This window comes from Telmatherina bonti, assembly GCF_933228915.1.
Source record: "Telmatherina bonti genome assembly, chromosome: 20".
In the NCBI taxonomy this organism is placed as follows: domain Eukaryota; kingdom Metazoa; phylum Chordata; class Actinopteri; order Atheriniformes; family Telmatherinidae; genus Telmatherina; species Telmatherina bonti.
Window position 1 is genome coordinate 17332351 of NC_136618.1, and position 109683 is coordinate 17442033.

General features: G+C 41.7%; 8 protein-coding genes across 11 annotated transcripts; 5 read left to right on the forward strand and 3 right to left on the reverse strand.

Moving 5' to 3' along the window:
* Positions 1–2949: 2949 nt before the first annotated feature.
* On the reverse strand, positions 2950–7591 carry shisa2b (shisa family member 2b; the record flags this gene model as incomplete). Its single annotated transcript, XM_079260251.1, has 2 exons — positions 2950–3515; positions 7288–7591. 2 exons carry the CDS (start codon positions 7589–7591, stop codon positions 2950–2952), a joined length of 870 nt encoding a protein of 289 aa, XP_079116377.1.
* A 1793-nt stretch (positions 7592–9384) lies between these two features.
* spice1 (spindle and centriole associated protein 1) lies at positions 9385–17385 on the forward strand. 2 transcript variants are annotated; one of them, XM_079260037.1, is made up of 17 exons: positions 9385–9491; positions 9680–9772; positions 10008–10055; positions 10235–10375; positions 10461–10563; positions 10708–10826; positions 10960–11048; positions 11135–11277; positions 11392–11517; positions 11603–11871; positions 13262–13390; positions 13473–13599; positions 13664–13777; positions 13874–14348; positions 16614–16791; positions 16866–17177; positions 17268–17385. In XM_079260037.1, the coding sequence occupies exons 2-16, from the start codon at positions 9680–9682 to the stop codon at positions 16941–16943; spliced, it is 2232 nt and encodes a 743-aa protein (XP_079116163.1). In that variant the 5' UTR covers positions 9385–9491; the 3' UTR covers positions 16944–17177; positions 17268–17385. The 2 variants fall into 2 exon arrangements, with proteins under 2 accessions (XP_079116163.1, XP_079116162.1); XM_079260036.1 differs by having other exon boundaries at positions 13874–14343.
* Positions 17386–42480: 25095 nt separating this feature from the next.
* Positions 42481–66260, forward strand: boc (BOC cell adhesion associated, oncogene regulated). 2 transcript variants are annotated; one of them, XM_079259486.1, is made up of 18 exons: positions 42481–42649; positions 53835–53963; positions 55052–55324; positions 58740–58886; positions 59501–59644; positions 60103–60396; positions 61083–61355; positions 61440–61708; positions 61820–61985; positions 62414–62482; positions 62724–62933; positions 63290–63465; positions 63551–63773; positions 63882–64064; positions 64160–64371; positions 64497–64585; positions 64893–65041; positions 65153–66260. In XM_079259486.1, the coding sequence occupies exons 2-18, from the start codon at positions 53852–53854 to the stop codon at positions 65317–65319; spliced, it is 3156 nt and encodes a 1051-aa protein (XP_079115612.1). In that variant the 5' UTR covers positions 42481–42649; positions 53835–53851; the 3' UTR covers positions 65320–66260. The 2 variants fall into 2 exon arrangements, with proteins under 2 accessions (XP_079115612.1, XP_079115613.1); XM_079259487.1 differs by having other exon boundaries at positions 65183–65297.
* A 479-nt stretch (positions 66261–66739) lies between these two features.
* On the reverse strand, positions 66740–75548 carry usf3 (upstream transcription factor family member 3; the record flags this gene model as incomplete). Its single annotated transcript, XM_079260022.1, has 6 exons — positions 66740–68774; positions 69120–74032; positions 74951–75047; positions 75154–75236; positions 75352–75383; positions 75505–75548. The coding sequence occupies 6 exons, from the start codon at positions 75546–75548 to the stop codon at positions 66978–66980; spliced, it is 6966 nt and encodes a 2321-aa protein (XP_079116148.1). The 3' UTR covers positions 66740–66977.
* A 967-nt stretch (positions 75549–76515) lies between these two features.
* On the reverse strand, positions 76516–80190 carry naa50 (N-alpha-acetyltransferase 50, NatE catalytic subunit). 2 transcript variants are annotated; one of them, XM_079260041.1, is made up of 5 exons: positions 80020–80190; positions 78651–78784; positions 78398–78517; positions 78240–78306; positions 76516–77995 (listed from the first exon to the last, which is right to left on the reverse strand). In XM_079260041.1, the coding sequence occupies exons 1-5, from the start codon at positions 80025–80027 to the stop codon at positions 77818–77820; spliced, it is 507 nt and encodes a 168-aa protein (XP_079116167.1). In that variant the 5' UTR covers positions 80028–80190; the 3' UTR covers positions 76516–77817. The 2 variants fall into 2 exon arrangements, with proteins under 2 accessions (XP_079116167.1, XP_079116166.1); XM_079260040.1 differs by having other exon boundaries at positions 78651–78787.
* A 921-nt stretch (positions 80191–81111) lies between these two features.
* atp6v1ab (ATPase H+ transporting V1 subunit Ab) lies at positions 81112–89346 on the forward strand. The gene is made up of 15 exons (XM_079260193.1): positions 81112–81196; positions 83457–83559; positions 84362–84490; positions 84910–85124; positions 85211–85348; positions 85673–85824; positions 85914–86076; positions 86164–86272; positions 86377–86499; positions 87505–87619; positions 87714–87777; positions 87860–88063; positions 88170–88264; positions 88386–88557; positions 88695–89346. Exons 2-15 carry the CDS (start codon positions 83478–83480, stop codon positions 88785–88787), a joined length of 1854 nt encoding a protein of 617 aa, XP_079116319.1. The 5' UTR covers positions 81112–81196; positions 83457–83477; the 3' UTR covers positions 88788–89346.
* Positions 89347–91151: 1805 nt separating this feature from the next.
* Positions 91152–100281, forward strand: gramd1c (GRAM domain containing 1c; the record flags this gene model as incomplete). The annotated part of the gene is made up of 17 exons (XM_079259939.1): positions 91152–91247; positions 91629–91752; positions 92068–92168; positions 92879–92974; positions 93059–93139; positions 95494–95612; positions 95703–95859; positions 95935–96097; positions 96181–96324; positions 96422–96540; positions 96651–96793; positions 96882–96985; positions 98543–98713; positions 99156–99222; positions 99405–99524; positions 99858–99963; positions 100213–100281. 17 exons carry the CDS (start codon positions 91152–91154, stop codon positions 100279–100281), a joined length of 1980 nt encoding a protein of 659 aa, XP_079116065.1.
* A 2015-nt stretch (positions 100282–102296) lies between these two features.
* On the forward strand, positions 102297–108891 carry zdhhc23b (zDHHC palmitoyltransferase 23b; the record flags this gene model as incomplete). Its single annotated transcript, XM_079260122.1, has 5 exons — positions 102297–102437; positions 104280–104447; positions 105585–106271; positions 106629–106796; positions 108624–108891. The coding sequence occupies exons 2-5, from the start codon at positions 104308–104310 to the stop codon at positions 108889–108891; spliced, it is 1263 nt and encodes a 420-aa protein (XP_079116248.1). The 5' UTR covers positions 102297–102437; positions 104280–104307.
* Between the last annotated feature and the right edge of the window lie 792 nt (positions 108892–109683).

The window sequence follows — 109683 nt, forward strand, 5'->3', positions numbered from 1 at the left end:
ACTGCCAGACACCGCAGAGATGCCACCAAGGCAAAACACTCAACTCAAACTGGACCACCACCATGCTGCCGCTCTTCATACCCCACTGGGACCTCTTCTCACGTATTTCTCTTCCTTATCTCTGCATCTCATAGCAGCTCTGCAGTGTCCATACCTCTGCAGCACTTCTCTCTCAGTTTTAATTCCTTTTTGTTTCTTTTATTTTTCAATATATTTTCCTGTCATTCATGATGATGTGATCTAGCATCATCAGCTGACATAGAAGCAGCACAGCAGGCATTAGCACTTCCGCTCCTACAGTTTTGCGGTATATTCACTCTGCACTGGACTTTTTTTTCTTTTTTTTTTATTATTAAAGTGGACATTAACGTGTATGCATTTATATTATTTTTCCTTTTCATTAATATCTGTTTTTGTACTCATGTGTGAAGACATGTTTTAGAGATATTATTTTACTTGAACTGCTCCTAACAGGCATCCAAACAGGGGATTTGATTGAAACACTCGCATGGATCATGTGTTTCTCCTCTCTGGGATTTGTTTGAATGTAGAGTCCATTGTCTGTGTGCTCCGTATTGAGGACACCCTGGTTCAGGAATGCAAGACTGAAGGGTTGGGAGATGAGAGGGTGGTGGGGTTGTCCATTTCAGTCGTAATCATTAAATCTAATCAATCCGTGGCCTGACTAAATGTCTTTGTGTTTTGACTGTTAGCTGAGCGCTCATGTAGTTAAGCAGAAGATTTGGGTTCAACTGTAGCGCCAGGGAAACTAGAGAAGTTTGGTTTACATTTCATGCTGAAAGTAGAAAAGAAGATAACTATATAGAGATATATGATTTGACATGAGCTGTATATGATTTTATTAACAGAATCAAACCTCTCCCACGCTCTCTCTTAAGCTCAGGAGAGTCGGTGTAGACAGACCATTAGGAGATTATTCCTCCTCAACTGGAGATCCTATTCCCACCCACCTTCCTGGACCCGGCCCAGCCCAAACCAACTACAGCTGCAGCAGTATGGAGAATCCATCGGGCCGCTGCTCCAACAGGAACCAGAGAGCCATTTATGCATTTCAAGTCCTCCCTGGTGAATCCAATGGCCTGCTCCACTTTCCACATTACTATAGCTGAGCTTTTGGAAGGTGCTGCCAAATATACTCGTCCACATCGTCAAAGTTTTAAACTGTCTATTGTTCTGACCTGTTGGTTTTCTTTTGTGTGTCAGGTGATGTGACAGGTATTCACTGTGTTTTCTGTGGGAGGCAGACCTTCAGCCGTGTGAATGTGTATAGTGTCTGATAGCTTAAGTATGTGTCTCTTTGTGCAGTTGATTCAAAGGGATTAAGGTAACCCATTCATCCGTTTTCTTTGTGTGTGTGTGTGTGTGTGTCTCTTCATTTTTTTTAAGATGCTCTCATACTTCTGTTTTCAAAAGCACAAACCTCTGCTCGATGTGTACCTATGCAAGATGACAAATGCTGAAACAAACGTTCATACTTTTTGTTTGTTTTGAAATGTTTATTTTTAAAATTCATATGAAAAACATTTCTTTTGCATCATGGTATCTTAGAGCGAGAAATCACATTCAATTTCAAATGAATCCAACATTTAACATATGATCTTTTTGTCTCACACAAGCTGCCTACTGTATCATACAGACATTATGCTTGAAGTACAGAAGTGCAGGAACATACCAGTTTGAGTACTGACGGACATCTCAGGCTGCGCGCACAGAAAAGCATGACAGAGCTGTACCACAGTACACAAAATATGCATATGTATAAACGAAAACTCAACAAGTTTTCTTTTGTTTTTGTTTAACTGCTACTTTGGTACATTTTGTAAATGGGAAAATGACTCAGCTTCTGGTGTTATTGCACTGAACTGTGCGAGTGTTAAATACACACCTCTCACAGGAGAAGGGTGGCTGAGTTTTTAGCTGTGTAATTAACTCTGTAGTCTCCAAAGAGCTGCCTCCTGTCAGTGTCACACACTTGCACATCCAAGAAACATTAGCCACCAGCTTGGTGTGAATATTGCCATATTTGCGGATCTGCGAGTGTATGTCCGCTCAGGGCTTTTAGAGTGTTTGTGTTTTTTTCCTTTCTGGGTGGCAGGAGAGGGGATTGTATAAGTTGGGTGGAGCGTCACAGTCTGTGTCCTGTGTTCACTTCATTAGAGTTTAAATGGCCTACTGGGAGATTGCAACTGCCTTTCACATCACACCACCTGCATTTCCCATTACACACAGTTCACTCAGTTACTCATGAGACCACATCCCTCTACACTTCACACTTTCCTTCGTTTCTTTCTCACACATACAGTACTAACGTCTATCCACACGCTTTCTTTACTCATTCTTTCAACACAAACAAAATATACCATTTTGTGTAAACCAGTCACAGTCATTCACAAGCACAGATGTGCACATGGCATAAACACAGCGTGTGGTCATATTCTTCTTGCTTGAATATCCTTATTTTTCATACAAAGCACTGCTATAAATCATCCATTCATCACTCATTCCTGCACATTCAAGCCAGTTAATCTTTCTTTTTTCTTTTTCTTTTTTTTTACAAATCACATCCGTATCCATGCAAACAGACAAACATACGCAGCCATTATGTGAGTTGCATCCTGGACTGAAATCTACATCATTACCACCTAGCCTCTGTAACCCACCAACTTGCAGTTTGTCTTTGCATCTATCTTAACCCATCATAGGCTGAGCTTAGCTCAGTGTGACTCACCAGTAGATCAAATGAGACACTAAACAGACACCACACACAACAGAAGCACAGCCCCCGCTACTAGAAACAGCTTTATGTGAGTTTGTCTTCCTGCCCCCCCACCCCCCCACCCTGACAGTGTGCTCCAATGTCTGTTCTGCAGCCCTCATGGGTTAAACTTCACACGTTTTCAACAAAGTGATCTGCAGGCTGGCCCCTCATCACACTGTCACAGGAGGGTATTTCTGGTCACTAGTGACACTAGACCCACCAGTGGGTGGAGGGCAGGGAGATTGGAGGGGTCTATATCCTCCCTGAGTGGAGTCCAAAAAGGTTGGGGTAGGGGACACTGGGTGGGCATAGCCAATATACTGTGGGTGTAAGAACTGTCCCTGGTGGGACATGATTTGTGTTGCTTGCTGGCAGTTGAGAACAGAGAAGTTAGTGGGCATATTCACGAAGACGCTGGCGTCGGGTGGCAGGCAGCAGGAGGCCTGGGCCCGCATCATAGGAGGTGGGGCAGTGCGGGGGGCTGCGGGCGGAGCAGAGGAGCTGGACGAAGTGGCTGTGCTGGATTGTCGAGATGAGGAACCCCTGGAAGTGTTGGCCATCATGGGGATGGTTTCCAAGAGGCGGCCACCAGTGCCCCCGCCTCCTGTGGCCCCTGCTGAGGACAGTTCCTGCTTGGGTCGGAGGCAGCGGCAGCAACAGACGGCAACCACAGAACCCACCAGGACGAAGGCTACGAACACGGAGCCCACAATCAGGAACGGCACATAGATGGGCACTAGAAAGAAAGCATTTAATACAAGTTAAATCTGTTTTTCTTGATAACTTTAAGTTTAAATGAATTAAACTTGTACATCTAATAATGCCAACATAATCATGCGTTTACCCTCTTTGGACAGGATGTCCTTCAGTACATGCGAGTGGATTTGGTGAAGGCCCAAAGATCAAAACAAGAGAAGTATTTGGACTTAAATGGAAGAAAAGTTGAACAGGAGTGGGTCCCCAGGGAGTCACAGTCCCTCATTAGCAGTTATTAACTTTGTTTTGATCTGTTTTAATCCTCCACACCCTGCTGTGTCCCCAGCCTCCTCGACCCCATGTTGGAATAGGTGACATTCTCAAGCCCGGCTGCCAGCAGATATTTGTGACCCCTCTTTTTCTTCATCTGTTTATGACTAAGCCTTTGAAAATAAGTTACTCTCGCTGAACTGTGGTGCTTGGCATCTACTGAAAGAAAGGTATTAAAGTGGACTGATTTAATGTAGTAGAATGGGAGGTCATTCAACTCTGTAAATCAGAAATAAGCCAGTTCCTTCTCACTGACCTTTTCCTTCTCTTTGTTTAAAACAGCAAATCAAACTTGAAACACTTCTGCAACTCGCATTTCAACCAATCAGTCTGGTTGGCTGGGTCAAGCGTCAGTGCTTTTTTCTGAGCATGTAAAGTTTTGACATTTTTATATGAGAAGGCCCCTGGTTTCTGAGTGTAAATGTGTTAAGTGAGCAGGAAGCGATCCAGCAACAACTTTGAAACGTGATCAACAATAACTTTCCTTTCCAATTTCTCTCACTGGATCCTTTTTGCCAAATGTTTAAAACACGGAGTGAGTTCGGCTGAAACATTTAAGGTGAGATCACTCTTGAGGTGTTTCCCTCAAGCATTCATTCCCGGCCTCGCGCACACAAACACCTTCCAAACACAATAACGACCGTGTTACTTTATAAGTGATTAGTTGTGGATTATTGTTCCCACAGGGTGTAGTTATTTTCCACTTGTAATATACCCATGTTGTCATGAAGTGAAACAGTATGCCAGCAAGAGGAAGGTGGCAGCTGGCTCCAGTTTCCTTTTGTCTCTGAACTCTTTGAAATATATCCATATGACTTTTTCGAAATGCTCATCCAAAGTTGCGGGGTATTAAGAAGATTACCGCACAAAAACCTGCTAAGATCTACAGGTCAGTCTTTGGTATAGGGAGTAAAGACGTCATGACAAAATGCAGGCCGCAGAGGAGGTTGAGGTGCAGAGACATGAAACAAATCTGGACCTTGACCCATTTCCTCTGGACAAGAAGTGGTATCGACTTCAGATCAAACAGTAAACGGGTTTTAACAGACACTTTGTAGTGACGTATATAGGTTACATGAGAAGAAATGTCCCTGGGAGTCTTTTGCTGCCCCTTTTTTTGCACTTATATGGCAATGAATCCCAACATCTCTAACATGCTCCCACTCCCTTTTTTTCTGCCCTACAAAAAACCCTCACATCTTGTCTTTTTTCACTCCTGCTTTCACTCCAGAAATCTCTCCAAAACTGTACAGTAAATCATTGATGGTGAAGAAAAAGATCCAACTGAGACTCCAGCAGACACCATCTAACATCACAGTCTGACTGTACTTTATTACACTAGTAATATTATGTATTCCATAAATAAGTTCCAAATGAACTTCTAAGTGCTGCAGAGCTTTAAAAGTGTTTCAAAGTTAATTTGAAGTCCCGTTGTTTCACATCCAGAAGGTTAAAAGGTGATTAATAAACTAGAGCATCAATAAAAACCCACCCATCCAGAGCCCCTTCATAAAGTTGTTTAAAAATTATCTTGTTCTTAGCAAACTTTAACTTTTTCACCCTACTGTAAAAATCAGACAATTCAATCTTTTCGGACTTGACAGTTATTGGTTGAACCCTCCGGGGAAGTTGTTTCTTGAGTGGAGCTGCCAACAAGTCACAGATATCTAAAGAACAACGGCAATCCAAAGAAGAAGTACAGTGAAGAAATACTTCAATATCATAAGTTTAGTATTTGAGTAAATGCACTTTTTCCACCACTGAGCAGGATGATTCATATTCATCCCTCCTCTTATCAGGTCAAATTTAGTAAACGATTGCTTTCATTTTCTAAAAGGATGTCTCCCACTTTTGCTTGCGCGAGCAAAGAGATTCGCTTTTTGAGAACATGGTAGTCGAAGCCCTCCTATTGTTCCCTGTCACTCGTCCACACCTGTTGCTGCAGCTGAACTGTGGCAGCCACGCTGCAGCAGCAGCAGCCCCCACTCCTAAGCTCTTGTTTTGGGCAGAGCCTTTGTGGTTGACTAGCTGGCTGGACTCCCTCTGTCTCCTTGGGCTATCCCACGGGTATTCTCCTGTTCCTAAATACCACATGTTCCCTCATGTTGAGCACATTAATAATTTCCTGCCTCTTATTTTATGACACTTTTTTGTGTATCTTTCTTAAATGATTAATAGGCTGTAAGCATAGGAAAAATGTATAAAATGCACAAAGCAAACTGGGCTTCACATAGGGGGGAAAAAACCCCACTTCCTCTGTTCTTAGTGAGAAAAAAGCAGCTTTTCTTTAGGTTATTTTGGCTGGAGGCCACTGAGTGGAATGTATATAGCTCTTCCTGCAGTGATAAGGTATGATAGTAGAGAATGAAAGATTACAATGGAGCTAAAAGACCAGAGGGGGCATAATATCCTCCGAGGAAAAAAATCAAATAAGCCTGTGTTAAACTTTCTTCTTGTGTCCATTGTTTGCTTCATTATATTCTTGTTGACCTTTTTTTCAAGATATGACACAGCTCCAAGAAACTTTCTGGTAGATTAACTTATGGGAATGTAAGCAATGATGAAAGAGGGGCCACAGTGGGGAAAGAAGTTGTATTGTTGTCACCTAATCCACTATATAAGCTGGAAAATATGGGGTTTGCCGTTGGTTTAGGTAATGGTGATTCGCTTTAATGTAGTTTAGTTGCATGTGTGTGTTATTTGAAGCAACCTCCACTGTAAATCACTTGAAAGCTCACTGACACCAGAGAGATATCAGTGGGTGCGGGGGAGTTCTGCTGTACAGGAACCTGGTAGGAAATGACACATAACACGATTTGAGTGCTTTATGAACAGAGCTGTCAGCACCCATAGTGAGCTACTGTCCAAGATCCGGTCAAGTCCAAATTTGATCCCCGTGGGGACAGCGTGATCTGAGCCTGGAACTCTCTTGTGCTGTTTCAGAACAAACACAGCTATTTATAAAGTACAGCAGCATGGCACAATTTACCATTTGTGAGTGCAGTTAACTGTTTTTTGGGGGGGAGTCTGTTGTCTCCTGTGCAGCTGTCCTTGCCAAGTGGCACAGGCAGCAGATGAGCCCACTGACAGAGTGATACTGGGAGTCTGCTGGGTTAATGACAGGAAACTGAATCTTCTATTAGGTCATATTTCAGATTTACAAGACATCCTGTGCATATGCACCTATAGCCTTTGAAGATGGCCAATGCACTATTTTAGTAATCAAACCATTAAAAACACAAAGAGAAGCAACAGGTCAGACAGTCTATTTCTGACATAAACGAAACTGTTATTCCTAAAACTTCTGATGGCTCTCCCAACATCCTACAACACCAGAATCATCATGTGTTTTCCCTTTTTCATTGAAATTTGATTCTTCTGCTATACCTATAGTTTGTTTGCGCTACCATACTTGCATAATAAGGTATATGTGTGTGTTTATTATAACTCTTGATCATGGTTGCACAATATTAAGCTTCTACCTGCACGGGAGTTCTTGTTCTCTTTGTTTTCTGTCCCAGGCTCCTGTGCCCGCTTATCGTTCTCGCAACTCCCCTGATCCAGCCGTGCGTCCGTGCTGGAGCAGCAGTACCGTAGCTCACATTTGCCACAGCAAATGATCGCATCTTCTGCGTCGATCTTCTCTGGGCACTGGAAGCCTTCTTTCCAGGCGCCCTGGGAGTCCTGCCAGCCGTGGCAGAACTCCCCGCTGGCATCTACGTGAATAATGACCAGGAGCAAAGTCACAATCACGCTGACAGATATCGGGAAACCTCCTCCACACATTATGGGCTGCACGCTGGCGCGCTGAAAAACACAGGGAGTTTTTTTTTTTTCTCCTTTTACTCCCCGGGTCGAACCTGTTGGGGTGGATGATGATACGCTAGGTCGTTGGGGTAAAGGGAGCTGATGGGAAGAAATGAGGGAATCGTAGACCACGTAGAGGCTGTCATTTGTTAGAAAAATCCCGTGCGTAATATGGATCCAACTTCTCCAAAAGTGACTTCCCTGTCAGGCATTTATCCTGATTTCCCATAAAACACAAAAGTTGATGCTACTGAAAGTAAAACTGTCATCGAAATTATATGTACCAAAGCTTAAATGATATTCCAGTTGTAAATTTGGTAAATCCACTATGGAAAGACCATTGGATTTCCTTTGGCACTGCAGAAGTGTTCCTCCAGCTCTTCAAACGACTTTCCAGGGAGATGCAGAGTAACCAACACATATAGCCTGATCCGCGGGCGCACAGCTGCTGTCACTCTTGACCCGTCTTTCTGCCAACTCCGTGCGTAAAGTTTCAAACTTTTTTTGCTCAGCCTGCATTGTTGAACGCCAAAAGTCAGGGGGCCAAATAGAGTCGCTGTGGCCTGATTGAACTGCGGCGCGCAGAGTGTGTCCAAGTTTGTGTCAGAGAGAAAGGAAGGGAGAGAGAGACAGAGAGAGGGGGCGTGTAAAAGATGAAAATACACACCTTACTGTAATACAGTGATGGACTGAGGAATGAGCAGGATCAAGGTAAAGAGAATATTTGACGACTTCCTTTTTAACCCATTCTAATGAGTCACATAAAAGTACCCCTATTAAGAATAATAATTAGGATTAATATTTCACCAACCTAAAATTTTGGCAAAATGAAAAATGCGTGCTCTACAATAGTATAATTTTACACAACTGATAAAATAGTCTTAACGTTGTAGCCTCTAAGGTGTTTTGATTATGAAGGAATCTGGTGATTTCCGGACTAAAACCAATGGTGGCTTCATGCAGCTTTTCCCATGAAATCGTATTTATTTGAAGCGGTTCCCTTTAAAGTTACTTTTGATTTGAGTAGGTTTTATTCACAAAACGCATCAGTTTATGGACTACAGCAGCTTCACAAGTAACTCTAGCGATACTTTAAAACATATCTCTCTCTCCACACATCAATACATGTCAGCATTTAAGAGAGATTGACATTCAGAACTATTTTTTCCAGAATTTGTAAGACAGTATTGTAGCCTACTACGTGGATATCCATAGTCTCAGTGTATGCTGGATAGCCCACATGATGACTATGTGGAATACTTTTGGAAACGAAGTGTGAATTCTGATTAACTACAGTTCCAGTCAAAAGTTTGGATACAATTTTTCAATGGATTTAAAGGGAAAGTGTGTCCAAACTCTTGACTGCCATTGTTTATATCCCGAATAATCACATTCTATGAAGCCTACACAAAACAAACGTGTAGTGACATTGCCATCTAGTGGTGACGCTAATGTTTACACCACTTTATTAGCCATTGAAACGTTTATTTTCATTCATTCATTCATTCATTCTTTAACATGAAAATAAATTTTCGTTTTTTAAATGGATAGAACTAGTATTGATGTTTTTCACAACTGTGTAAGAACTGATCTTTTTAGTATAACTTATGGCTACATGTGCAGCCATAAGAGGGCAGTGAAAGTAACACCAGGGACGGAAGTTTCTGAAAAACCTCGAAGAAGTTCGTTTCCCATCAAGCGATGCCGTGAAGCAGTAACCATGGCAACACAACAGGAAGTGGCGCGCAACCGTTGAAAAAAAAAAACCTGTGACAACAAACTAAACAGGGTTTGGAGACCAGCAGACAATATAAGTATAATGTGTCTGCAAAATAGCACTAAAACCACTTCTATGCTCTCCGTGGGCTCCTTGTAAAACGTGAGTCCTTTTCTTCCGTTTTATTCACTATCGTAGTTTTAAAAAAGGGAGACGCTAAACTACGCCTATGTTAAATAATGATTTAAGGTCCACAGTAGCTTAGCTTAGCATCGTTCATATGGTGTGTTCTGTCAATGTTTTATTTTTGTGTGCAAAGGTTTTTGAATAATCTTAGATACTGTGAACAGATGTCGTTTGTGAGACTGGGGCGTGCACAACAAAGCAAAGGAAAACGGCCTGTTCGCTCCAAAAAGGCAACGTGTCCTAAAAGAGACTGGGTGGTGAGTCCTGACTGATGTTGCTCAGATAACATGAGATAAAAATGACAAGTCTAATGGTTACCTGCTACTTTTATGGAAAAATTTAATATAGGATGATGCCATCCATTCTTACTAAACCTTTCAAACCAGACAGTAAATTATAATGTTAACAAAAGTGGTGAAAATTTCTTTTTTTTTTTCTTTTCTTTTCTTGAAGACTTAAAGTGAAATCTAATGACTGACCTTTTGGTTTCAGAACACTGTCACTGACCTTTCTGTGCACAAGTCAACGCCTGCAGAGCTGGTAAAGCAGATGTTACTCATGTACTGGGATTTATTTACATAAAAAGTTAACTGTAATAAATAATTCCATGCTGTGCATTATTATGGGATGTAATTCAGAATAAAGAAATCAAATCTTCATTAAGAAAAAGGCTTTTCTCTCTACCCTGGCCTAAATTTTCTGATTGCTGTTTACCTCAGAGTTACCGGCATGAGATTCATCAGTCTCATAACAAAACTGCAGCTCAGTGGGAGCTAAAGGAAAAGGCACTAAAACGACGTCTCAGAAATGCTGGGAGCCCTGCGCCCCTGGACCAGGCCAGCCTAAGCATCATTAGAGAGGTGTGTGGGCTAATTGGTATGTATTTTTTTGTGCATGTTTACTGAGTCAAACCAACTTCTCTTGTATGATGGTGTGTTGCTGCAGGTTTTCTCTGATCAGCTGCTACTGCAGGATGTGTTGACCCGCTCTGACAGAGCCATGGCTGTTGTCAAAGACCTGTTTGGAGATGCTCCGCGGAGACATACGGGTGATTAAACAAGTTTTAATGTTTGATATGAACTCAAATTTCATTTGCATATTATATTGCGAGTACACTTCAGAAGATTATGTATTTCCATTACCAGAGCCACTGTTGTGTAGATACTGTAGTACTATATGTGCATTTCCACAGGGCATCCCAGTGTGACCATGGCCCCAAACTGTGACTCTGACTCAGAACTACCTGTTCTCCAAAGACCAGATCGTCCAACTCACCTGTCTCTTCTCAGCCAGTCTGTGATGGATCAAGAGGTCTGATAGACTTTTATAATCATCCCAAGAGTTTATATGAGATTTTTAAGGAGTAGTCATATATCATTCATTTGTATTGTTTCTTCTGCATTCTGCCTTTGTTATTGGTGAAATGAACGTATTTTGCATTCAGGCTCTTAATGAAGTAGAGGTTTCAAAGGAAAACGACAGAGAGGAGGATGCTGATCCATCCTACAGTTCAGAGAATAATGTAATCCGAAGGTACAGTGTCAATTCCTACAAAACCCACTACCACTCAAAGAGCTGCTGTTGTTATTACTAAATGGGTCATCATGCTTTATTTGTAGGGCAAATGTACGAAAAATGAAGACCCGTTCTCAGAGTAGAGTAACACAGCAACAAAAAGGCAATCATCCCAACAATCACAGAGGAGACAGAGAGGATGTCCCTGTGACACCCTGCACATCCGGAAGAGCTCCAGATCCAAGAGGCAAGTTGGATTAAAGGAATTTAATGAAGCAATCACAACACATTACATTGAGCTGTGTGTATTTGTGAGATGTCAGAGGTATAAATGTAAACACATCGTCCAATCTTGTTTCAGCTCTGAATGCTACTGTAGCTGTTCGACGTGTCCGTTCCAAACAGAGTCAGCCAGAGGAAGGCAAGGAGGAAACGTCAGTCCTGGTTTCTCAAGTTCTGAACCCTGAATTTCCACCTAGTCAGTTAGGTAATGTCTGCAAGGCACTGATTTAAACAAAAAGCTTAACGTGACACTGCCACTATATCAGAAAATGTGTTTTTCTGTTTCTCAGGCAGGATTAGTAATCCTACCAATTGGATCAGGAAGGGCATTTTTCATAGTTTGGATGGCTCTTCTGTTGCCTCGCTAAGTGGGGATCAGTCTAGTCTGGGCCTGCTGCAGGCCATGCTGGGGCAGGTGGAGGCAGACCTCGACACTCTGAGTCCTGACACAGAAATGGCATCGTCCCAGAGTGCACCACAGCATGGAACTCAAGGCCTCACAGGTTTCTCGGTAGCCCTGGTCTCCACACTTGGCCGTTTAGTACACTTCCTCAAACAGGTAGAGTTGAAATCCATTCCTTCTGTGTAACACACTCTATGGTGGTAATGTGCAATTTTAAAATCCTAACTTTGGTACTACACTTGGCACAACTGCAGTATTTCAGTGACTTCCTTTAATGTGATTAAATTAAGTTGTAAAGTTATGTATAAAGCACTTTTCAAAGATAGAAATCCCAAATTGCTGTACATAAAATGGGTGCTATAAAACAACATAATAATTTCATAAAACAAATAATCATCAACCAAAAGCTTTCCTAGTACGACTAATACAATACTATTCAGTTGCCTTTTAAAAGAGAACGGTCGACCACTTTGAGCAGTGTTCCTCATTGCGCGGCTCGCGAGCCACATACTGCTCACTGACTCTTGCGGCTCGTGAAGCTTTCTGAAAATGCATCTAAACAAGTCATAATGTTCCTCAATGGTGCAGTTCTCTCTACAAACAAGAGCTGCAGGCTGCTTGCAAAAACTTTGCTGTCGAAACGGCCCTAACTGACTCTGTCAGACTTGCCAGTTTTGGCTGATTTCAGCTGCACCGAACTCCGCCAAAGAGCTGCTCCGTCAGTAGCTCCGTATATGTATTGAAAAAGAAACACCCACATTCCGGAGGCATTATTGTATTTTTACCATATACTGTTGCATAAGAATACCGTTACTCCATACAATATTTAGGATAATCATTCCTTGCTGAAAAGCTGAATGTCACTGATTTGGCACCATAGCAGGATACGTGGCGTGGGAACGCTTTTTCGGGGGGAGGCAGCTCTCCTCTTGTCTTAGTATATTGAGTTGAATTTAATTTTGTGACTGGTAATTGTTGAATTACCAGTCACTGACTTGGAGGGACAGGGGGCAAGGCATTCCACAGTCTAGGGCCTACACCTTGAAAAGCCAGGTCTTCCTGAATTTTAAAACTGGTCTTTGGGACCTTCAGGAGGGTCTGGCCTGAAGACTGAAGAGTGTGCCCTGAGGGGTAGGGACACAGCAAGTTTGTGATATACTTGGAGGCCTGACCATGTAACGCCTGGAAAGTCTAAATTAAAGTTTGAAAGTCTGAATGAAATTTGACTGGAAGCAAATGAAGACTTGATAAAATAGGATTGATGTAGGCTGTCCTGGGAAGAATTGCAATAACCAGTAAGAGATGAGTTAAAAGCTTGAATGATCATTTGAAGATCTGATTTCGGCAAAATTTTCCTAACTTTAGAGACGGCTCTCAGATTATAAAAACAATTGTCCCAGCAACTGTGTTGTAGTAGATTGATATATTATAGAACAGCCATGTTATTTATACTGTTGCAGGAATGGCTGTTTAAATATGTCTTTGTTCCTGAAAACATGACATATTCAGTCTCTTTAAGTGAAATTGTGGTCCTGCTTTGTGCTAGCGGGAAGCTGAAGCCCAGAAAGAGGCCGAGGAAAAAAGACTGGAGAAAAAGTTGGAGGAGCAGAGAGGGGTTATCAATGCGCTCACTGCTGAAACTATGACTTTGAGAGAAGAGGTGGCAGCCTTGCAGGTGATGTATTAAGACCAGAGTATCCTCTAGATCTTCCCTGTATCATTTGTCTCTCTCATTATCTACTTTTGGTGCTGTTCAGGCAGGATTACAGCAGCGCACAACAGAGCTGGAGCAGAGGTTGGACACAGTGGTGTTGGTGATGGGAGGACTTGGCCTACTGGGAGAGCACACAGGCCTACCCAAAGACTTTATTGCCAAAAGTTCAGGTTGGTCCGCATGTGGATTATCTGTGGATTTTTTGTAAATCACTACCTGACTTTGGTGTTTCAGTCTGTCAGACTGCTCCCGTCGCTGAGGGAGTTCCCGAGCTAACACAAGCCAGTGTTTCACCTGCCATCCTCCTGTCCCCACCTCGTCAAAGAGATAACTGGCAGACAAGTCCTGGTAACACCTTTATTCTTTTCTAGTTTCATTCATCCTCATTTGCATCTATGTCGGTGACATCTAAGAAACCTAATAAGTTTTTTTTTTGTCCCACAGATACTCATTCTGTGCCCCTTCAACAACAGCTTCCCTTTGCAGATATTCTTGGTTCTTGTGAGCATGTTCACAACTCTGCCTCGAGTCTCACCAGTGTGCCAGTCAGCACACTTCCCTCCAACTCCTCACTGACCTCTGACCCTCTTCCCCTGCAATTCTCTCCAGATGCAATGCTGGCTGAGATCACTCATTTAAGCAGGCAGAATGAACTGATCAAGGCTCAGCTCAGTCAGGCTAGGTGCCTTGGGTCAGGGGTCGAAAGATTACCCAGCAACAACGATGAGCGGAGACGGTCGAGCCCCATCAGCACAGGAAGACTCACACCTCAAGGCGTCGAGGAAAGGAGGATGTCTGGGTCCAGCAGCAGAAGCGGGGGCAGCCAGCACGTCCAAGCTCCAGGTGGAGAACTGTCGGCTCTACGGGTTTGTTCCATGTCGGACGGCCAGAAAGCTTCAGAAACTCTTGCACAGGTGAGGTAATCTCATCAGTCCAATCAATCTCTCACAATCTTGAAGTGGAACTATTATGTGCATTTCAGGCTAATTTATTTTTATTTCTGAGACCAGAAGGGCTGGGATTGATCGAGTTATTGTCACAAATCGCTTTATTTACTTCAGACCGACCCTCTCCGTAGGCTGTCAGATCAGCCTGTGGGCAAAACGAGTGGATTGAGACTCTTCCGCATTAAGCCCCGCCTCCCGCCACTGCACTACATTGGAGCGCGCACCGCACCTGGTTTCGCCGTCATTGTAACATCTCATAAACAGAAGGATTAGGCTAATATGAACTCAGTGAAAAAAACAAAATACAATGTCAACACATAGCATACAGCCCTACTTGTTGGAACCTGAATCAGACCCTGAAAACAAAGTGGAAAACAGCAACCCACAGCAACAAATGCAGCAGGATGTCTCTCTTTGGTAAACTCACCAGCCATCGTTGGAAATAACTTTATCCGACGTTTTCCACCTGCCTGATGTATTTGTACATGCCCTTGTTAACCAGTAGAAGGGAACCAATCACCGAACCTTATCCCCCCGGACGTCACAAGGATTTCCAAGTAGAAAAAACTCTTTAAAACGACGCATTTTTCGTCGCCATGGAAACCGAACGGAGAGAGTGCTCAAACTCAAACTAAACCATACGTTTAGGTGATAAAAAACAGTGCTGTTCACATGTCTGATGAGGATTCAACACTGTAACGCTGTAGAAAGCTCAGAAAACTGCAAATACCATAATAGCACCCCTTTAAGTATGTGCTTGGTTGGTTTTAAGTGGGAAATCAACCTTTTCCTTTTCACTTATAACTAAACTAAGTGGCACTTTACATGTACAACTAAGTGAACCATGTTGATGTTGAACGTTAACAGTGTTGGTTAGTAACAAGTTACTGTAATGGCATTACTTTTGTCAGTAACCAATACTATAATGCATTACTTTTACACAAAGTATTTCAGTTAGTGTTACCCTATGGTGCATTTGGCCCTCACTAGATAAATTAATATGTTGTGGCAAACTTTCTGTTTCCTATTATGTGATGGGCCGAGCAGTGAAGAACAGTCAGGCACAGGTTTAAAGTTAAAAAATAGTTTTTTGGTTTTTTTTTTATTATGACCCTAAAAAGAAAAAGTTGTTTTTAACATAAATGAATAAATCCGGCCCATAAAAGAGGTCAACTTAACAAAACTATAATCATAAAACTTGTAACAGAAGTAACTCAAGCAACAAAATGAAACAAACTGACCTAACAAATGACACACAAGGAGAAACTTAAATAGTGGCTAATCAGCCCAAACAAAAACAGACAAAGGGGATGACACACAAAAACCTAACTAGATGAACAAAAAAAACCCCCCAAAACCTAAATTCCCCCTCCCATTTTGCCACTGGTCTGGTCCAATTAGCTGGCTCCACCTCGTGGCCACCAGCTGGTTCACAGCCAAGGGACTGGAGCCACTGAAACTCAAAGGAAAAAGAAAACAAATAAGAAAAAAATCATACCAACACAACATCAACTGAAATGCATGCTTTTTCAGAACAGTTGTGATGCTACATGAAACTAATGTCTAACAAAAATTTTATCTGTAAATTAAATCCTAGTTGAAAATATAAATCTAAGTGTATGTGTGGTGCATTTTGATATCACCTGTGTGGCTGTAGACACAGCCATCACATGTTAACAGCGCTGATGCAGCGTGTCGTGGGAAATGTTGCCAAGTCCGCTTGTTTTTCTATGAATTTGCTTGTAAATGTCAGTTGCAGGTTTTTTGGCTCTTTTTTAAGTATATTTTCTTGTGCCTCCTCTGCTCACTTTCTGAAGCCCTTCTGGTTTTCTAAACTAAATGCTCTATTGTTAAAATTTATTGGAAAGTGTGTCTTACGTCTCTCAAACAGTACAAGTGTTAAACTTGCATCACTTCCAAATGATCTAATTGGATAAGAAAAAATAAGCACATAATTTCACAGCACTGTGAAGAAATAAGACAGAGAACATATTTATTAGTTTTACTTTCCACTTAATTTGAACCGTGCATCCTTTATATGTCCCTGGGTGTGTGTTAATGGAGCAAGCAGTCATTAAAGTTGGATGTTCCTGATTAAAATCATTCCAACTTTATGGAAAAAAATGTGCATTAACATCAAGCTGTAAAAAAATAATTGTCAGATTCTTTTATTAATGTATAAATAAATTAAAGTGAGCGTTTAATGTTGGCTGCTGTTTTTTTTTTTTTTTCCCTAGGCAGTATTATCCAACAGCATCAGTGTGGAGCAGCGCCTCCTGGAGCTCAACAGGCAGAGTGCAGCAGCTCGGGGTCGACTGTTGGAGCTCATCGAGCAACAAAAGCAAAGTGTTGCAGCTAGAGCCTCTCCCTCTGTCTCCCCCATCCCTCCCTCAGCCTTCAGCCCAAACACAGCAGGTAAAGTTGGTAAAATTAGCATGTTGATGTCCGAACAAACGTGGTTAAAAATGAATGTATCATCTGATTTTCAGTTGGAGGAGGAAGCCCACAGACGTCGATGCTGCAACCTGAGCGGGAGCTGTGGTCGCATGGTGGCACAGAGAGACTGAGTTTAAAAAGTCTCTATAAGCAGGAACCGTGAGGCTGTTGATTAGCATCTGGATTTTTATTTCACTCGAAAGTTAAAGAGCAAAAAATCTTTTAAAGAAAATAAGAAAAAGGAAATTTATAAAATTGCTGTTTATACTTTTGTGAATTGAAGGTTATAATTTGTTTACAGATCTGCTGGTTCTGATGTGTCTTCTTGTAGCTTTGGGTTTGAGGAGAGGAATGGCAAATTACAGGTACAAAAACAAACTATAGATTTTGAGTTTTTGCAAATGCTATCAAAGTTTTATCACTTGAATCTAAATGTTTATTTTTCTTCATCACAGAAGGACAAGCAGAGACAACGAGAAGGGTGGTTTGCTTTGTCTGCTCATACAAGATGACAGGAAGAAGAGCAGAACAATCCCAAGGACATTAAATGTGTTTTTAGTGTTTTATCTAACTGAAATAAAAGGTTTTGAATTTTAAGATGCTAATGATTTATGTGTTTTTGTCTTCACTGTTCGTACCGCAGTCTTTCCAAAAGTCTGTCAGTTTCATCAAAGCTTCGCCATTTTCAGCATCCTGACAAGTTTTTCTTTGTTGTCACATTTTCCTTCTAAGGATGCTCAGTCACTCTTGAGCTAAGACAGCGTTATTGTGAAGTTATAAATCACAGCAAGTCATGAAGAAGCTGAAGAAAAATGCAGATTTTTATTTAAATTTATTTTAAAAATTGTAGTTTGTCCCCTTAATGAAACTTTAATGAAAGTTAAGTGTTAGCACTCTTCCCTGACTCACCCTCAGACAGCGACTGTCCAGCCACTTCTGTTTAATAGGGGTGGGAAAATCGAATTGAAAAATTGGAAATCGGGATTTTTTTTCTTAATTTTGAAATCAATTTTTTTTGTTAAAAAAAATCAATTTTTTTTTCAAATAAAAAAAAAAAAAGAATTCACAATAAATGTTTTGTCGTTCTTATTGTTTTTTTTAATTGATCTTTTTACTTGTCTTCTTGGGCGCTATAGCAGCAGAATGATGATCTGGCTACTGTTTTTTCCTCATTGAAATGAAAAATGATGAGCAAAAAAAAAAAAAAAAGTTTTAAAAATTTGTTTTGTTTTTAATTTCCGAAAATCAGCAATATCGGAGAATTGTGATAATCGCAATTTAAATCGAATCGGCACCCAAAAAATCAGAATCGATTCAAATCGGGACAAAAGCATATCGTCACACCCCTAATGTTTAACACTAGATGTCAATTATTCTTACAGGTTGTAAGACTTAAAGTTCATGGAAAGACTGTTAGAAATTGACTGAATAAAATGTTGCTTTTGGGGGAGGAATTGCCAGCAGAAAGGGTCCACTCTAAACCAGGGGTGCCCATGTCCAGTCAGCAATACTGGTATCAGGCAGATGTGTCAGAATAATACTCCATGCTCCACAGCTGGATGCAGGATCACCCCATCTACAGCCTCATAGTTAGCTCAATTTGAATTGTGTTGAAAACATCTGGAATCACATCAAAAACAGGATGAGTGATCACAAATCATCAAGCAAAGTTGAGCGGTTTGACTTTAAAAAAAAAAAAAAAAAAATTTTGCAGAGAGACTAGTAGAAAGTTACCTGACAGCGGTTTGAGTAGTGGTCTCTTATGTTTTTTTTTTCTTTTGAGAACTGGATGCACTGAGGGAGCAAACAGTAATCCAGGACCAGGTAAGACAATCAGCAACCAAGAGTCAGGCGTGACAGGGAAGCCGGAAATGAAAGGCGACCGGCACAAAGAAACAACAAATTAAGGAATCAAAAGTAAAAAGAAACTAAACAAAATTGGACCAAGTTGCATCGATCATGAAAGACTTCATATATCTGTGAAATAGTTTTATTAGATTGTATTTAGAGCTGATATATACCGGCTGACACAACTAATGTTCTGGTCTGACACATGAGGACGTTTCTGCCATGACTTTGTGACATTATAATGTTTGCTTTTCACATTGGTCAACAAGTTGTTGTTCAGCAGTTTTGGTGTGACTAATACGTCTACTATTAGATTAGATTATTGACTATTGCAAAAGTTGTTGTGTTCCAGTTTTGTTCACTGGCTTATTATGAAGAGAATTTCTCTGACTTGATCATTGCTCTTTATTGCCTAAATGCTGACATGTTTCCACTCCAGGTAACGTTTGCTCTCATTTTAAGAGTTTTGATGTGGCACTAGTGGGAAAAAAAAGGGAGCACTTGAGTTTTCTAGTTAGTCGGTAGAGAGATGTGAGTGACGGCAAAGACCAGCAGGGAAATCAAAAGGAGTAAATATGGCAGATAATAACAGGATGGAGGCATAAAGGCGCCAGGGATAGTAGCCATAAACGTGGGAGCAGAGGTCACAGAGGAGACGCAGGGGGAGGCAGGCAGGGCTTATTGTGTCCGTTCTGGCAAAGTGAAGGACAGGTTGAATAGGGATTAACCCCAGTCCAGTGCCCCTCAATACCCCCTCCTCCACCAGAGGGCCTGGGGAAAGTTCCCATGTGACCACCTTTATGCCGCCTCAGCTCAGCTCCTTTATCCCTTACGCTTACTTTCAAACATGCAATTTATGAAGCAGGGAGGGAGCTCAGCTGATATCAGAGATGTGTTTTTGAGTTTAACAGAGAAAAACAGTGCTTTCAGTGAATCTGGAGCATTCTGAACTCACACACACACACACACACACATAACACTGAGGGGTGTGTCAGAGGGCATGAAGAGGGGGTTGTTGTCTTTACTCATTTAAATATGCCCCCACTTCACCTTAGTGAAGGAGCCTGAAGTCATTCAACTAAACACACACAGAGAAGCTTGTGCACACACTCAACATGTTGTCTTTGATTTAATGACCAAAGCAATACAAGCCATGTTTGATAGTCCGAACAAGAATTAATACATCACCATATAGCGAATGATTAGCTAATAATTATTAGCTTCATTGTGTTTATTTTGTGTTTCTCTAAAAAATAGAGAAACAAATCTATCAACAAATGGTTGCGTGTTTAGGGTCTTAATTTTTCATGATTAAAAGGAAATTGCAATTAATTCAAAACTCTATGACAAAAAAACAAACAAACAAACTGACTTCTGCAGTTTTTTTTTCTTTTTTTTATTTTCATATAAGGTCTTTCCTCTACAAGCTGCGGTGTAGTACAGAAGCCACCAGAGGACAGTATTAAAGTGCTCCTCCAGCCTAAATCAGACTCTCACAAAGTTTATATACAACAGCCTTTATCTTTCTCTATTTATTTTCATAAGATCTTATCAAATTTCTTAAGCAAAAATGGAAGATTAAACTGCATCACATTAAAAACAAATGTACTGAGATATTTTATCACACTAAATGTTAAAACTGCCTTTTTTATGACAAAAGATCATTTAGATGTGTTAATTATCCCTGCTTGTTTAAACAGTTTGTTGTCATGCATAGAAGCCATTTACTTTCTAAAGACTTCTGCTGTACAAGGTGCATGTGTGTGTATGTGTGCATGTGCACATGTGAGTGGGTGCCCATGTGCGTAGGAGGGCCCTCCACAGCTGTGCGAGGTTCTGATCTGAAGCAGGCTGTTGGCTGCTGTGAAAATATTATTGCAAGTGTTTATTATTGCTTCAGTGTGAAACAGTGGGAGTGTTGTGTGTCCTGCACGGGTTGGTGGAGTAATGGAGTGCTTGCGTGTGTGATGGGATAGTGGATAGAGTGTGGGTGGAGTGGTGGGGTTCTCTTCCCTCTCCTACTCTCTGTTTCCCACCGGCCAGCCCCCGGCCCGTGGCCCATTGCACCCTGGGTAATGGGGAGGCCTATTGGAGTTGATTAGTTCCGGCTGGATCTCAGATAGAGTTCTGACAGGCAGGAGAAACGAGCTCTCAGCGTGACCCTCCACTTCCCCCACACACCCCTGTCTTAGGCACAATGGGCAAGGCAGGAGAAGGTTTTTTTTTTATTTAAAGATCTGCAGTTTCGCTCTATTCCGCTGCTCCCAGTTCAAAACTGTGCTATTATTACAACAAAAACCACATCACACTGCTGCACAAATACAACCTTCACTGCCTCAACTTCTTACTGAGTATTTGTGCATTTTTCTTACATTTTCTCCCTTTTTTTCTCTTATTTGTGCAATCTGTCAACATCACCCAAATCCTTTCTTATGAAATCTCCACATAAAGATAAATGTTATTGATGTAGCATGCCCAGTGTGGTGCATAAAGGATTGCCAGAATACATCAGGATCAGCCTTGTTGCTTTGCATGTTCCTTGACGAACCTTCACATCCACCATGCTGGACACCTGTGGCATGAACTGACATTGATCAGACACATTCCTCAGGAGAGCGGCATCATTCCCCTCTGCGGCTTTATCCTCTCTATCCTCTTTATTTCCTGCGCTACCCACTCACCTCCCCCCAAAAATGTTCTGTCTTCTTCTCTCTTTCTCTCCTTCCTTCTCCACACATAATTGATTAAGGGCCGTTTTCATAAATCAATTTGGGACGCACATCAGTCAGCCCTGAATGGAGGAACCCCCCCCCCCCTCTGTGCAGCAGTATTAATCTACCACAGCATGCCCTGCCACTCTCACTTACACACACACGTATATATGCACAGACTCACACACATCTGCATAGTTTGAGCTTCTATGGTTAAGGTTTTGGCAGATGCAGGTCACAAACATGAAATATTCTAATACTGTCAGCAGTTTGGAAGAAAATGTGACCTGCAAGCAGTTTGCAGATTCCTCTGTGCGAACAACACACGCCGTTTTGCAAAGGTTTAGGGAGATGTGTGTGAAACAATTCAAAATCAGAAGAACGTAAAATGAAAATGGGAGTTAAAGGAGTGAAATTCCTTCCATGTGTCTTTCCTGCTGTTGATCTGCACTGAAACAAATATGCTGTTTGCTCACATAGCAGTCTGCCTCTGACACAAATGCATCAATGCTGTTTATAATTAAAGTCATTTCATTTTCATTATTATCAAGTGACTTCATCTTCCTTTATTTTACTTCCCTTTTTTCCATTTAGAGCTGTTGTTTTGGATGTTTTGATATGAATGTAACCATGACACCACCCTCACTTATTAGAAAAATCTTGCCAAGTTGCAATGGATTCTGGGAACAAAAGCTTGCAACAGCTGCAAGTGATATGCCTGACTTTCCCCTCTCCCCTCAGTCTGGATTTTCTTACACTCTGCCCTTTTTCTGTCTAACTTTTTCCTTCACCTTGATGTTCTTAAGAAAAAAAAACTCCTTTGTTCCCTGGAGCCGCAGCTTCGATATGATTCTTGTTCTTTTACGTTGCCTTCATCTTTCCACCCTCACCCTGCCATCCCCGTCTCCGTGCTCCAGGGTGTTAGCTTTAGTGGCAGTGAAAGCTGCTTTGCCTTTAAAAACAGTTTGTCTTAATGAGAAGGGGGGGATGTATGCAGGAGAGAAGGGGCGGAGGGTCACAGCTGAAGCCAATTGCGTGCCTTTCCTGTCTCAGGCGCTGCAGGCCGGGGTCAAGCTCAGGGGCACACTGGCCCGTCTCTCTGACTGTGTCCTGGTGCTGGTTCTGAATTGCCGCCAGTATGTGTGTACAAGTGTGTGTACAGGACAGCATGTATGTGTGTGATTTTTGTCCAAGTTAAGAGAAATGGGGCAGAAGGCACATCTGTTTCTGATCCTCTAGAAAGCTCCGCTCTCCGGACCTGGAGGTGCTGGCTGAGAGGGAAAGGAGGGGAGGAGAGGGCAAGTGAGCAGTCACACGCACACAGAATGCGGGTCCGATGTGGTGTAAGGTAGCGCATTTTACTTCCCCATCATCCTTTAGTTTCTTTTCTTCCAAATTCTGATATTATCCTTCAATATATCATATAACACATAAATGCTATAAATGATCTTCTCACTGTTGTAGGTCTCAAATTCTTTGTCGAAAACTTTTAGATTATGGGTCATGAGAAATTATCGATGTGCATGTTGCTGGTAAAGCTAGTGAACATGAAGAGTTAGGATGCAGGCCTGTGCACATTGATATCCATACAAACAATAGTGGATTGGCTAACATGCAGGTGCACAAGCCTCCACTTGTGGGTTTGTGTAACATAAATTGCGACATTGTGCACCCGGTATTTTTAACCAGGTGGACACTCCATCAAATCACGGTACACTATGTTTACATTATCTTTGCAAAAGACGACTCTGATAAAGTGAAGCAAAAGAAAATTAGAGATGTTTTTGGTGAAGACACTTCAGGTATTCTGAAGGCCATTTTAGCACAGTGTAAAGACTCCCTGTTGGGGGACGTACGGCTTCAAATCAAGAACAGCACCTTACAATAAGGATGTGAGAGGCACTTCTAACTAGCTATTAAGATTCTGTTCAGTCTGGAGAGTCAGAGAGGTGGTTCTGACAGGTGCGCTAAGCTAACAGCTATTGAAGCTATTTGTGTTGGACTTGATGGACAACAGACAGGTGTTCATCACTTCTGAAGTTTTTTATTTCTTTTCAAGTTTAGTAAGTGTGTCCTTGTGTTGGCTTGTCACTCATTTCTGCATGTAGTTGTATTTTTTAGAATTAGACAGAATTAGACGGGAAGCATTATCAATTGAAGCTAATCAGAAGCAGGAAATGTTGCGCGGTGTCATGCATGCAGCGACGTATTGCAACACTGATTTTCTTTGGTTCAGAAAACAGAAAAAAGTTAACTCATTGATAGAAAAGTGATATGGTGTAAAATTCTCGTGGATTGTGTTGTACAACTGTACCACTTTTCGCTGGAGTCCCCATCATACCTCTAAATGAATTAGGTTGGAAGTCTGTTGGGTAGATTGCAACCTCCAAGGTTCAGGCAACAGATTTCTAGTTTAAGCCCTATTCTTCATTGGTTCCTTTTCTACATAGCGAGGAGGTGATGTTTATGCCTGCATTTATCTGTCTGTTTGTTAGCAACTTCATGCAAACACTACCAGGTGGATTTTTGTGACTTTTCTGAGAATCGGTCTTGGTTTGACTTAGATTCTATTACAAATCGGGAGGGAATTGTGGAGACAGGATTCTTTTTAAAAGGGTTCTTCACCGTATAGGTGGAAATGAGCTGCTTGGCTGAAGCTCTCTGAGTGCTTTTCTAGTTTCCACATGCTAATGGTTAGAGTTAGAAAACCACGTTTTTAAGTGTTATCATGTTATAAAATAGTGTAGATAATTCAGGTTACAAAATATTCTTTTAAATGATTTACAATTGTTTTTTTGAGCAGTTCCTAGTTCCTAGCACAAATCAGCTACCCCTGAAAAGTTGTCATCTTTGATAGTATGATATGAGCGCCAATGTTGAGCAAATTTTAGGTGCTTGGCTGCTCCCACACATCACCGTAAGAGACAAAATGAGAGGTAATTAACCGTTACCAGCATATTGGCATGGGATATTGTTGTTCTTTGATGAAACAACCAAGGTGCATGTTAAAAGTGGTGATTACACCCACTTGCAATCTTGTGGCGTGTAGCGTAGAAGGAAACTTGACTGCAACATGACACGTTTTTCCTGGTAAAAAGTTATATAGTGTGGTTTCCCAACATCCGGAAGCTGCTGGCCAGCTCCAGAAATGTACATATATAATAGATGTATTGCAAACAAGTTGGGAACACACAGTTTAAAGGTCGGAAAGTTTTGTGGGGCGCCTTTAAACGTGGACATTTTTTTAATCGATGAATATTAAAAACAGAATTCACAAGAACTGAAGAACTGAACATATTATTCTGCTCCATGTCATGAAGAAAGGTTTTCATATATTTAGTGAAGTAGTTAGTCTTATTAGTCTAATATTGAAGCTAATGAAAATTAAAGCTATTGCATTTAATGCCTTCTTCCCTTTAGCCACATCATGTTATTACCTCATGTTTTCCTTTCTGTCTTAAACAACCATTCTTCTTTCATTTTAATACTTCACTCTTACTTTGGGTTTTAAATCCACCTTGCCACGTATGAATGAAGTGCTTTTTGGTTTTTGCTTTACAATTCTTTCCCCTGACTTTGAGCCCCTCCTTACCTCTCCACCTCCTCCAACTGACTGAGTGAAGGTAAAGTTGAGATGAAACACAACGTAAGCCTTTGAACAGAGCCCATAAAACAGGCGCATATTAACGAGCATGACTAACAAGCTGCAGGAATTGCAAAGCTGGATCACACCAAACACACACATGCACACACACAAACACTACATCATGCCTCCTCCATTATATAGTTTTCTCTTTGGCTCCCTTCAAGTCAGCCTTCTGTGGCGGCATTCTCCATTTTCTACACACATTTCATGCTTGATGTGAACCAGAGCTTTTTGTATGTGGATTTGATTTTTCTTTGTTTTTCTTTCATGGTTGTGCCAAAAGAAAATGATCCGTTTATTACAGACCAGGTCCGGTTTTCTTGCAGTCATAGTTTAAGATTAAGTTTTAGGTAACTAACAAAAGTCATTACTAAGATTTGGGAATGTGAAGGCAAAAATGAAGAGTGCAATAAAAATTTGCAAAATTCTGAAGTAGATAAAATGAGACAGCCCAAATCCAGACAGCCAGAAGAAACATCATGGCGCCCTATTGACCCCCACCCATGACAAGCAAGGGCAAAATGACTGTAACATAAGTGTTGAAACCGAACCAGTCTTGATCTAGCCATAATTCAAGTCACCACTTCTGCATTTGATACGTGGCTATATGTGCCAGAAGCAGGACATGAAATGGCAGCAGCTCAGAATCCAGCTCAACCCAAAAGGAAGCTGATGCCTGAACAGGCACGAGCGTGCTAACGCTTAGCTTCAGTTGGCCTGATTCACCCAGAGATGAGACCGTAATTATCTGACTGTTAGTGTTTCATGACTCTCACAACATGTTTTCTTTTCAGAGATAAGTCCACCTTACCATGTATAAAGCAGTCAGCTAAAGCCTCATTGGCTGTGAACAAAAATCCAGAAATATGCTTCTCATCTTATGTGGAAAACGTTTCAATCCCAATTTATTATTGGGTATAATAACTGCAGAAGGTAATCATTTTGAACGCAGAACAACAAGGATGCAAATATAACACATAAAGCTGATCATTTTCATTGACTACGTCCCTTTAATAGCAGCAAGACTAAGCACTGCTGTGAAATAAGGTGTCAGACTACATATTAATGTGTTTACCAACAGAAGTGTGTCATATAAAGGTCCTGAAAGTGACTTTTCTAATATAAATATCACTTTACTACAATGTTCTAATGTCATGATGGCTTATGTTTTAAAATAAAGAATTAAAAAAAAAAAAAAAGTCTTGGTTCCCGACAGCGATCCGGATGAGTCCACAAACTTAATGGAATCTAAGTCAGACTAGGACCCCCAGTCAGAAATAAAAAAATGAAAATCCATCTAGTATTTTTGCATAAAGTTGCAAACAAACAGAAAGACAGACAGAGAGATAAAACACAAGCAAAACAACACCTCTGCCACCTCCTTGGTGGAGGCAAATATGGGCAATTTTAGGATTAGATGCTGCAAAAAACCTCAAACTAGTTGAGAGAGAGGCATTTGGAAAACAGCAGCAGATTAATTGATGACAGGTGAGGATGTCAGAAGAGTTTTGAGAAGGAATGTTTTCTACTGTGTTCCACGATGCACTTTGATCAGACGTTAAAACCAGCTGGTATCTGCAGATACTAAATGCTCTAGTTTCTCAAAGGATTCTTTGTCTTTTCTTCTGGCGTACAAGATCTCAGCTGCACGACATTCTGTAGTTATTATGGTCTGTTTCTCCTCTTCATGAAGCTTGTACATTTCCATCACTTCCTACTATGAAGCTATATTTTCTCTTATCGACATAACTTCCAGGTTAACATGGGGTTTTTTTTGTATAAAGACGCTTCTTACCGTGGTAACACACCATGGTAACTTACGCTGTTAAAAATCATGGAAATTTAGGAAAATGGCATTATCCTGCTGAAATAACCATGGACATCCTGCAAAACATTTGTGTGTCTGTGTTTCTGGTATACATATTTTCTAAACTAAACAAAGTTAGTCCGTGGATACACTAAGAATAATTTCCTTTGTGCTTGTATTTTTTATATTACGGGCTAAATAAATAATAGATTTTAGTGTGTTTCATTTAAAAAAATGTCCTTACTTTTTCTGAAAGGAGGGTTTGTAATTGCACTACTGATGGAAGGAGATCTGGTGACCTACGGGGAGAGTCTGGCTGTTTCCAGCTGTTGAAGTGCTGATGCTAACCTAAAGATAACCAGCTGGCCGTAGCTTTACTTCTTCTTTGAAGTCGTTCCTGTCTTGCCCCGTCTGTTCTTCTCCTCCATTTTTGTGAATCTGGAAGCTACTGCCTTCCAGTGTATGAACACACAGCAGCTCTCTATGTGACATCCACAACCAACTAAGTCACAGTTCCAGGCTCACTGCTTGGCACACCTGAGCCAATAAAAGTTAAGTTTTTGCCAGGAAAATCTATTCATTCCCTCCCTCCCCTCACACACTCTACTCCCCCTCTCTTTCAATACGCCACCACCGGAGTCCCTGAGGCCCTAAAAACTGCCCCATACTTAACTTATTCCAAACCCCTGAACACCGCCATGCTCTCCTCCCCCAAATCCCTTTCCCGTCCCCCCTAACTCCACTCAGGATGCATCCCGAAGGATGCTAGACGTTTTAACTCCTCCTTTTCCTTCCCCTCTTTCCACCTTCCAGCTCCAGGCTACTCCAGAGAGGTTCTTTACGGGCCTGTCATCCCAGCCAGAGCAGTAAAAAAACACATCTGGAATCACACTCTATGTTTCTACGCTCTCACCCCATGTTTAAGAAGCCCCCCCCCCAACCCCCCTCGCCTTGCTTTCCTCACCCTCCCCACCTTTCCTTTCCCCTTTCTCCTCACACACACACTCAGACACGCTCATGGCGAGGGCCACGCCGCAGGAAAAACACTCCCATAACAAGTTACAAACACTGAAATAACACTGTTAGCCTAAGTGAGATGTTTCTAATGAGGGCTGGAAAGGAGAGTGACAGAGAGGCACTCAGACTGGTAGGGGTGGGGAGGTATTAGACACAGGCATGTTGGATTTGACTGTACTCATCCGCCCACACAAGCCGAGGCCATTTTGGATCATGGTCAGGCTTCAGCTTCCCTTCTAGCCTGAGCATGTATTCCTAGGAGGAATCTGTTGTATGACCTTGCATCTGCTCTTTTCAGCTTTTGTGTGAGAAAGTGTCTCCTGGTCTGAAGCGTGACTATATATACATTTAATAAGGGCCTGTGTGGTTTAGTAATGGCTGGTTGGGCTTTGCTATGGTGAAGGGAGGAAATGTCCACAACAGATAGGGAGCAATGAGAGCAGAGAGAAAACAAATTGATTCCTGTAAATTGCCACTTTATTTGCTCTGATTGAGACTTGCATGAAGAAGCTCTGCAGCAGTGTCTGGACGTATCACTCAGGTGTGTATTTCCGATTTAGTTTCAAAATCTGAGCAACTGTTGCTCCTCTTGCTCAGTTGTCCTGAATTGGCTCCAGTGATGAATAACAAAAACTCAAGAGATCCTCTTCCTCCCTTTCCCCCCCTCCTAACAATGCAGCTTCATCACAATGAGAGGAAGAGTCGTCCTATTTCAGATTTTCTGAAAATAAGTTTTAGAAATGAGAGGATTCGCTCCACAAGGGATTGCGTTTCACTTGGAGCCCAGAAACTTTTAACCAAGACCATGTGCCACTTCTGGGTTTGATGTATGTTTGCACGTATGTTGGTGTGTGTTGCAGGAGGAGACGGAGGGTCAGGTTTCGGTGCAGCAGGGAGGTGCTTGGTGCTGCAAGGAAAACAGAGTGGTGCTGCGGTAGGTAAATAGGGCCCTGACCCAGGCCTGCCAGTGGAACGCTCTCTTCTCCCACTGCCAGAATCTTTTTTGTTTTGTTTTGTGTTTTACTTTTTTTTCCCTTCTGCCAGACTTGAGAGGGTGAGGAGCAGCGGGGGTGAGGGTGGGGTTTAGTTGTGCGTGGGGGGCTGGCTATTAACGAGCACCGTCGTTTTTCTAATTAGTGCTTTGGGGATTATTTTCTTAAGGACTGTTGAAACCTCCCTGTGGAGCTTTTTTGGAGGAAATATGTGCATCTTTGTGTAAGTGTGTATAGAAATATGTCTGTACTGTATGTACATTATGTGATGTCTTCCTGAAGTTCTGAAAAAAATGGACTTTTTGTGCAAAAATGCACCATTCAGTCCATGACTTTTCTGAGTCCACACACACCTTTGGTTGCGTGCTGAAGGTAAAGATGGAAACAGGAGCAGAGTCAGACACTCTGCAGTCCTGCTTCATTAAATCGAGGGGTTTCAGATCCTTTCTCCTTCCTCTTCTCTCTCAACTCAAGAGCATAAGGAAATTTTCCTTTCTCTTTTCTTCCCTCTCAAAACTTTCTTCTTTCTTTTCTTCCCCTTTCTGCAGTTTCTTTTCAGGGAGTCCACTGCTCTCGTCCTTACTTTGATCCCCCCTCTCTTTCTCCCCTCCACCCCTCGCAGGGCCTCCAGCCAGCTCACTGGAGCGGTTTCCTGAGTCTGCCCAGATTAATGAGTGCAACTTAGTGTGTATGCCTATGTGTAAGGGAGAAGGAGGGAGAAAGAATGCCTCAGTGTACCACAAATTGTGAGTGTGTGAGTTTGCATACAGTATGTGTGTGTTTGTAGATTTGTGCATGATTTTTTTTTTTTTTTAATCTGTGGTTTCCAAACCAAACTTTATTTTGTGGAACTTTTTTTTTTTTGTCAAAGAATCATCAAAGTAAGTGATTCCACAGAAGACTGGCTCTCTTTTAGCATCTGGGCTGTTTTAAAGAATTCCCCAATCACAAAGTAGACAGGATTCGATTGCAATCAAGCTGCAGGCGTCTGCAAAATAAGCCAAAAGTGGCCTAAATGTTCCCAACCTCGCCTGTGTGACACTGTAAAGGGGGTCAACTTATGAAGCTGAGACCAAGAAACTCATTCACACAGAGTACAAACCAAAAAGCAATCACAATACAACTGATTAGAATTCCTCCATGAAAACACAGCGTGCTAAAAATAATCTCCTGATTGGAGCCATGTGCTGAATTTGAGGTAGTGGGGTTAAGATTGCGTGTTAGTGCGTGTGTACGTGTGTTCCGTGGTGGGTCGTGCAGAAAGAAAGGAGGCAGCAGAGGGTGGTGTGAATCAAAATGGAGTGAAAAAACAGTTTGTCTTTTCTCTGAGCTCTGATAATAACGCCACGTGAGTCCCTGCTGCACTGCGTTTATTTACTCTTACAACTCTGTGTACACACTTTCACTCTCACACACATGCACCCTGTTGTCACCACTGCACACACACAGCCCACTTGCTGCAGACTTACAAATATGGATATAAACATGTAATCATAACCATGCGTCGTCCAGTACAGCCTTCAGTTTCTCATTCCTTACCCCTCTGACACACACACACCCACACACAGATGAGAGGAGGCGTTGCAGAAGAGAGGGAGCTCTTAATGGCCAGGTGGTTTCTGTTAGGAGCTGTACTACCTGAGAGTGTAAGCAAGAAAAAAAAAGACATTAAATTAGTTTTCTTGGCCGTGTAAGTCTTCAAGACATTCAACTTGGGTGGCTTTAATATGTTACAGTAAAATTACACAAAAACACTTTGCAGATATATTTACAATAGAAATTTTTAGCACTAATTTGAGGTGAAAAAAAGTCATTTTAAGCCTTTAAAGAGGTATTCAAGGATTTTTATATTAAAGGTCCATAAATTTGTGAGATATTTTAAAAGAAATGTTAAAGTTGCAGATGTAGAGCTCGCTGTTTGTCTGAGTTGTATCTCTAATACTTCATGTAATTCAAAATCCAGGGCACCTTTTATTGGATTATCTATCTCTAGTAGGTAATCCATGTGTTAAAATACAGATGGTCTGTGAATAAAGCCCTGACGCTTAAGTTTGGAGTTTTTCATAAGGTTCAGACAGATAACAGGTAGAATGTATTCAATAGCTAGATCTTGGTGTCTCATCTCAACCTAAAGACCACTGACAGCTATTAAATCTATAATCTCCATCTTCATGGATGAAAACCTCTAAAGAACAAAAAAGTTTACATTTGGAGGCTGGACTACTGAAACGTGACACTTTTCACTAAGAGAAAGAAAATCCAGTTCTGAGGTTGAAATTTCAGGCAGGACTGTAAGCATTAGACTGTAATTGGTACACAGTTGTTTTACTCTGTTTGTTTTTGGTTTGCTTGGGTTAAGGCAACAAACCTCTTTGGTCAGCGTATGAATGTTTACTTTAAACCAAAGGGGCCTGACCAAGCACCTTCCTGTGATGAGTCAGGAATGATTTTTTTTTACCTTTAAGTTAGTTTTAAATCGTCTTTTTTCTACATTGCATCTCCGTATCACACACTGAAATGAAAATAAGCAAGGTCAACATCTCATTTGTGGAGTGTCAGAAAATACTTTCCATGTTTTAGGTATAAATTTCCACACATTTTTACAGAATCCAAGATATGTTATGCTTTCAAGCATACATTAAGTCACAAATCCCCCGTTGTGAGACACACCCTTATCTAACTGTCATAACTGAGGGTGCTGCCATGGTAATGTCAAGAAAATACTGTGTCATCTGTCACATCTGCTTTTGGGATGTGACTGTTTCAGACACTTTGTAAATCCTTATGTTAGCTGTGGGTTTTCTCTTGTCACACCCCTTGAGACTCATCTGCACTCATCCACACTGTAGTCACCATCAGCACGTCTGACATGGGTGTGAGTGGCACGTTTGGCTGTTGCTCAGTCATTATGAATGAGCAGAGACGGATGACAGTCTTGGAGAAAAGTGGGCGGGATATCCTCTGGGAGCGTGTGGTTGGACAGCAGGCTAGGAGGGAGTGTCTGCTTATTTGATAAGAAGTCGTCCGTCAGGAAGGAAAATAAACAGCTGAACGTGCTGCTACTGCAAGGCCAGAGGAAGAGCTGTTACTAGAGCACAACACAATATTTACACTGCTCCACTGACACACACTCACATGAACACAGTAACCCTTACTAAACATATACCTGCTCATATTAAGAGCAGAACAAACAGTGGAACATGTGTACTTACAGTATACATATGCTCAGGGAATTAAAACAAATCACTAGGAAAGTAGTATAGAAACCTGGATTCAGGAATCTGGATTCCTGACTCATCTTGCAGCATCGGTTTTGCTTATACTAACATTTATGCATGCTTCAGCCCATTTACTACAAAGCACACATGGTTTTTATTTCAGTGAGGCAATCTGCATTGTTTTTTCTTGAGTTTTGAATTTTCTCAACCACCTTCCAGAGTAATTCTGCAATCTTAAAAATCTTTGCATGAAAAGGATTTATTTAATCTCAATTTGTATTTGATTCCGTAACAATTGGTCTATGTAATGGTGTTTAATAGTAAAACATACTTCTGTCTCTGTGCAGAACACAGTGGTAAAGTCTGCGTCATATTGATGAGGTATGTAAAAGTTGTAAAACATATTAAATGCATGTGAGCCAAAATTTTAGGCTTTAGCCAAGGGTGTCCAACTCCAGTCCTCGAGGGCGGCTATTCTGCAAGTTTTAGTTGTTTCCCTGCTCCAACATACATGATTCAAGTCAATGGATCAAGAAGATTTTTGCCCATTTCTTCACAATGGCCCATTAATTTTCATCAGGTGTGTAAGAGCAGGGAATTAACAAAAACTTTCACAATAGCGGCCCGTGGGGACCAGAGTTTGATTCCTGTGCATTAAGCTGTTTTCAACAGTAGGTGTCTCAGAGTTTTTTCTCGGCATGCTCACAGATCTTTATATGCAGGCATCTGTGTAAGGCATAGCACACAGAGACAAACAGCCTCTGTCCCAGCTCCATATGTTGCTGTTGTGATTTATCCTAAATCATTTACACATGCACCCTAGTGAACTGATTCCACTCAAAATCCTAAATCTTAAAGTTGCAGTGTGTAACTAAATCAAAGTTCAATGAGAGAAAATGTGAACATATAAGTAAAAACCATGATTCTGGTTAGGCTGCTGCCCCCTCAACCTGACCCCAGATAAGCTGTAGAAAATGGAGTTTCTACTGGTATCTAATCACTTTACTAACTGAGCTGTTATGTCTTTATTTTCTTAAAATGAACAATTTATGTGGCAGCTGCCATTTTTATGTCACCATTTGACTCTGAATGGACAAACAGCTGTGTGTGTGTGTGTGAAGAGTGTGAACCCTCTGAGCTTTAAAGCTGTAGTACTATCTTTGTTTGATACATGCCTGAGCACTGTTTGGGATCAGCGACATCCTAAAGACACATAAAGTAAAACAGTGCACGTGTACACAATTTAAAGTAGTTATTTGTAGTACAGGCAATGCTGCACTTGAGGACACTGGATCCACTAGCAGATTAAAACATGTTTATGTCTGGAGGAGTTTTGGTAACTGAGGCTCACCATTAAATCACAAGCATTTGGCATTTGAGTTCATTCTTAAAACCTTCATCCCTGCATGTCAATAATTCTTACAGACTGTAGCTTTAATGTGAATGTAAAATAAACTGGAAAAAATGAGAAAATGGACTTGTCAGAGGGTGGGGGCACAGCAGCAAATCAATTTCTTTCAAAGGATGATCTCAGACAATGCCGAATGAACCAGTATTGGACTTTTTCTTATTTGTTTAGTTTATCTTGTGTTTCATGAAAAGTTATTTCTTTTAAAACTCAGAATGATGATAAAGAGAAATAGATTCTCATGTTTCCCCACTTTAAAGTTCTCATGAAACAACAAAGAGTTTCTGAATCCTGCTCAAATTTTTGCTCAGATTGGTCAGTTCAGCACACCAGAACATGTATTCGTGCCTGTTTTGTCATTGTTGGCTCAAATACAAAATGCATATTTATAATCTTATTTCACATGACTATAAAAGGGATTAGGTTAATTTCCAGCATCAGTTATGATGTTCAGATTGGACCAAAGACACTTCAGCATGTTGCAGTGCTCTTGTTTGGCTTGTCTGTATGAGACGGTTTGTTATGTCTTGCAAGGTGTTGTTCATGTTACTGAATCCAGGCCCTGAACTCATATTGTGCCCGTATGTGAAAGCATCTTGTTTGTTTAGATAAGAAAGGAGGGGAGAGTCAAGGGACTCTGAGAGTCCTGACCTTCCCGGTCTGAGCCCCGCCCTCTGGCTGTGACTGACAGATAGCATCGATGCAGTTCCTTATCAGCCTCCTGCCCTCTGAACTGGAATCTGCCTCTCGGCTCTGAGGGGAAAAGAGAGCAGGGAGGGAGCTGGCAGGCCAAAAACAAGAAGGCACTGAAAACACACAAACACATAACACATAACATAAATATACAACCAGGTAGGGTCATGTAAAGAAATCCCTGTTGGGTTTTTAGATTTATGGAATGATTCAGAAACAAGAGTTATCACTTCATACGGATAAATAAAGCACAGTCTACATTCTGTTATAGCACAGACCCACCCTCTCTACTTTCTCCTGCTTCCTCCTTTGAATTAGTCATAATGCGAGTTGCTGCCAGGAGACGACTTGCGTGTGTGTGTGTGTGTGTGTGTGTGTGGGTGTGTGTTATTGCTCTTGGATAGTAGGCCACTCCATGTTTGCGGCCTGTGTTTGGGAGTCTCTGTAAGTCATTTCGTGAGTTTTTTGGAGGGGGTGAGATCATGCTGACACTGAACATAAAGACGCATTGAGTGGAGGGGGACCATAGGCCAAGTCTGGAGGTGCAGGGGGAACAGGGATCTGTGTATGCACTCACACACACGCACACACGCACACACACAGTTCCTCTCTCTCACGGCAGTGAGTGGAAAGGGCTCCCGAGGGCCAGGGGGGGACTATCGTTTTCCTCGTTAATTATGACCGTCTGGCAGGCGGGAAAGCAGGAAGTCAGAGAGATGGAAAGAAGGAGGGATGGTAGATAGATGATAGGAGGCAAACGGTGGAGGGGAAGGAGTGAGAGAGTGGGTCAAAATAAGGGAGGAGAAGCAAAAGTCAAGATGTATGAAAGGAAGAAGGAGGGAAGCAATGGGGGAGTGATAGAAAGGCAGGTTCAAATAAAACCATATGCAGAGAGGGTTTTGATGATAAAACCAGGTGCTTGATAAAAGATGGAATGTCAGGGTCTAACCCGTGACAGTTTTTTGGATGCTTCTTCCTCCCTTCTTTGCTCTTCAACCCTCAACTATTGATAGACAACAAACACTCCCCTACCTCTGCTTTCATTCAACCTTTTGACCCTGTCAGCAGTGCCGGCTTGAGCCTATAACTTAGCTTTACTACTCAACATTTTGTGCCATTCTGTTCCTCTGATGGACTGTTCCTCACACGACTCCCTTGGGAGCAAACCGAGAGAGTGAAAACAAGCGGAGGTGGATGTAGCAACGCAGCACAACTGTCAGATATGAATGCTTGTCGTTTGAATAGTGAAGCACTGTAAGGGCAGTTCGGGCCAACCCCGAGGCCGAGCAGTTATACGAGCTTAGCTGAGCAGAACGGGTCTTGGATTTAACTGGCTCCAGGTCCAATTAGGACTGTCTGCCGCATCTGGACACAGTTAAGACCTTGAGTCAAAACTCACACTTCACTCCAATAGGGATATAAAGTCACAACTTTTGGACTGCAGGCCACTTAAGCTTTAATACCATGAAGTGCAGGGCAATATTTACTGCCCTACATTGGCTGCGCTGCCGAGGATAAGGCAGTGTGATGGAGAGTGAGGCTAGCGTGCTGCTGACAGATTATTTCCATGCTGCAAGATTAGTTATGTTGGAGCGTTTGCTGTGGACAAACAATTATTGGATAAATTTCAAGAAATAAGATGTCTAGCAAACAAAACTGTCAGTTTGAGCTGCCTTATGAAGTCCTTCCATGTACCGACTTCAGTACATTAAAAGAAGCTGATGCTGTTGGCCAATAAAGCTGTGCATTCATATATGTAAATACAAAACAACAACACCCTTAACTTTTCACAGACATCCTCTGACTTTCTATTTGTTTGATTCTATTGAAGACTCACAACCAGAAGTTTTCAAGCAAAAAAAAAAGCAAATAATCGAAACTGAGTTTATTGAACAAAGAAAGAAAAACTTTGGCTTATAAGTATTTTGAATTGTAGGAAAAAGTCACAATTGTTAGAGGATACAAACAGAAGTGGAAAGTTCAGCTTTAACCACTGATGGTGACTCACTTTGAGGTGCTGGAAAACCTCTGAAACAAATAAGTAAACACAGTAAACAGAACAAACATAAAAAACTCAGGAACCAAATGTCATCATTCACTGCTGTTGTGGTACAATAAAAAAAAAGCAGTTGCAGAAAATTATAGTGTTATAATCTCAGTGGAGATCTGCGTTACCTCCGAGAAGAAAAACAGCATCTATCAGGGCAGTCACAGAGCACATTCCACAACATGACATGCACAGTAACTCAGCCTGAGGTCCGACCCCACCTGAGCCGAGATCTCTGTCTCAACAGCACAATCATACTGGAATGAGAACCAATAACAGCCTATTACCCTCCACATGCCTCTCTTACACACACACACACACACACACACACACACAGACATTGAATGTAAGCTTCACATCAATAAGAATGGAAAAGAACAATAAAACCTCCGGATATGAAAAACTCCTGAGGCAACGATGCACAGTTAAAGTGCAGGATTCTCCCTTCATACGTGTGTGTGTGTGTGTGTGTGTGTGCATGTACATGGACCTCTTGAAAAGACGTCTTAACTGTTGGGGAAAAAAAAGAGAGAGAAAAAATAAGACGAGAGAAGAAAAAGAAAAGAAGCCATAAATCTCTCCCGCGCCAGTCGATCTGAAAAATTTGATTGAGTGTCTGGATTTGAAGCTGAAGGCAGAGTTCAGCGTCTAAAGCTGAGAAATAAAAAAGTATGTTTGTTCCAACAGTGTGTTGGAACATTTCAGGACAGTTTTACACCCCTTTGCTGCAATTGTTTGGCAGCCATCAATAGATATAACACGCTCCATACAAAACAAACAGGCTCATAAAATAAAGAATACCAAGTATTAAAGTCATTATTGAACTTTTATGTGTGAAACTATGAACCATAGCTCAGTTGTTATTGGTTTTGCTGGATGATGTTTTCTTATTCTTAACTAGCAGAGCTTGAAATATAACTAATCACAACCCAAACTTTAAAAAGTGCTTTGGCAACAGAGGCTTACAGAGGTTTAACATTGCTTTAACATTTTTAACATTTTAACATTGCTTTAGTGAGAGATAACCACAGTCAAGCATCCATCCATCCATCCATCCATCCATCCATCCATTGTCTATACCTGTTTATGTTGTAATGTAGGGTCATGGTTGAGGCTTGAATCTATCCCAGCAGCTATACAAGGTAAGAGGCAGGGTAGATCGCCAGTCCATCACAGGACCAGCACAGAAAGACAAACAACCATTGTCTGCTTTTTCTTTTGCTTGTTACCTTCAGAGGTCACCAACAGCAGCATCAGAGCCAGAGAAGCTGAACAAACTAAGCTGGTTCTGAGAGGGGATAACTCTGGAGCCGCTGGAGCTGTTGAAAATAAGATGATTCTTCACATCCTCCGTGCAACATAGTGAAGACACAACAAAGTGGAGTACGTTCAGTGTGAAGTTTTGTCCAGTGCAATTCAAAACAAAAAGTTCTAGGAGATCAGCAGTCATCTCTCTCTGGAACAAGACCTTGTCTTCTTCTAACAAATTATTATTCTTTAAATATAAAAATCAGACAAAAAAAAAAATCATCCTATGACATAGCAATTTTATTTCTGGGATAAATAAAGTATTTTTCATTCTCATTTACTTTCATAAAATCTCATCTGAGCCCACCCAACCCTATAACTTATTTGCAAACTTGATTTGGCCAAGGTTTTATGGCGAATAACCTTCCTGACACAACCCTCTGCATTTTTCCAGGCTTGGCATCAGCATCAGGAAAAAACACTGGCTTATGCTCCCTTGGCCTGCACAAAAAACCAAAACAAAAAAATGAACACACCCTTTTTCCCTCCTTTGATCAGTTTAGAACCACTAATTAATCTAACATGCATATTTTTGGCCGTGCATCACCCAGTGCATTTGTAATCTTACATATTCTCTATTGGTAGGTGGGTGTAATTACTTTACAGAATGTTATTGGGATGAGGTCATCAAATAAATGCTATTATAATACAGAGAAAAAATCTACCTGGCAGTTCTTTCCCCTTTAATCTAGCAATGTTATCAAGCTTACTATGCCATTTTACAAAACAGAACAGTGATATGTGAAGCAGTTCTTCAGAAAAATTGAAAAAGGCTTTTATGTGTTAGGAAAAGAGACCAATGCTAATTCTGCTGAATAAAGACATTTTTGCAAGTAAAGATATAGTAACAACATCTTGATTATGTCCTTAAAAAGCCATATGCTTTGCAACTGCTGTTTGAGAATAACAATTCTCAGTCAAATTAATTTTTTATTGCTTCAACATCTGAAGCAAAAGCAACCAAACACAACTTATAAGCTGCTTCAGATGTGTGCTCTCACTGGAAATGACCTGGGATAAAAATGCATCTATATTAAAGCAATGTGTGAGATTTAGCTAAGCTAGCTGTTAAATTTGGTGTCAGGAATTTCTTAATAACATTTTGACTGGTGTTGTTACTCTTACATGAGTTTTTTCATCTTTATCTTCCTGCAGATTTTACATGAATCATGTGCGTGAAGTTGCAGATCAGAGGTTGAAATAGACTATTATTTAGTTAAGACATTTTCCCATGAAGTCTTTTTCTATTTTATTTCTTCCTTTACTAAGATTAAGTAGAAAAGGAAAGAAAAATTCAACTGGAAAAGAAAAAGATGACTCCAGTTTGTGCATTAAGTTTTTCACTCATGGATCTCCAACATGAGCTCTGAAAGTTTCTCAGCTCACATGAGTTTATTTTTAGATGTATATGCTCAAAAAAAAGTCTGTAAGTAGTCCTCCTGCTGCTGCACTGCTGGCTCTGCCTCCCATCATGCTTCATTAAATCCCTTATTAAGATACTGTAGTGGTGTTATGTGTCGTGGATCGGAAGGCCTTTCATGAAGACACCAGAAACACCTGTTGTTTGCATGTCTGGGTTATTGTAAGGACCTGAACCATGACTGAGGGAGCAGCAACCAGCATCACGCTGCTCATGTGTGTTGATGACTCCCGAAACTCCCACTGAACTTTTAGCTGGTTGTTGTTTTGCCAGAGGAAGACAGTGCATCTCTCTAAAGGACAGGTTTTGATTTTGCATCCAGGAAAATCTTTGTACAATATTTACATTTATCATCACTAAAAGAGACTTTTGTCTCTGTTTATCATTCTTGTCTTTTGTTGATGCCAAGCGATGAATCCATGGAGGGAGTTAAAGAGGATTTTGGCCACTCTTCATTCTAAACGCCCCCATACACTGTGTGATAGCAGCAATCTGAGGGGATCTTTCCACTGTATTGCAAAAAAAAATTATTTGCAGGTAGAGGCAGGTCATCAACCTGCATCTGTGCCTTCATGTTTTTAAAATGCTGAAAACAAAACAGGCCTGTAGGATTTACAGGGGCATTGGCAGCGTTTTCCTTTAAAGTATGCCTTATGCTTCCATAACACTTTGTCCACTATCATTTTATGCAACATTTAAATCCATATTTCAAGCTAAAGACTTTCAGGTATGGAACTGTACCAGCAGTGCAATATGGATATGGAAGATCTAAGCCTGTATTATATACCAACTTGCCAGTAATCAATATCTGAGTCATACCTATTGTATCTTACTCTGACTTTCCTTTTTGTTATCGACATTGGGAAGATGAAGACGTTTTAGCTTTGTTAGTACTACCTGCAAAAAAACCTAAATTAGCTGGATTCTAACAAGATTAAGATCATAGGAAAACACATTTTGCCAGTGCTTGAAGCCAGCTTATCTCACTGAAATATAGAAAATAAGGATCATATCAGCACAAAATGTGGTGACATAATATGTTGAAAACGATTTGCTGAGAAAAATCAATAAGCTGCATTGTTGTGCTACACACAGATCCCCACGTCAGCAGATGAAGCGTCAAAAAAAAAAAAAAAAAAAAATCAAAAAGCAGTTTTAGAAGGCAAGAGGGGATGATGCTGGAGAAAAAACCACTCTTGCTTTTAAATAAATAGCAACATTTTTCAGACAAGTGGTTCCCTTATAGATTTGTTTGGCACCATTTCCAAAGTCTTAAAAAAGCCAAAATAGTTGAATAGGAATATGTAGCCAGGTGGAAACAGCATAAACCAGCTCATTCAGCTAAAGTACAAGTTAATAAGTATCATTATCAGAGGCTGTTCGCATGACAGTCATTTACTACAAAAACTATTTGAATCGGCAGTGTGGGTAAGATGTTTTTTATCATTAACTTTCAGTTTTCTTCTTCAGACATTTCCTTTATTTTGCACTCTTTGCATCCTTAATGTTTGGATCAGCAGAGGCCTGTTTGAGGAAAAAACATTTGTATTGATGGACATTTGACTGTTGTATGAATAGAGATGCTGATGCAATTATTTTTTTAAACAGGATATCTAATAAAGCGATATTCAGTAATCGCTCAGAACAGTAGTTGTAAAGTTAAAAAGTCTTACTTGATGAATGTGAGAGGGAGAGTGTGTTGATGTGGTACACCTTTGCACTACAAAACACTGTGTGTGATTCTTTCTGGTTTTGTCACACTAAGGAAGTGTCACAGCTGCTAGGGTCAGCAGATACAGAGACAGAGGGAAAGAGCAGGTCGTTGTCATAGCGCCCAGCTAAACAATGCGTTGAGAAGACGGTGGTACACATATAAGGAACTATGAGGGTAAATCACCTCATACTCTTCAGACATACACTCACCAATGAACAATAAGCCTTTCAATAATGCGACACAGTGGATGAATTCACACCTGACAGCCGACACCCAGAGCTGCAGCGGCGTCCTCACTCCATCTAACTTGGGGTCTTTGTTGGGAAGATGCACAAATCACACCACATGCTCACACACTGCTGACACTCCTGTCTGTGCTTCTCACTTTCCATTACTTTCATAATAACATTTATAATCATCTACATGACAATCTGTGTGGGGCTCTATAGTGCAGCTCAGGGGCAACAGGGGTTAGTGCTGAAGGGAAGCGGTGCATGCTGGGATTGCGGCCTGCTGAGAGAGCTGCATTCTGGGAGGCAGTGTCCTGCGGGCAGGGCCTCTGGGGGATGCAGTATGGTTAATAGGCCTTTCATGGCTGGCCCACAAAGGCTTTTGTCCCTGGGCTAATTCATCCTGCCCAGCATGGAAAGATGGAGGCGTGGTGGTGAGGTGGGGGGGTATTTTAGGGTGGGGAGTCCCTCTTTTTTTTTTTTCAGCCCCTCAGTGTAGTGCAAGGTGGCGCTAGTGTGAGAAAGCCACGTACAAACAGAGCCCTGCTCAGTAGCAACAACACCAAAACATTGGCAGAGTCTGCAAAGCACAAGCACAACAGTGGAAAACACTCACGATTAATGACTCCCTGAAAACATCTTGAAGCTGGAATATCCTGCTGGAGCTTGAAAACATGTAAAGAGGAGAAACTGGGAATATTATAATGTTTTTTAACCAACTGAAACAAGCTAAACAAACAGGAAAAAAAGTCCAAAGTCCACCAACTGTGAATGAGCCTAAATGGTAGTCCATATGAACAAGAGATGTAAAAACAAACAAATAAAAAAAACACAACTTGTTGGTGAGTGGAGCCCTGCCAGGTTGCAATAACCTCCTCAGGTATGTCATGGTGGGAGTTCCTGCATTCAGAGAGGAGAAACTTCCCACCAACAGCCCCCCCACCCTCTATCAGACTCTGTGATCTGGGAATACTCTGTTATTAATGAACTGGACAGGAGCGGCTCCCCTCGTTTCAAAGTGTGCTGATTGAAGTGAAGAAGAGAATTCCACAGTGAGCACAGGGGGGGTTGAAGCTTGTGATCGCTGTGCTATGAGAGCGTGTGTGTGTGAGAGCTGCCCGGTCCTAACTGGGCCTGTCCCGACCACAACAACACAACTCAGCACAGTACACAGCTGCAATGGAGGGCCTGCAAGCCTCAATGGACGGGGGTCAATACAAACTCTGTGGGGACCAACGCATACCAAATCAGGGGGAACAGACCAAGAGGAGGGGGAGGGGTTTGTCTTTCTCTTCTACAGCACCTTATTTTAGAAGAACTTAAACTATAAGGCGATTTTCTTCATATTTAAGAGCATATATGATAAAACAATTTTCCCATTAAATAGACTTCTGGACATAACCTCTGGAAAGTCCGCATGTGCGATGAGCGGGGGCCTTAACGAAGGAGAAACGACGGTGCAGTACCCAGCTCTGGGATTTTGGGAGCCAGTCCCTATTGTTCAGATCCCTCCTCCTGCTTGGGAAGTGGGAGGACCCGAAAAGGCGTCGCAAAAGAGAGAATTGTTTGAGAGCTCAGTCATCCAAAAACGGCCTTTCAATGTGAGAAGTTGGAGAGCCGAAGAAAATGTCGGTGGCATCGCAGTAAATTACTAAAGCAGCGAGGCTTTAGAGGGAAAACAAAAAGCTGAAGGTGTCAGACTTTCAGGACTACAACTCGGAAGAGAAGCGAGGAGAAGGTTGGCTGAAAGTTGGGAGCACCAAGTCGAGCAGATTTTGGTGAGTTTGGTTCTTTCACGCGCTCCGTGTTGCGGCGCTACGCCGCTTATGAGCGTGTATTACTAAAGTTATACACACATCAGCCTCCAGTGTGTCTGTGCTGTGTGTGTCTGTACTCTTTCCCAGCTTATATGTTCTTGTATCCCGGATAAAGATGCAGTTTTTTTGGGGGGGGGGGTTACATCTCGCTCGTGCTGGTGACTACTTTGATAGCTACATTTGTTTTGTTTTGTTCTTTCCGCTTTCTGGTCTGTTTAAACTTTGCTACAAACTTTCCGCAAAACTCCTGACTATTAGTTTGATGAACTTTGGCTCGACCTGGCTCTTTATTTCTGAATAACTTGCTGTGAGAAGAGTTAACGAAGTTGTTGGACGTAGCCTGTTGTTGATTGGACGAATCCTGCGTCCATATTTTCCCAACTTTCCCTAAATTTCCTACCAGTTCGTGCAAAATATTACTGAAAATAATACGTAAAACGTAACCTGTCAGCTCCATGTGGCTCGTTGTGGAAATTTCTAGCTGTGTTTCTTGACATTTGAGTATTTTTTTTTCTTGGGAAAGTGCGGCTACGTTTTGCAGGCCTCAGCCTATAGTCGCCTCTATAGGGTGAAGAGAAAACAGACATGAGCCCTGCCAGATTTACCCCATAATAGAACCGGGGAGAGTGAGGAATATCATAAAAATGGACATGCAGCAGCGTTAATACACAATCTGAATTGCTTTATCTAACAAGTGCCATTATTTAAACCAGATTTATTATTATTGTTATAAATTAATTATGCAGTGATGCTCCAGTTGAGCCCGTAAGAGTTTGATGTTGCACGTTATTGTCAGCTGTTATGTTATTTTGTCCATGCAAATACACTAAAACAGTGCCATCCACATACCACAACAAGCCATACCTCAGTCCTGGTGGCAGAATGACCTTTAAAGCCTCTAATAAACTGACAGCTGCTGGAGCTCCCTTCCTACAGGAATGTAGGTGCTGTCAGGAGAGTCTCATCTGATATCAACCTCTCATTCACATCTGATTTAATGAGAAAACATTTGCAAACCCCTGGCTGCTAATGAGTAGAGGAGGAAGGGGAGGAGGAAGAAGCCTACAGGAACACCCGCAGGGGCTCAGGTTTCCAAACCCAGGTGTTGTTTTGTGATTTGGATTACATTTAGCCTTCGCTGCCTCTTTGCATGGAGGAACTTTGGTGATCCATTGACAGACATGGCATCAGACAAGAGGGCCCGATTGTTCCCGCTGAATCAATGTCACTTGGATTAAAAGTCGAAACGAATGGCCTGGCCTTCCCCAATTAGGCACACAGCCTATGAGCGAATTAATTGGTCTCAGTGAAAAAGGAGCCTTGTTATTTGTTCGCAGGGTTTGTTGTTTTTGTTGATCATCTTTGACAGGCGGGTGGATCAAAGTTGAACTAAATGATTCCAGTCTGATTATCTGCCTGTTTCTCACACTACTTTGGCCCTTTTGATTACATCTCAGAGCAGGAATACACCAGTCCACCATCAGCCTCACAAGCAACACAGATGCATCTGAGGTCCTCGCAGATGCATGGTAATTCTTTATCTTTTTACCATTTCAGCACAAGATGATTGAAAAGTTTTAGGTGTTCCAGGGAACAACGTGAACCATTTTTAGTTTCTTTATAAGTAGTTACAAGACTGACTCATTTGGGCTAAAAATCATCAAAAAACAGGAGGCTTTCAGTCTGATGTCAGATTAATAGTTTTAACTTATAAATGTAAAGATTGCTGGTTGTTTAAGTAAGCTGATGGCAATTTTTGTAAAGTTTCTGAGATTTTTTCCCCCCTAAAGGAATGTCATTATGATGTTTAAGAATTTGCTCTTTTCAGTGAAGTGGCAGCTGATGACTTTCAGTAAAGAAAATGGTAGTAAGCTGAGGTGGATACACATTATGTTCGTATAGGAGCATTATTATTTGGTTTTATCTAAAGGGGATGATGGGCTAGAGTTTTAAAAATGAGAATTTGAATTCTTTAGAAATCTTATAACGTGTTTAGGATGGAAAATGAGATGGGAACCTGGCTTTATTGTCTCTTAGGTTGAGTCTGATGTGGCTTTTACCAGCAGCGCCATCATGATGGAGCCTTAAAATGAAATTTAATTGATTTTTGGTCACCTGCCAAACAGACGGCGGTGACAAAAACGGCAAGTTTTCCACCGTTTTGCTCGTGGCTGCTGGATAATTTTCTTCCATCCTACAAAGGCAGGAATTTCCTATGTATCATAGCTTGTAAAGTAAAGTTATTGTGTGTTTTTAGGTCTGCAGCCAACAGAAATAGAGTTTCTTACTCATGTCCTGGTGTTGTTTCAAAACTGACTGGGCTATTCTGCAGTGTGATGGAAGTTAGAAATGGCAGAGAAGGATTTAACTTGTTTCTCGCCTGGCGTGTTTCTTCATCAAGATGTAAATCAAAATCGGGAGCATTAAGATTAATTAAATTTCTTTTTTATAGCAGACAGTAAATCAACCATTTCTGCAACAACCGCCTGAATCTCTTGTTTTGGAGGCAGTAGCTCTAACGGTGCGGGGAAGTGGCATTGTTTTTGTAGTGGGTGTAACATTGGCGTTAAAAAATCCTTCCTGAGGGCATGCTTTCATCTGTCTGACACCATGTACACCCATGCAGTCATAACAGCCTGCAGAAAGAATCTGTGGGTCTTTTGCTGTATGTGTGTGTGTGTGTGTGTATTTGTCTGATCAAGGCCATCTCTTTGCACTGGAATGCATCACTTGTCATTTCGGTCCACAGCCGGCCTCACCTGTGCGGTTGTTTTGAGATTAGTGCATTTGAAGAGGGGCTCAAGGCTTTTAGGAAGAGGGGAGAGAGAGAGTTTACGATTTCAGAAAGAGTTTTTCTTTCTTTTCTTTTTTTTCCTTTTTCTGAGCTGATATACATTTTTGAAAACCAGCGAGAAACACACTCTTTGCCAAATAAGGCTGCTTCATTTTTCACTGGTGGACATTATTGGCCTGTTGACATAAGGTAGATTAGCCATCCAGCGCTGACAGATTGGACGCTTAGGCACGGGCCCTGAGGGGAGTTTCTGTGTCCAGTTGGACATCGGATAACCAAAGAGGGACACCTGGGCTGGCAGGTGGCTGAGGTCCAGACCTCCTCCCCTGGGGCTGCATACCTCTCTTCTCCTGATCCTCCCCGCCAGCCACCATGGAGAAGGAGGAATGTGATGCAAATAGAGGCGAGAAGGAGTGAAGGAGAAGGTTCTGACAGAGTTTTAGGCTGCGATCAAATAACTTAATGGACAGAAAATGAGCACAGATTGACTCAGGAGGAAAAAGACAAGAGAAGCGATAGATTTGCAACTTTTTCTTCGCATATGTCCGCTATACTTGCAAGCTGTATCTGTTTATATACATATATCATAGACACGACCACAAGTTCAAGATATTGTTCTAACAGCTTAATGGGGATTAGCCAAAGCCTTTAAACCAGTTGAGTTGATTTGTTCCAGTACTTAGAGTTTAACCTAAGAAGCTCTTGATTGGATAATAAAGTTACTCCAGTTATAATCTAGCCCTGTTTCTTCCTCACACACATGCAAACACACACTTTGAGAAGTTGAGTGTTGTTAGATCATTGATCAACTCCAGACTCGGGTAAGCAAGCTGTGTGTGCGTATATGTGTAGACAAATAGTCCTGTGTGTGCAAAGCAGATATTTGGACAAAGATTACGGGCTGTTATTTCGAGCCAAAAGCAACCCAGACGCTCTAATAGATCATTCACACACAGGCTCTGGATTGCGCTGTGACTGGAGCTGTTCAGCATACGCCCCACAGTTGTCCCCCTTTGTTTTTTGTTATTTGATCCATCTCACACACTTGTGAAAATGTGTTTTATTTAGGCTGGTTTGATGTCCGACTACATTTGTCCTGCTGGAGTATTAACTGCATGCTGTATTCATTTCTCCGGCATATGTGAGAGAAGTCATAAAAGCAGCTAAAAGACATGTCAGGGAATCTGGACTGTGTTCCAGGGTTTTAAGCAGTAATCAGATTTATTGTGTTGCACCAGAGAAAGAAAACTCATCCTCAAAGAATGTCAGACTGGCAGGGGAAGACATGATTCAACAGAATAAATCACTGGGCACCAGATTAGTTAGTTATCGGGCCCCTGGGGTTATCAGAGCTGGAATTTTCCATCGACGCAGCGGCCACGTCTGCTGTGCAAGTCATATCTGCGTGAAGTTTGATTTTGAGATATTTCAGAGCAGGATCGTGCACAACTGTGACTCTGAGTGACAGGGCAAGTGGTAGCTCTGCAACGTGTCCCAAATCCAGCTCCTGAGGCTGCGAGTTCTCTTTGAAACAAACCCCCTCCAGCTGTTTCTCCTCTTAAGAAACAGTTTTAGACTCAGCAGCCATGACTTCATAACCAACAATAGATCCTGGCTGCACCGTTTCTGCTCTGTCTTGACACCCCAGTTGCCTTGCTTTTGATTTAATTTCCTACTCCTCTGTTTTCTAATCTCCCCTCATATCTGTTTTGGCTATAACGTTCTCTTTCGGCCGTTCCGTATAACTTTATAGCAGTTCCCTCGTCTGCTCTTTCCGTCTTATCTCTGCTTCCTAATGCCTTCTCATATCTGTGTTTTTTATATAATATTTCTCCTGCTCTGCTTTTCCCTTCCTTCCTTCATCTCCCACTGAGAGTTGTAGGGCCAGGCACTCTCTTGCCCCCCCCCCCTTCCATTTGGGTTCCTGCTGAATAATGGGGAGAAATTGCTCTTGATTTATAATTGGTTCCATTCACTCTGATGCATGAGCTGCCAAAAGAGTTAGGGGCCCCTTTAACCCACCCCATATCCCTCCTCCCTGCCTCCGCCTCTCCCTCCCAGCGATGCAGGAACACACAGGGAGCTGCGTATACAGTATGCACAGCTATGAAAGTCTATATTAGCATGCACGAATGCTGTGGTGTGCATGTACACTATTTTATCTCTGGGGCTGGGGAGAAGTGGTAGCCTGTTTTTTAGCCTGTTGACACTTGGAACTGGAAAAACATCCTGAGGTCTGCATATTTTTGTGCCTCTGTGAGTATACTTTTACCATGTAATAGGAGTTTGTGTGATTGCTTGCTGATGTGTCACCAAGTGTGTGTGTGTGTGTGTGTGAAAGGAAAGAATAGTTGTGGGTAAATTAAATATGTAGCTGAATGATTGCTTCTGTGTTTTTACAAAAAAAAAGCAGCACTGAAATACTGTTAGTTAGTTTTCCTTTTATTTATCTATGTATATCTATACTCCTCCTTTAACTTCCTTCCATGACAAGCCTCTTGTATTCCTTGACTTTTTTTGTCTTTGCGCTCCTCTCCGTCCACTGTTCCCTCCCACCTCACAGGTCCACCTCGCTCACTCGGCGGTCGTGATGATCCCATCCCGTTCCCATGGCCCCCGGTGGGCATGTTGGCATCCCACACCAGGCTCTGGAATGCGGGTGGATATGCTCACTATGGCACCATAATTAGCTCTCCGTGGTTAATTTGCCTTCGTTATCTAAATTATGCAAATGCTGCGGTGCCTAATTGATTAGAAGCCCCCCCCCTCTACATGGCAGGCCTGTCCAGATCCTTCTCGTTAATCCTCGAGACGCTCTGTTGCTCGTTAGTGCCGGTTTGGGGGCGGGCGGTGGCGGTAAAGGAAAGCTTGGATGGGCATATAGCTCGTTAATACTTTGTTAAGCGTGTGGATATATGTGTGTGAGTATTATCAGGGGAGTGGGGGGGAGATATTCTCAGCCTTGTTAGGGATGCTTAGATGCTTTTGATGTGTTATTTTATTTCATGAGAACAAGTGATGTTTTGAGTGGAGGATTTGGACTGTTCCCCTCTCCACCTGTTGAGCAAGATTTTCATGCCAAATAAGACTCCATAAGATTCTCTTCTTGTCAGAGAAATCTCCAGGGGGCGGAAGGATAGCTGCGAATCAATTAAGGAAATTTTCTCTGCCTGTTTTTCTTTTCTTTTTCCCTTCAGCAAAGTGGAATAGGAACGTATGAGGAGAGAGACAGCTTCCATTGGCTTTCTTTTTCAGGCTACTTTTCTACTATTGTTATTGTGTTAGTAAGTAATGAACTTTAACGTCTGTGTTTTTTTTATCATAAATGACCACAATAGTCCTCACTACTGTCAGAAAACTGCTTTTGTGACGACAACCCATGTTTGAACTTTCAGGATGAGCTTCAAAACCCATTTAGATAGACCAGAAGAGAGTTTTGTTTTTTAAAAAAGAAAAAAAAAAAAAAGAAAAGAAAATCCAAGACATTAAAAGCAGGAAATTGTTGTTTTTTTACAACCTACACCTCATGTTGGACTGCCAGGTAACAAGTACAATGCAGATTTGTATGCAGCCACAAGATGTCACTTACCTTAAAAGTATGTTTATTAAAATTCAGTTTTATATGGTTAATAGGGACAGTTTAAAAAAAAAAAAACCCAAGGTATTAAGTTATCGTGAAGTAAGATTTAGCTTTTGATCAAGTTTTTCTGGCTCGCTTTCGACTGGATATCTTTTCTGAAGTTGATTTGACATACAATTTCATCATCTGTGTCGTTCCTGAAAATGCCTTTTATAGGTGCTTCAAAAGTTTGATGGTGAACCTGGATGTGGTCTTGGTTTGTAAAGTAACCTCAGGGCTCACCTCATCCTGCTCCTCGCAGCAGAACCCCCCCCCAGACCAAGCCAAGAGGTCGGCAAACAGATTGACAGAGTGAGGGGAAAATATGTTGCGACATTCAGGGACGCTCTCACACACGCTGCCTCTCATTGACGAGGCTCTGCTCTCTCCTCCTGCTCGCCTGCCAGTTGACATCCTCTCTATTAATTTGAGCCGCAGCTTTCTCAGTCAATCCCTCCCCCCCAACCCCCCGCTGCCTCCATAAACCCCCTTCACCCATCTCACATCAATCCATAAAGGCACTAACCCCCCTTCCATCTCCTCCTCTTTGCCTCCACAAACTCTCTTCTCTCAAACTTCTTGGTCATTGAGCCCCCCTTCTCTCTTCTGTTTGGTCATTGAGCAGGGCCCATCAGCTCTTCCCCAGGCCCTTCAGAGTAGCGTCTCCCTTTTCTCCAGGGGTCTGCGGGGTCTTTGTCCGTGCACCGGCTCACTGCTTTACAATGACTCTCCACTCTATTAAGGTGCGTTCTGCCTGTTAGTGTTGCCAGGGGCAACTGGCCTCCCGCATGGCAGCTATGCAGCACAGCATTGTGGGCTTCAGGCCCGAGCGGGGCAGTTGAACCCCCGGCACTCCTCACACTTGACACCGCATGTGTTTATCTAAAGGGGGAGCTTTGTGGTGTTTGGAGAACCTCGAGGGAGGGAAGGGGGGCATGGGGTGTAAAAAGACGTAAAACTGGAGGGGGGGTGGGGGGGTGGGGGTGCAAGAGGGGAATTTGGGAAGGTGATAAATATTCAACAGCTCAACTCCTCAGAAGGAGTTACTACCCTGATACCCCTTCACCACCTCCTCCCTCATGTGTGTCTTCTCCATGCCAGAAAGCAGATGGAATGTGAGAGCTCAGGGAGGAGGCTCCAGTCTGGTTTTATCCAATTAGCAGGGTTGTCAAAATGAATTTATCCACGGAGGCAGGGGGACAATGGGATCAGCAGTGGCCCGAGAGAACAGGGACCTCGGTGTCTTTACTTAGCACGCTCACAATGAACTTCTGTCAAGTGACTCTCTTGCAAAATATACAAGACACCCGCATACCTATGCTCAGGGTGCATTCCTGCACACCAACAACACAACTATATAGTTAGCTGTTTTTTTTTTTGTTTTTTTTTTTTGTTTTGCTTCTTCTTGTCCTCTCTGAGAGATATTCACCCTCCAGACATCTCACGTGGATGCATCCACAGACACCTGCATTCAAAGCTGTTTTAAAGTCTATTAAGGGAGTACAGGTCAAGTCACAGGTACATTTTAACAAGTCTTAACTTCTTCTGGTTGGACCAAGATCGGAGTCTTCACAAGCAAAGGCAAACCAAGGTGTCTCCAATGATGACCCGCCTTTAAACATGTACAAATCCTTTAAAGGGTGTGTTACAACATCTAATTCAATCAGGTAGATGAAAAGTACAAATCCACCAAGCAAAAGACCCAAGTTTAGTTTTAATGAGGCCCAATTCCTTGTATAAAAACTTTTTTTGCCAACGTTCGAGTTGGCTGTACATGCTCGGTCCAGATGTGGATAACTGTGCCAGATAAGATCTTTAACTGGTCAAAATGCACACACCCAAACAAAACAAACAAGAACTGGGAACAGTTACTGCACCAGACCTAGCTTGTCAAGAATAAACCAGAGAGGCCAAAACAAAGCAATGTGTGCTCAGTTCATCTGGCTACCTGAATACAGTACAGTATCAGCTGATGCCAAAGTAAGAACTTTTTGGGTCATGTGTTAAGATTAACCTTCATCTACATCAGTCAGATTCTCACCAGACTCAATTTGTCAACATGATCACAGAAATAGTTGTTTTCTAGTTGTACTTCTGCACCTCAACCTCCAATCGAGCAGTGTTTTTTATGTTAAGGCTGTAACTAAACTCTCTAAAGAATATGCACACCAACACACACACACAGACGGAGCTCTTAATTTAGGAGTGCTGTCTGCGTGTATGCTCTGTTTTTTATCAGTCTCACTGATGCGTGGGAGGTTCTTCTCTTTCTATGTCTGTGACTTCTCTGGGAGGGATGGATGGAAAAATCTGGACATAGATGTCAGGCCAACTTTTCATCTTGAGTCGGGGTATCCACTAAGCAAACACAAAACCCAGCTGACTAATGAATCAGACAGACAGGCTCAGAGGAGTAAGATCGTTTTTAAGGGAGTGATGATGTACGAGGGGCCTGCTCATACCACTGCTACAACAACGCTCTATCTCTGTTTCTACCTTTCCTCCTGCCTTACTGTCTGGGCTTTCATATTGTAGAAAGCTGGCTAGGTAAGAAGTTGCATGGCTGTGTCGAAGGCCCCTCTTCGCGTCCAGTTGGCTGGCTGACAGATGTGGTTTACGGTTACTGACTCTCACAGTTGGGGACAGGTGCTCGATACACATTTATGTGTCTTTCGTGGGCAGCTGTCCTTGGTTGTGTCCATACTGCCACCAACCACAGAAGCCACAGGTTTTTTAGGTCTGCTGGCTCCTGGATCCACAGTAGCTTGCTGTTTGTTTACAGAATCAGCCTGCTACCTATTGGGCCGCTCAGAGGACGAGGGAGTCAGTCAAACCGTACCTTTGTGCAAGGTTGTAGCAAGGAGTATCCATGTCTGAAACATAACAAGAGCAAGTTAATAAAATAAGATGCAAAACTAATTTATGTGAAGGACGTGAAGTGTTTCTAAGCATATTGATTTAGTCCAAATAAATACAAACTGCTTTATGTGACATTGCATGCTTTGATTCACGAAACTGACCTATTGGCAACTCATCTTCAAGATCTTTTCACAGCCCGATTCTTTCATGTTAGCATCTAGCATATCATATCTGTGAAAACGACAGTCAGAAATCGCTGTGTGCTCGCTCAGATTAGTAAACAGCTGCAGAGTTGTGTCATTTCGAGCTTCGCTAAGTCAGGCAAGCTTTGATAAATTACTTACATCCTGCCTAATACGCGCCAAGTCTTCTTCAAAACATGCGAAACCCACCTCAACTAGGGGTATGAACTTTCATTTCCATTCACTTTTTCTTATTTGCATCTTCTAAGTGTGATTAATAATCATAATGAGAGCGCTGCTTCTTAGACCTTTTTCTGCTGGATGTTAATTATGTGAATAATTCAATATTTTGCACACAGCTTGTATTTGGTAAAGCTCCCAAACCAACCAAAGTCTCCCCCCTCCCTCACTATGTTACAGTTGCATGCAAATGCTGCTATGAATCTGTTAACGTCTTCAGAACTCAGCATCTCAAAATTGTTTACGCTTTCATAATTTGCAATTAAAATGTAGTGGAGCAATGTGTGGTCTAGTTTAGCAGTTGCAGACGTTAACAGCTGTTTTTCCATTGGCCTATTCCTTTACTCGTTTTCAACATACGTGCCAGGCGGCTAAACATTTTTACTGCTGCTGTTAGATGATGAAGGTGCGCTGTAAGACTTTCCACTCTCTTTCTGTCCTGCTTCGCAGGATGTGTTTGCATGTGTGTGTGTGTAAGTGGGCTCCGTTAATCGTCTCGCATGCCATATCGGGATCAGGACAAATATGTATGTGAAAGTTGTGTTTAGCTTCCACTTCTACAGGACAGTTTATGCTGCACAGAGCAGCGTGTTCAGTGACATGCAGTGTATGTATTTAATTGAGTGAGTGGGAGAAAGAGGAGTTCAGTTTTGCAGGACCACCCTCCTCATCCTGACGGGAAGTTGTTAGTTTAACCTGACAGGAAAGAATTTGGAAAACTTGGCAGCAAGCGACAAGGGAGAGAAAAGCTCCCCTCTCTGCATTAACTGTTAATAGACTGACCATTACTGCTGTGTTTTCCGTTTTCTCCCAGTTCATACTGCTTAGGTATAAAAGAGCCCTCCTCTCCTCCATCTTAGACACACTTCCACGGCTGTGATATGTATCCCTCCCCATCCCTCCTGCCTCTCATTAGTTGCTCTTTGTCCCAACTCTTGAATGCAGCCTGTGTGTTTTCCCCTTCTCCCTTTCTCTCCCTCCCCTTCCTCCCTCCTTCCTCCCCTTAGTCCCTCTACCTGTATCAGTTACACCTGAACGGGAAGGCAGTGGGCTCGAGTTACGGCTCGCAGAATGAGGGCGCCTCTTTGATGAGCGCAGGCTGGATGGGTACGGGTGCAGGCGGAGGGGATGGGGTCAGCAGTGAAATGGGGGCTGAGAGAAAAGAAAGGCTTTATTTGTGTCTGGAGTTTGGCTGCTGAGACTCCAGCAGAGTGCACCGCCTCACCTGGGTTGTGTTATTGGCTGCCTGTTTTTGTTTGCTGAAGTTAGATTGTAGCAAACAGACAGATGCATGTATGAATGTAGTAGAAAGATTTGTCATTGGTCCAGATCTTAGTGCCTGCTTGAATCAGAACAACATTGCTTATCCCGATTGTTTGAATTGTTTACGTATCTCATTTGACTGAATCTGATATGAAAATGACCTTGTAACAGTGCTCCTATGTTCTTCAGGGGGTAGTGCATGGAAGATGTCTGGAAAGCGTGGCTGGACTCGGTGGATGAAAACGAGAAGCGGTCCAGTGTTCTGTGTTCTGGGTGCAGTACTGCTGTGCTGCCTGCAGAGCGATGCTTCAGCCAGTGGTAAGTGGCCAATATGACACTGGGAGAAAGTGGATAATTGTCCATTTTACTGCTGATTTTCCCAGCATCATATAGTCTTTTTCTGAGCACCTAATGTAGAATCTGAATACACACTATCATCTATCACCTTTTTCTTTGTGCATGTTAAATCCATCAATCCTTACAGTGCAGCACATCTACATTAGGTTTCTAACCCACGGTGTGGGATAAAGTGTTTAACAATTCTAATATATTTAGTTGGATGATAAATAGGGGACTTAAATCTCATGCTTAGTCATTCTTCCAATCATGGAGCTCAGGGAACTGCCAGGCATTTTCAGCATCAATGTTAGGCAGGGGTCATTAGCTGCGGTCCTCGATAGTTACTATCCCGCAGGTTTTAGTGTTTCTCTGGTATAACATACTTAACTCAAATGAATATGTTTTCCAACTTCTGCACATGCCTGTTAATGGGCCATTGATTTGGGTCAGGCATGTTGTAGCAGGAACACTAAAACCTGCAGGTTGGTAGCTATCGAGGATCAGCGCTGGTGACCTCTAATATACAGTATAAACGCTTGTCATGTTTGAACCCAGACACATTGGTCAACTTATTTAAAGAGCCAAACAGTTCAGGTTAGTCTAAGATCTTTTTGTTGTTTTTTCACGATATGAGAGCAGGTCCTGGTTTTACAAAGTAAATAAAATTCAAGAGTTCTGGCTCAGAAAACAGAAAACATTTAATGGTGCCATGTTGTGCTTCAGGGGTTTTATGATGTGCATGTTCACCATTTACTTTAAATGTTTACTAATAAAGTAAATCACTGCTATTATTGGTAATCAAAATTATATTTTGGCTTCCCCAAAATTATATTTGTAATGAATGTAATTAATCTCGTGACAAGTTTCACTAGAGTTAAGGAGCGATATGTAACAGTACAGCTTAATAGACAGTGCAGAGTCAACCTGGTGTATGTGTAAAACTTAACAACAAAATCACTCACAATCTGATCATATGTTTGCGATACATACACTGTTATTGTTATCATAGCAGCATTTATCAGGGCATGTGTTTAGTGCTTGAATGTTTTGTATTATCTTTCCTTCAGATGAGGTGCCGGTGTTCATCGAGGAGCCTCTGTCAGTGGTGCAGAAGTTGGGAGGCAGTGTCACCTTACGCTGCAGCGTTAGACCCACCTCAGCCAGCGTCAGCTGGCGTCTCAATGGCGAGCAGTTGGTGAACGGAGATTTGAGTGTAGTCGTACGGCCCAACAGCCTGTTCATCCCCTCTCTCACCAACCACACTCTGGGCAGATACCAGTGTGTAGCAAGCACCAGTGTTGGAGCGCTGGCCAGCGTGCCTGCTAACGTCACCGCTGCCAGTGAGTAGCCACCCACACATAGCTCAGACAAATAAACACAAACAAATAGGCCCTTTTGGCCCTCTTTTTGGTTTGTCAGAGTATTCAAAGAACGCCTTTAACTTAATTTTCTTCAAGTAGAACAAAAACAGTGAAGGGGTGGTATTTGTTTGCTTAAAATCTTTACCAACCCTGTACTTTTCCACTGCTTGTGGCCAGTCTGAATCTAAACCTTACAAAGGAGACAAACACAGCTAAATTATAACAAAGTTATAGTTCCTCCAGCGAGAGTCGAAATGCACATGATAAGAGTGTAGACGGGATAAACAGCTGCTTTTATGCTGCATTATATTGATCTGATCGAGTTCAAACAAATGAGTGCCGATGCTGACGTTTTTAGTGCTTTTAGTGGTGTGGGGTTATATGTGATATGCATCATGGGACTAAGAAGGGTGCCTGAAGCTGTGAAACCTGAGCTTCAGGAATGGTGGGGACCCAGGGGCCAGGGGCAAGCCATGAGTCGGAAAGGAGGGGACCAAGTCTCAGCACGGGGGCCCCCTACCTCCATTGGCCCCTTTGCTCCCCACAACACCACATTCCTCTCCACAGGGCCCGACAGCAGGGCTTGCCAGAAATTACAGCCCCATTATTGGGTACAGGGCTGAGGGGAGATAAGGGTGTTGTGTGTGTGTGTGTGTGTGTGTGTGTGTGTGTGTGTGTGTGTGTGTGTGTGTGTGTGTGTGTGTGTGTGTGAGAGAGAGAAGGGGGGGGTGGACAGAGGATATGGGTGTAGGCAACAACAGAACACACCATTAGGTGAAAAAAGGCAGCTGTTAACAGTATTGTTTCACATGCAGCGATGTGATTGATGTATGAGGCTGCCTGCACTGGAGGAGCTGGAGGTGTTTCAGGCCAGTCGAGGCAAGACCCTGACACAAGATGAGACGTGATGTCACATTCTCTGTCTCCTTGAAGGCCTCCATAACCTCGATCTCTTTCTCACACGTTTCTCTTTGCACAGTTTTCACTCTTCGCCTCATCCCCTTTCTCTCTCCTTGCCTCCTTTTATTATCCTTCACTCTCCTTTTCTCTTTTGTCATCTTCTCCTCTCGTGTCTTCATTTTCCCTCCCTTTGCTGCAGAGCAAGGTTAGTAGTAGTTAGTGAAACGTGCCTGAATAACCATATGTTGAGACGGACAGGATTCCACGCCTCTCTGTAAAGAAAAAAAATCTAATTTAATAACATTTTTCCCCGGCCACCCCCATATCGCCTAAGGAATTGCTGTATGTGAAGTGTGCCTTTTGTTGCGAACGCACATGTTTTGTGTGATCAGGGTAGGTTGATCCCAGACCCTCCACACTATCTGACTCTGAAGTATCTACACTTTTTTTTTTTGGCACAAGTTAAAACGATCTCCCTGCTTGATTTCTTGCGCTGACATTCAGCCTCCCAAGTATCTTCACAACACGAGCGCACAACACGTTGCACAAACATGTTATAATTCAAGAGAGGCACACAAGCAGGCCTCCTGCTGCTACACATAAAGATGATGGATGCACTGTCTCTTGAAATATTCAAGTGGGCCCTGCCAAGCAGCCCCCGGTGCGGGAGGTCCGCTTCCCTTTATGCACACAATCAATCCTCAATCCGTGCAAGATGCTCACAAAAACACCATGTGCACACCTGAGAGGCACTCATGTGGGGTAGTTCTTGTGAAGAATGCTGGGCAATGGAGTTGTGGATGTGTGTGTGTGTGTGTGTGTGTCTGTAAGTGAGGTGGAAGAGGAGGAGGGAAGAGGGGGGGGGTTAAAAGGTGTAAATGCTGGAATTTAGGAGAACCGGGCAAGAGAAGGAGGATGGTAGGATGGGTAGATGTAGGGATACATGGCGTGGGGGGGGGGCTGGTGTCTGTAAAAACAGCACCTGATTGATTTAGCAAATGGAGCGCCACACAGTCTCTCCCCACTCAACACACACACACACACACACACACACACACACACACACACACACACACACACACACACACACACAGACACTAAAGCTTGACATGTCCTGGCTGGGATTCTCATCTTTCAGAATGAGAGCTGACAGAGTTTGAGTCGTGTTGTGTTCCTCTGTGTGTGTGTGTTTGTGTGTAGACTCTGATCTCCCCAATTTCACCCATTAAAAGTCATCCAGATGCAGGCTGAGGGACAGATCCATTGCGCATGGTGAATTAATCAGCCGCCCGCCACAGGTCTGTTTGTTCAGTGCTTTGAGTAAATCACCATGATGTCCCTATCAGTAGATATTGTGGCCTTCATTGAACTTTACTTATTGAATTAGAGCTGCACACAAAGTCTGATCAGCTGACTGTATATATACCAGCAGCTTATTTTGCCACACAGAGTTTCTGGTCCAAGAAAAACACACCAGTTATAGCACCTCTGGAAAGAATGGAGAGCCTGTCTTTGTTGAGAATAAATCAACAAAGGCTGGTAGACGTTTAATTACGTTCCTGGAGAAGTTTTATTTATCTTTCATTTTACTGTTGGACTCCTTCATGACAAATTTCTCCAGTACTACCCCCCCCCCCCCCCCCCCCCCCCCCCCCCCCCCTCCACACACACACACACACACACACACACACACACCACCGCCACCACCAGTCATTCTCATTTTAGTTTCCCTCTGCTTCAAATTTATAAAATGGCAGCATCTCCCCCCGCTAAGGTTTTTATGGGCTCTTAGGAGCAACGTTTTGCTGCTTCCTCTGAAACTCAGACCAAAAATCTTCCTGTGAAACCCAATCGGATGGATTGCTCTCACCTTTAACCCCCGTGGTCAAACCTCCTAGCTGCTCAGGCAGGGGTTTAAGCAGGGCAGGGGTCAGATGAGTGTCTATGCTGTGCAGACTGTGTGTCTGCGTGACACAGTTGAAGCACATGGCCCCAGTAATCCCACTCCCCTGTTTCCCACAGACTCTGAACCAGATCCAGTCCTGGTATGATGCTTGACAGGATTAATGACACTTTTACTCCGGTGTTACAGACACCATATTTAGGTCTTTCACATGAAATGACTTAAACAGGAAAAAAAAAATATATATATATATCAGCATAGTTTTTTAGCAAAAATCCCAGTAAGTTTGAGGGGATCATGTTAAGACAAGCAGTGGGAAAGCGAAGGCTCAAGAGAGAACTTTGGAGAAATAGTGGGAATGTGGTTGCAACACAGCAGAGACAGGCCTATGTGAGAGACACTCGGTTGGAAACAGCGCAGCTATTATTGATTACAGTATTGTGGTTTTCTACGTCTAAAGCTGAGGACTGACTGTATACAGGCGCAGTTAGATGTGATTTACATTGTGGATTAAGGTGATGAGGGAATGGGGAGTTGTGTTGCAGATATGTGACAGCTCTGACATTTCCCCCTTGCCTGCCTGTTTTTCAGAGCTGCGCGACTTCGAGCCCGATGACCAGCAGGAGATCGAAGTCGATGAAGGCAACACTGCTGTTATCGAGTGTCACCTCCCCGAGAGTCAGCCCAAGGCTCAGGTCCGCTACAGCGTCAAACAGGAGTGGCTGGAAACGTCCAAAGGTACGGCGCTGCTGCTTCAGCTCATCAGGATCTTGATGTTCAGTCTCAGCCTAATTTCCCTCTTAATTTCCTCACTATCTTCATAATTTACTGGAATGCTATAATCCTGCTATCTGACCCTTCGTAAAACAAGGCCGTTATCTGGAGAATGTGACACATGGGAATACAGTTGTTTGTATCTCAAACAATTTACTTCTAAGTTGCCTGGAAAAAGAAGAAAAGCTCCAGCGATTTGTGGCTGGTATGCTGATGATGCCTGGAAGCTGTAGGTTCTGATATCTGCTGCTTATCTGTGAGGAAATGAATTCCACATCGACAATCACTGCTGGAGTCTTCTGGGGCAGACTTAATGGTGCCACTCTGTGGCCTCTGCAAGCACTGCAGCTTTATACTGGAATGGCACTATGGGCTCATGTTACAGTGTTTCACAACATGGATTTGATTTTTCTTCGGTTTCTTTTTGTCTCATTTATGTTCTTGAATGTCTTAATGTGTTTTTTTTTTCCAGTTCATCCCACCTAAATCTTGTAGCCCAGTGTGTTATCCCTTACCATGCAGTAATGTCATTCACTGGTTTGGTTAATTCCAACATCTGCTCTTTTTTTTTTTTGCAGGGAACTACCTCATCATGCCATCAGGGAACTTGCAGATAGCCAATGCCACACAGGATGATGAGGGGCCGTACAAGTGTGCAGCCTACAATCCCATCACTCAGGAGGTCAAAACTTCTACATCCACCGATCGCCTGCGCATTCGCCGTGAGTTGCCATCTCTAACGCTTACACGAAGGAAGGGAACAGCTTTAGGGTGAAATCCTTAAAAGCGCTTCCTTCTGTTTGAGCCTGTTCTTTATATTTATCTTTATTTATTTTGACTGTTAAACTTTTCTCTGGAATTAATAAAGGAATTTGATTAAATTTGAGGAGATTTTCTAGTATCATAAGCAGCTTACAGATGTTTCTGTAGAAATGTGGTGCACATGTGTTGGCCATGCTTCCACCCTCCAGTGCGACCTTTAGGATTTGATCTTGCCGACTCACTTTTAGTCACACATCCTGGCACAAGAATTCATGCTTTTGTTTCTGATCAAAGTCAGTGATTTAAAAAGAAAAAAGGGAAGTCTTTACACTTTGATGCAGCGTCTTTGTCTCCCAGATCTATTTTAACCGACATTAGACACAAATCATTCATTATTCTCGCTGTTGTTCTGTTTCAGGCGCCACATCAGAAGCAGCTCGGATCATTTACCCGCCGGCGGCCCGTTCCATCATGGTGACCAAAGGCCAGCGGCTGGTGTTGGAGTGCGTTGCCAGCGGCATCCCCACGCCACAGGTCACGTGGGCAAAAGATGGGCAAGACTTGCGTTTCCATAACAACACACGGTTCCTGCTTAGCAACCTGCTCATAGACGCAGTGGGCGAGGGAGACTCTGGGAATTACATCTGCCGCGCGGACAACGGCATCGGCTCGGCCAGCTCGGCTACGGTGCTCTATGAGGTCCAAGTGTTCGGTAAGTTACATGCAGCTTTCTGTCAAGAGCTTAAACAAATCTTTTATGCCCAAATTCTTTTTCCATAAGAAAGGATTTGCTTGTCTATACAGTCCTTTTTTTTTTTTTTTTTTTTTTTTTATAAGTTTTTCCTGACATGGACTGATAATGATCGTGACTCCAGCTTGGCAGACTTGGAAGACAGGAGTCTGAATGTGCACAGCAGCATAACTAGTGGAGACAGAGCTCTATTCTATACCAGGACTTGACTTGAATGTGTCTAGGTTATGGATGACTGTTTTTACAGGGATTTTGTGCATGTGTGTGCGTGTGTGTGTGTGTGTGTGTGTGTGTGTGTGTGTGTGTGTGTGTGTGTGAATGTGTTGTCGGCTTGTCTCTCTGCAGCTGGCTCTAATTAGAGTCAGAGTGCTGCTGTAGCTGTAATGAGCTCTGTCTTTCTCCGCTATTCACAAGCAGCCAACCATCAACTAGCTGGCCTGCCTGACTTGACACCCCCCCCACCCCCATGTTACATATCATCTATACACCATTGTGTTTTTTTTCCTTTGTTTTTCTTTTAACTTGTCTGAAAATGATTAACTTTGATGATCATCGTCTGCAGCATTAGGCAGAGGCACGTCTGCTTTACGAACATTTAACTCCACACTCATTCCCAATCTTCTGGTTCCTCCCCCCGCCTCCTGCAGAGCCTCCTCAGGTAACCGTGGAGCTGCAACAGCAAGAAGTGATGTACGGAGAGACGGTGCGCTTCACCTGCCAGGCTCGTGGTAAACCAACCCCGTCTGTGATGTGGCTCCATAATGCCCGGCCCCTCATCTTGTCGCCTCGCCACCGTGTAACATCTCGCGGGTTACGTGTCTCTAATGTGGGCCCTCAGGATGATGGCCTGTACCAATGCATGGCAGAGAATGGGGTGGGCAGCTCACAGGCCTCAGCTCGCCTCATCACCGTAGCAACTGGTAAGAGATGGTAACTTGGAGGTCATATTTTTTATTCTGTAGTTGGTCAGCTTCTAACATTTGAAAATGTTTTTCTCTCTTTAGGAATTTCCTCTCGGGGGAGGCTGCCCTCCATCTTTCGTCCTCTCAGCCCAGACAAGGTGCTGAGAGAGCAGCCTCCTGTAAGACCTGGGACTCCTGGTGCCACTTTACCTCTGGACTGCTCTGAACTGCCAGGGCAGGTGTTACCTGCAGACGCCCCCATCATCCTTAGTCAGCCTCGCACAGGCAAAGCTGACTACTATGAACTCACCTGGCGACCGCGACATGAACGAGGAGCCCCTGTGTTGGAATATATGATCAAATACAGAAAGGTACAGGATAGAGCTATTTTTGTTAGTAAACTATACAACGTCCTGCTTTTACTTCTTCACAGCCAATTATTTACACTTTGTAAGTATAAAAACCTGCTTTTCCTCTTACAGGAGGGAGATCCTCTTGCAGAGTGGACGTCGAGGAGTATCTCAGGCTCCCTCCACAAGCTGACTCTAGCCAAGCTGCAGCCAGACAGCCTGTACGAAGTAGAGATGACTGCCAAGAACTGTGCAGGATTGGGACAACCAGCCATGATGACTTTCAGAACTGGCAAAGGTACAAAACAGAGAGAATCCAGAAAATGAGCTTTAATCACACTTTGAAAATACAACAAAACCCAAAATATTGCACAATGACATTAAAAACAGCTTTGAATTCATTCAATGTTTTTACTTTCATTGTTAATCAGGTGCAACATTTCTGCAGATAAAATATTTCTTCAGATGAGATGCTTTTTCAGTCCCACATCAGTTGTTCCCTGAAGCAACAAATCTTCATTCATCAGTTTCTGAAAATAGTTCCTAAAATATTTATTATCTTTTTTGCTCAAAGCTACTCACACACTGACATCAGGAAGTTACTTAAACAGCTTTGGAAAAGTTTACACTTGGTTAGAGATAGTCTGCTGGTTCTGATAGAAAACTACCAGCGTTATTCTTTGAAATATAGCTTAAAGGTCTGCTTTTTATTTTTTATGTTTACAGGGCGCAAAGGTCTGGGAGGGCAAATTGATCCACCAAAAACACCTGCCGTCCCTTCACCAAGCCTCTCCCGTAAGCATCCATCAGTACTTTAGCTGTGACGTATCCTCTCCTGATTAACAATACTAATAAATCACACTGGTGTTGTTATTTTGACTGCATTTCACTCACTAACAATTCTAACTCTCTCTTGCATTTCTCTCTCTGAAGGATGAGCTCCTTGTAAGTGTTGAGAGTGATCTGACACATCTTAGTTCGATTGACTTCTGTCTGTCGTCGATGTTTATTTGATAACCGTCCTCCTCCTCTGCAGCTCCCGAAGCTCCCGATAGGCCCACAGTCTCCACGGCTACGGAGACGTCGGCGTACGTGACTTGGATTCCTCGTGGTAACCGCGGCTTCCCCATCCAGTCATTTCGGGTGGAGTACAAGAAAGTGAAGAAGGCGGGGGAGGACTGGGTGACGGCGGTGGAGAACATTCCCCCCTCGAGGCTGTCTGTGGAAATCACGGAGCTGGAAAAAGGTCGGTTGGCACAAACGGGCTCGTTGAACAATGTTGTTATTCACAGCTGTTTACTCGGACTAGCTGGAGGTGTGGGGGGGAGTCATCAGATGTCATACCATGTAATTACAGTGATGATGCCCTGTTAAATTACATTCCCATGGTCTGTAAATTTATCACTATAATGAGTGTTGTTAGAGTCATTCCAGTGATTACTGCCATTAATCAAAACCATAACTGGGTCACTATCAACATAACATTTGCTCTGAGAAGGAGGACGTAAAACAACATCATTAGTCAACATGAAATTTAAAGCTTCAGAGATGGGAGCTTAAAGCCTCAAGACAGATTAGCAATGCCTGTTCCTCTCCCTTTAGGTACATCTTATAAGTTTCGTGTAGTAGCAGTGAATGTAATCGGCTCCAGCCCTCCCAGTGCCCCTTCTAAAGCCTACACAGTGGTGGGTGGGAGAACACACGAGCGCCCTGTTGATGGACCATACATCACCTACAACGAAGCCATCAATGAGACCACCATTGTTCTAAAGTGGACGGTCAGTGTCCAGAATAAACACATGCAACATTTAATGACTTTATTTTAAACTGTGATTATAACCTGAGTTTTTTCCCTCCCTGCAGTACACTTCCGTAAACAACACCCCCATTTATGGTTTCTACATCTACTACCGGCCGACAGACAGTGATAATGACAGTGACTACAAGAAGGATGTGGTAGAGGGAGACAGATACTGGCACTCAATCACCGATCTGCAGCCGGAGACTGCCTACGACATCAAGATGCAAAGCTTCAATGAGAAAGGAGAAAGTGAATTTGGCAACGTAGTGATCCTTGAAACAAAAGGTGGGCTCATCTGCAGGGGAAACTGTTTGTTTTTTATCTACATCTACAGGAGGTAGAGTATGTTCTTTCAGAAGTCTAAATGTAGCTTTCCTCTTTTGGTTATCTCAGCCCGTCCTAATCACCAGCGGCCTGATCCATCGAAGGACACAACACTGGAGCCAGAAGATCCCAAACCGCTGATTCGGCATGGGGACCTCCCTTACCTCATAGTCGGCATTGTCCTAGGAGCCTTCGTCTTCATCATTGTGGCTTTCATCCCCTTCTGCCTCTGGAGAGCTTGGGCCAAACAAAGTGAGTCTTCCTGGTAGCTCCTTTTAGTCTTTGTCAGGATTTCACAATTTTGCCTCTAAATAACTCATACTGTGATTGTTTATGCTGAATTTCAGAGCAAACATCAGATTTGTGTTTCTCTGCTGTGGCCACCCCGGTGTCTTCATGCCAGTACACGATGGTGCCCCTTCAGGGACTTGCCCTGGTTGGGCATTGTCCTCTGGATGCACACATGTCGGTTCCGCATGGTGTTTACAACGCTAATGGGGAATACACTCAGAACGGCAAAGCTCACCCTCAAAAACACTGCCTGCCAGGACTACAGCAGGTAAAACAGGCTTATGCTGCTTACTGGCTACTCGTCGTTGTTTAAGTGTTCTTATCTATAATATTGCTGATAGATATTTATCTATAGATAGTTGGGTATAATTTAGATGCGTTTGTGCACTGCAGGAGGAAATGGATTGTGATATGGAGTGTGACACACTGCTGCCGCAGATGGTGTCCAATGGACACATGCCTGTTTACCACTACTCCACCAGGTAGGTTAATTTTATAAGCAAACTGTAACCTTTTGTAGCGAGTTTGAACACACTTTCCCATTGGATTTAATGGGAAAGTGTGTCCAAACCTTTGACTGGTACTATACCTTTACTAACAGTGAACAAAAGCTGCAACAATTGTCCAACTGTATCAGAACTGTGGTCTTAACTAAAAAATAATTGAAATTTTGTTAACCAAAAAGCAAAATATGAGTTTTAGTTTAATCATGGTTTAACTGTTTACATTGGTTAGCTGCCCTTGTTAACCAGTTAATCTCTTAAAATAAATTGTTCCTTTCCTCCTCAGTGGTCCTGATTATCACGAACAAACCTGCAGCCCTCCTGATGACCCCACCATTGAGCTCCAGGCGTCTTCCCATCAGCCCCTCGGTGCAGAGGAAGTGGGAGGCGACAGCAGCCTCGGCGGTGAATACGGGGCAGAGGACATTGCTCAATGTATGTCCAGATTTCTTCCACTGATAACTAGACACTCAAATGTACCAAATGAAAAAAAAAAAAAGCAGGTGGGGTTTTATTTTTTAACCACCTCTTTTGTCATTTCACCAGACTCAACATCTATCCATCTTCTGTCTGTAGAAGACGAGGGGATTTTCACCACGTCGTCTTTAACAGCCACAACGCCTCAACCCCAAGATATGATACAGGACATGAACATCCTCCCGAATGAAACGCCCCTCGAGAACGCTGGGACAGTCGACTCTACAGATGCATAATAGATTGTTGAATGAACAGAGGACAAACAAGAGCAAATATTTATTTTTGTATCAGATATTTATATATTTATGCTTTTTGTACATAGGTGTCTGATTATTCTGTATATAAGGTTATTTTCATATTGAAAAAGATTTTTATTCATACATCTTCTCACGATATGTCATTGACAAAGGAGGGGTTTTGGTCCCCAACGCTGTCTGCATTTCCAGGGGAGGGACAAAATTTTGAGACGTTATTCCTCTTGTGAAGAAGAGAGGGCTTCCTCTCAGTTCAGCACTTCACGTCTAGACCCTCCCCTCCAGTTGCCACGTCATTCCCCGTAGATTTCTCCCATTTTTAATGTTTGAATCCCAGGTACTTGGCTTTATGCACAACAGAAACAACAAAAGGGGACCATTTGAATCAGTTCAATGCTATTTTGAGGTGCTTCGGCACTCTTCAGCTCTGTCATCATTTTCTCAAGATGCAACGCTCAATCTGTATAGCAGTAACACAAATGTATTTATGCATTGCTCATCATTAACAAAACTATTAACAAGTGTATGCAACATAAATGGTTGTTTTGGTAGTGTACAAGAGATTATATATGTTGTATAGTTATTTATTTTTGGAGCTTATGTTATTTTTTTTTAAATCACTGAATGGGAGAGATTCTGGAAAATAACTCAGTTATTGATAAGCTGAACTTTATACTGCAGCCACTTCCATGTTTACTCAATTGCTGGTTACCAAATGACTGCCAGGAGAGGACGCTGTGACAGGTGTGTCAGTATTATTCCTCCCTCACTGGTCAGTGCACAAAGTATTAAGTAGTCTTTGACAGAGACATCTGTGCTTGAAATGAAGGAAATCCTAAATCTACACTCCCTTAGAAGTGCAACCACTCTGTGGCTGCGCATGCTGAAGCACTATTGCATGTAAATAAAAGCTTATGAACCGATTTGTCTTTGGTGGGTCTGTTTGAGCATAGTGAACACTCAGTTTCCTGATGCTTTGGTTTGTTTTCATAAATATTTAGCTGTGCAACTTCCTTAACAAGTTTGGCTTAAACTAATATTAATGATGTGTTTGCCATTGTTTAAATTATGTCAGGTATCTATAGATTGGAAAAACAATTCTTTAAAAGCAAAGACAACTCTCCAGCTCAAAGTAAATGCAAATGTCTCTTTATAAACTTTATTAATCAATTTATATTTACAAATACATACATATTCTAACAATTTGTCATATGAAACATTGATATTTACAAAATAGTTCTTGGAAAAAAAATATTCTGTACAGAACAACCTGATAAGTTAGTAAATTACATAACTGTGCTGAAGCTTTCTTAAGGACACAAAATACAATTACTCAAGTTATGAACCTAAACTTCTTTTTGTTTAACTAGTAGTTGGTTTAACCAACATTTTAACACAGGGCTTTGAAAGGATCACATTTTTCATGTCAACATAAAATAGGGGGAAAAAAAAGATTACATCATAGTATGTCAAACAGTAAATTGAAATTGTGTGAACATGTAAACAACTAAAGTTACCTTTCATCAAGTGCTTCACCATCACTTCCTTCAACACTTTGAACAACACATTTCAAACCTAAAGTTGAACTGGAGTCAGTAAACCAGTTCACCATGGCATTCAAGCTGCAGCATGAGAACTCTTCACACAGCCGAGCTGCCGTCGTGGCCCAGGATGTGGCTGATGTTGTGGGCTGGACGGTTCGGCTGCTTGCTGGAATCAGCAGATGATGTGTTGGAGAGAGACAGCAGAGGAGACATTGGCATGGCTGAGCCGTCGGTGGGCATGCCGGTGGCGATTTCAGGGAACAGAGAGGTGAGGCTGAAGTTGGAGATGTGAGGGGTAATTCCAGATGAGTTGGCAATGGGCATAGGAGGCATATCTGGAAGCAAGGGGAAACCTCTCTCCACCCCGAACCCCACGGGGCGGGGTGGAGAGAGGATGGAGCCAAAACGGTTGTTGAGTGGAGGAGCGCTGCCCTTGTCAGCACTTGGACTTGTAAACATTTGGTTGGGAAAATACTGGAGAGTGACGTCACTGGGAAGGCTGGGGTGAGCAGCTGGAGAATAAGAAGGATAAAAGGATGGTAAAGTGTTCTGCGGCTCCACTGGAAGAAGGGATGGTGTCCGGGAGGTGTTAGACTGGCTGACTGGTGGGATGAATGTAGAGTTTGCATTAATGGGAGGTGGAGGATTCATTCCCCCTTCAGAAATAAACGGGAAACCAAAGTTCTGTGTTATGTGTTGGTCAGCGCCCAGGTTGTTGTCACTAGGAACTTGTGCACCGTCCGCCATAAACCGTACAATGGTGCTGCGTCGTGCCTCTCCTCCAGATTGTGGTCGACCGAGCAGCAGGTGGCCTTCAGGTTCAAAGGGGTTGGTTGGTCTTAGAGTTCCTGATCGAGGCCGGTCGCCAGGTCTCAGTTTGGTAGGCTGATTATCTCTGGGAATATGACGAGAGTGTTGACTAACAGCGGTGGGTGGTCTGGATGGAGCAGAAGAGCGGCTTTGCTCTGCGCTGCTATGTGGAGTTGGAGGGTGGGGGAGACCTGCTCGCACACCTGGGCCTGCATGCATATTAGTACTGACCTGAGAAATGTGACCCTTGTTGCCCTCTGCAAGTCGCATAGCTGGAGTCTTCTGAGATTGGGGAACGCTAGGGCTGGAGGCCTTGGCCTGAATGTCTCCTGAAGAGCTTCCAGGCACACAGCTGTACTCCATGCTGACAGGGGGACAGCACTGCACTGCTCTCTGGTGATTGCTCTGCTCAGGAAGGTGGGGGGAAAGGAGGCTCTGCATGAAACTCTGCTGACAGCCTTCCTGTTCCCGAGGCATTGCCGGACCAACTTGTACTCCCTGCTGACCTGGATGAGCTCCACTGTAGCCACCACGATTTCTGCCATCTGGTGTGGGACCAACACTCATCCTGAACCCTCCCTGCTGCTGCCCCTGAGGGCCCCTCTGGGAAGGAGGCACTGCCTTGGCAGACATGTCACTCCCACGAGACACCTGAGCCTCAAAACCACTGAGCTGATGTGCTCCTCCTCCACCACCCATAGCCTTGAAGGGTAGACACTCGGAGACACGCTGAACTTCAGTAGACCCTGGATGGTCAGAGGGAAGGCGATTCTGTGGGTTGTGTGCAATGCCAGCCTTCCCTCGTGATGTGTCCAGGTAACCACGTAGGTCTGCTTGCTCCTGAGTGCCACCACGACCAGGTTGAAGGTGGAGGGCCATACGTTGGTGCTGTTCACCACTAGAAGAACTTTTACCAATGAGTGCCTCTGCAGAGTAGTTGGACACGCGGTGACGTTCCTGGCGAGATGAAGCGCAGGCCAGCTCAGATGGACGGGACACTGGGTTGCTGGAGGGAGAGATGAGCTGCTGCTCCAGGCTCCTGGAGCTCATCATCCTCTGCATAGCATTATGGTCTTGACCAGGCTGAGTATGAAAGAACAAACAAAATCATTTTGTTTCATATTAGCAACACAAGACTAGTTACAACAAAAAAAGGCAATAATTTTATGTACAAGGTTATAGAAGTCAAAAAACATGTAACAGGTTTGCCCCTGAATAAATAAGAAGATTCAGATCTACTAGCAGAATTGAGTCGGTTTTATAGCTCTGCTAATTTAGTCTCATGTGTTGTGTGTCAGGTGTGTTGCAGCGGGGAAACTCCAAACACTTGTAGGACTACGGTCCTCGAGGACCAGAGTTCCTCACCCCCATTACAAAGATGGAAATTTTATAGAAAAATCCCATCTTCTGCCAGTATGTGTCACTGACCTTGAGATGGTCCTGCTGAGCCAAGTGGCTGCTGTGGTGGCCTCTGGAGCCTGCCGTTTGAGCTTCACAGCTCTTGTCCTGATGCCTAAAGTGCTGCTGCTGTTGGATCTGCTGCTGCAGATGCTGCTGGTGTCTGGAGTGGGAGCTCTGCTGCTGCTGCTGTAGCTGCTGCTGCTGCTGTTGGTGTTGTTGATGCTGTGCCTGGGGGGGTTGTGGATGTGCCTGTTGGTGCTGTTGGGGATGAGACTGTTGGTGTGCTGGTTGTTGGTGCTGCTGTGATTGTTGGTGTGACTGTTGTGGGTGCTGTTGGGACTGCTGCTGTGTTCGCTGCTGATGCTGAGTCTGTTGTTGGTGAGAGTGCTGCTGAATGCCAGATTTTTCCAGGTGAATCTGCTTCTGTTGCAGGCCAGCAGGTGAGCCAGCTTGACTTCCTCTAACCAGTCCTCGCTTCTTTTGAACATGCTGCTGCTCTTGCTGCTGCTGCAGTGCCCTCTGGTGTAGTGAGTGGCGCTGTGCAGGGTCCGACTGTGTTAGGTGATGTTGCAAATGATACAGATGGTGTCTCTGTTGCTCTTGCTGCTGCTGTTTCATGTAAAGGTTCCCTACCAGATGCTGGCTTGGCTGGCTTACAGCATGTTGTGGGTGGCCTTGGGGCACATGAAGGGCCCCTACCTGGTTCTGCTCAGGAGCCTGAGCAGGACACTGGCCCTCTGTTGGGCGAACTGCTGTACTCATGAAAGAGTTTGTAGAAAACAGAGGGCCTGCACTTTCAGAATTAATTCTTGTCATTACAGCTGAGGACGTGGAAGGCAACTGTCCCACCATGATTTGATTGCGATCTGGTGCTTTTACCTCCATGTGGCTAACAGCGTTAGCTGGTGGGGGGCAAGGCTTTGGTCGTTTACCTGTGTTTAACATGACTTCTTCTTGGGCCTGTCGCTTAGAAATGATCTTTACTTGTCTCTCACCCACACCCACTCCAGGCTGAGCCCTCATTAAAGTAGTCTTTAAGGGGGTATACTCATTTGTCTGAGCAGCAACAGAGCACGGTGAGAGGGCATTGTTTGATGCCTGGGATATATGAGCTGAGGTTCCTGCAGGAGAGGGAACTGACCCTTGTTGGCCAGCAAGATTAGGGGAGCCAGGATAGGGCTGTTGACTGGAGCTGGGCCTAATCAGATTGTTTACACTTAGGCTAGCCACTGTCCCACTCTGGGAGGAGCTTTGAGACTGGGCATGGGCAAGAGGCTGAGACTGAGAGTATACAATATTTTGTGGATGTCTAGTTCCATTTGTCACACTGACAGACCCTTCCCCTGCTTGTCCTCGGACTGACAACTCAATAGCAGCTTTAACTGTTCCTGGATCCATGGGCTTATTCACTTTAGCCTGCTGCGCAGCTAAGCCCCTCTCTTTACTGGAGGATGCTGGTGAGGTTTTAGGAGAGTCCCATGTGGCTGAAGGGGGGTTAGTTGAGGAAGTGTTCTCCCCAGAGCAGCCTCCACTCTTCTTTCCAGGGCTGTCCTGCTCTAGCATGGCCAAGGCCAGCATCTCTGCCTGCTCAGATGTGAACGTAAACGCTCCAAAGGAACCAGATGAGGCACTGATACCGTGTCCCTGTGGAAGCAATGATGCCACAGAGAATCCTCTGCCACCTCCACCTCCAGCAGACAAGGGGGAATCAGTCTGCCTGTTAGAAGTCATGCTGGGCTCCATAGCATGGTCATCTAGGTTAGTATACACCTGCTGAGACAAAGCAAAATCTTTTCTCAAGGGTTCGTTGGAAGTCACTCCCACCAAGCCCTCCTTCTCTGATATTGTGGAACGTTTTTCCTCCGGAGCCTCTCTGTTCGTCCTAGTGGCCTGGGAGGATTTGACTTCAGCAGGATGACACAAGGAAGGGTTAGGAACTGTCACCTCAGTCTGCTGGGCTGGAGCTTTTGGAGCAGAGGCTCTTTTCCTGAGCTCTGAACTTGTTGTAGCGACAGTAACAGAGGTGTGGGCGACAGAACACACCAGTGCAGGTGATGACAACACTACACTTGTGGCAACAGAAGATGAAGTGAGGGGCTGAGACTCGGATTTATTACAAGGCAATAGATCCTTGGTTTTAGATCCATGGGAAACACAAGCAGGGTCTGTGTGGCGAGACTGATTTGAAGAGACTGGTACATTTGTTGTGATGCTGCTGGTGGATACTTGAGTTAAATAAGTGCTAGAATCTGTTCCAGAGTTTTTCTGAGCCTCAGTGGCAGATGAAGAAGGGGCCAAAGCAGTGTTTTGTTTAGAAACAGCAGTAGTACAAGCTGACTTGCTTTGTGTTGCAGTAGTTGCTGTAGTAGGTGTTGGATGTTTGACCTCTGGGCCAGAGAGTTTGGTTGCAGATGAGTTGTTGCCAGACACCGCTGCTGTTTTACTATCAGTTGCCACAGCTGTGCTAAATGGTGGCTTGACTGATGTTGCATTAACAGTTGTAACTGTGGATGTGATGCTGCTAGTGTTGCTATGACAGAATACTGAATCATTCTGAGATGTGGAAATGGAGATTTTATGTTGTTGTTGAGATTGACTAAATCCAGTTGCACTACTGGATGAGCAGCATACAATCATTTTCTGTGTGTTCTGTGCGGAAGCAACACTGCTCATCGCTTCCCTGCTATCTGAAGTAGCGGCAACTGTGGTACGACCGTCTGCAACTTTGATAGTTGAGGACTGTAAAACTTGGGTAACTTTAACCTGAACTGTCCGGGTATCTTGTCCTGCAGCCTCTGATAGTGCAGAAGCAGTAGTTTGTGCCAGATTGAGCTCTTTTTTCTTGGCAGATTTAGTCCTTTTAGCGGCTGTTCTCTTTGCATTTAAAGCTGTGTGAAGCCTCTTCCCTGAAGGCTTAGAAGCATTAACCACAGGAGCTGATGTGACTGGGTTCACACATGGCACCTGTACTTGCTGGGAAGGTAGTGTGGGTGTTGAAACAGTAGGCTGCTGCTGCTTCTGTTGCAGTGCTGTTAATGGAGCAGGTGGAGGCTGACAACTGTTTTGGCTAGAAATGGTAAGAGGGAGGCCCTGAGAGATACTCTGGTTGAGACTGCTAAGAGCTCCTAAACTATTGAGAGCCACATTAGTAGTTGGTTCTTCAGTGGTGGTGGGCTGGACTAGCTGGAGGGTACTCTGGCCACCTTGGGAACTGGCTTTGTCAGAGGTCTTCAGAGGTTGCAGGGCGAACACCTGGCCATTCACAGTGATGGTTTGTGGAGTTGAAGGAACTGGTGGAGAAGAAGATGTTTGGGAACCATGTGGAGAATTGTTCACTTGGGGCTGAACAGGACGCGGCAGAATGTGGACAAGCTGCTTTCCCCCGACGCTCTGTAAGGGAGTGGCAGGCACTGAACTACTGGTTGTGGGTGTTTGAGTGGACACCACAGGTACTGCAGCGGGAACGATGCCAACTTGAGGATTCTGAGGAGCAGATGCAGCTTGATTAGGTGCTTGGATGATTACAATATGCTGGCATGGTGTCTGATTAGCCATGTCATCTCTCACTACTGACTGGGTAGGGCAAGCACTGGGCTGCTGTAGGATTACAACACTTGGATTGTTTGGTTTTTGACACGCTGTTACACTTGAAGCTGTTGCTCCAGCTGGGTTAACTTGCAGCACCTGCATAGTCTGAAGAAGGGGAAGCACAGTGGCTTGTGGCTGGGGCACCAGAGTTGGCTGAGGAAGGGACTGAGGCTGAGGGATAAGGGCGGTGGGAGGGTGGGAAACTAATGATGCTGGCTGAAGTACAGCAGGCTGAGGCTGTGATGCAACAACAGGGTGGGCCACCACAGCTGGCTGCTGTACTATGGCTGATTGGGGAAGAACAGCACACTGAGGTTGGGGGGCTAGGGCAGGTTGAGGCTGAGGCTGCACCTGGTTTAGAATTGCAGGCTGTGGCTGGGGTGGATTTTGTGGCTGCGCTTGAATATGTCCAGTAATAGGCGCCTGCTGTACAGGCACGTGTGGCTGCATCTGTATTTGAATGGGGTGAACAGATGGTTTGCTGCCCACTGGACAAACAGTCACCTGTTGGATAGTTTGAGTGGTGTTGTTAACCTCTTGTGAGGGTAGACTCTGGCAGACTGGTTGCACTGTGTTTCCTGCCATCTGCAATGTTGTCCAGGTTGTCTGTGTGCTACCTGCAGCCCCAGCCCTAAGAAGGGTTTGGCTGCTAGGGATAGCAGTGTAATTTACAGTCCTGATGGCAGAGTCCTGTGTTATCCAAGAGCAAATCTCTGAAGTTATTGCTCTGGTTACAGTTTGAGTAAATGTGGGGTGCATGGACACAGGTAGAACCTGACCATTAGTGGGAACCTGTGAGACTGAAGTTGTTGCTACAGTGAAGGTCTGTGGGGCAGCAGGGTGTGTTTGCTGGGACAAGGTTGTAGTAGCAGCAGGAATCTGGAGGGTGATGTAAGACACAGCAGGTGGCAGAGTGGGGGCAGTAGCCGGTGTCTCAACCACGCACTGCTCTATCATTGTCAAGCCGGGAGAAGAATGAGTAGTGGTGACAGCTGATCCAGGGAGAAGTGCAGGAGTGGATGAAGATGTGTTGACTTGCAGAAGGGCACCATTAACTCTTAATCCCGGCTCAGCTGATGGTTGAAGAATTAATGTTTCAGAGGGCTGCTTCCCTGGGTTACTCTGCTTTCCTGCAGGGCACATCCCGTTGCCACTGGAATAGACAACAATCCCCTTTTGGAGCTGGTGAGTGGGGGTCACTTTTGCCACTTTGGCACAGCGTTGCTTGCCTGTCCAGTGGACAGTAGGATCCTCAAGAAGGTTGATATCATGAGCTTTGAGGAGGGCGATATAGTGAGAACTCTCCTTTCTCAATTCCTCCAATTGACTCCGCAGCCGACGTATCTCCTGCGCTATAAATGGACCAAAAAGACATTGTCAATTAAATTCATGTCAAGTAAGGACTCACAGCCATACTTCAATATACTGGTTGTGACTGCATTTTTTATGGATGCTAGTTATTTGTTTCACTAGTAAATACAGTTTTTCCATTTTAGGATTTTATTTATCAAGAAATCAAGTCTAATTCTAACTTTGTCTTAAAATTAGGAAAATACAATCTCTGATGAACAACAGCATATTGTATTGACTGTCTTATAAATTTACAAAAAAGAAAAAGAAAAAAAAAAAGCCAAAATGCAGAGAATATGAAAGAATATTAAAATCATTTGAATAGGTTTCTTGAGAGGTCCATGTGAACAGTTTAACTTGATTGTAGTTAAAACTAAATTGTTATTGTGCATGTGGGGTACTCTATACATTTTTTAAAAATAAAAAAACAAAAAGCAATACACAACAGTGTTTTAAAAACTGGACAAGGTCAATATAGATACTGTATGCAGCAATATCCCAGTATCACTCAGCTTCACAATTTAGCATATCCAAGTAAAGTATTTAAAACAATAATAAGCCTTGATCTAGGTTTCTTCTAGCAAAGAAAAATGTTTTTAAAAAAAAATACTCCAAAAATCCAATAATAATCAGGACACTTGTGCGCATATAACATTAGACATAGAGAACACTTACAATAAGAACTTGTGATTATAAAGGCCACTGAAATACAAGCAATACATACAAAATAGAAATATCCACCAACATACCTTTGACACAATAAAAACCTAGGTAATATTCCTAATGTTAAGTCTAAGGTTTCCAGTATAACCTACTAAGACAAAACTGTACAATGTTAATTCCCTCTTCTCTGTGAAACACTGTGTAATGAGTGTTTGTGATAAGTGTTATACAATTAAACTATTTACTTACTATCTTACCTTGAACTTTATCTCCACCTTCTAGAAGCATTGTGTCATTTTGTTTCTGTAGTTCAGTAATATAGCGAAAAGCTTGATCCAGTATCATGTTCTTGCTCTGTAATTAAAATAATAATTTGAAATAAAATCTTCAGGCAGTGTACAAACAATGCCTGATGCCAAAAATAGAAAACAACGACTTGTCTACGTGCCTTGTTTCTTACCTGTTTAAGTGCAGGGGAACATGGCAGAAGATTACCAATCCGGTTAATCCCTGCATTAATTTTCTCTTTTCTATGTCTCTCAACTACACAAAAAAAGGGACTATTTTAACATTCAATTGTATTTAAATTAAACTTTCCACAACAAACCTAACTAACCAAACACACTTTTGAAAGGAAGAATTGGTCAATATATTTTACCTGCATTGTGAGATTCTTTATTTTTCTTCTTTCTGAAAGAAAAACAAAAGATCAACTTAACATTTTATGAGAACTAATTATAAATGTTGGTTTCCTTGATGATAACTACGTTTGAACATATATATATATATTTATATCGAAATTAATGCTCACTTTGGTTTACGACCAGGTGCCTGAGTCTCAGTCATCTCTGGCATCCTATTTAACCAGTTACAGGTAAGATGAGGTGCCAGTAAACGTATTCAACAACTGGACCTTAAATCCTTTCCGTAACCATCCTGCAAACAAAACGTACAGCATTTGGACATTATGAGTGTCATGTAATTAGACAGTGAATAGCAGTTTAAAAAAAACAAACAAAAGCAAAAACACACAACAATGAACAATGATTTAATAAGCCAGTCGAAATATTGTTTACTAAAACAACATATATCGATGGGGGAAAAGACTGTCAGGAGCTTTTATCACTGGTACAACTGGATGCTAACATGCTAAGATAAAAACCTAGCTTTACATCAAACCTGAACTCATTAAACGTCATATTTCAGTGTAATTACAGTCCGTTTGAAGAACTACAGAAGCAATTGCTCGGCCTAATTTATCGTTTCGGTGTCAACAGCAAGCAATGTTTCAATAAATTCTCGGTGACTTCAGAAACTAGCAACCTGAGTAGGTAATTATCTATACAGTTAGCTTGCTGTTAGCAAGTTAGCGCAAAACCAGTTTAGCTTAGCATTACTTACATAATTATTAAGCAAATTAACGACCGTTTAATTCGTTTCTGTTCTTGCTAAACGTTGCTAATGGGATGAAATTTCCACCAACCAATAGTCGCGGCATTTTGAAGACTGTTGGTTCCACCAAAAACTTAGGCATTGGAGGCTAAGTGCTAGCCAGCAAAGCGTTCAACTCATCTCTCAAAACAATCTAGATACACCTAAATCTGTGTAGAGGGGCGGGTCGCGAGGTTGGCGACAGCCAATCATATTCCGGGTCGGAGAGATTTTAGCCAATCACAGCACGTACAGCATCTTCGTACGAATTCATGGGGACCGTGCCAGCAAATATGCAGTAAACGTTTCATAGAAATGTTACAGTAATCTGTACATATTGCAAACAACCTATCATATAAATATGATTGAATAAGACCACGGGACCTTTACTGCAAATAGTAATTCCTTTATTAAGACGTTAAAAAGTCTTACAATATAGAGCTCCAGAAAAGATAAAATTCTTCAAAGAAATGAAAACATGCTTATACTACAATGGAGAGGACACAACTCTCCTTGCATGCAGAGGGGTCAGAGCTTCCTCTGGGTAATACAATGTTAAAGAGAAATCCAACAAAAACTCCCAAGCTATCAGCTGAGCTTCTATACCAAATAAAGATGTAACAACAGAAGCTGGCTGAGACAAGAAGTTTAATGATATTTTTTTTCTAGATTGCTACATGTGGTGTCAAAGGTAGGTGAGGCATTATGTCTCAAAACACATAGGAAGTGTTTTGAGACATACATGCACCCACACCTTCAGCCAATTACTTGAAAATAATGCCCAAATCACTCCATTCAGCCAATCTATTGTTATTGATACATTCCACACAAAATCAATGTGGGGTATACTTTTCATAAGCAATTCAATGTTAAACATTTTGTCTGGTTCCCTTATTTGAGGCCATTTTCACTTTACGTAGTAGACCCAGGAGAATCTCTAAACCATTTGCCATCTCAATGTGAAAAATCAAAACAGTTGAGGGGAATTAAATAAACTCGCTGGAAAATAACATTTGTTAGAAGGTATGGAAAGAAGAGTGGTGACAGTGTCTTCTCACCATCACTGCAACTTTCAGCCTTCCTTATGCCCATACTGGGGGAACATTTCTGTTCTTTCCCTCTTGGACAAACAAAACAACTGGTCTGACTCACTTGTCATGTGAATTTCAGATTTCAAATAGCCAGAGAGCAGAGTTGTGTCTGTTATATTTAACAACTCCTCATGGTACTCCAAACTGACTCGGTCTGGACTCTGAGTCTGTCAGTGATGGTCTTTGAATCACTTAGTAGTCCTTCAAACCAACTGTTTCCTTTTGCACAACAAAAAAGATATGTCCCCTTAAGGTTTTATAACCGCATAAAAACAACTCAATCACAAACTATGATTTAAAATCACCACATTCTCCCCCCTCCACCATGTCAAAAACTGTCTGAAGTTGGCATTCTATCATCAGGAGCAATTTTGGATATTGAGGTTTCTTTCGTTTTCAAATATCTGAATTATGAAAGGGGAGCAATTAAAATGCAAAAATCACATTTGCAAAATAAATGCAGAAAGTTTTATACTTGAAATTTGTTTTCTCTTTTTAGCGTCCTTTGAAGAAACTGTTGAATCTGTCAACCATGGGGTATTTGTCACAGTTCTGTTTCTGTGCTGGTGGGCACATACATGCTCTTTCCCAACGCTGTGCCCCTACTCGGTCTTCTGAAGTTCTCCGCTGGGTGGCGCACATGGACTGCGCAGGCTTTTCTGCAACACATGGGCATCTGCAGGCTCTATCCTTTTGTAGTAATTCTTTTTTGTCTCAATGATCTCAAAGCCAAACTTTTGGTAAAAGTCAATGGCTGACTCATTGCTGATCTGCACGTGACTGGAAAAAGAAAGCATAACAGTAGATAGCTGTTAGCACATTTGTGACAATGGAAAATACACTAATAACAAAGCAACTTATTTACAGGAATAAATCTATTTAGATAAGTGAAAGGTGAATTACAGTATTAAAAACAGTTAAAAAAACAAAACAAAACACTTCACCTATACTTTAAAAAGGAAAGCAGGTAATGTTACAAACATCAGATTCTCTACAAGTTCTGAATAAGAAAAAAAAAACTTACAGGTAAATGTTGTCAAAAGTGCCATCCTTCTCACAGATGTTCAGCACATGATTGAGCATCTTTGTACCTGAAAAGATAAATAAAAGATTTGGTTTAAAAAAAAAAACAAAAAAAACCCCCACAGTGGATGCCACAGGTTTGTTTAAAGAACATCTCACCAATTCCAAGTCTACGATAGGGAGCTAGACAACCAAGTGTCATGATGTACAGTCTCTTCTGGTTTTGAGAGTGGTCCACTCTGCAGCACACTGCCCCAACTGCAATGTCATTGAAGTATGCTGCAAAAAGGTGGTAAAATAAAAATAAATTCTTAAACAACTCAAACAGATACGGAATATTTTATACATATTTAAACACATAATCTATCAAAGTTACATTATCTGGGTACAAGTTACATGAGTTATTTCTTACCTAGCTTTGCAAGCTCTCCAACCTCCAGTACATCTTTGTAAAACTTGTCGTTGTAGCTGACAGGGAAGATGACTTGGTTAAGGCGTTTTAGTTGCTTAATGTTGTGGGGCGTAACATCCCCCAGCTCGATCCGGCTACTGGAACAAGATCAAAACGGTCAAATAGCTGGCAACTGATGAACAATTATAGACAAGGTTATTTTACTTTTATGCTTTTCAAAAATCAACTGTGTGTTGGTGACAACTACAGGATAACAAAATTGTTTTTTTAAATCTAAATAATTTGTCTAACGACAATAGTTTTTAAATTGTTGCATAAAATGTAGCAATGTCAGGTAGTGTTTCCGGAAACTATAGGCCAGGCAATTAGTCCCAAAGACTGAATACTTGATAAAAAAAATCCAGCATGAAAAATTCAACATTTTATAAATTTAGATCTATTAACAGTATAAAATTAAAAGAAAGTAACAGCTCAAACACTACCTTATATTAGAAACATCGAGTGTGCCACTAAAATCACGAAGATATTTATCAAAATAGTGGAATAGATACCAATTTAAAAAAAACAAGTTTAATGTACCACATCGGGATTTGTATGTCTGCATTACATGTGGCCCAAAAATAACGGTAAATGTTGCTTTATTAATGGGTTCACGGTGGTAATTATAGGACAGCTAAGGATCCAGAAACAGCTGATGGTCACGTGTGTTGTTCACCAGGATGTACAGTAAAGTCTATGCCATCACATCTGCATGACAACAAAGCTTAGTGTTAAACTCACAAATGTCAATTTTTATATTTGTCCACAAATGTTTAAATCAAAACGTGATGGACAGTTACATGTAAGCCAAAGAGAGGAGCATGGCTGCTAGTGGAATACTTTTGACATATCAAGTTACACACTGTGATGGCTGGCACAAACCCTTCTGAGTTTAGGCAACTCTATACTGGCAAGTTTTTAAACTACTATACAAACCTCTTGACATCTCACGTAATATAGTTTACTGACTGGGCTGCAGTCGCCTGGCAAGAGTTCACGAGAAACACAGAAATAAAACATTCAGGAATGCCTTCTTAGCTTAGCTAAACTGGGTTTACTGACTCAGCTTCTAACTAGCACCTAGCTGGTTAGCTTAGCTTATTAGCTATCGCAGAGATACGACAAGCCGCTTAGTGTAACTAGCACATCCGTAAAAGAGCTGTTTCAGTCGCAGTGTTGTGTGTATTTTTGTATTAAACCTAAACTAAAAGTAGCTTAGACCAGTAGCTAACCTCGTCGTCTTTCCCCCGCCTCCCTGATAGAAAAAACAGGCATGAAAAACTTTACTCGTGCTAAGCCGTATATTTCTAACCTAAAAGCTTACACTCACCCTTTCATCTTAAACAGATATTATTCCTTATTTTCGATAAGGCTTAACTTTGCCGTTGTTTCAGGTATAATGTATAAAATTTGACAGAGTTGGGGTCGGGGATGGTTCCCGTTTTACCCTCCACATGTAGCTAGTTGCGATGGTTTTAGTTAGCTTAGCCGTCACACTTCCACCACGACTGTGTAGAGACTGTCAACCCTGACCCCCGCATGCGCACAACTGCTGCGGTGCAGTTTTTTTTTCACCTGGATTTAGTCTCTCAGGCTGTATTCGCTCATAATATTTATTTTATTTGAAGAAAAAACAAGACATGAGGTTTGAGCTTTATCTTAAAGGAGCTTTTGAATAATATTTATTATTATTATTATTATCATTATTATTATTATTATTATTATTACAAGAGCAGATTGTAATATATATATAAAAGTACACACACACACACACACACACACACACACACACACACACACACACACACACACACATATATATATATATATAATTTTATTGGGGAATATGTACAAAGACAAAACAATTTTACCTTACCCATAACCATACCAGTAATTCTAAGTACTTAATTAAAAACGGTTTTTTTTCTGTACTAAATATGTATGTGAACAACCATTACAATTTTTTTTTTTTTATTTGTGGTTTATATTACAAAAAAAAAAAAGAAAAAAAAAATCAAAATATCCTCCTTTTAGAAGATGGATATAAAATTTAGGGCCCCTTAAAATGCTCCTTGGGCGGCTGAACACAGCAACCTGCGAAAACGGCTCCATTTTGGCTCGACTGTTGCTGCAAAGATATTTAACAGTATGAGAGATTAGCTACCAGCAACATTACTTATCTCAGACTTTCAGTCTGACTTATCTCATATGATTTATTTCAATAAAGGAAATTTATTGCAAAAAATAATTAGTGGAAGTAGTTTGAGATCACTTAAAGTACTACCCGCATACAAATACTTATCTAAGGTACTATCACCACGACTCATCAAAATCTTTGCTGTTGTCCAGCAGCGGATCCAAAATGGCGGCACACGCAAGGGCCCTGCAGTGAAAAACGAAGAACGGCGAGTGAAAGAAGTCAGCTGACCTCAGCTTGCAGTCACGCATCGCAGTACCTAGTGTTTCTCTCGAGGCAAGACAGCGGACGGACACTTCAAGACCACACGGTAAACGCTAAATTTTTTATTATCAGGACGTCGCGCACTTTCAATATACGTAGTCGCGGATTTCGCCGTGTGTTGAAAACGAAACCATGTATTTATGGTGTGGTGAAATGGTAGAGGCATCTGTTTTTTGAGTGAGGCCGATAGACGAGTCTTGTTCATATTTCATGACACTGAATAACCTACAAGGCTTGCTAAATGTGTTGTTATTAATTGAGGATCAAGTTGAAATCCCTGACCTGCCTACTCACGATTGAACGAATCACTTTCAGACTCTGCCTGGTTGTGTCAATAAGCTTAGCTAGTAAATAATGCTGGAAAAAAAAAGCCTGTCAAACAGCAGCAACATCAGGATCAAAGCATACACACAATTCCTTGCTTATCATATAAAAATCAGCCTTTCATATCATCGTCATATTTTTAAATCTGTACCATTGACAAATAGAAAACGAAACTTGCACTAAACTGGCTTCACTAAACATCATCATGTCAGGGTGTACTTTCTCACATATATGTAACATTTCTGAGCCTATTTTAGCCTGACATGTATTCAATGTACTACTATTTACTTAGACATATCTATAAATATAAAGTCCTGATATTTTACAAACAATACTAATCTGTCTGTTCCGCTAGTTGTTATTTTTATGAGACAGTGTGAAACATTAGGAAATAATTTATCTACAGTCAATACAGTCATTGACCAACACACTTTAAGGTGATGTTAGCCACATGAACATAAACAGTCTTTATTCTGATAAGGACTCATTTTCTGTGCAGAACGGAGGTCAGGTGGAATAACTTCTCCAGTTTCCACACACTGTCATAATTTGTACTTCCCAGTTTTGCACCATGCCCGTTTCCCACTTCCTGAAAGACACTGAGTAAAGCGAGTCAGTCATGTGCCAAGATCATATGACCAAGAGTCTATTCAAGTCTGTTAAAATCTCCTTCATTTGAGGTTATAAGAAAATGTCAAATAATTAAAATTTCACATTTGCAATCTGGCTTGAAGAGTGTAATGTACTAAATCATAATGCTGTTGTAATAGGAGACTTATTCCAAGGTTTATATGTAAGACAGTATAATGTAAATCTGTTGAGATTTTGTAGAATTGTTAATCAGGCAGGTGAAGATTAACAAAATGGAAAACAGTCTTTTTTTTTTTTTTTTTTTAACACTGTTGGCACTTTACCATGTTATGAGGCTTTTTCTTCTACTCATGTACATCTTAATGCTAGAAATGACATGGCATATGTATGTGCTCAGTTTGTCTTTGAACGAAACACACATATAACATCAACTGAAATGTGGTAATTTTCTGTTTCTCTTTTAAGTAAAGACCAAAAAGTCAAGTAAAATCTTCATAGGATCCTTGCAGTTTTCCCACTGAGCTTTAGGTGGAGCTGCTTTATTGATGCACAGATGGAGTAAGCAGTCGAACATAAACTGGAAGATCTGTGCATCAGTGGGAAGGGCAATAAAAGGACACGGAAAAATGAAAAACTGAAGGGTGGAAAAGATACAGGGTTAGGATATAGGCATATTTCTAAGTTACTGATGTGTTGCTTTTAAAGCACACTGTGTGCAAATCATCTGCAGTCAGCTCTATGGGGGATGGGTTTATGTCACGGCTGATGACAGCTTGAGCTTGTGCTTCTGCGGTATGCACACAATTTGGGAACTACAGGATTTAGCTAAGATGTTATGTGTATGTCTTAGAAAAGACACAGAAGCAATAATATAAGCATCTTATATGGAAGGAGAGCATGCAGCGTTCATATGCATATCCACTTATACAGCAGCATGCTGCTGAGTAGGAATCCCCTCTAATGTTAGCGTGACACGTCACATTGACTGTAGTAGTCGACCTGGGATATACAGAGGAGGAGAGGGAGATGAGGAAGGTGACCTATTGCTATGATTTTCCTGAAGTTTCTAAGATTACTACAGAGATTGATTATACCAAGAGGCCAGGACAGTATCACAGAAACATCTTTTTTTTATACCTCAAATAGACATAAAATCACTGCATTTCAATGCATACTGTATTTTTGAGCTGACTAAGTTCACATGGTGGTTTATTGAATTGTTTTTTTCTTTATCCTATTTCCCATACAGGTAATATTAACAATAATAAAATATCTTTTGCTCCTACTTGCTTTGGATATGCCAGTATGTCAGTTAACAATAAAAACTAAAATAGTGCATTTTATTTAGAGTATTTTAGTTTCTCATGGGTCTGCTTTTCATTTCCTTTCAGGTAGACTACTAACCTTTAAAGATGGACATGTCCAAGCTGCCCAAAATCAGAGACGAGGAGCGAGAGAGCCAGTTTGGATATGTACACGGCGTCTCTGGACCAGGTCGGCCACTGCATGCACATGCAAACACTAATTTCTAAAACTGTTAATCCTCATTGTATTTCTAACACATGTTCCTCGTGAATAAGAACAGGCTGTGGAATTGCTTTTAAGGGTGATGTGAAGATCTACATTCAGCAGTCATGTTGAATATGTCGATGCAGTTCCCACTAAACATCCTTTGTGGTTAAACATAGCCAGAATTATCAGTGTCCTTTTTTTCTGAAAGGAATCCTAAAATTTTCCTTTCATTTAGGAACCAGCACATTTGATATAAGTGAACACTTTTAACATGTCAGACATATATATTTTTTTAGTTGTATTGTTATTTTTTCACTGATTGGGCTGTGTGGCCAAGCCTCATAATAGCAACAGTGGCCAGAGAACCTCAATCTCTTCGGCTGACTGTCTTGTAAATTTGTCTTTGACAATACCTGGGAAATAATTCCTCTTATCTTAACAGGCATTAGTTCTCTCACCAATGTTAGAATCAGCACAATGCACCATCATGTCCATTTAAACAGGACAAATGACTAATATATGATATTTTAGACTTAAAACATGACATACAGAACACAATATTTTATGATAAAAAAAAAAAAACTAAAAAGGATTAATTCATCCTATGTTGTTAAACTATATGACAAATCAAACATTGTACGCTCAGGAAACAAGACAGCTTCACATCTGTTTAATTTTGGGATTTAGTTTTCATGCTTCTGATGTCAAAAAGCAAAAATCCATATTGAACCGTATTGATATGAATGCATTTAGTTTCATAATAATATCTCGTCTGTGTTTTCAGTGGTGACAGCCACGGCTATGGCTGGAGCAGCCATGTACGAGCTGGTTCGTGTCGGCCACAGTGAGCTGGTGGGAGAGATTATCAGGCTGGAGGGAGACATGGCCACCATCCAGGTCTACGAGGAGACATGTATCCTTACTGTCACCATACGCCCATCGATTTCATGACTGCTTTTAACCCCTTTTATCTTCAGTCAAACTTTTCCTAAAAGGCCCGTTCAGAGTATCTAAAGTAACCATAAGGAGTAAATGTTGATTTTTATTGGCTCTTTGATGCATCAGTTGATTAACAAGCTCATTTATAGCTGGTGAAGTGTATAATGACAGAAGAGATGCATGCTATCTTGTATTACTCCTGTCTGCTCTTGTTGCTTGTGGACAGGACATAAAAACATCTATAGATTCAAGAAAGGCGTTAATCTCAAGATAAGGATGCTGGTTTGTTGTCAGCTTATTGGAAATGATTGAAAACCCTCATCTCCTTTCAAAATTCATACTAGAGATAGTCCATCATTCAAGCTTCACACAGTTTCCTGAGTGTAAAATCAGCTGGTGTGTCTGTGGGAGACCCTGTGCTGCGGACGGGGAAGCCTCTATCTGTCGAGTTAGGTCCAGGAATCATGGGGTCCATCTTTGATGGTATCCAGCGACCCTTAAAGGATATCAATGACCTCACAAAGAGCATCTACATCCCAAGAGGAGTGAATATTGGAGCTCTCAACCGAGACCTCAAGTGGGAGTTTTCTCCCAGCAAGAGCCTGCGGGTATGGATCTGCACAGGCTTCAGGCCGCCATCTTGAAATGATTTGGTGCCATACTTTTTTATCTATTCCCTTTTTCTAACTCTTAGGTTGGCAGCCACATCACAGGAGGAGACATCTATGGGATGGTGTACGAGAACTCCCTCATTAGGCACAAAATCATGCTGCCCCCCAAGAACAGAGGCACCGTGACCTACGTGGCTCCACCTGGAAACTACGACATCACCGTGAGTTAGAGTTAATGCCAGCTGCTGCTTAATTTCAAAAGCAGCTGTTGCACTGCAAAAACTCAGCCTTAAGAAACAAACAAAAAAAAAAAAAAAGGTAAATGTTGCTTGAAATCAGATAAATTACCTGCCAACAGAACAACAAAATTTGTCTTGTCAAGACTTCCCAAAACAAGTAAAAATACTCTTAAAACAAGAGGCATAAACACTAAGAATTATCTCATCTTTAAAGAAATAAGCATATGTGTACTCAAAATAAGATTTTTAATCTTACTTAGATTTCAGTTTTTGCAGTGTGCTTCATGTGTGTCTTGTTTTTTTCAGGATGTAGTGATGGAGCTGGAATTTGAGGGCATTAAGGAGAAGTTTACAATGGTCCAGGTGTGGCCTGTCAGGCAGGTGCGACCTGTCACAGAGAAGCTTCCTGCCAATCACCCGCTGCTGACTGGACAGAGAGTGCTGGACGCACTTTTCCCGTAAGTTTACACTTTTCATCTTAACATTGTGGAATTGATCTCAAACTTGAAGCCTTTTCTTTATTCCTGACTGTATTTTCTGTGTCAAGATGTGTGCAGGGAGGAACCACCGCCATCCCAGGAGCCTTTGGTTGCGGAAAGACCGTCATCTCTCAGTCCCTGTCCAAGTACTCCAACAGTGATGTCATCATCTATGTAGGCTGCGGGGAGCGTGGTAATGAGATGTCAGAAGTACTGCGAGACTTCCCCGAGGTGGGTAGTCACGGCATTCCGTCTCTCTTAATGTGGATGCGGTAAAATTGGTACCCAGGTTGACTCACAACACTGTCTGGTCATCAGCTGACCATGGAGGTGGATGGAAAGACAGAAAGCATCATGAAGAGAACGGCGCTGGTGGCCAACACCTCCAACATGCCTGTAGCTGCCAGAGAGGCTTCCATCTACACAGGTGAGCATTGAAACGTACTCTTGCATTACACACTAAAATAACATATTTCACATGGATCGTATCTTTGTGTTTTCCTGATTTCACCATTCTGTTTGTTGTGGCAGGAATCACGCTGTCCGAATACTTCCGGGATATGGGCTACAATGTAAGCATGATGGCGGACTCCACCTCCCGTTGGGCCGAGGCTCTCAGGGAGATTTCTGGCCGACTGGCTGAGATGCCTGCTGGTAAGTTTGTGTTCCCTTGGACATTTTAATGAAAAGCAAAAAGTTCTTCAAGTCTTTGCTCTGTGTTTATTTATTAGTTAACGAAAAAAGGTCTTTCCAAGGTAGAATTGGATAAGTTACACTGACAGACTTCACACTGGATTACATCAAATAAGTTGACCCGCAACAAGCGTTAAAAATATAAACATTTGAGAAGTTTTTCTTGAATTTAAGTTAATATTTTAAGTTTTAAAAAAGAAAGATTGGCAGTAAAGCTATGAAAGGCACCATTGCTGAAATTGTGGTATTCCAGATGGACAAGTAAAATTTAATTAAGGACACATTTAGTTCACAAAAATAATTAAATCTGTTGAAAAACAAATTCAGTCCACACTGCCCATCTTCTCCTCCCTCACTATTAATAATTATTATACATTTTAAATGCTTTTTTGTATCCTCAAAGATGCTTTGAACAAAAAAATGTAACATATTTTTTTTTTAAAAAAATCACCAAAGTCAACAATATTAAAAATTCTTAAGATACCTATTCTTTTTTGCTTAATTACAATTACAATCATTTTAGATTGTTAAACATTATTTTCTGGTCTGACACCAGAGAGTGTCCTAATCCCACTAAAGAAGTTTATCTTGTGTTGTTCTTATGGAGGTTTCACTCTAGCTCTTTCTTTCAGCTGTCCTTTGCCTCCCTGATCTTTATTTTGAGTATTGTATTGTTCACACTTCTTCCTTGTTGTTAGCTTTAAAGGCCCTCAAAAACCTTATTCTATAACTTCTAACTTTCTTAAATAAGAAAATATAAATGTATGCTTGTCATAAAGTCTCTGTTGTGGTTTTGGTTTCTCTGATTGCTCTGTGAGGCTTTCTGCTTTTAAGTCGTACTTTTCCACACAGCTCTCCTTTGTATTTTGGTCTGGTGTTTGTAAAAAAAAAAAGAAAAAAAAAAGAAAAAGAAATGCAGACTGGCTTTGGGTTTCTCTCAGCAGTATTTTCTGTGTGTGTCCACAGACAGCGGTTATCCTGCCTACCTGGGCGCCCGACTCGCCTCATTCTACGAGCGTGCCGGAAGAGTGAAGTGTCTCGGCAACCCTGAGAGGGAGGGCAGTGTCAGTATCGTTGGAGCGTGAGTTGAAGCTTGGTATCACCAGAGGGAGACATTGCACATCTTTTATGGACCAGAAACGGCGTCTAACAGAAACTGTTTCGTCTTTCCTCAGCGTATCACCTCCAGGTGGTGACTTCTCTGATCCTGTCACTTCAGCCACGCTTGGTATTGTCCAGGTGAACCATGATGGTTTCATCCCTCTATGACTGTGGCTAATGTCCTGTTGCTTTATGGTTTTATTGCTGTGTCTTCTCTCAGGTGTTCTGGGGTCTGGATAAGAAGCTTGCTCAGAGGAAGCACTTCCCCTCCGTCAACTGGCTCATCAGCTATAGCAAATACACTCGAGCTCTGGATGAATATTATGACAAGCACTTCCCTGAGTTTGTGCCTCTGCGCACCAAGGCAAAGGAGATCCTGCAGGAGGAAGAGGACCTGGCTGAGATTGTGCAGCTTGTTGGGAAGGTAACTCTATCGGAGTTAGAAGCTAGTCTGCCATAAATATAACTTCATTTGTTCCATAAAACCGTTGTAATTGGTGTGAATGTATGTATTATTTTCACACTGAAAGGCTTCACTGGCAGAAACTGATAAAATCACTCTAGAAGTGGCCAAACTGATTAAAGACGACTTCCTGCAGCAGAACGGTTACACTCCTTATGACAGGTAAAACTATAGTCTTTGTGGCATTTACTCTACAGCTTTCACAAATCGATTTCAGAGTGATAATCTTGGAGGAAACGTTGTGTTTCCTGGTTAATGTGACTTTTCCTGTCCATCCTCTCAGGTTCTGCCCCTTCTACAAGACCGTGGGCATTCTGTCCAACATGATAGCTTTCTATGACATGGCACGGCACGCGGTGGAGACCACAGCTCAGAGCGACAACAAGATCACCTGGGCCATAATCAGGGAGAACATGGGCGAAATCCTCTACAAGATCAGCTCGATGAAATTCAAGGTGTGTGTCGGTGTATGTGAAAGGATCCAGTATGAAACAGCAGGAGCTTCTGTTTTACACTTTTCTGAAGTTCTGTTTATTGAGGCACATCAGTGTGAAAATACTCAGGTATCTTGAAACTGTATTTTTGTGTGCAGGATCCAGTGAAGGAGGGTGAGGCCAAGATAAAGGCCGAGTACGCACAGCTGTTGGAGGACATGCAAAATGCCTTCCGTACGTTGGAGGAGTAGGCTTCCACTCTCGCAGCCTTTCCACTTTCCATCTCTTGACCTCTCCACTGCAGAATCACATTCCACCTCCACGTATTCCCACACCCAGTGTGTTCCCCTGTGCTCCTTTGTGTGTGACTGTGTGAGCGTGTGCATGTGTGCAACTTCATGTGGAGGGAAAAGAGAAAGATGTACTGTATTCATTATTACTTGTTGCCTCACGTAGGCATCCTCTGGATCCTCTGCATGGTCACTGATCGTGTGTGTGTCTCTGTGTGTGTGAGAGGTGTGTGTGAAAGACAGATCTCATCTTATTTTCTCCTTTCTGTTTACATGATTTCTGTGTAGTTGTTTTGCTCTTCCTGAAGAGGACTGTTTGGTTGATGTATTGTAATTCATAGACCATCTGTACAGAAGAGTATTGAATATAAATTTAATGAGATCAACCTATTTATTGCCGGCGTTTTGATGTTGAGGCTTTCGTTTTGTTTTTCATGCTGTGCGGTGTTGTGTACTTTGCCGTGTGAATGTGTAAGAGTCAAACTCTTAATGCTCTGCTGTCCAATTGTTTCATCATGTTACTCCCAAAGAATTAAAACATGGGAAGGAAAAAAAAAGTGTGTGTTTATCCCTCATTGTTTCTGATGATGCTGTTCGTGCTGTTAAACTGGTCTCTCTGCATGTCACAGGCACACTGGAAAATTCAGTCCTTTTGGGAGTATATAAATACTTGTGACGACTTAAACTATTGTCTTTAAAACAACAGGGGATTATAACTGAGATTGGGTCAAGGTTTATTTTCCTTTTTCTTTATATTTACTACATTTCATATAGAAAAGGGGGTTTGAAAGGGTTTGATCAATGCCCCCAAATGATTTTTTTTTTTTTAAAGTTGCCAGATACTTTTCAGATGCAACAACAGATTGGAATGAGTTCGTCATTAAGAAGGATGTAAACACATGAAGGGATAGGTCATTTTAGACTCTTTAAATAGTTTCACGAAAGGCAGTGGGCGTCATCAATGAGGTGACAACTCCGTCAGGGTATGTGCCCCTGCTGGATGAGACGCACCTGCAACAATAAGGCGACTGAGGACATTTAAGTCTGCATCAGAGCTCCAAAGCAGCGCGGGGAGAACCTTGTGGATTTTTCTGGTTTTATTCATTTTAAGCTTTGATCAAATTAAGGAGACATCCTGGGTCCCCTCCGTGCCAGGTGAGTGTGACAGCTCTAGTTTCGCGCGAGAAAACTCAAGTAGAGACTGGAAGATAAAAACGAGTTCGTGCGTAAAAGCCGCTTTCAGTAAAGCGTGAGTTGTTTTTGCTGCTTTCTTTTTTTCCATCAGATTGTCTCTTAGTTGAAATAATACCCAATCTGATAATGCTTCATATCCGTAAACAATCTAACTAGACTCTTGAAAGGTGTTTTCGATAGCACCCCCGCCTCCCCCTTTACTTTATACTTGAACACAGATCTGTTCATTCAGTGTCGCGTTTGCATTTAACTGCAGGTGTGTGTGAGTGGAGATCCACAGCTGCACGAAGGTTTCTGCTCCTACACACACCCTCATACAGCTCTCCAGTCAAACTGGTTCTGCCTTTCTCCTGAATGCTTTTTTTTTTTTAGTGACATTTCATGACGAAGTTTAAATCACATGAATTTTTATCACACACACAAAAAAAAAAAAAAAAAAAAAAAAAGCCCGTACATCTGCAGAATATCATTTTTAAAGTCACAAGCTTTGAAATGAATGGTTTTCTAGGGAATTTCCTTTTGATTCACTCCATCGTGCTGAATGAACTTTGTCAGGGTAAATAATATTTCCAAGCAGAATTAGAGGTGAATGAGTTGAACCTTGTTGATCTGATGTCACACAACCAGTCTATGTAAATTGTGTTCCATTATTACAGGCGCCATATTTACCTTTCTGGGAATTGTAAATATTATGCACCCTATCGTGTTGCATTTAATTAAATAAGACGTTTGAATACTGGATGGCAGCAGATGGATCTAATTCCACATCCTATAAGCAGTGCAGACCCACACAGACATAACCATACTAGTTTTTCTTAGTGTTGTACTCTGTTAATATCTATTCCTTCTAAAGTCCTTTATACTCAGAGTTTAGGGTGTAAAGTGTATTTTGTTACCAAAAAATTATGTAAACTGATTAATTTTCATTTATAATTAAGATAAAAGGCATAACAGCAGTTGAGTTCAAAGAAGATTGTCATTAAACTTCTTTTACAGAAAACCTCATTTGATGTGATTCATAACTATCTATCAGAGATTAAAACTTTTCTACATTAATTCTCAAAGATTATAGACTCTAGTTGGACACTAAACTAACTTTTATGTTTGTGTGTGAGCAGTCCAATGGAGCTGATGGACCAGGTATCAAACCGGTCAGGAGTGGGCAGCGATGACATTACAGATGAAACAACATCACTAGTGGACATCAGGTGGAGCTCTGATGAAGATGTAAGGGAAGACAAGAACAAAACTTAACACTGTCTCAGCAAACCTACATCTGCTTCAAACATCTGAATGTTCTCCATGTGACATTTGCACCAATGTTTTCTTCATTTAATCCCCTCTAATTAAGTCTATAATAATAGAAATTCCGTCACTGCCCTCTTGTGGTTAAATTACACCATTAACTAATAATGCTCTTTTTGCTCTTTTTATTATTTGCTTAAATTCACTGGAGTTTTTCTTCACCCTTATCTCAGTTTTATTCTTCTTATCTCCTAATTTCAGATGTCTTTATTCAGACAATACTTTGCTCCAGTTTCTAACACAAATCCAAAATTAAAAATGCTAAAACACAGTTAATGTTTCTGCTCTGCATCTCTCTATCAGAGCTCCGATGCTCAGGGACAGTGTCTTGCAGCGCCCCCAACTCCTCTGCAGACCTACAAACAGAAGTTGGAGGAATTTAAGAAACTGTTCAAAGAACTGCCAGAATCAGAAAGACTCATTGTAGGTGAGTAACGAGACTGGATCGCATAGCAGGGAAATGGGGAAAGCAGATTCCTTTTGTTGATCTTTAGTAATTCCATAATCCACCATGCTAAAATTTTTTTAAAGCAGTTCAGATTATCACTTCTACCCATGAAAGCCACAGTTTTACAAAAAATGTTTAATCCTTACATCAGAATAAATCTTTTGTGCCACAAATAAAATCCAGAAACGACTCCATCATTACTTTAAAAAAGTTGTATAAGTTCCTACAGCGAACTAGTTGTTCAGGGATGATCATACATCTTGGTGGTATGGCTGTTACTCATTTTCTACACAGATTATCCATGTGCCCTCCAGCGGGACATACTCCTCCAAGGACGCCTCTACCTTTCACAGAACTGGGTCTGTTTCTACAGCAATGTGTTTCGTGGCACGAAGGTAATGAGAATGTGGGCGAGTATGCTGTAGGAAGTCGTGTAGCTACACATTAACGCATGCATGGGAAGTATAATGTATAAATGCAGCACATAGTTATACTCAAACTGCGAATAGTCTACTTCCTATACTTCCTACATACATAAGACAGTTTTTACTTTTTTTTTTCTTTTTTTTTTAAATGACTTTCTCTTTCTGCATCATCTTCTTTGCATGATGATGCATGCTTCTGTGTGAGAGCTTTATACATGTGGCTTAGTTGCTACTTCTACTTGCAGTTAGTTGAGAATTAAATGAAGTAATGTAAAATACACACTTTGCAATGATTTACTGATACTTGTAGTGAAAGACAGAAAACATAAGTGAAGAAATTGCAGCACTAATACAATATAAATCAAAACTGATTTTTTGCTAACCTCAAAATTTAATCCCAGAATTATTCCAGGAATATTATATAAAACCTTTCAAAGCATTATTTAAAAAAAAAAAAAAAGTAAAATGTAAAATACACACTTTGCAATGATTTACTGATACTTGTAGTGAAAGACAGAAAACATAAGTGAAGAAATTGCAGCACTAATACAATATAAATCAAAACTGATTTTTTGCTAACCTCAAAATTTAATCCCAGAATTATTCCAGGAATATTATATAAAACCTTTCAAAGCATTATTTAAAAAATAATAAAAAAAGTTTATTTCTTCCTCTCATAGATCACTTTAACTCTGAAAGACATCACATCTATGAGCAGAGAGAAAACAGCTCGACTGATTCCCAACGCCATCCAGATTTGTACAAGCACTGACAAGGTTGAAACGCAGTCTTTTGGATAATTTCTTCTTCACTTTTTATGAGTACAGAATCAGATATACTCTTTGTGCCTTCACCCTCAGTTCTTCTTCGCTTCCTTCTCGGCAAGAGAGAAAAGCTATCAAGGTGTTTTCCGCATGTGGCAAAATACTCTGTTGGACAAGGTAAGACTCATACCAGATGAAACTGCCAAGAATGCACACACATCAGTGGAGCATTCATTCTGTAAACGAGTAACTATGCTCATAGTGGTTTAATCATCATTTTTGTTTCAAACTTTTCTCACACATCAAGACAAATCTTCTCTATGAGACTCAGTCATTTCACCTCAATAAAAAGGACTGTGAACTATATAGACTTGTAAGAAAACTATCTTGACTGCTGTGCCTAATTCCTCCTGAAACATCAAGTCTGTTACAGAGAACTTATCTAACAGGTTCAGAGTACATATCATATTGCTTCAGCTCCAGACTATCTCTGAGGTCATCTGTGCTGTTCTACTATTAGCATGCAGGGCAAAGATCTGCATGTAGCTGCAGGGTTTGCTCATCTATTCAACAGACACAAACATTTGTTCACTGTTCCAAACCCTGAGGTACCATGTTTGTGTGATGCAAATCTACTGATGGTTAAAAATGAACCCGTCTTAATGAAGGATACATATTATTAACCAGTTGTTTTACAGTAAAAGTAAATGGACGGAACAGAAGGGGAAAATGATCAATAAAACTTAGCATATAACTATTAGCATGCTGTCTAAAGGTGGGTCTAGAACATTGACAGAGGCACTGACCACTCATTTCCACAGTAGCCTACAGCAAATCTTGCGGTATATGTTGTGGGTAGAGGTGAAAATGTTGGATGCTCTGAACTGGGACTCTGACATTGTTAAGCTGTGAATCTGGACACCTCCCTGAAATACTGTCAAACCTAGACAGCCTCACATACACTGACAGGGTTATGTTTATATATAGGTTTTTAATTTGCTTACACATGCTGACATTTATGCTCTCAAACATAGGAAGTTACCTCAATAATATGCCGCATTTAAAACCAGGAATCCAGTAAATGGTTTAGTAAAAACTAATTCATTTTACTTTTCAAGCCAAAAAACAATTTTACCAAGAATGGACGAGGAGGAGAATAATGATGGTAAACACTTGCATTAAAATTAATTTTAGCACCGCCTTCAGTGTCCTGGCATAATAAAGCTCAAACACAGAAAACAAATAAGAAAAACCACGCAGCATTTTTTTTCTTTCTTTTTAGGTCAACAACTCGGCATTGATTATAAAATAAAAGGTTGGACTTTCACCCTGGAATTTGATCTCTGCTCAAAAACTAGCCTATTTTTGTAAACGGACTCTGTGACAGCCTTCCCACAGGGGTGTGTGTGTCTGTTGATCCGGAGCAAAACCACCTGTGTAATTACAGCAAAGTTCAACGACCTCTCCAGGTGTGGCCATGACGACGGGTTTACACCGACAACCTGCCTCCGACGGAACCCCATAGAGGCGCGCGCTCGAAAACAAGACGAAAAAGTCCGTCACTCAACTCAAGCCTAGACTAGACTGAGTTATTGAGTAATTTTTGTACGCGGAAGTCTTGACAACGTACATGTACGCCCCTGAACTCGCTCGTGCCCAGGACTTCCTGAACGTGTGAAGTGTCCAGGTTATCTGACAGCCAGAGCGAGCTTCCAGCTGCGGGGACATGGCCACGCGCAGGTGGGTAAACCCTGAATGTCATGCATTCATTTTCCGAACCGCTTAATCCAGGGGTGTCAGACTCCATTCCTCGAGGGCCGGTATTCAGCAGGTTTTTTGTCGTTTCTCTTTACCAACACAGCTTATTCAAATCAAGTGAATCCAGCAGCTTCTTGTCAACCTATTTATGAATTTCGGTCAGGTGTGTTGGAGCATGGGGATGACAAAAACCTGCAGAATACTGGTCCTCGAGGACTGGAGTTTGACACCTGTGTGGCGGTGAAGCTGGAGTTTATCCCAGTAATTAGCAGGAGGCAGGGTATACAACCTGGACTGGTCGCCAGTCCATCGCAGGGTTAAAGCTTAAATGAAAGAGGCTTCAACTTTCTGTCTACGGAGAGTATCTTATTTAGAAGTTGGCGGTGAAAACTCTCCTGCGTCAATGAACTGATTTGCAAAAATACTCCTTATTTCTATTTTTTTCTTTGGATTCCTCCAGCCAACAAAAGTAATAGTTTATTTTCTGGAAAAACATTTTGTTCTCAGATATTTGGTGATATGATCTTCTCCTGGTTGTCTGGGTTGACTCAGAAATGTAAGATGAGTATCAGAGTGACTAGGCAGACAATACGAGTTGTTTACAGGTTGTTTGTCACCCATGGAGATAAGACAGTAAATGATGCTGTGTGAAGGTCACTGGTTTCCAGGTTACCTGTACATGTTTTAGGTTTGTTTGTCTTCTGATTTTGGTTAATGTGAGCTGACAGCCTTGCAGCTGATGTTTCCACGTACTTGTGACATCTCCTTCCCAGTCTTTGACCAGCTTGGAGTTGTGGCAGATGGTTAGACAGCATTATGGAAATGATCTGGGCCTGAACCATGAAGAGATGGAGAATTTGCAGGTATCAATGGAATCAAGCATGCAGCAAAGGTAAACAAGCTGGCACTTCCACTTCTGTCCTCATGTATGTTCCAGATTGTGTTCATTTATAAGCTAATATATAAAACTGTTTGTCTGCAGCTTGCCACAGAAGTCTGGTGGGGATGACGGTCTCAGGAGGCTGGAACGGCCCCACTCCCTTCGCCTTCCTGGATTGGAGCATGGGCCACTAGAGAGCTCCACACCACAACGGGAAGAACTGCCCTCCCCTCTTGGTTCACAAAGCACTACCAACACGGTACCAAAAGTCGTGCTTTTCTAACATTGAGTATCGTCTTGCGTTACAAACTATTGGTTTGTTTTGCGTTTCCAGCAGGAAGACTGTCGTAACACACCGTCTCAACAGCGCAGTCCTGTTCTCTCACCGGACCACCTCGGCCCAGAGAGGCTCTCCAAACGCTCCTCACATTCTCTTGACCTCAACGCCAACGAGCATGGCACGTCTGAGCAAAGTGGCTCAGAAAGCATTGAAGAAGGTGAAGGGCCATGGCTCCCAACAGATACCTGAGCTTATGAGTTTTTTGTTGTTTGGTTTAAAACTGACATCTTTCCTGTACAGTGGAGGATCGAATCGGCTTCACTCAGGTGCCGGGTCGTTTGTATATCAACAAAGTCTTCCACATCAGTGCAGATAAAATGTTTGAGCTGCTATTTACTGACTCCAGCTTTACTCACAGATTTTTGGATGTCCGGAAAATCACAAGTAAGACCTGTATTAGTCTTCTTCCATTTCTGAAACTAACTCCAACTTACTGAAACGCTTAAATCCAATATTTATGTTTATTTATTGTGCTTTTCAGACTCCAGCTTTACTGCTTGGCAAAAGGATGCTTTTGGAAACCTGAAGCGTACTCTGAACTACACCATAACCATCAGCAACCCTCTGATTGGGAAGTTCTCCACTGCAACAGAGAGCCAGGTGTGTTTACATCATTGTGTGTGTGTTTGGGTTCATGCTTGAAAGGCTGAATAAACATGTTATTTAGAGAGTGGCTTATGGCTTACTGCTTATTTTTCCTAATTCATCAGACACTGTACAAAGATTTCAAGGAGGGTCAGTACTACGTTGTGGATGCAGAAGTGCACACCCATGATGTTCCCTATCACGATTACTTCTACACTCAAAACCGGTACTACATCATAAGTAACTCGAAGAGGAAGTGTCGACTGAGGTGAGGTATAATTTAATTGATCTCTAAATCTAAAAAGCTTTAGATAAGCTTTTATTGCTTTAAAGTAAAACTTGTTCTGTGCTGTTAGGGTGTACTCCGATGTGAAGTACAGGAAGCAGCCATGGGGCCTCGTAAAGACCTTCATTACCAAGAACTCCTGGAGCGGCATTGAAGAAAATTTCAGACAGCTGGGTGAGTAGATGGTTTCATCTGCACACTGCAGTAATAGAAAGAGCACTTCCTTGTTTTTATTTTTTTTAAATTTTTTTTTATGAGCTTGTGATTTATTTTATCTCTGATATGATATGAACTATTTCCTCCAACATGCATGCCCCGCAGTCACATTCTGGGTTCGCAAGACAAAATGGAATATAAAGGGATAGTCACTTTGAATGCACAGAGCACAAACTGGAGCTTAAAACTGATTTGATATCTGCAGTTTTGATGTATATAAGGCTTTTTTTGTTTCGTTTCTCACATACCAACAAAAGATGTATGCTGTTACCGGGCCTGAACATTGCAGCACATTTTTCATATTGTGTTCCAGAAAGCTTCTGGCTTCAATTAAACTCACATTCATAATGTGTCAACGTCTTACTTTAAATGTTAAGTCAATGCACCATTAGTAAAACATGTTTCAGGCTAAAATCACTCCCTCCAATTAGTGTGTAAACGTGCAGCTTAATTATCAAATCAAAGATACTTTATTTATCCCAGAGGGGAAATTTTTATCGCACCTGCAAGTAAACTTGACCAAACAGTTTTGGGGACTTTGTCATTAAAGCTACATTCTGGTAACTCCTTATTCATACACAAGCTAATCAGGGCTTTTGTATGCAAATTCTGTTTTAATCAAATTATGATTTGGGATGGTTGAAGTAAAGTTTTCCATGCATGCACATTTAATTGGTTGGTAGATATCTAACTCTTTGGGAAGCGTTGTGAAGGTGTGGATGATGAGTCCATGCTCTTCCACCTAATTAACAGGTACCTCTCAGAAAATTAGAATATTATGAAAAAGGTCAATATTTTTTTGTCACTTATTTCAGAATGTGAAACCTGTATATTTTATAGATTCATTACACATAGAATGAAACCTTTTGAAATATAGTGAGTGACCAAAAATATTGAACTTTTTCATAATCTCATTTTCTGAGAAGTGCATGTCTGATCCTACTTATTTGTTTTTTTTATATATAATTTATACAGTTTTATTTTTTAAAAAGGGTAATTGATCCAGATTTGTGTACACAGCTATTCATGTCCTCTGTGCAGTGTTTTTCTTTCTTAAAAGGGACCTGAGGGACCCTGAGTGTAGGTCACATTTACTTTACACAGCACTCACACACTCTTTGCTAACCATGAACTCGATTTTATCAGCCCAAAGAAGAGTTTACTGTAGAGCATGCCTCTAGATTTTCTTTCCATTTTGCACTCCTATTAGAAAAAAACTAAAGGGAGGCAGGGAGCAGTAAAACTTCACAACTAGTTGCATAGATTTATAGTTTGACTTTTCATTTTACTACCACCACTGTGTGATGTGTATTTTTTATGTTTGGGGGAAAAAAATGGGAAAGCTAACCTCAAACTTGGTTGTTCACAGACCACTGGGCTGCTCCTTCTACTGCTTTATCATCCATGGTTGTCCATAAAGCGGATGCTTGTGATTTGCTGAAAATTTATTTAAAACTCAATAATTTAGCTGTTTTAATTAATCTGTATTTCCATCATATGTTTGTGGTGATGCAGAAGCAGAACTGCTGGAGGAAGAACCAGGGGTCAACCAAGCAGGGGGAGAGGCAGGGAAGATGGGTGGGCTCCGGAGAAGGAGGCGGACTTACAGCCGAAGTCTATCAGAGCACATAAAGCCCAACAAGCAGTACGGACAAGATCCCGAACAATGTAGAGATCCCAGCATGGGTACTTTTAAGTTTTAACTTAACTATTATTGATTGGTTATCATATTAATTTAATTTGAGGTTTTATATAATTGTAAGAAGAACTGGTGGACATTTCTTCCTTCTGCTTTTAGTTAGTTGAGGCCAATAACTCATTATGATGCATCAAAATCCAATTAGAAGTTGAACTGATGCCGCTACATTTGTCTCAGCGGCTGCTGTTCATGCAGATGTTAACAAATTTGTCAGAACAGCTGAAATACCACAAGTATCACCATAGGTGGAATTACTGACTCACTGGGTCAGACATTTAGAAAATGGCAACATTTCAATCTGTGAATGAAATATCTTATTCATACATAACTAGCACAAAGTCCTTTTGTATCCACTAGTCTTGGTTTTGTTGTCAAGCACTGCATTATTTTAAGGTAAATAATGTTTTTGTATCCTCTGCTGCATTCCAGGCCCCACAGATATGGCAGCATCTCACAGAGGGACCACCACCGCGATAGTAGCTGCCATGAGTTTCATGTAAGACTGACAGCTGAGATATACATCTATGAAGTACTGTGTATGCTTGTTCTGGAAATCTGGTTTTAATATAATGTGTTTGTGTTTGGTAACCTCTGCATTGTTCTTCCATGCCTCAGTCTGCTGTTGTTCTCATGCACGTCAGTAATCAGTTCAAACTTGATGCTTTCTGCTATTTTCAGTTTGCTGATTCTGACGATTCTGAATCTGGCGTTATTCTTCAAGCTGTGGGCCATGGAGGACGTGGCCAATCGCATGTACCTGAGCACAAAGCATCGGCTGAGGGAGAGGAGTGAAGCCAGGTCAGATACGTTTCTATTGTCTATTTGTTCGCTGCACGTTCCTGTAGATTTGTTAATGGAACAGTAAGTGACCATTTCAAACACGTCATGCGTCGAGGAACAGGGCTTATCTGTGATGCTGCCGACACACAAGTGAGCTTATGCACTAAAAAGTCACAATGTAGAAACTGACTTTTGTTCAGCCTCAGTCAATGTGGCTATGCAGGTGATATCTTGTCTTATTTTTTCATTTTGTGATGTTTTCTGATGTGTTCATGCAACAAAACTAAAGACATTATCTACCAATGAATAAATGTCCTTTTTTTTTTTTTTTGTGTTCTTCTCCCCTGACAGTTTGGTACCTGAATATGGTCCTAAGCTGGGGTCGGCATACAAGACCAATGAGGACATGCACCTGCTGAAAACTGTTCTACAGGATTCCATTAACCTTTTAGAACAGGTGAGACGGTTAAACTGGAAACGTACATGTTTTGACAATGTGTGGAAACTTCTTTCAGGGATCCGTTTTCATTCATTTGTTCTTTCAGAGAATAAGTGTTTACGTTTCTTGTAAACAAAAAGCTGATATGTTGTAAGAATAACTTTGCAAAAGTTCTTTCTGTTTTCATAAGCTGCAGAAAGTCATTTTATAAATGCATAGCTACACTATTTGAATACCTAAAGCTGAGTCAGGTGTTCTTCTCTGCAGCTCCGCAGCTCTCTGGTAGTACTCCAGCAGAGCTTTGCTTCAGCCAATCGAACAGCAGCGCCGCAGTGATGGTGCCCGTTGAGAGGTTTGTCCCCAGACCTGAGAACATGGAAGGACTGCAGCACCGAAGTGCCTCACAGGAGCTCTGGTATCAACAGGATGTTGCCATCCCCAGACCCCAGATATGCCATGTGTTGCCAGGGGTTATGCATCAGTTGCCAGGATGTTTTCAAGCTGCAACTGGCGGTTGGAGGGACAAATTTACATAATGGCTACACAAGACACAGCACATTTAATTTATGAAGAAGCAGGGTTTATTTTTTTCTTTTTTCAACAATTGATGGCATTTGCTTTCTCATGTGATATTCTTTTTGCAATGTTTTGTTGTACCACAAATACTTTTTAACTTCGGGAAGTAAATATTTAAATGTAAATATTTTAATTTCTGCACAAGCCTTATGAATTAGGCCGAGCTTTAGCTATTTTAAAATGTTCTTTCTCCGTCAAGCTATTTGGTAACTCAAACTTGAAAGCAAATATACTTCTTTGTAATCAAACACAAATGAAGTTTTTTCATTTTTCCCATTATGACATGCCTAAATGTGGATGATTTAGTTTTTCAAGGTTAAGGGTTTCCTTCATTGTAGTTGTTGCTGATGCACAACTAAGTTCTTGAGCCTCGTTTTAATGTTTACAAAGTATTGATTCGCTAAACATTCAGACATGGTGCACAGTTTTGTTAAGCTGCCTCTTCCTCAAATTCTGTACATATGAAACTAGTAATGTGACCCAGACGTCTGAGTGCATTTTGTACATTGCATTTGTTTTTAATAAAAAAAAATTCCAAAATGATGTCATGTTTTGTTTTTTTCCTGATATGAGCAAAATTAAAGATGGTTTGACTGTCAAAGCTATCTTAAAGGTGTTACAGAAGCCTCCAAACTGGTACCATATAGCTCTGTTGAACTGACTTGATCATTATGTACACTGCATGTTTGTGTTGAATCTGCATATGCTTGAATACAAAGTTTGATCTATATTTTTCTATGCATTTTTTTTTCTTTATATTTGCTTTAATTTTTCCAACTAGGTGTAGTACTAGCTATAATACAACTAGTACAACTAGCTATAATATGCGGAAAGTAAATAATGCTCAATGCCGGGACATGGTTGTAGAAAAGTTTTTTGGTTTTAATGTTATGCTGTTTTTAAGACTTTCATTTTTTTTCAAAGTTTATAAAAGGTGGAGGAACCTATTAGACAAAGCAAAATGTTAAATAGAGCATGAAACAAACATGTCTGCTCCTTTGTTGCTGGTGAAATACAACCCTGTTAATAGTGGCTTTAATAATTGACCAGCAGTTGTGTTTTTTTTTTTTGTTTTTTTTTAATTTCCAGGACAAATATTTTGTCATAGGAGGAATGATCATGCATGAGTGGCAAACTGACAGTACATAGACATTATCATTAAACCACTTATGTTGGCTACTTATAAGCACATGGATTAGTAAGTACAGCTGTGATACTGTCACCTTATTTTCCATTTCCCCATGAAAAAACATGAGTTTATTAAACACAGCACCACTTTTAAACTGGTTCTCTGTGGTCCGGAAGTAATGAACACAATGGGGAAATTGGTATTTCACAAAAGCTTGAAACAGTTTTTTTCTTTGGTTTATTTGTGTTGACATGTATGGATTTGTATTAGGAAGCGCAAAAATCAGCCATAAAAGTAAAAATAGGAATCCTAAAACGACTATTTGTGCAATTTAACTTAAGTGCATATAGGCCCACGTGATTAAATGTGCATAAACGGCAAGTATACTGGTTTTATTTTCTCCATAAACATAGGAACTGGTGTTTCCTCGCAGTGTGCCCGTCCTGTCTGTGACACAACCTTCGTGTCTGTGGGAGTACACGAGTCCTGGGCGGGGTGAGTGTTTCATCGACGTCAAGAAGGAAACTTCATTCCTGCAGCTGAGCTACAAGCCTGCTCACCCCCCAGCAGAACCCTGAAGGAAGCGCGTCTCGGTCCACCCGGATACTTGAAGACAATCTCCTTCCGCAAATCCGACGTTGTTGAGAGGACCTCCGCGCCACACGGAGCGTCACGTAGCGGATAGAAACACCGGCCAGTACCGCTGCTGACAGGACCAAGACTTCCGCTGTTTCTGATGTTACTAAGCACCGCTGGAAACCTCAGCATGTAGCAGCACAGTGTTCAGGTATGTTAAGGCTGATTTGTAGTGTTTTTGAGGCGCCGACAAAGCGCTGTTTAACGCTACGCGGTGTCCACGGAGAAACAACCATGAGCGGGTTAGATGTGACCTCCTGCTGGTTAATAACTGGTTGTTTTTAGAAAATTAGTAGCTTAGTTGTTCAAGTGAAAAGGCAGGAAGCCATAAGGTACTGTAGAGTCCAGTAAGTTATGATGTCCACTTTGTTTACAGTACCCAGACCCGGAAACGCACCACTTCTCAAAAAAAGTATTACAATTAGCTAATTAATATTTTTATTCTTACTTTCCAACAAACTTTTGTTGCCATAATGTGATTAGTGTAAAAAAAAGTTTAATTTTAGATAAACAAAAAAATACTGTTGACGTATAATACTGGATTAAATGCCTAATCAATAAATGAATGAATTTTGTCAGAGAAAAACAATGAAGATTAGTTCATTTTCACATATTCAAAAACGTTTCTTTATTCAATTAATGATTTAATTGAAAGCCCAAAATTCACATAAACTCATTCCAGGTCGTGAGACAAACACCCAAACCTGACATCTTTGGAGCACCTGTAACAATAGTAACACGCCAATACCAGTTGCGGCCAAGAAAAGTTGCTGGAAGTAAGTAGCAAAAAAAGTTGGGGAATAATTGTCAAACCTTTTCATTAATCAGTTAGATATTCCAGCTTTAATGAACTAACTAATAAATAACTTTTTCTTTTGGAGAAATGACTATTATATCATTGCTTAATCAGATGAATATTTTTTTGAACTGTATAATACAAGAAACAACTAAGAACACATGAAGTAGATTCAGAGTCAGGGGTATCAAAGCAAAAATAGGATATCACACAGAGTTGCTGGATGTTCAGCGGGAATAATGTTAAAAACAACCAGGACTCTTAATCCCACTCACCAAAACACTCAGTGACTTGCATCTCTTCTGCTTACAAAGCAGATTTCTCTCTGAAGCGTTGTAATATTGTGGACCAGTTGCAGGTAAGAAGTACCGCGCACTTCAGACAGAACACTGCTGAGCACTACAGAGTTTATATGAATTATTGGTGCAGTGAAAAACATTTGCTATGTTTTATTTCTTTGGAAGGAAGCAGATGTGCTGCTTGGTCCTGTCATGCAACAATTAATCAGCATATGTAACCCAATCTGTCTTCTTTTAAGACCCCTACAGTGAGCTGCCTGTTCCTTCTCACCAGAGAGAGGCTGGTGAGCTCTATTGATCCTAACATCTTATGTTAACTTTGGCCATACATTACTAGCAGTATTAACACAATGTGCCATGCAGTGTGTAGACCAGAGACTTGTTTAGCCCCACTCTTGCAAACCCAGATCCCCCCACCCCAGGAAAAGCTTTGACTTAGCTGAAGGGAGCAACCTGTAAATCATCGGTATGAGATTAAGGGGACACTAAAAAGCTATGATTGTTATAAAAGCTGACAACACCTCAACCTAAATCCATCTGTGCTATAAATAAGCTGGCGAGCTGTACTGGTGGGAGGGATCTCATGCTGTAAATCATTAAAGTGCGACAGATGTGTGACAGATGTGTGGAAAGCAGACAGATTGGGTTGGGCCAAATAAGCAGGGTCTGGTCTGTGTGCAGGAAAAGTCAGTTTGGAACCGTTCCATCCTCTAAAACACATGCAAATGGATGTTAATCTGTTTTATGCTAAGATCATTTCAGCAATATAGATTTAGGAGGAATTTTTACTTGTCTCACTTCCTGTGGCTCATCTGCCACCGCCTCCATTATCTCAGCTGTGAAGTAGACATACAAATGTAGTTAATGGCAAACTTTTTTTTTTTTCTTTCTCTAAAAGCACCCGACAGGCTGTGGTACTCTCCGTCATGAAGAAGCGAGCCAACAAGGTGCTAAAGGAGGAAGATGAGGTCCTGTGCTGCTGTGAATATGTGAACAGGCATGGAGAGCGCAGCCATGTAGCCGCCTGCTGCTGCGACTGTGAGGACCTGGATGATGCTTGTGACCGGTGAGACAATTTTAACACTGAGGTTGCTACGCACAATGTACATGCACACACACACACACACACACACACACAATTTTTTTTTATTATTTTGCAGTCATGGTGCAAAAAGCGTGAATCCCATTTTTTTTGACAATTGCCAAACTTAATTGAAGATGAACTTTATTTACATGAAGTAAATAAAGCGCGCACCAGAAGAGGACTGGGATGGGAAATAAGGACTTTGACAAGTTCCTTTTGGTCCTTTATTGGTGAATATTTTTTTGGGGACGTCACATATTCTCGGCGGTCAGAGAACAAATGAGATTGTTTCTGGTCATTATATATATATATATATATATATATATATATATATATAGATATATAGATATATATATTTTATAGATATATAGATATATATATATTTTATATATATATATATAGATATATATAGATATATATATTATATATATAGATATATATATTATATATATATATTTATATATATATTATATATATTTATATATATATATATATATATATATATATATATAAATAAATAAAATATATACATATGACTGCCTCTCAGCCCTGCGATGGACTGGCAACCTGTCCAGGGTGTACCCTCTCTCTCTTACCTGCTAATTGCTGGGAAAGACGCCACCTTTCCCATGACCCTGAATTGGTCTAAGTGGTTTGGAAAATGAACGAGTGACTGCATCTCAAAACTGCATTATAACAAGCCACTTATAGGAGGGATGTTATGTGAGTTGTGGTAAACGCAACCTTTGGTGATAACTGGGCATTTTGATTTTCTGCACAGTAAATTTCCTGACGTGATCCTCACTGGGAAAATTGAAAAACAGTCTTATTTATGTTTATTGTATGCAAAAATAATATACCAGCAAATGAGCTGGTTATTGACATGGACTGGTAATTAAATATAATGATTTAGAAAAAGCAGAATTTAATAGAAAAAGTATATTCTTGGCCTTATATGTAATCTATAATCATCTGCCTTCCTATATTTGTCTGATTTAATAAACTCTTGATCTGATCAGTGGGAGGAAAGCACAGGATGCTGAGAACACTGAACATGGCTGTGAAAGTAGAACTTAATGTGTTTGATGATTCAAAAAGAGTTTTTCTTCGTTCTCTCAGGTTTCTAAAGAGGGAGCCTCAGAAACCTGAATCCCTGTCCCAGGTGGCTGCACTTGTCTCGGATCGGATTCGTGTGCCCTGGTTGTGGGGTGGAGCTCGAAAACTAGACCTGTCCATCATCCCTCCGCTTATTCTTCTCCCTGCCCTACTGCATCTGGCTGCTCTCCACTTCCTGCTCGGCGTGGCTGTTCTGACAGCACTTCCCGGCTTAGTGCTCTGGTACTACTACTTCACCCATCGCAAAAAGGGACGGACGCTCTTCTTCCTCAGCCTGGCCCTTTTCTCCTTGGCGTACATGTACTACTTGTTCATCACAGAGGTGCTTCCACACGGGGATGTTGGTCGGCTCGAGTTGGCAGCTGTAAGTCTGGGGGTAATCCTCACTCTGCTAGCGCTTTTCCACACCAAGAGAGACCCTGGCGTCGTTCGGCCAAACCACGAGGAAGTTCACAGCACAGTGACATATCACAGCCCCTTGGCAGACAGAGACTCTTCTCTTAATGGGACGAGAAATGATGTGATGCTGACGGCATCCAACCGGATGAGTTCAGAACAGGAGGGGCAGGAGCTGAACGAAAAGGATCGAAGGAACTGGTGTCCGGTTTGCAAGGTGGTGCGGCCTCCAAGGGCGGGACATTGTCGGATCTGTGGCGTTTGCGTGCTTCGTCTTGACCACCACTGTGTTTGGTGGGTTTTATTAAAATGGTTGTTTATTACTAATTGTCTCACATCTTTTTAAACAAATCAGGCAAGGAAAAGCCAGCAATTTTTTTTTCTCCAAAGGTAATGATCTAAAATCCAACAAGCGTTTGGCCTTGTTGAGACCTTCTCTGTCATTATCTATCATTATCCTGTTGTTTTCTAGCCAGCATTTGAAATTCATATGATCACAGATAGATGTTAACACATCATTGCCTCCATCCACTCTCGCTGATAAGTGTGTTCCTGCATGTGTATGTGTAGTGTAACTTTATGGTCTTGATGTTCTGTCTGCTTGTGTGTACTGTGTGTTTGTGCGCACCCTCCCCGTCGGTGCTGGCTTAGGATAAACAGCTGTGTGGGACAGGCCAACCACTGCAGCTTCCTCCTCACACTCGTCTTCTTCTTGATGACATCCCTGTACGGCATCAGTCTCGTGCTACAGAGTGTGTGTCCACATCAAAACATCTACACAGCCTTATTTTACTGCCCAGGTGTCTACAACCAGTTCAGGTACTACTGGCATCACTTACACACCATTAAAATCAGTGTCTTTCCACTTTGTTTGAATAGTTAGAAATAAAGGGGACACATTGGCTTCTTCTTATTTTCAGCCACATGTAAAAAATGACATTATTAGATATTAAATATCAAATTTAAGCTCTGTTAAAAGGTCTGACATCAGATGGTTCTGAAGTCTGTTTACCCCAGTACTTCCTGCTCATATCAGATTGCCACTGATAACTATATTTTCTAAATGTCAATTGCTGGAGGCAGAGCACACCCATCAGTTCAAACAACAGTCTTCCTGGTAGATGTATGTACACATTCTCCCAAAGCAAAACAAGATACAGTCTCCTTGACATTAAGTTAAAACTGTCATACGTATCTTTAATAGGATAATAAATGTTTACTGGTTACATCATCTTTGCCAATTGTTGATTGCATATACATCACTCACACATGCACATGTTAAGAGGACAGTAAATAAGGGTAAGTTATAGTAGGTTTGTATCTGAAAACCTAAATACATTGTTATGTAACACAAACTGAAAAGGAGATGCTCTGCTGTATTCCTCACGCTGGAGATATAGTTTAATTTGAGAAAGTATTATAGTTTTTTATGTCTAATAAATGAGTTAATCTAAAGAGAAAAGGAGAGCGGAGTCACGCAAAGTTAGGAATAAGTCAAAAAGCCATAACTAAGCATAACAGGCTCTGTCACTCAATGTTGCTTAATATACAACATCCACATTCACTACATTGCTAAGAATTAAGCAAAAAGAATGACTTCTATAATTCATGTGTCAGAAATGATATTGGCTTCAATCTATGCTCCTAGATTGGCTAAACATAAAAATCTGTAAAGCCACAAACTATACTTTAAAATGTTAGATTTAGCTGAGATTCAAATAAAGTGGCATTTGGACAACTTAGATAAAACAAATATTTAGTTTAATTGGCATTGTAAGGCTGTTTTCTCGTAGTTGCAGATAGATGAACCTACAATTTACTCCTGCTTCCAATATTTCTGCAAAGCTAAACTAACTACTTCATCTTCACTGTTAAGTTCTTCTAATTTATCTTTAGTGAGATAGAAAATTAAAAAAAACTTCAAACCACGTCTTTATACAAAATAGTGACTGCAGCTTGTGCATCAGTGAGTCTTTATAAACATTTTTTTACTTAAAAATGCAGAACAACTGCCACCCAACTAAATCATTTTGCTTTTGCTTACACAGCACTTGAGTAAATTGATATATAATGAATAACTTTACTCAGAATACATAATTAGTCACAGAAAGTGAGGCACCCCTTCATACTATATTAAGCTTTGGTAGACTGCACAAACCATGTTCAGCTGCACAGTGACTGCCTTTAAATGAGCTGAGATACCGTTTTAACATTTTTCCCATAAAGAAGTCTTTTTATGTGAAGTTCTTGCATATTGGTCATCAGGCTTCCCTCACTGCAGTGATGAACTGGTTTAAAGAGATCCTCAGAGGAAACACTTCACCATTGTCCCTGTTGAGAAAGTACTGTTTTTTTTGCTCGGAGCAACGAGAAGGATGTGAAGTAGTTAAATGCCTCTGCACCAGCACAGTTGCAGATCACACCTGGAATTGCTCCCCGGAGATATTCCACTGAACGACTGTCATCCACTAATATCACTATTATGCAATGAAACTAGATCATTTTAATGTGTCTACCAACATCTTTTAAGCGGCTCACACAGGATATTTGAACAGAAATACACAGAGTAATGAACTGGTGAGTAATTTTGTCTGTCAGTTTTGGGTTTTTACATTGAAATTGATCCATTTTTCTCTGTTTTCCCAGAACTGCGCTCTGTTTCACTTGTGCATGGTACAGCAGTATTGTGACTGGTGGGTTGCTCCACTTACTGGTAGTGCAAATCTTCAACATCAGCTACAATGTGACTGAGCGTGAGGCGCGAGCAGCCCTGAGAGAGAAAACTGCTCGTAGAGCCTGCTGGGGACTCATCGTGGACACTGGGGTTTACTCGCAGGGTTTCCATGGCAACTGGTGTGAATTCATGACCATGGGAGTCAAACTCAGCCCGCCTTCTCCCACAGATCTGGTGTGAAAACTGTTGTTTCCTCTTGTCCACTGGATGGCAGCATCATCCAGTGGACAGCATCCTTCTGAACTCACACCACCCCTCCGCTACTCACTGCAAACCTGAGAGCTGCCTGGAACGCTGTCATCGTCGCTTCAAGTTGCAACCGCAGCTCCAGAGTTGCACCAACCCTGACTTGGCAGTAACAACTTTGCACTCAATAACATAGATCCACTGCCATCACTGACAACTGGCATCGCATCAATGTGGCTGTATCCACCCTCGCTCAGACTAATTTGTCTACCACTGCCGCCTCTTTCTTATCAGTCATTCAAATGTCATTCTCTCCTTTCTTCCGAACGTCTTCCTTGAGCTGGAACATTCACTTTATGCCTCTGCTACTTCCTAGTTCCTTGGTGGAAGATGGTAAACAAGGAAAACATGAGCAAAACAACACCTATTAGTTAGATCGTTTGCATTTTTTAAACTCAATAACAAGACACCCTTTAGATGCAAATAGTTTGATCTGATTAAACAAGGTGTTTGCTCACTATACCTCCTTCAGCTTTGTCTGACAGCCCTTTGCCTTACTTGTGAAAACTTTCATGGGTATTATGATGCACACCAGTCTCACCACTACACTAATTTAAGAACCTGAGAAAAGGATTGTGATAATGTATTCATAGTTAATTGGACCATTTTAGGCTGTAAACACACTTCAACATGAAACTACTTTTATATATTTATATATATATATATATATATTTATTTATATATATATGCACTTATATATATTACAATCTGTTCTTGTAATAATAA

What these genes read in the sequence shown, in the direction of transcription:
- spice1 (XM_079260036.1), top strand. Translation starts at nt 9,680, where the DNA reads ATGTCGTTTGTGAGACTGGGGCGTGCACAACAAAGCAAAGGAAAACGG. An exon ending in GCCTAAGCATCATTAGAGAG is followed by an intron (nt 10,376 to 10,460) that starts GTGTGTGGGCTA and finishes GTGTTGCTGCAG; the next exon opens with GTTTTCTCTGATCAGCTGCT. An exon ending in ATTTCCACCTAGTCAGTTAG is followed by an intron (nt 11,518 to 11,602) that starts GTAATGTCTGCA and finishes TCTGTTTCTCAG; the next exon opens with GCAGGATTAGTAATCCTACC.
- boc (XM_079259486.1), top strand. Translation starts at nt 53,852, where the DNA reads ATGTCTGGAAAGCGTGGCTGGACTCGGTGGATGAAAACGAGAAGCGGT. An exon ending in GAGCGATGCTTCAGCCAGTG is followed by an intron (nt 53,964 to 55,051) that starts GTAAGTGGCCAA and finishes TCTTTCCTTCAG; the next exon opens with ATGAGGTGCCGGTGTTCATC. An exon ending in GTGGCTGGAAACGTCCAAAG is followed by an intron (nt 58,887 to 59,500) that starts GTACGGCGCTGC and finishes TTTTTTTTGCAG; the next exon opens with GGAACTACCTCATCATGCCA.
- naa50 (XM_079260040.1), bottom strand. An exon ending in TGGAGAGCTTGCAAAGCTAG is followed by an intron (nt 78,518 to 78,650) that starts GTAAGAAATAAC and finishes ACCTTTTTGCAG; the next exon opens with CATACTTCAATGACATTGCA. An exon ending in ACTTTTGACAACATTTACCT is followed by an intron (nt 77,996 to 78,239) that starts GTAAGTTTTTTT and finishes TTCTTTTTCCAG; the next exon opens with TCACGTGCAGATCAGCAATG.
- atp6v1ab (XM_079260193.1), top strand. Translation starts at nt 83,478, where the DNA reads ATGGACATGTCCAAGCTGCCCAAAATCAGAGACGAGGAGCGAGAGAGC. An exon ending in CTGGAAACTACGACATCACC is followed by an intron (nt 85,349 to 85,672) that starts GTGAGTTAGAGT and finishes TGTTTTTTTCAG; the next exon opens with GATGTAGTGATGGAGCTGGA. An exon ending in TCAGCTCGATGAAATTCAAG is followed by an intron (nt 88,558 to 88,694) that starts GTGTGTGTCGGT and finishes TTTTGTGTGCAG; the next exon opens with GATCCAGTGAAGGAGGGTGA.